Here is a 144,179-nt window from a genome sequence, read left to right as displayed (position 1 = left end):
TCTATGAGGTAGGAGCAAGGCGCGTGTTTCCGCGCTCAAATACATACGTGAATTGCCACACCTGACACATCAACCGATACTGAGAACGCTTGTACCTAGAGCGGGGCTGCGACCCACCGCAAATTTTACTTGTTTATACTTTTGTTTCGCAGGCAGTACGATTTCTCTGCATTAATACGTTGAAAGGTGCAACGTCTTTTTCACTTCAAGCCTAAATAGGCTTTGTTTGATAGGTTGATAATCGATCAGCCAGCTTTCTTAGCAGTCATTCCTATCTACCCCCTTGAGAACAATACCTAAAAATTCTACGTCGCATGTGCCATACTTCTTAGTAATGCATAGAAAATTGTTGAAGTCCTTCCTCAGTAACATTTTTAGAGCGCAGATCTTTTGCGCCCGTTCCTGCGTTTCGCGTTGGCGTCGCGCCTCGCCGTCGGCCTCGCCGTAACCAAAGTCAATATCCGTGCGCTGCTCTAGCTTCGCGCGCCCCTGCTACCATCTCTCGCGCGCGGCGCCAGTGTTGCTCTCCCTTTGTCCTCCAAAGCCGGATCACGTGTTCTCGCCCACCCTCTCGCCCCCTTCCTCCGCGCAGCGCCGTTGTAGTGACTGTCACCGCTACTGTCCACTCGCCGTCAATTCTCGCGCTGTCGCGGCATCACCGCGGTGGTGGCGGCGGCGGGCGCTCCTAGCCGCCTCGTGCGTGATCCACGGCTTTCCGCTCCTCCGTCTCCGCGTCGCGTGGCTGTACGGCCCTCAGCCTTGTCTCTCGCTTCCCCGTTTGCGAGGCGCGCTTCTCAGTGGCATTTGTCGTCCCTCGCAGTGCTTGCGCCTGGCGGTCGTTCTCCCGCCTCTACTCTTGCCCTATAGCTGCCCTTGCCTGGCACAGTGCCGTTGCGGTTACTCAAAAGACAGTTATAGCGTTTCGCCCTCTTACTTCTACTTCCCAGCCTAACCTTGTGTGGCCACATTGAGGCCTGTCGGTGAGTGAATGAGTGTGTGACCTCTACCCAAAACCCCTGTTCTCCACCCGTTTCCTCATCCCACCTCAGAAGAAACATTAAACAATAATTGCTAATCTCCCCCTACCATCTGCGCGCTGGGGACCCGCTATAACATGGCGCGATGGCGCGTCGCCGGAATGCCGGCTCGATAGCGGCGAATCGCGGTCTGTGCTGCCCAATCCGATACGCAGAACCGCGTCTGTTCGGCACTATGTGTTCTGTATGCGGTTGGCACACCGCATACAGAACAAGGCATTAGCTGCGCTGAAAGATCGACTTACCAGGCAGCATAATCGTAGCCCAATTTTTTTCTTCCTCCAGGGCTACAGCTCAATTTAGAAGGTTGCCGTCAGTGTTTGTTGGTAGCTTCATTGCCAAATGCCAAAATAGAAAAAGTACCTAATTGCAGAAAAATAAATGTCGCAAAGAATGCACGTTTCTTTCTGTTCGTGAGCAGACTGCAGATTTCAGAAATTGTAGATTTCCTTGTCATTCGCCTGTATGGTTCAGCGCTTCTGATTTTCATTTTGTTCAAGTTTGGCCTTATTTTTTTAGCGTTATTTCCGCCCTGAAATTTTCTTTTGGTAAATACACTTTCACTGATGACCGGCTGTGTTTCCTTCGTTGCTATGGTGTTTGCTGTTAAGCATGAGGTCGCGAGATCGAATCCCGGCCTAGCAGCCGCATTTCTACGGCGTTGAAATACGAAAGCATCCGTGTGCTTAGATTTAGGTGCACGATACAGAACCCCAGGTGGTCCAAAATATTCCAGAGTCCACTAATATCGCGCGTCTGATAATAAGATCATGGTTTTGGCACCTAAAACCCTATAATCATTTTTACTTTTGTTTATGAATCTTCGTCAGTGATTTTAAGGGAATAATGTATCCTGTGCAGCATACATTCTTTTATTGGGGTGAATGTGTGGTTCTATAAGTTCTCTAGAACAGAAATCCTCTCTATGGCTGCAGATGACGCTCTTGAACTCTGCAGTTGTATTTAAATCAGAGCAGCAAAAAGGAATTGAAGTAACTGCCTGCAGCAACGGTCAGCTCAAGATGGTGATATGCCTGTGCAAGAACTAGGGCCGAGTGCATCCGGTATTGCAACATAAATTAAACGGGACCTCATTTATACGCATTTGCGGCGTCGCGTTGGCGTCGGTGAACTTACCCACTTTGTCCACCGCAGTGGCCGCAGCGTGAAGGCTGCATGGACCAGGGCCAGGCGTCCACAGCGTACATATGCCACTCTCCCACTTTTTCACTTCCCGTTTGCGTAGCAGCGGCAAACGGAACAATGAGGAATAAGAAAAGAAATATGCAGATGGTATGCAGAATATCAAGGTTATGGAAAACATTTTGCCGGAAGCTAGCATTTGAGCACCCTTCGAGGTTCTCAAAAATGTTCACAGTGGATCAAAGTTTCTGTGTGCATCATCACTTGTGTTTGTGCGACATGTGTGCATGCGTCAGAACAGCAGGTAAAAGAAAGCTATGGCGCTGACGTTAGCATGACGTCTATGACATCAAGTCTAATTTTTACAGCAAAGCTTTATGTGGCTAGGATTCCATGTGTTTTATCGTGTCCGCACGTCAACAATGAATATGTTGAGCGTAATCCGTTCTCGCAGATTGTACGATAACGGCGCGACCCGGGGCGGAGGTGAAGGAAGGTTCAAGCAGTCGGCGCCAAGTAATAATCGTAATCAATAATAGTAAACGAAATGAATAAATCAAGATGCGTTGTTTCAAGTCGATCGGCATACTACAATTATTTCTGAACAGCACAAGGCCTCCCTAGCAGGTGGCATTGCCATATACGCAAAGTACAAAATGTATGTGCAGTCACACACTCTACACTCGCAAGAGCACAATGCCTCCGACTGTTGGGATGTCTGTGCCGTACAAACGAAAGACAGACTTATGATACACACTGCGCGTATATCTCCACGCACACCCAAGCGTGACACCAATAAGTTCATGACCACGCATGTTCCATGCAAAACGTGTGGTGACATTCACCCTGGGATCACCGTTGGCGACCAGTGTGTCCACATTCCGAAACTACAGGAGAAATGGTTCACTCAGTTGGAGTTAAAACAGTTTGAGTTGAAGTGAGACGCCAATCCAAGTCACCCTACCATTGGACAACAGTCGTGTACAGAGTTAACTTTGGCCAAGATTCTATCTAAGGTTGCAGCCGAACGAAGCGGGGTATGTCACAGTAACCCTTATCCTCGTCACTACCACTAGTAAATGATGAAAGTAAATATATGCACCCTTGTCTAATCCTGCGCGGTGTGCTACTTCTCTGGTCATCCACCTTCACAGAGTGGAATGGCTCCTGTATTTTTCTTTTTTTTTTGATACCCCGACAAAGAACCTTTACGGTATGCTTTGTTACTACTTGTGTCCACCTCAAAATTGTGTAGTGTAACACCGTGGCTGAAAATACTAGCACTAAACAGGATATAATTGGGGAAACTGGCACGTTCTCGCATTTAAAATGTTCGTTGACATTGGTTGTTAGGCAAGACGAGCGTTTTATTTCAGAGATATCGGCCTAATGGACATTACGCGGGCGCGCTTGCTTTCGCTACGGCTAAGCCACGTGCCTATCGCATCAGAAATGCAGAAGTATTTAGAGTGCCCAAATGTTGCGGCAGAAAACCCTGTGTGGTTTAATCTTTTGCACGTTTCTCTTGCATGACCCGCACGTTCGCTCAGTTTGCGGAAGCTTTCAACCACCTCAAAGCCTGCTCGCCTACTAAAATATTCCTGTTCCCGCAATGAGATCTTTTAAGGGATTATGAATGGAGTTTTCGCTGTGGCTGTGCTCCTTTTGTTGAAATAGAAAACAATCAAAAATGATATCACACAATACGCCACAAGTTCGCTCAGTTAATCCGGTTCATAAACTCCACTGAATAGCACAAAAAAAGCATACCTGAACACAGTTTGAATTCGCGACTGCATTGAGGATCCAAGTATACTGTAAGCACTGCACAGCGGCATTCAATTTTATTGCTTATAGAATTTATTGCCAAACTAAAATTGTACGTTTAGAAAGCCTATATAAGGAAGAATCCATACATTTAAAAGGAAAATAATAAATCAGAGATTTCCTCTGCAAAAAAAGCTCATGTCATTCCAATCTAGAAACCGCGAGGCGGAGGCCAGCCACTTCTTTAAACAAAAATTGCAGTTTCCCCCGAAGCAGCCTTTATTATTAATATGTTTCAAGTGTAGTATCATTTTACAAATACAATATTTTGAGTACAAAATCTCTCCAACATTACGGTTAGTCTCTCAAAAATTGTAGAAACTATAGTGCACCGTCTCATTAGCTGCAAGGGTGACCCTTATTTCGCAGTATTTTACTTAAAATTACCGTGAAATACCATCATTTCAACTCCCCTACATTTCGATGTGCATCTGTCAAATAAAAAATATCATATGCCAAAGGTATGACTTTAGGCAGGTGTGTCAAAAAGCACAACACACGACAACTAGATAAGTGTGACACAAACTAAAAAAAAAATTAATGTGCCATTCCACTATATGAATTTCTATGACCAGCGACTCTGTTTAGCGCACGACACAGAGGGGACACAGACTTTTCAACAAATGTATGAAAACGCATATTGTCATGATCTGTGGTCATCGTGATGATGTAGGTACGCACACACATTCTTGTATTACCGCTGTCATTAAATGTGTCCGTCACGCCAGACGAAGAATAAGCAGTTGGTCATACCCTGCAAACGCGGGGCTCCCCATTACGACGACGGCCGTCATCGAACCGTAGTCTGCGGCAGAATTTACAGGTAGAGCCATAATGGCGATCAGGGACGTCTCCTTGGAACCTCGCGTTCACACCCTTGAGCTCATCCACGCTGACCCCTTGGCGCCGAGGACGCCTCGCGCCATTCCCTGATTCACGGTCCCAGGTAGCACAAAAGAGATACGTAACGTTTTCGTAGCGTTTATCAAAGACGATAAAAACGGGTTATAGAAGACACGAATGAGAGAACTTCGGCGGGAAAACGTCGTATATCTCTGCTAATGTCCGGCTTAATTACTTTCTTGAGACGATCTAGAACAGGTCTGCAAGACGTATTCGAAAAGCTGGTCTAAAAATAGGATTGGGAAAGACACAAGTAATCCATTTGCCAAAACTATTCGTAACCAATTTCTAAACGTTTTTAGGACGTTCTCAAAAAGCTGCTCTAGAAGCGGTCTTGAAAGGTTTACGATCATCTGAAGCTAATTTTCGCGGTCGATGGGCGCGATCAGACATCGTTGTTCAAAACACGCATTTAGTTTCGCCTCACGCGACTGTCCTATGCCGCGCAGACGTCGTCAGCCGCACCCGTTGGCACGGCCTAGGCCAATCGCGTGAGGTGAAACTGATCGGGCGTTTCGAACAACGATCTCCAATCGCGCCCCAGATGAGTAGAAGCGTCGGTGTTCACTGTAAGAATCATGGCCCAGTGCCAAGCACTGTTCTCCACATGGCTGGCGCATCCTCTACCAAGTCGCACGAAAATGAGCCTGTTAGGAATAATAAATCCTTAATACCGCCTTTAGTAAGCTACGATGCTTACAACCACAATGGGAATGACATCCTGCAAAGAACAAATGGCCACGTCTTGGCAGGTGGCCAGACCAAGCCCTTCATGCCAAGAGTGCATGAAATGAGAACATTGTGACAAAGCAAAAACACTTTATTAAAATGTAATGCATATGCAAGGTTCGAACAAACTGTGTGAGAAATGCAAATAGAAGTAAAAGTACATCAACAATGACAAAAGTCGCAGAAAGGATTTGTAATGAACTCGAAAGTGAACATTCACTAGCACATAAACAAAATTCTAAGTGCACATACAAAAATGAACAGAAAAACCTGCAGTGTACTAAAGTGTCTAATTTATCATAGTAAAGTGCACGTGCTATTAGATGGACTAGAGTTATGCAGAAGTGACATCGGGGCGAATGGAAAAAGTAGACTGAAAATGCAAGAGTATGAATCGGATGGTAACTGCCTCCAAGTAATGTTACCAATCAGCTAGAAGCTTGAAAGGAGCACAGGAAGAAATACCAGTGCATACCATCATAAAACAATCCTGTGACAGAAATAACAAAAATAGGAACAATGCAAAATTGGAAATATTGCCTTTAGGATATATCAAAGAAGGTAATGGCGAGAAAAAATAACCATACAACAAAAAAGCAATAAAGTGAAATTAGTACAGAATACTTAAACGGGGGATTCAGTGTAACAAGTGAACGCTACTGTAGTACAGCGAACGATGAGACAGTAATGCTGCATCTTGCCACTCCAGAACGTGAGAAATGAATATGCAAGTCTCATATTAGAAACTTACATAAACATGGAAATAAACTGGAATGCACTGGAAGCTGCATTTGTGTAACAAAGGAAGCAATGGTCATAATAAACAGTAAGTGTTTTATCTAAAAAGCCCTTTACAAGAGGCAAAGTTGTACCTCTCTGGCAAAAACAAAGTTGCAACGAATAATTTGCAAACCAGCAAATACAATAATTAGCACACTGACATGTCACACTTATCGCACATCTCCAGTCTCCTAAAGTAAAAAAAAAAGCACTGTGAATGTGAAAAACGTTTAACACTTCTAGCCCAGAGCAAATTCTTTGCCAGTTCACTCACACTTTCACATCCAAAAACACTTGCCACAAAGTCCAGGCACAGTTCCACTGATGTTTACCAATTCACCCCCACTTTCACGTTCAAAAATATTTGGCACACAGTCCAGGCAGAGCTTCATAGATAAACAGCTTGAGAGCACCCTACTGATTATTGTGCAGTCCCGCTGCTGGAAATAGAACTGCCGCACATGTTGGTAGTGGTTTCAATGTAGACACACTTGCTGCCCTGGACAGGTATGCTCAGATATCTGCACTGGTGCTCCATTTTGTCGAAGTAGACACATTGATGCACTACGCTGGTAATTGAAATGTTTTGAATGCACAAGTATTGGCTTCACCAGAAAGACTTGCCCACATACCACCACTGGCATATATATGCACTTGCTCTTCACTCAGTAGCATTGAACTTAAGGTGTTCCCTATGTGGGAGCCATGTGTAAAACCGGTGTCACACGACCACTCTCGATCGCGATCAAGCCCGATCCGGATCGAAATTATCGATGCGACTGGCTCACTCTCGTAGCTTGCGCAGAGGAGCCAATCACGACCGAGAAATTCGATTTGTAACGGACTGGATAGCGGCTAAAAGAGCCCCGTGTGAAACTGGTATCAAATAATGCACAGACGTACGCTAGGAAAATGTGTTGCACAAGGACAAAGAACTGCGACATGCCCTGTTGTGCGAAGCGCGCGAACAGAACACATAAAAAAAAACTGCGAGAACGCTTCGCGAACTCCATGCGCACACATGGCACCTGCACGAACTCGGCAGGCCGCCATGAAGCGCGAAGGGCGCACAGCGTGCATTCCGACACATGTCCCAAACTGCAAACAATCGTACTACCTAAAGCATACAAGTTATTTTATACCAAGGGCATACTCGACTCACGTATGCAGTATCCACAAGCGAGTTATGCAGCGTACATGCTGTATCCATTCGCCAAATAGTAAAATTGATAACAAGCACAAAGCTACAAGGGACTCTATACATTACTACCATTTGAGGCGTCAACGAAAATCGAATTTGGCCGTTTCATATATTGGACACAATATATGGACACATGTGGTACCCGGTAATACCATGAAATACCCATCACGTGGGTAAAGGGGGCGAAAAAACAATCGAGAACCTGAAGCGCAAACGATAAAAGCACGGTATGGTGCACGCAAAATTCTGTCAGTGCGCTGTAGCGCGAGGGAAGAAAATAGGGCGAGCACTTGACCTCACCTTTTGGGATACCGCACCAGTACTGAATCATTAAAAAAAAAAGCCTGTTTGAACCAGTTCTCTTGTCTGCAACACTTTTGCCAAACGGGAGACTAAAATACCACGATGACGACTCTATTGCGGAGATCGGCAAGGTGCGCAGACAGAAATTTTGCCGCCTTTCTTCGCATTCTGCAAAGTGCTTTCTTGTTAGGATCACGCATAGCGGCCGATCCCGACGCTAGGGACACACAGGCACGATTTCGTCCCTCTAACTTTCGTCCTTATACTGCCCTTAACGCCTTAATTACAGCGTCAGTGAAAAGGCGCCTCACGTAACATGACAATGAACTTGAAGAGCTGATTAGTGCCCTCCACTCCGCGCCCTCCAATTGAAAACACTACTGATTTCCTAATTAAACTACACAAACAGATCGCACAACCCAAACTAATCACAGAACGCCGTTTTCTTGATGGCAAAACCCTGCAACACTTACATGACAAAGGGCAGCGGCAGCACATTCAGAACAGCCACTATCATACCACAGCGCAATGCAAGTGCGATAACGCTATTATGCCCGGCTCAAACATATCGCACAACCCAAACTAATCACAGAATGTCGTTTTCTTGACAGCAAAGCACTGCAACACTTACATGACAAAGGGCAGCGGCAGCACATTCAGAACAGTCGCAAACAGACCATAGTGCCATGCGAGTGCGATAACGCAACTATGCCCGGCTTCACGAATAACGTGGCCGCCTTGGTCACATAACAATTGAAAACACTACTGATTTCCAAATTAAAACCACACAAACATATCGCACAACCCAAACTGATCACAGAATATCGTTTTCTTGACAGCAAAACACTGCAACACTTACATAGCAAAGGGCAGCGGCAGCACATTCAGAACAGCCGCAAACACCACAGCGCAATGCGAGTGCGGTGACGCGACGACGCCATGACCGCGCGACTATGCCCGGCTCGCCCGGCTGCCCGGCATCACGAATCAGCTGGCCACCTTGGTCACATGATTTGACGACGGTATCGCCACCTTGCGCAAGGTTGGATCGCGTTGATGGGTTGTTGAATATTGTAGAAGCCGCTAAAGAGGCTGACGCGCCATGGCGTGGCGGTGGCGCCTTGAGTCGTTTTCAAAACGTATTCACCCCTCGTTTTTAAGCTGCCTGGCTTCCAACGTTATCAAAACGTATTCACCCCTCGTTTTTAAGCTATCTTGTTTGGAACGTCTTTGATGCGTCGATTTTGGTCAAAAATCCGTTTCAGACGTTGAATCCCTTAATACGACGTTTTCAAGACTTTGTGTGCTACCTGGGGTATGCTTCATCGGTTCTCGCTAGTCGCTTACATGCCATCTAGCGGGCATGATCGTAGGCTGCTACATTATAAGCATGCGCACGCCGTCGACGATCAAAGTCCTTCCGTCACTCTTCATACGCGCGCTGTTTTTCTGCATTCCTGACGACGCGCGGCCTAACCATTGCACCAGCGGAACGAAACTGAGATCAATTACGTCGTTCACATATAAAGCCGCAAGATCAACCGCACTCGAAAGAGCCATGAATGATGATGATAGTTTTTGGCACAAAGGAGCCAACTGTGGCAGAAGCCGACGACGATGAACGCGCGAGCAGTGGCATGAGGGCGTTCGCGCGGTAGTGCCAAGGGTCGGCAAGGAAGAAGACGACAACGATCGAGCCACTTCTGATGATGATAACTTCTTCTCGGAGACGCTACCAAACGCCGGATCTGAGCCATGTACAGCTTCGCTGCAACAGTTGTACAAAACATTTTTTTTTTTTTTGAGAAGCACCCATTACGCTTCCGCCGGGGACCTCTTCGGGTCTGAGGTGTGAATGACACGTTACAGGCCCCTGAGCACACAGGGGTACGTGCCATTGAGCTTGTACCGTTTCTGCACTATCACCAAGACAGGCCCATGTGATGATAGTTAAGGCACACAGACGCCACGAATCCCCTGATACAATTTCGATGTAAAAAGGTGCGGCGTCGGACTGGCTGGCTCATGTTAGAATGCAAGAGCCAGAGAACCTGTCCCTTTCCTCGTTTGACTCGCCGCGGTGGCTTAGCGGCTGTGGTGTGCTGCTAAGCACGGTGGTGGTAACAATTTTATTGAGATTCTGCTCAGTTATCTGGCAGGCCCGAGTCCTAGCATGGCCCCTCACGAGTAGCGACCCTTTCAGCCCAGGCAACGGGGGCTTTTTGTAGTTTTTCATCCGGCGTTCTGAGCAGCTCCTCCCATGTTTGTTGTGAGGGAGCTGGCAGGAGCGACCTGGGAGGGGGTAAGCCCTCGCACCCCCAAAGAATGTGATTTTGGGTAGCCAATGTTTGATTTGTGCAATTTTGACATACTGGGTTCCATTGCCCGTTGGTAATTATGGCCAGCCAATGTGGGCTGGGGAACGACTTAGTTTGGATTCGACGCAGGATTGAGGCTTGCGCTCGCGTGAGGCTTGCGTTTGGAGGCGGGTAGATTCGCCTTTTTTGCTTGTAGTAGTTTGTTATCTCGTGGTATGTCGTCGGTGCCTCATCCATGGGATCCGAGTCTGAGGGGCACATCTCCCAGTTGATTAGACCTCGGGCTACCCAGTGCACCTCCTCATTCCCTTGATTCCCTGAATGGGCAGGGACCCATACGAGTTCTACAGTATTTTCATTTGTAAAGTCCCGTAGGACTCGCGCTGCACAGACGCCTATGCTGCCTCTCTAAAAGTTGACTATTGCCCTTTTTGAGTCGCTTATGATAGTTTGCACGGAGGGATTCATGATGGCCAAAGCAATGGCAGTCTCTTCCGCTTCCACGGTGGACACTGTTTTTATGGTCGCGGCGTTGAGGATACTTCCCTCTCCGGTCACGACGCTCATTACGTAAGTTTGGTGATTTTGCTTTGCTGCATCGACATAAGCGGTGTGCTGGTTGCTTTTGTACCTTTCTTGAAGGACCTTGGCTCTGGCAGACCACCTCTTGTCGCGTTTCCCAGGCAGCATGTTCTTGGGTAACGGTTTTATAACCAAACGGCGTTTGACCGCACCGAGTAATGTTCTTCCTGCTGAATTCATAACGGGATTCAGCCCGAGTTCACTTAGAATGACCCTGCCAGTTGCGGTGCTGGAGAGTCGTTCACGTTGGGCTGTTTTATGGGCCTCCACGAGTTCGTCTAGGGTATTGTATATACCTAGCTCAAGTAATCGTTCTGTGTTCGCGTACCTCGGGAGACCAAGGGCAGCTTTATAAGCTGTGCGAATGACGCTGTGAACCTGTTCCTTGTCAGGAAGGCGTAGGTGGTAGTAAGGGAAGGAATACACGATTCGACTGATGAGGAAAGCCTACGAGGTCGCAGGATAAAATCCCTGCTGCGGCGGCCGCATTTCGATCAGGGCGAAATGCAAGAACGCCCCTCTGCTGTGCACAGGGTGCACGTTAAAGATCTCCTGGTGATCGAAATTATTCTGGAGTCCCCCACCACCGCGTGTCGCATAATAAGATCGTGGTTTTGGCAGGTAAAACTCCTAGAATTCAATTGAATTCAATTCTCTCCCTTTTTCTCGCGCTGTTCCCAGACCTCAATTTATGCGCCTTTTTACGCGTTGATAATAATGGTCCACTGCACCACGACAGATCGTTTGTTTCCTCTAGACCACGTTTAGTTTCTTTTAAGTAATATAATAATGAACGCATATTTTACAACATGACTCACGTGCGTCGGCAGAACTATACGCGCCAATTGCGCATTCTTCGTAGAAGTTATAGAGGGTAGTGGTGCACGTATCGTTCATGCCATGGCGTTGGCAGCACGGGAAAGAGAAATATCTTTGTCCGCAATGTAGAATCATCCTCCTTCCCCCTCCACTACTGTCATGAATAATAGACCTTGAAACTCTAGTTAGAGTGAATGTTAGCAAATATTTAACTCCTTACATTTTATTATAGTTGTAAGGCATTGCGTACCCCGCAGTACTATCGTCGTCTTTATGAAAGGCAACAGACTACCGTCTAGCAGACAGACTCGTCTGCCACAGTGCGCGGGGCCATGGTGAGATGCGAAACAAAAATAAGAGGGGGACAGCGCTCCTTCATCTGCTTTCGTCACCACCCGAAATGTTTCTTTCGCTCAAATGTTTATAGTCGTAGCACATGCACCTAAATGATTACGTTCAGATTTGTCATGAAAGCACTGTATCTATCGCAGCTTTGGAAGCAATCAGAGTAAAAGCGAAAATGACTGAAAGGATAATTGCCTTATCAGATACATGCGACGCATGCATCTGATAAGCGGAAGATGATAAGCGGAAGATCGATAAGTAGAAGATGCATGCATGTTCTACTGCATGCATCTTAGCCATACATGCAGTAAAAGGAACCGCCATCACTCTCTTCATTTGTTTGTACATTTCCCGCGGTGCCAAATAACGCTACCGGCCAGCAGCTCGCGTGATCTCTTTCATATAGGCCACAATAGCATATGTTTCGAAGCGCTTCTGTAAGCATTTGTATGCACTGCAGCACAATTGTGGCCCGCGACAGATGCCGTTTCCGATAGTGTAGATCTATGACAGCATCTATAGGAAATCACATGGTTAAATTATGAATTAATACCTCACGAAAAAGGAAGTATCAGCGGACGTTTTACTGCGTAAGCTGTTATGGGTTCGTTCCGATAGCCGCTTCGGTTGGCGATGGTGTCCGCCGTTGTCCGGTGTCCGTAGTAGCTACAGCCAGTAATGAGAAAAAAAGTACCCAGTCCCACTGGGATCAAACTCGGGCCGACTGCGCACGAGGCAGCTAGTCTGCCACATTAGCGCTTGCTCGCATGGATCGGAAAAATGCCCTAGAAACGCGTCCTAGTGCGCAACGTGACTAGCGATGTGACTAGCGTGCCGCGTAGTGTCGAGACGCCACATTTTGTATTACAGTTGCATATTGTTACACAAGGTAAAACGCCACGTACCAGATGCACACGTAGCAATGTAATGCACTTTAAGAAGGTTTGAGGAAGAAGAGGAACTTTAACGAAATGTTTAGAAGAATGCTAGGAAAAATGCATACAGCGTACCTGAGCTTGCCTAGGTGACTGTCGCCTCCGCGTTTCAAAGGGGATGCCAATAAATCATCATCACCATCATTACGCCGGTATAGTTCACTTATCAAATCACCTGGCAAGATGACTCACTGCCGCATTTCAAAGGGGTTGCCATTATATCATCATCATCGTCGTCGTCGTCGTCGTATTGTACCACTCGTCTTGCGATGCGGGATGCGCGCCGCTTAGCGTCTCTATGTGCGTCCTTTGCATTGCAGTTGCATTTGGAACCAGGTAGCACACTATGTAGCAGTTGCATAGCTAGCAGTGCAAGGTAGATAGAGAAGTCTTGAGGAAGAAAAAGAAGATGATGGAGATGGAGATTACGGAGAAGATGGGTGGTCTCGGCGGCTATGCACAGACACAGTCCATTAAGCCATTGATTCTTGTCATGCAGGTGTTTCAGCATGCATTCGTGCGCCTGTTGCTCCAAGCCCTATTGATGGCTTCCCCGGCAGCCCGCCTGCAATACCGTGCTTGGTCAAGTTAACATAACAGGACTAGATTGGACTGGAGTGAATTTGCGCCTCTGGATTTTCAACTTCACCACCCTTCAAGCCCTTGGATTTCGTGTCGGTAACGATATATCTGCGTTTTCGATCTCAGCGCTACCGAAGATGGTAGTTCTCCTGAAGCGGGGCAGAACCTGCCTTCATCAGCATCAACATTCTGGTCACCTAAAAAAGAGCAGGCACTACCGGTGGTGCGGTGGTGCTTTGTGGTTTCGGCGGCTGTGCAAAGACGCAGGCCGCTGATAAATTCACTCTTGTCATTCAGGTTCGAAAAGCTTCAGTCATTTCTCTAAGTCGAGCAATTATTTCCTGCTTCAGCCGCCGAGCCCGCACTGTTGCCTTCTTCTCGCTCTTGAGTGTTCTCATGTAATTCGTGCTTTGTTGATGATGCCGGGCGATGTCGAAAGTAACACAGGCCCAAACTCCGATTTTTTACTAACTGAATTGAAGAACTTGTTTGCTGGTCCGTCGAAATTAAACAGTCAGGTTCAAGGCCTGAAATTTCATTCATTATCTGTGGACAAAGCAATTGCTGATCTGGGCAGACGCGTGACTGATATAGAGGTGCATTATCAAAATGTTGTCTCCCTACGCTCCGGCATCGAAAGCGTAAAGATGGGTACCGTTCAAGTGCCAACCGTGGAACACAGGCTTGACACGCGTATCGATGAAAAAATTATGGGGTTTTACGTGCCAAAACCACTTTCTGATTATGAGGCACGCCGTAGTGGAGGACTCCGGAAATTTTTACTACCTGGGGTTCTTTAACGTGCACCTAAATCTAAGTACACGGGTGTTTTCGCATTTCGCCCCCATCGAAATGCGGCCGCCGTGGCCGGGATTCGATCCCGCGACCTCGTGCTCAGCAGCCCAACACCATAGCCACTGAGCAACCACAGCGGGGCGTATCGATGAAGCCGAGAACGAGTCACGACGCAAAAAGGTTATCTTTTATGGCCTCGCAGAATCAACTGGATCAGAAGCGTTTGCCTAGACTGTGCAACTCATCATCGAGCACTGCCACGATAATTTGAGTATTTGTATCGAGCCCAAAGAAATTGAGTGCGCACATCGTCTCGGTCAGCGCACAGGTACTAACCACCACCGTGCTATCATAGTGAAATGTATATTCTATAGAACAAAAAAAAAAGAACTTTTTTTTTAACGGCCGCAAGTTTAAGGGAACCAACTTTTTCTCGATTTATCTCGTTCCGTATAAAACACTTGCAGGCATCGGGTTGCTTTCGCTAAAATTAACCATCACCTTTTTCTCTGCGTTCTAAAACAGTACCCATGCGCTTTAAGCGCTACGCCTACAGCGAGCAATCGTAGACTGCTGAAGAAACAATGTAGCAACTGCCCTGCCGTAAAAAAGTCTATCGCACTGTCCAGTTCAAACCTAACATATCATTGTACGTAATCTTTCCAAACGCACGCAGTTTCCTTCCAAACCTTGAAGCGTTTTCTAACCTTGTATTATCAGCCAACAGTAATATAATGGTGATAACCGAAACGTAATTAACAGAAGATGTGACAGATTCGGAAGTGCTAGCCGACCTACAGGAATTTCATTTTTCTCGAAAGGATCGCAAGAGCGTGCGGGAGGGTGGGGGAGAGGGCGGTGTATTGATTGCTGTGCACCAGCAGTTACCGTGGTCCGTAGCAAATGACATCAGTTCTGATCTAAAACTATTATGAGCAAATATGCAAGCTTCCCTCCATACTATCATTGTAGGTGTTTGCTACAGGCCTGCGAGTAACGTTCCAGATCTCATTTTAAACTTGATAACAATTTGAGTGACCTTAGTAGGCAACACCTACATGTATTATGTTGGCGATGAAAAAGAAGAGAGTAAACCAAATTACCCCAGCCCGTGCCACTAGGTATAACGGGCAGCAGAATTCCTCCTTTTTGGTGATTTTGATTTTCCCCCATTGCACTGGAGCAAGGAAATCTCCTTAATCGTGCGCAGTGAGCCCGGTTGAGATTTTGAGGATTTCTGCCTTAATTTCAATTTAACAGAACTTACATCGCAACCTACACAGGCTACACAAAGCACATCTAGCATTTTAGATTTCATCCTAACCAGTAACCCTGAATGCTTTTCACCGATAACATTACCCGAAGCCAGCGACCACAAAGTAATTCATGCCACATTTTTGTTTCAGACCGTAAGACGCCTTTTAGTCAACAAAACAATCCGCTTCTACAATAAAGCTAATTATGACGCTAATAATTATGATCTCACGGCATTCTTTCCTACGTTCATCAGGTAATGTTCTACGCGCTCTACTAATGAAAACTGCACCATATAATAAAAGAAGCTAAGTGATCTCGTTGATAAGTTCGTGCCAAGAAGAAGGCTCCGGGGAAACCGAAAGCTACTGTTCACAGAAACACTTAGGGCCAAACAATGAAACCTTCCTTACCTCATTAAGGAAGCCTTCATTACGGTGAGGCCCCCACCTTACGCCACTCTCAAAGCTTCCTTACTGAGGGGCCCTCAGTGACGGCTTCCTTGGTGCTTCCTCAGCGTAACGTAGGTCCGAAACCACCTTCACGCGTTTTTACGCCGCTCCTGGTCCTGAACGAGCGCTTGACCTCGCTGCTTAGCCACGTGATGGTTGTTTGCGCGTGCGCGCTGTCACCGGCCTGCGGAGAAGCGCGGGCATGGTACGCCTTGCCAAGCATGTTCGTATCAGCCACACGTTCGGCATGAGTGGCGTTCCTAGGCGTTTCTATGCGTTGCATGACGCCGGCGTGCCAGCGCTGCTGGAGCATATCAAGTTTTGCGCTGTAACGTTGTACTTTTTTACACGTTTAGCAAGAAAAACCAGTAGAAAGCGCGCACGCGTCAGTACAATAGCACTTCAACTTAAAGATTATGCGACGACGCAACATATTTCTATTGAATAGTGGTGTTCGCGTAAAGCTTTGAAGAGAGCCTCTCGAACCCAGGCATGCGGCAATCGGTCCTTACGTGAGGACGGGCGAAGGAAGCTTTCACAGTACGCGTGCTTCCTCCATCGGTCTTTCGCTGTAAGGAGGCCTCACGTAAGGTTAGGAAGCGGTCTAAGGAAAGGAGCGTTTCATTGTTTGGGCCTTAAGCTACTTGAAAACAAAAATAAACGTCTCTTTCACTCAGCTAAACTAAACCGACACCCCTCTGCTTGGGGGAAATATCTTTAGGCCGAATACGATTATCTGAAGGCTACACGGAATGCTCAATTCTGCCTTTTCCACGATAAATTGCCTAAAATACTTACGCACAGCCCTCGTGAATTTCGGCAAACATTAGACCCTCAGGAGGCGCGCATGGTAAGCGTGCTAAATGCATATGTCGAAGTTGTCAGTGACAGTGCGGGCGCCGAAAGTTCTAACGCAACCTTTTTCTATGTATTTACTAATGAGACTTCAGTTCCCGGCCTTACCCCATCTACTAACATAACTGCGCGTATGTCACCAATTATCTTCTCGGCAGACGTCATCACCTCTATCATTGATAACATCAAGTGTCCATAGTCAGCAGGTGTAGATGGTATTAGCTAAAAATTAAAAGAAAAATATTAAACACGTATCTACTGCATACCCAAATTTCTTCTTATCGCACTCACTCTTTGCAGGCATATTGCCATCCGACTGAAAAGTGGGCAAGGTCGTTCCAGACTTGGAACCAGACAATAGAGACACCCCGTTAAATTATCGTCATCAATCATTAACTAGTGTCCCCAGCAAATTCGCGGAACACGTCATATATTTGCACATCATGAACATAGACTCAATCTGCTGTTTTTCCCTTTGTCAACATGGATTTCTAAAAGGGGTGTTCTTGTAAATCGCAGTTGGCCATTTTCTTTCCCGACCTGCATGTTAACCTCGACAGTAATCTTCAGACGGATGCCATATTTCTGAATTTTGTAAGAGCACTAGACACGGTTCCTCTTAAACGTTCGGGGCTAAGATTGTTTCAGTTAAATTTAGACCCCGAAGTAGCAAAGTGTAGTGAGGCATTCCTGACTAACCGCTATCAGTTTGCTTTCGTTAATAACCATTATTCTGCAGAATACCCATAACCTCAGGCGCCACGCAAAAATGAATCTAGGACAGCTTCCTTTTTTAATATTTATTATTGATCTACCAACGAATGTATCATGTAATACTCTTACGTTTGCAGATGATTGTGTAATCTACCGTAATGTTGGCAACACCCTTGAGCACACATCCATACAGAACGACCTTAACAATGTACAAGAATGGTGTAATCGCTGGCTAATGAACCTAAATCCTAACAAATTTAAACTTGTGAGTTTCACTCGCTGCAGTAATCCCTTCAGATTTAGATCTTTCGTTGTAATGTCTCAATAGAGAAAGTACAATCATTCAAATACCTCCGTGTCACTCTATTTGTGATCTGTCCTGGCGCTTGCATACTACTAACATCATCTCAGCTGCTAATAAATTAATGGGATTTCTTACAAGACATATACGTCTTACTCCACAACAAGTAAAAGGGCTGGCCTACCAATCATTTGTAAGATTTAAACATGAGCATGCATCTCCCATCTAGAGCCCACATCAAACTTATATCATAAATGCACTCGATAATGTACAAAATCGGGCTACTAGGTTTATTCATTCTTCATATTCGTAGGATATCAGCGCTTCATCATTGGAAGCAGAATTAGGCCTGACAAAGCTTTCTTTGCGTCGTCAGGAAGCTAGCCTCTGTCTCTTCCGTCTATTTTGTTACAGCTCCCTTAATCATACACCATACATCAAGCCCACTTATACATATCTCACCACACCCGTCATCCGCTTCAAGTTGCCCGCGCACGTGCGCGGATGATCCCTTTACAAGTAACTTTTTTTGTTCAAGCAGCAAGAGACTGGAACGGCCTTCCACGCGCAATCGCAACTGTCGAAGCCCATCTGCCTGTAGCGAAGCTGTTACAACCTAGATTTCAAAATGAACTCTTGTTTATAATAATTATTTTAGTAACCACCCTTTATGTATAGTACCCCTGGACTGGGGTTTTCAGGGTGATAAAGTAGTTTAAGGGAAGTAAAGTGTAAATATTGATGTAATGAAAAACATGTAAGGCATACCTGATAACTCAGGTATGCCACCTTCCTGTTTCAAAGGGAATGCCATGAAATGATGACCATCATCATCAATAGCATCGTATCGTGTCATTTGACACGCGGTGTGAAATGCGCGCCGCGTAGCGTTGGTACGAATAAATTTGCGTGGCAGTTCCGTTATATACCGCCAGATGTCCCGTCTTGTAGAAGTTGCATATGGGAGTTTCATGTTGCATGTAGCTGGACCTGGTTAACTCGAGCATGCTAGTTGACTTTTTGTCGCCAACCCGTTTTGAAGAGAATGCCAATAATCCGTCATCATCATCATCATCATCATCATCATCATCATCAAATATATCAACGCACCTTGGAACGGGTGAAGAGTTGTGACATGTGCGCCCCGTAGTCTGGATACCTTTGTTTACCCTTCGGTACGCATTATGGCGCCTCATCGCAGGGACCGCTGATGAAGAAGCCGAATCGTAGAGCTACGTGCGCGGCTGCGACGTGGCTCAGCAGGCGACCGTGCAGAGGGCTGGACATGTCGCAGCACGCGCTGCAGTTCGCCGTCGACGCCGGGCGGAGAGTTCACACAGTTATCCTCAAAACGACGCGGTGACTTCGCCGCGAATACCCTGACGCCGTAAATGAAACTCATATCGAGGCGCTCCTCCAGCTTAAGTTGTGGCTGTACTGAGTGTGCCGCGCAGGCGTGTGGCTTTTTCAATGTTACAACTTAAAAAATTACAAATACGCCTACATTACCGCTAGTCACGCCACACGCATCATCGAGAATGCGCGGCTCCTCATCATGGCCTCGGAGAGTGAGCGGCCCTCACGGTCGCTCGCGGCTCGGCGAAAAATTTGGCTGGCGACGTGCTTGGAGTTGCGTCATGTTTGTAACCACCAGGCGCGGGCGCGGTCTGCTTAGGTGCCGTTAAAAGGCTGCTAACATGACAATTTACACTTATCTGCCTTGCCAATTGGTCAACATTGCTTCGGCAATATAGGCTAATCGTCTATAATTAATTCAGCCAACGAGAAATTTCCTTGCAGTGGGCCATCGAAAAGAAAACGTGAGTCAGTTTCGCCCGTACTTATGACATCACATTATGTCGCAGTGTCGGTGAAAATGTTTTCAGAATACTAGCCCTAGTATATCTTTTCTTTAGAAAACGCGTACGATAATTATTTCTTTCGTTTTACGTTGATTTGTTTCGAAGATTGTACGACATTTCTGCGACATGTTTTCCTGCACTCCTTATTCCTACGCATCCTTTGCAGCACTTCCTGAATGTAAAATAGACGTTGTCAATGTTAAAGGTGTAAAAGAGGGAAGCCTAATAAACAATCCTAGCCAAAAAGGAACGCCACATAGTTGATGGTTCTTTTTTTAATGTTCAGTTGAGGATACATCATTCTTATTTCGGGAATAAATATAACTTCACCGAAGAAGAGAGTTTATTTCACATGAAAAACGCGCCATTGCAAAAGAAAGATAGACATATTTCATCCGATGGTACCAGCAATCTTGTGCACTACAACTGCCTTTGCGACAGTACCAAGAGCCTTCTTGATCTTGTTAAAGAAATACTCCTCACTGTCTTCTCTCATTTCATTTTGCTCTCCATCGAGTACTTCCAAAGCACCGGTAACAGAGTCTACATCTTCATTGTAGGGTTTCGTGGCTCCTTCTTGCAAAATTCGGCCAAGTGTCTCGACAAGTTTTCCAGCTTTCCGCACAGATTCATCTCCTGTGCAACGGGAATTCAAGATAGGTTTGTACATTTGAAAATCATCTCTAGAGTAGCACAACTCAAGCTGATCACGGAACATAATAGAGTGAGTGGAAATTGTATGCATAAAAAATCCTAATATTACCTGAATAACACTTACACATTTAACATTTCAATATACGTGAAACGACATGAACAGCTATTGCGGCAACAAAGTAGGTTGACAATGATTTTTTATCTGTTTGGAAGAGGTTCTCAAACAACTATTCTTTTTAAGGTATCCACAACCAATATGTATCCTGGAAATCCCCCTACGTCCTTCTTGAGTAAAAGCAACTGGCAAGGAAGCAATATTTTTGTGTATTTCGGGAACGCATATCGGAAAATTGATTTATTGATCAAGTTTTTACTGAAGCTAATCTGGGGCCGAACCACAAAGCTGCTTGTTCGTAGCCCAGGTCGTCTAAATTTCCGGGGTCCTCCACTACGGCGTGCCTCATAATAAGAAAGTGGTTTTGGCACGTAAAACCCCATAGTTTGAGTTTTGATTTTGCTTGTTCGTAAGTGCTCTCTGTCATTGGCTGGTCATATTCGCTAAAATATCCCGCATCAGGACTGGCTGGAATTTGTTCTTACGAACCCTTCTAGCTAAAGAGGGGTTTGGGAATATTTGCCCAGACTTTCATGAGATGTGTTGCCATTTATGCAAATGCGTAATATTCCATCAAGACAGTCATCATTATCTTTAGTAGTGAAACTTCAATATCACCAAAGGAACCACTACATATTGTTTTTTAATGTAATATCCGCCATTTCGGGTATTCCAATTGAAATTACAAATTTGCAACAAACAAGTTATTGAAAATGTGCCGTGAAGAAGTATACAGGTAGCATATTCTACTAACACTGCTGCGAAATACCAAGAAAATCTTTCGGAGTTTTATAATTCACATTTAGAGCAACGCCTGCACATTCATAGCCTTCAATGGAAATGAAATTTCAGCTGTCGAGAAGGAACACAGGCCGTGACCTAAAGCAGCATGAAAAAAATAAATGCAGAGCACCTTCACAGACAGGATGCGTAGTGTAGTTCTATGTGCATAGGTGTCTTTTATAGGTCTTTTGTGCTGTTTCACCACGTTGTTGCACGAATTTAGGTGCTATGGTGCATTCTTTAACAGCGAGAAACACAGCAAGCGATGAGATTATATCTTTTCTTCCAGCACTATTAGGTAGAGCTTTCAAATATAAATAGACATCAGATGGCACATTCTTCTACGACGTGTCGGTGTTTCATGTGAAATTTCAAAATGTAATCTTATAGCTGTAGTCAACACCTTGTTCTACAAGCACTTGCAAAACGTCATCATCGTCATCAACGTCGTCATAGTCATCGCGGTCGTCCCAATTCGCATAATTGATGTCCACTGCTCAGGACGAAGGTACCTCTGACAAACCTCCGATTACCCTTCTATAGCGTTAGTCGCTTCATGTACTGCCTTGAGTTGTCCTAACACTATCACACCATGAAAACCTCAGCAGCCATCAACTTCACTTCTCTTCTATTGGCATACGTTATGTTACCTTACCAGACCACTAAGTAAATGCCCTGGGCAATATGTCGCCAACCTACTACATTTTTTTTAATCTTCTTTTACTACAATGACCAAATTTTACCACTCTAATCTATACCTCTATAATCTAATTTGCAGCTTTTTTTTGTTCTATTGTTCGTTACGGGATCTTTAGGGTCTCTTTCTCCAAATTCTTGCTTATTCATTGACATCGAACCCCGTAAAATACCACTGTTGAAATGCGACCATTTGACCGTTTTATTTTCAAGTAAAACTGCAAGCTACCCGTCGTGACTTGCGAGTGACTGCCATAGACGTTTTAAAAGGGGTTTGGGACCATTCGCCAGCTCCAAACGGGCGTAAATTCAGCGCACAGCCTGTAGTTGCTCTAGCGCAATATGAAATAGGAAGTAATGCGCCGGCATTCACGACCACGGGCTCTTATTTCCATCATTGTAATTAGTTACCTGAGAGCAAGAGTGCAGCAGCCGTTTACAATAGTAAGGTAGGAGATACACACAGCAGCCGCCACCTGCCGCCAAGCTAAGGTATTCTTTTTTTTAGTAAGCTAGGTAACGTCTCCGATAAGACCTCCAGTCAGGTCTCGTCAGAAAAGACGTTCCACTTTACTAACGCCTGAGACGTTCCCGTTGGAGTTGTCCTTGGGAAAGCTGGAATTAAAATCTGCTTTGAAGCAGGAGAAGGAAAGGGAAATGCTTAAACTGCTAGATAGTCTGCTCCACCTAATTAAAAAAATTATGCGTGGCTCTGCTACCGCAAACACCAGAGACCAGCGGAGCTGGGGTAAGCGCACCCAGGATCTTCCAGCCTCTTCCGTTTGATAGCACTCTGAATGTCCGCACGATGTACTGCGCAGTATCGCGCGGAATTCAATCGCCCGCGTTCGCGAGCTTCAGAATCTTCTCCCCTCTTGTGACGCCTTGTTTGAACTTTCCTAAACTCTCGCTTCAGGATCGGATCTTGGTCGAGGCTGCAATTCATGATCAGCTTCTCGGCGGCAATACAGCCGAATGCTTCTTCCTCGGGAGTCCTGACGGTAGTCTTCGCCATTGCTAAGCAAATGCCACGTCACTTTTTTCCCCACTGCGAGAAAGAGGACCGCCGAGGCGAGCTTGCGGGTTTTTGTTGGAGAGCAATGACGTCAGACCACCTGTTTTGCAGCTCCACTTTAAACCTCTACGAGAGCCCGTGGTGCGTGCCACGCGCTCTCCAACCCAGTTGGTTAATTAGTCTCGGTTTTTCTTCCTCTACACCCGGATCTCTTTGTTTGCTAATCAGTCTCTTGAAGTGTAATCTTGAACGGGTTCTATAGATGCTACCAGCCAAACTATTTTTTTATCTCTCCGAGCTACTCAACTTTACCTCAAAATTTTGCATACAAATTCTTGAACTTTTTCTTGTCTTTGCCAAATAAAGCTCTGCACAATTTCTTGCAATCCAACTTCGTTGTTGGTCATTCTTGAGTCATTCTCGAGGCGCAGGTTGCTGTGATTTTCTAGTTTATCACGATAACTACTCCTTCCTAAGGTCCCTGTATAATTTTCAAGGTAGCGACATCTGCCGCGCGCGCCACCTAGGAAGTTCCTGTAGCAGACGGCTCCCACGCTACACCGCGGCGCCGCGGTATTCGTGAGGTGAAAAAATATCTGCATACGCGCGGAAATAAAACCTACTGGTGCCTGACTGTGGCGAAAAACGAAAGAAGGACCCGAACTGCTAAATTTAGTCCTGTAATTTCAAATGAGCGCTCCAAGAAAATAGCTCAAGAGAGCGTGATGAGGGCTTGATCGCCTCGATTCCGCGTGTTTACATTTCGTTCGTTTGCGCTCAATCACCGCGCGAGCCTTGGTGATTGCTTGCGCTTAATCCCGTATGCTCTGTGAAATCTTTTGCATGTAAGTGTGCTGCGTACACATAGCGGTTGCATTGAACGAAGAGGTCGTGTAAAAATGAAGGCTGACAGTCGCTTGGACCTAAAAACTTTCGACATAACGTGGCTCAAACGTGCGATTCTCAAAGCGCGCGACCCTCACGGCCACTAAACAACATCCTGTGTGTGTGTGGAAACGAGTGCGCCAACAGACTTCTTGCCGCTGAGTGTGTCTGTCGTGTAGCGATTACACGACGACTGCTGTGTCTTGTGGTTCAATGCTACGAGCCAGTGCAACAGTCGTGACATGATGAAGAGGCGGTATGGATCGTGTCAGCGTGTCTCCTCGATCGTGTTCGGGCTGCCAGCGCGATCTGATCTCACGGCACACCAATATCAAGCGTAGTGTGTGCGCGTGTGTGAATGCGGTTGACTGTTCTCGTGAACCGTGCGACGTCATCGCGTAAACTCGAATCATGACGCGCATTGTTGTGTTTATCCCTTTTCGCCTCCGTGCACCGCTAAAGCCCCGTAAGAATTAGAGGGCCCTTATACGAAACGCACGCGGATTGGCCCAGCTATTACTGCACTGTGTTTTGCTGGCAATCCGTGTATCGCTTGTGGCGTTTTTCTTATGTTAATTTGCAGTTGTGTGTTTTTCATCAGTAAAATGGCATCGCCGATTACTGAAACATCTTCGAGTGTAAGGGAAACTTGGACGGAAAGAGCTCGCAGCTGTATGTAGTGTACTTTGATATACTGTATTACGCTTTATTATTTGACGGCCAGTAGCTGTGGCTGTGCAGTATTCGTTTTTAAAAATAGAGTAATGCAGGCACTTAGCAATATATTTATTCACATATGCAATGCACAAAATACGACTAGAATATTGGAAATTACATTTTGGACGTGTTGTAAAGCGCAGTTAACAATGCGCGCACAAACACAGGAAAGTGTAAAAGTAGAATTCGCTGCTGAATTTTATTTTTTATCGCACGTAACGCAATGCGGATATTTGTCAGCAAGTTAATGCGTTTCTGCCCCACTATTTGCTTGCATGCTAGGTCATACTGCACTTGCTAAGTCAACGGGCTCGTAATGCACTAAAATCAGTAATCTCCACAAACTTCGGCCGTCAACATTCATGCGCGCGAATGAAATAATACTGCAGCTCTGCACACACAGGTGTATACTTTCTCTCGCACCTTCGTATCGCTCTACGTTACTTTCCTCGCATAGTCGTGCAGTTACCGACGGTTCAGTCTTTCCGTCCATTTCTATGCAACCAGAATTACCTTCTGGTTAGGTTTTGTTTGCTGCGCGGGATGCAAAATAACTTCTTGTCGTCCTCCGTCTGATCTCGGCACCCATTCGCACAGCAACAAGGCATTTGGGTTCTTCACATCCTAGGTCATACCGATCTATTCAGTGGGCTCACAGCGAACTAAAATAAATAACCTCTACAAACTTCGGCCCTAAACATCCATGCAAGCGAGTGAAATACTATCACCGCTCGACACACGCACGTGTATACTTTCTATCGCACCTTTGTATCGTTGTATTTACTTGCCTCGCATAGTCGTGCTGTTACCGACGGTTCAAAGTCCGTCCGTGCAATTCTGTGTAACCATACTTTTCGTCTGGTTAGGTTCTGGTTGCCACGCGCGATGCAAAATAATTTCTTGCCATCCTTCGTCCGGTCTCGGCACCCAACCGCACAGCAACAAGGCATTTCCGCCCTCCCGGAACGAAATTATCGCAGCGATGTACAAAGCACAACAGGCGAAACGCGCGCTCTTCGCCCGGCGCGCAGGAACTTTCATGGCAGCAAAGGGGCGGAGCAAGGTCACATGTCACCGATCAGCCTATCGCAGGCGTTGTCGGCTGGATCAAAGCCTGGCGGTACTTTTAAATGATTGAGGGACTTTAGTCCTTCCCAGTCCAGCAGTTTAAATACTTCCAAGCATTGTAGTAAATGTCATTTTAGATATTTCGCCTCCTTGGTGATATACGTATTTCCTTCCTTCTATTTCCGTCTTATGTGGTATCTTACAGCTTTTCTTGTGAACAGAAAAGACTGGTGACGAACCTTCGTACATATTTCCGAAGATGTTGGCGTATGTTTCTACTCTGAATATGCGACGCCCTCGTGACTGGTCGTATCTCTGCTGCACTGAACGCCTTCTTGTAATCTACGATATTCTTATTGAGAGCTGGGTTGTATCACGCACAAATCTCACTAACCTTGCTCCCAAGATGAAATGTATTTATTGTTCAACATTCTTTTCTGACCTCCGCCTGCTCCCTAAGTCGAATACAGCCAAGCGTTGTCCCACATCTATGCAACTGCTATAATGAATGTATTGTAAAGTATATAAATTCAAGATAAGGGGTTTCAGATTTTTCTAATTCCCATGCAGTCGCCCTTATTATCAACTTAAATAGAGTTAGCATGGAGCACTACTTGCTGAGAATTCATCTATAAAATTTCATTTAGCGTTACACTATTTACAGAAGACCCGCTATGGTTGCTAAGTGGCTTTGGCGTTACCCTGCTAAGCATGAACGAGGTCGTCGGATCCAATTCCGGCCGCTGCGGCGCAATTTCGGTGTGGACGAAATGCAATAACCCCAGTTTGCCGGGCATTGAGTGCACACTGAAGAACCCCAGATGGTCGAAATTAATTCAGAGTCTCCCACTACGGCGTGCCTTATAACCAGATCATGGTTCTGGCACGTAAAACTGGAGTATTAAATTTTAAATTTCACAGAAAAGGAAAGAGAAATGTCAAGTAATAAAAGGACATAAGACACATCAGTGCTCTTCCATTAGTTTCCAAAGTAAGCGTGCGGATATGCAATGCCATTCTTTTTGTTAGACGAGCTAGGACCTAAATTTTCTTTTCAGCCACGTGTTGAATATGGTTGAGAAAACTGCATAGGTAACGTCCAAAACTTGGCGACCATGACGTAATTGTGGCTCCCGCAATCGGCTCCGGCTGGCAATGCACTAAAACGTGACTTTGAATATTGGGTTGTTACTTCGAGAGAGCCGTCACTACTGTTAGGATTTCGACACAACCTATTGGTCGTAGCTACAAATAATGACTTCTGCAGTAAATGCAATAAAATTAGACGACCTCATTCAAAATATTCGCTCACCACAGTCAAGAGCTTCGTCTTCTTTTATGTTACTGTCCGGATTATTCCTGCGGAGAAAAAAATGAATAAGCTTTGCTCTAACTGCGAAACTTTCCTTAACGTACACTGTTTACCAACCGGCTAGCATGCAAGCTTGTTGGGGCGATGATTACTGCTGCCGCGATAATGAGACGATGGAAGAGGCGATGGCTAAACGTACACTGCACTTAGAACGTTAGCTATTTTGAATACGGGCCCAGCTCTTTAGAACACCGAAACTTAAGCTGCTTCTGTCAGGCAACAATAGTCACTTAAGCCATCTTTTAGGTGCAACGTCCGAAGGTTATTCTTGACAATTCCCTATAGCAGTTCACCATCCTGAAGAAACAACAGTTATTATATCATGAAACAAATTTAAATACGCATGTACCCGCCTTTTCCTTTCTAAAAGAATCAGTTGAACTGCGGAGGGGCGACTGATTATTGAACATTGCTTGTTCGCAATGCTCCATTGTGTGCAAATAACGATGTAGCTGAAGTGCGTGCCACCTACGAGAAACAAAATCGGGAAGATGCTTCTATGTTTATAGCCGGGCTACCTAATTATTGCTTTCCCTATGATAAATTATTCTGTTGCTCAGAAATGTAGAGTTAATTTTTGGGCACAACGCTATTCGATATATTTTTCTGTGTCCTCATTTGCATGAGATCACAATGAGCTAGCAGTGACTAATGCACGCCCCGGCTGTTATCCGTGCTTACGTCGATAGCCAGGTAATATAATGATCATACTATAGGACAAACACTGCTTAGAAGAATAAATAACACACAATGTCAAAAATACAATACTTACAGTGTAGCTTCATCTTCAGTGAGGTAATTCAACAAGAGGTGAAACAAAGTGATAAAAAATTAGCTATCAACCACATTTCAGTCATATTAATTCAACTTTCAGACCTTGTTACACTTCATAAAACTTATCATTATCAAGCGGAGCACACAGTTTTTCTAGATTTGTATTTATATAACAATTAATATATCTACATCGTGCTTCTGCAAGCTCTTTGTCGCCAATACATCAGCTTTGTCAACGACATTCTTTCAGACAATTCGAAACTAAATACTTTAGGGGCATTCTCTTGATATATTTGAATTGTATTTAAATGGGGGCTAAGCACATGCATCTATGTATGTATGTGTGTGTGTGTGTATGTATGTATGTATGTATGTATGTATGTATGTATGTATGTATGTGTTTGTGTATGTATGTATGTATGTATGTATGTATGTATGTATGTATGTATGTATGTATGTATGTATGTATGTATGTACGCAATCATAGAGGCATTATAGAAGACAGTATTCAAAAAGGCTCCACGTGACAGCACGCCACAACAAACGGGGATCTTGAGAGATGCAGTTGTATTTTAGGCCTTGCTGTGTACGAGTTAACTTAATGTAACAAGGTTTCTAAAGTGTGTTCGAAATAAATACGCATGTAGCTAAGACATATAGTTTGTTAGTCGTCGCTAAAATTTGAGCATTGCAATACTATACATTTTTCTGGAGTCTTTTACTTTTTATGCCTTTTGTGTTTCCAAAGAATGTTCCGAAAACACCATTGTTCTTATTACTTTCATAAGTGCCTTATAGTGATTGCATTATTTTTATTCTTTGCCATGTTCCTTTTTTAGCATATCGTTGCGGTTATTACTTTCACATGGAATTCACTGCTCTGATATTATTCTCGCATGCCGTAAAGGTGAAAATATACGAAAAATGAAATGAAATTCAATTTTAGTAATTAGCAAGCAATAGGCTGCTTTTCAGAATCTGTAGCTCGAATGAAGCTATGAGTACACTTCGAGATAGATTTCAGAGTTTAAAGTGATTCGTGTTACTATTTGCAACGTTTCAAGTGCTCAGATATTTTTGTCGGGCCGATGGTAAATGACATTTAAAGCAAAAAATGTAAAATGAAAGAAGTATGTGGATGCTCAGTATATACGAATATCTGAGCATCAGTCTGCATCGCATTCAATATTTTAATGCCTCAAAAAAAGCTTTAGATGACTTGCAGAATAAAAACCTCACGACTGTCATGAAAATTAAATTTTTTTCTCATATGGTAGCTATACTTACATCCAAGAGCAACCAGCGCCATGACGAACAAAAGTTGGAAGTGCTTCATTCCTACTATGGATAAAAGAACCAGACACACAACAGGAGATACACTTGTTAGGAGAAATGTATAGGGAAAGTGCCCATGTGTAAAAGCACCGGTACAGATACTTTCCAATATACTAGTAAAATCTAAATTGTGTATGCAGGATATATGTTTTCCGGATCTATATACCAGTCTGCGTAACTTAAACTCGGATCACACCCCAAAATTTTTATATGATATTGCGCGCCGTCTTTTTTGTTTCTTTTTTAAGGAAAGCAGAAAGCGCCTAAATGATTATCTGTACAATTTTTATTTGTTTCTTTCTTAATTTTACACTGAAGAGCTGCTGCTATTTGTTCTTACGAAGCTGTTCTCTGCCACATACACGAAGACGAAAAAAAAAGTCTTGTGCATACTAATGGCACATTATTGTTTAGTTATTTTGTACTATAAAGGACGTTTAACACGCGACAAAGAACATCTTTAGTGTCCAATAATAAAAGTCTTTAATCTCACACACTCAGGCCTTATATACGAGATGTTTCAGCGAACTCTAAAATTTTTTGGAAGATTGCCTGCGGCAGATAGCACAGTTCTATTCCATAAGCTGGTCTACTCGAAAAGGCGGACATTACTTGCACAAAAAATAGAAATGCATGATTGACTAATCGAAAAAATTCCCTAATTAGGTCTTTATACAAATTTACTTACGATATATATTGCAATGTATAAATTCGCAAAGGCATGTGCGCTTTGAAAAAATTGACTGGATGACAGCATTTACGAGGTATGCGCCGTCAAACTTGCAGTAAACATGCACTGTCGTTCCACTTACTTTCTACACAAAACGTTCTTTTACGCCTTTGACAACAAAAGTAACTGGAACGCCAAAGCATTTCTCAGCAAGGTTCGGACATTAATATCACGGAACTGTTCTCAGCTATGAATGCGTTTCAAGTAGATCTGTCTTGCGAACTCCACCTCTAGAGTTTGTACATTGCAATACGGACCATAAGGTGATTAGACAAAAAGAATTATTATACAAATTTTTGTTAGTCGATTATGCATTTCAGTATTTTGTGTAAGTAATGTCCGCCTCTTCAAATGCTCCAGCTATTTGCCATTGGCAACACTGAAAAATTTTTAGGTGCACACTGAAACAGCCGGTGTAACTCTGCGGTTGCTATATTTTTCTCGGAAAGGCTAAACCACGCTGTCATGCACATGGCATTCCCAATCTGGAAGTAAGGGCACAGTTAAAAAATTTGGGCAAGCTAGATCACAATTATTTGTGCAGGACAAGTTAAGACTCAGATGGTGCAAGTTTTTCTGAGACTGAGGTATGCTTTTTCCGGGCGATGGCCCTTCACTTAGATGACGAAGTGGCGAAATCGCGAGGATGTACGTATCCGCTGAAGGAAATGAAAGTGAGATTTTCGACGTGTTCCATCTACAAATTTTGGGAAAATATTGAAGTACCCACCGCTCACAATGAGGGCCGGGTTTATAGAAATATCGCGCTGTCGCGCTAACACCAATGACGTTTGGTTTACCCATAATAGAATTCAAGAATTGAAAAATTAATCGGCACATAAACGAGAACTTACTAGCAGCGGTAGTTCTCGATATTACTCAGACAACCAGGAGCATGTACGTAAGGCGTCGATGCCTTAATATATGCTTATACTGTTGCACGTGCCACATGGCCGGGAAATACAGATGTACGTGTGAGGATAACAGTATTTCATATTTATCAGTGCATGTCACAATCGCCGATAGCCTATCGCTATCGTTCGCTCGCGTGGTAAACTTCGGGATAAACTTTGACGTCGACGCGCTGACTCCCGCGGGATTTTCAGGTTTTTCTAGAGCCTAGCTCTACACTTTCAAAGTGAGTCAAGTTGCAGGCATTTTGTTGCTGTTTCGTTTCACTATGCTTCCCTTTCGTAGATTTGATTTGCAAGGTAATGATAAAATTTTGCCTTTGGTAAACGTTAGCGTGCGTCGAACAAGCTCGCTTGAATCAGTTGGTGCCTGCGATCGATTCACGAATAGAAATTGCGTTAGGTAAACAAGTGTACCAACGGTGTGCACATCAGCACCGCGAGGAGATGAACCACACCAAAATAGCAAAGTAAACACTAAAAAATATGAGGTAAAAATGCAAAGTAGGTCAATTAGTGAAGAAAAGAAAAAACGTTGTTATGCCCTGTAAATAGCAGGATTAACTGGTGATGTCGTACTCTTCGGGGTGATGAGCGCCATAAAGGCTACTAAGGACTATACATGCAGATTTGCCTGCTATAGGATTGACGTGACAAACTATAGCGTCCATAAGAGCATTCCGGTGCCTAGTAATAACAGCAACCCTCGTTCGGAGTCTGTTGACTCAAAGACTGCCTTTCGCGCTTAAAAATCACATTTCTTTACGCTCTTATGGGCAAACAGTATTCACGGCTTGAAACCGAATATGACATTTTCTGCCGTATTTATGGTTGGTGAACGGATAGTCAACGAGATCGAATGCAATACTTATATGCCGCTGTCTGGTCTAAAGAAAACCGAAGGTACGAAGCTATAGTGTACAAGAACAATCTATGCCCAGTTTAGGCAGCCGAATATTGCAACGCACACGCACACACACACACACACACACACACACACACACATATATATATATATATATATATATATATATATATATATATATATATATATATATATATATATATATATATATATATATATATATATATATTGTTAGCGAAGTGGCACTGCTTGGAGCTTAGTTGACGACCAACAATTGCTGGCTTCAGGAAGGGATATTCTGCAATGGATCACATCCATTTCATCAATCAGGTAATCGAGAAATCTGCAGAGCGCAATAAACCTTTCTATATTGTTTTCACAGATAATGTAAATGTGTTTTATTAAGTAGAGATACCAGCAATCACAGATGCATTACGTAATCAAGAAGTGCAGTACGCTTACGTAAATAGCTTGGGAAATATCTACGAAGATTAGACAGCAACATGTGTTCTTCACAAGAAAAGTAGAAAGTTATCTATCAAGAAAGAGGTCAGGCGAGGGAACACAACCTCTTAAATGCTACTCACTGCATGCTAGGAAGAAATATTCAACCTATTAAACTGGAAGGCTCAGGAGTCAGGATCAACGGTGAATATCTCAGCAACCTTCGGTTTGCAGATGTCATTGTCCTGTTAAGCAACACTGGTAACAAAACCAACAAATGATTGAGGACCTTAACAGAGAAAATGTAACAGTGGGGTTCAAGACTAATATACAGAAGACCAATTTTATGCTCAATATCCTGCCAGGAAACAAGAGCTCAAGATCGCCAGTCAGCCTCTACAGTCTGTAAATTGTACGTTTAGCTCGGTCAATTACTCACAGGGGACGCTGATGATCATTAAAAAAAGAATTGCCGAAGAATAAAAATCGGTTGGAGTGCATACGGCGGGAATATCCTGTCTGTCTATATCCCTATCCTGTCTGGGAGCTTATCACTATCATTGACAAAAAAGTGGGGGAGGAAGAAGAAGTTTGGTTCGACACAGTCGCACTGCTCTATCGCTCCCTAGTGTTTTGAATTTTTTCGACGTTTTGTCAAACAGATTTGTCGAAGACGTCGGACGACTCGCCAAGGTACCTTCCCTACCGGAGGCCGGGGTGGCCTTCACCTCCCGTCGCTTCGATAGGAGCCTGCAGAAGAGCCCGATCTGGTAGCGGCGAGAGCTCCGTCATGACTACGCCTGACCTGACACCGGGCCAGAGGCCACCGACTGACCCTGAGAGCAACCGTGACTGTAAGCGATACAAGGCTACAGAAACAGACGACGAGTCTACGCTTATTGACGATTGTGACATAGCTGACATCACAGATCTGGACGATGAAGGCTTCAGGCTTGTGCGTCACCGCAAGAAGAGGACCGTCGGAATCCCAGTGATTGTTACGCCTGCCGCAGAAGGAGCCGACCTGAAAAAAGTAAATCCCATTGTTCTGTCTACTGAAATTGAAAAAATTCTTGGCGCATCGCCAGTTAGGAGCCGATTTACTGCTCAAGGAGCCCTGCTTCTAGATGTACAGACAGAAGAGCATGTGAATTCTCTTCTCAGCTGCAAGTCAATCTCAGGGACTGCAATCTCAGCACGAGTGCCCAATTCGTACCTGCAAAACACGTGCATTATTAGAGGAGTACCGAAGTGGTACACTGACGAGGAACTGTTGCTATACCTAAAACCACAAGGCGTTTACCATGCAAGGAGAGTCACGCGACGCGTTCAAATTTCCGAATCCGATTGGGAGTCCAGGCGAACCAGCTCTGTGGTTCTTACGTTCGCTCGAAATAAAGACCGCCCAGAGAAGATCAACTTGGGCTTCACAAGACACGAGACCATCGACTACGTTGAGACACCACCTCGGTGCTTCAAGTGTCAGCGCTATGGACATGTGGCCAAGTACTGCCGTGGTGAGCAGCGGTGCAAGAGATGTGGAGGACCACACGATTTCAAAACATGTGCATGCAGCGAGAACTTTCTATGTGCAAACTGTACTGGCGGTCATCCAGCTAGTTATAGTAAGTGTCCTACGCGGGTAGCGGCAATAAAGCGTAAGAAAACGTTTATCTTGGGGCCAACAAGAAACGATGAGAGAAATACGACAAAGAAAAAGACAGAAAGTCACAGTGAGTCAGACGAAATCAAATGGAGCTCAAAGAGTGAAACTGATTTTCCAAGCCTGAAGCCTTCTCCAGGAATCCAGGACACAGTGGTGCCATCGTGCAGCGGACCGGCTAAAGCAGTCAAATCAATGAACAGAGGCCCCGTAGACGAGAAGACTGCTGAACAACCGGAACAGCGAAGCTATGTGTCTGTACTGCAGCGACCCCAATCGCGTTGCGAAGAAAACACACCACAGGAGGACTGTCAGCAGGTGCTACGTGCTCTCTTCAAGGCCTTGCGATCACACATAGAGAAGATGCCGGCGAGCTCGATGAAGGAAATGCTCGAAGTAGTCCTGGCGCTCGAGTCAGTGATTCTAAGCTCCGCGTCTTTTTAAAGCACCTAGCAATATGGATGCGGTCAGGACACAATGTTCACCATCTCGTCCACAGGTGCCACTTATTATGCAATGGAACTGTGCGGGTCTTGCGTGCCATTTACCTGAACTGTCGCTTTTCTTACGCAACATGCCTGTGCCAATATTGGCCCTGTCCGAGGCTGGTCTTCCAAGTTCCAGATCAATCGCTGGTTATGTCGCACATGGAAACAAAAGTATTCCGACATTTCCGAACGGAAGCGCCATGCTATATGTGAGACGTGAAATACCACATTACGTTCTACCAGTACAAGACCTTTGCAGCAGTGCTTTGGAAGTCACTGCTGTACAAGTGCGGCTGGGAAACCGAAGCCTCAGCGTGGCCTCCGTGTATGTGAGCTCTCGCCTGAAGGTATCGATGGGAGAAATTATAAGAGACCTCTGCAGCCGCTGCCCAGCTCCGAGGATTATATGTGGGGACTTCAACGCGTACCATACTCTCTGGGGCGACAAGGCGACTGATGCACGTGGAAAGCAAATTGTTAGTGCTTTAAACATCGAGGGTCTCTGTGTGGCAAATGACAAACAGCCGACGTTTTTTCGACCACCGGCCTCTTACAGTGTCATAGACTTGACGTTACACTCAACGGACATCCTCGCATCTTCAACGACTAGTAAAGATAGAATGGGCAGTGATTATTTCCCTGTCTTCGTTAACATTGCTGGATATAGAACCAACGGCCGAAGATCCTGTCCTGTGACGCATTGGGATACGTACAGGGACGGCCTAAGCGAATCATCTGGAGACCTGTTCGCGGACATGCTACGTAGCAAGAGATTGGCTACCGCTGAGCTGAAGCTTCCCGATCACTTCCCCGCTCCGGATCTAAAGCTCAAAAATCTATGCGCTGCCCGTAGAAGAGCGGAACGGCGGCTGATGAGGACGAAGGGTGACCCACCAATCAAGACTATATATAACAGGATTAACGCAGTTATTCGACGTTATACAAGGAAACTAAGAAGAGATCAATGGGCATCATTTTGTACAAGCCTATCGGTCTTCACGACAGTTCCAAGGATATGGTGGGTCGTTTATAACCTTGCTGGAAACTTTCGACCAAACAAGCCATTTGAAGCCCTAGCATTGAAGTTAGGCAAGACACTCGCTTGTCTTGCGAATGCCTTCGCTGAAATATACTCTTCCGGCAGGTCAGCCGGCACAACCAACCCGCCTCCGCCGCTGTCGTCGTCTCTAATGGATGCTCCTTTCACACTCAGAGAGCTGGAACTAGCTATGAGCAGCCTCCGACGTCGCTGTGCGGTGGGGCCTGACCTTATCAGTAATCAGATGCTGACTAACCTACCGGTTGAGAGACGGCGTGATTTACTGGCATTTTTAACCAAGTCTGGGCCAGTGGGGCTATACCACATTTATGGAAGGTAGCATGGGTGGTACCGGTTCTGAAGCCTGGAAAGAATCCTGCAGCTCTGGACTCATACAGACCGGTATCACTGACCTCGTGTGCTGCGAAGCTAATGGAGAAGATGGCGTGCACAAGACTCACTTGGTATGTCGAGCAGGGTCGAAAACTACCGTCGTGCATGACTGGGTTTCGGCAGCGTCTAAGCGCTCAAGACAATGTGCTGTACCTGCTAAGCCACATAGAACATTACAGTGCGGATGGCCTGTCGACACTTGCTGTTTTCATGGATGTTTCTAAGGCTTACGACTACGTGTCTCAAGGAGCCATCATCAGCCAGTTACAAGTTATAGGCGTCACGGGTCATCTCTTGCGCTTCATACATACGTTCCTCAATGATCGTCGCATCAGAGTTCGTCTTGGCGACACTTTGAGCGATGAAATACGTATATTTCGCGGTGTGCCACAAGGGAGTGTTTTATCTCCCTTATTATTTAACATTGCCATGAGTAGCCTCCCAAGAGTACTCAACCATCGAACACCAGTGAAGATATCTATATATGCCGATGATATCTGCATATGGGTCTCCGGCTACCAGCATCGCCGCCACGCACGAATAGCCCAAGGAGCAGTAAAAGCCATTCAGGGCCACTTGGCAACGATTGGATTATCACTATCAGCAGAGAAATCATCATTCGTACTATTTCCTGGAGTGAAAAGAAAATCTACACGCTTGACGCTGAATTTGGATGGATACCAGATTCGACAAGTCACCAACGTCCGATTTCTGGGCGTTACCTTAGACCACAGGCTACTCTGGCGCCGCGGTGTTGACCACGTTGTGGCGTCATCGTCACCCAGGCTACATGTGCTCAAGCGAGTAGCTGGCATACGCTGGGGCAACCACCCGACGTCGATGCTACGGCTACATACAGCGTTGGTTACGAGTCAAATCCTGTATCAGCTACCTCTGATGTCACCCTCAGACAGCCAATACGAGCGCTTAGAAGCCATCCACGGAAAAGGTATCCGGCTTTGTCTTGGAGTCCCTCAGCCAGCGTCAAACAAGAAAGTGCTCTACGAAGCTGAGTCACGCCCTCTACGACTTCAGGCTTCCCAGGCTCTGATGATCCAGCTACTACGATTGAGTGAGTTTACGCCCGGTAGAGCCCTATTACGACGTATAGGTAACAGGCCGCGCTCACATTTTTATGCAGCATTGAACACGCTTCGCGTATTAGGATTGCGCTGCTCGAGACAGAGAGAAAGGATTGAACCACCCTGGACATTCGAGGACATCACATGCAACTTAAGTGTACCACGATTACAATCAAAGAGCTGCATTCCATCTGCAGAAGCCAAGTCATTAGTCCTGGAACACCTGATCACGACTTACGCGAATCACCTACAAGTATACACAGATGGCTCTGTCAAGGCAGACGAAGACCGCTGTGCAGCTGCATTCTACATTCCCTCTCTAAGATATACGTGGTCTGGCCGTCTGGACTGTATAGCCTCGTCGACAGTTGTGGAGGGCGTAGCAATAGCTTCTGCTCTGCGCAAACTAAAGACTTTGCCTCCGCAGAATGTGGTTGTCCTTACGGACTCAAAGGTTGCATTACAACAAGTATACCATGGTTTGCCATCCCTCAAGTTCCCACGCAAATCACTAGCCATCGTGAAAGAACTCAACAACAAAGGCTTCACAGTAAAGTTTCAGTGGATTCCCTCCCACATTGGTATCTCAGGAAACGAAAAAGCTGATGCGCTTGCATACGCAGCGCTCTATCATCCTCCCAAAATCAAGGCTCCAAAGAGTAATCAAGTGCAAAAATCTGACATTCGAAATCACTTTGCGTCGCTTTGGGTTCCACCGCATATGCCCTGCGTAACCAAGAGATTGCACCGAGAGGAAGCCACACTTCTATACCGAATAAGGACAGGATCTGCTAATACACCGGCCTGGTTATTTAAAACGGGGCGAATCAATTCTCCGAACTGTACGGCATGCAACGAGACAGGAGACATTGAGCACTTTTTGTGGTCCTGCCAGCAATTCCAAGATGAAAGAGACACTCTCCTGAAGAATCTGCAAAACAAGGACCTTCTGCATGCGCGCCTGCACCACCTTATATTTCCCGAGGGATCAGTTATAGCGCGCAAAGAAACTTCACGTCTCCTCATCGATTTCTTAAGAGAGACTGGTTTGATGGACATATGGTGAAACCCTTCAGCGGTATTGTGCGAGACGCTCAGGCGGAGCAATTGCCGGCCTTGTTCGCCAGGCTAAACCCGCCTGTTGCTACAATTCACCACCACCACCACCACCACCACAGTCCCTGCATTCTACCTTTGCTAGCTTACAGGCTAGAGACTTGGAGGTTGCCAAAGAAGCTCGAGAACAAGTTAAGAACAATACAAAGAGCGATGAAAGGAAAAAAAAATTAGAGGTAACGATAAGAAACAGGGAGAGAGCGGTGTGCATTGGAGAGCGAACGGCGATAGCCGATATTCTAATTGACATTAGGAGAAAAAAAAGGGAGCTGGGCAGGCTATGTAATGCGTAGGATGGATAGCCGGTGGAGAATAAGAGTTACAGAATGGGTGCCAAGAGAAGGGAAGCCCAGTCGAGCATGGGAGAAAACTTGGTGTGGTGACGAAACTGGAATCAGTTGGCTGACGACAAGGGTAATTAGAGATCGCAGAGAGAGGCCTCCGTGCTATAGTGGACATACACAAAGACTGGCGATGATGATGATGATGACTTGTAGGGCACATGAGCACTCCGTCAAGACGCTGTAAATGCTCAGGGAAAGTCGACGAAAAGATAATAATGTCGTCGAGATAACATGGACAGGTTTTCCACTTGAGGCCACGAAGAACAGCGTCAGTCGTTCTTTCATACGTGGCAGGAGCACTGCATAAGCCGAAAGGGAATACGTTGAATTCGTAAAGTCTATCAGGAATAGAAAAGGTGTTCTTTTCTTTGCAGCTTGATTTATTCTAATCTGCCATAGCCGGAACGAAGGTCTACAGCTGCAGAAGTATTGCACCACTTGCAAAAAATCAAGTGCGTCATCGATTCGCGGCATCGGATAGACGTCCTTGCGGGTTATGTTATTTCGGGCGCGGTGATGAACACAAACATGCCAATCCGACTTTCTTTTGTATTATAAGCTGCACTAAACCAGCTTTGATCGCACAGGCTTTTAGCAGTATGTTTAACTCTGTATTTACACCTGGCAGTTATAGGCACCCCATAAATGCGAACGATGGTTTGTTGCTGTGTGAAGACATAATCCTCATAATAATCCTCATAATCCTCATAATCCTGCCTCATAATCAGAAAGTGGTTTTGGCACGTAAAACCCCATAAAAAAGAAGACAGAAATGATATTGTACTTTCTCGAGAAGGCATTCTAGCATTGTTGTTAAAACTGGATACCAAAAACTCTTGTGGTCCTGATGAGATACCCAATGAGTTTTTAAGGCGTTTCTGTGAATGGATATCACATTTCTTGTCTAGAATTTTTGCAGTGTCATTTCGTATCGGGGTTGTGCCAGAAGATTGGCTCCTTGCACGCATCGTACCTATTTTTAAAGCGGGTAATAAGTTATTGCCGGAAAACTATCGGCCAATTTCCATTACATGTTCCGCGTGTAAAATGTTAGAACACATAATATCGAAACATCTGGTTGAATATATAGAAAATAACAACTTATTCTACAGTAAGCAGCATGGCTTTCGCCAACGTCTGTCAACAGTGACGCAGCTTTTTGAGGTGTCTCATGCTTTCGGCGTCGCAATTACCAACAACGAACAAATTGATGTTATAGCAATTGATTTTTCGAAAGCTTTTGACCGGGTGTGTCACAGAAAACTTATTGAGAAATTGTATAAACTTGGTGTTAATACGCAAATTGTGAAGTGGATCCATGCGTACCTTAAAAATAGAAAGCAATATGTTCAAATAGCAGGCGAAAGATCATCATCCTTACCTGTTTTATCTGGTGTGCCACAGGGTTCCGTTTTAGGACCAATTTTGTTTCTGTTATATGTAAATGACATTGCTAATGACTTGCATCCTAACATTGAACTGCGTCTATTTGCGGATGATCGCCTTATTTATTGTCGCGTTAAGAATGTAGAGGATCAAATGTTGTTGAACGAATGCTTGCAAAGAATGTATGACTGGTGTGTTACGTGGGACATGAAAATTAATTTCGATAAATCAGCTTACATGACTGTATCTAACAAGAAAACCCCGTTGCTTTTTTCTTACAGAATAAATAATAGCCCACTTCAACATGTTAGTAAGCTTAAGTATCTTGGAGTCACAATCACGCACAATTTGAATTGGAATGCACAGATTGAAAACATTTGTGGTTCTGCTCAACGCAAACTCGGTCTGTTAAAACGAAAGTTGAAAGATGCTACACCCGAGGTGAAGCTCAAGGCGTACGAAATAGTTGTACGGCCCACACTGAAATACGCATGTATAATCTGGGATCCGCACAAAGTGGGCTTGATAAATAAACTGGAACGAATTCAAAGACTAGCCGCGCGGTTTATCTTTAATGCTTATCAAAGGACGCAGTCTGTAACTGCGTTATTATCTCGTGCCGGTTCGCCCGAACTTGCAACGCGCAGAAAAATAGCCAGGTTGAAATTCTTGTACCAACTGTATAACAATAAATTCAATTTCCGCATTTCGATGGGGGCGAAATGCGAAAACAACCATGTACTTAAATTTAGGTGCATGTTAAAGAACCCCAGGTGGTCAAAATTTCCGGAGTCCTCCACTACGGCATGCCTCATAATCAGAAAGTGGTTTTGGCACGTAAAACCCCATAATTTAAGTTCAATTTGGACTCCAGACTATACTTGCGTCCCCCTGGACGAGTGTCCCGACGTACTAGTCACCCTCATGTTGTAATGCCACATGTGCCGCGCGTTGATGCCTTCAAATTTTCCTTTCTTGTGAAAACTATAGTCGATTGGAACAAACTTGACGCGGATGTATTTATTTAAACGCACACAACTGAATCATTTGAGCGTAAACTGTCATGTGTTTGCTGAATGCATTGTTTGTTTATTGCGGAACTGGTGTAACGTGTTTGTGGAAAATTCTTTTCCCCCACCCCTGTAACAGCCCGCAAAGGCTAACAGTATTGGAAATAATAATAATTACAATAACGACGGGTGATGACCATGAAATTCCAGAGGGGCGTATGATGTTCTTTTACAGCATATTAGCGACATCGGCCTCGACGGTTTGGTGCTCGGGTAGGCCGACGAGGTGGGAACGATGGCGGACAATAGTTTTGCCATTTACGTCGATGCGGTGAGTTGCGACGAAAGTCTGTTCGAGTAAAGACGAATTCGCGTCAAAGGATTTCTGGTGTTTTTTGAAAAAAATCTAGCAATGCCTGAGTCTGCAAAGAAGTAAGTTCCGGGCGGATGGAGTAACATATTTGTCCGGCCGAGGGGGAGCTTGAGAAGCATCAAGGGGGAAAACGGAGACTGGTTGAGTGTCTACGCAGCAAGTGACAGTGGCGCCTGGAAATGGAAAGATAATTTCTCGTATTGGGTATTCACAGCGGTGACGAACGCATAACGATGTTTGAAACGCACCAGGCTGCACAATGGCGTTCCTCCTAACCCACTACTTCCAGACAATAATCGCCATAATATAATTTTATGTTAGAAATCAAAGTACCAAATTTGTATCAGCAATATCTGTAGCCTTGAACAGTACTGAGGAAAAATTCTTAGATTTTTCTACATTCAACGTTAGAATGAACACTCATTTTTCAACTTCATCTCATTGCGCGATTCAAGCGCTCAAACGTATTTACGCATGCTCGCACCTTACCTATAAAAAGGGAACTTATGTGCTCTGAATGAATTTAGCCGCGACTGATATTCTTTCCTTGAGGACAAACCAAATAAATTTAATTTCGAAGTGCGCTATGATACGTTTATGTTATATCGAAAAAAGAAACAAGTCCATAGGACAACTTACATGTGGACACAAAGCCACATTAAAACACCGTAGCATGTAGGCGACACTACGGGAGCGGCCGCATGTGAAATCAACACTGCTATGTCCACCGCTGTAGCTGTGCGGCTATGGCGTTGCTCGATATCACGTCTTCCGCCTATAAAGCATGCCTGATAATACGATCTTGGTTTTAACTCCTACTATTCTATAATTAATTTAAAGGTTAAAAGGTTAAAATTTCGACCGCAATGCGTGATATCATGTGAGGCAATGACAATACTGCTAACCTTCTCAGAACTCATGAACAATGGCGTACAACAACCCCTCAAGCGAACACGTCTCCCTGTAGCTTTCCTCTGTAATTCTTCTATCATGCGCGTGATGTGATGTATTGTTGTGTGCATTCCACGCCGTTTGCTCTTTATATCCTCTGCTTTCTTTCTTCGTGTGTGCTGTTTACTCACGTTTAAAAATAATGTCATAACAATAACATTAAACTCAAGTAATTGCCCCGGCATCTTTTCTTTCACTTTAAGGGCGGTCACTCGTCCCATAGATTTACCCTTACACTGAAAAGTACCCTGAAAAGATTTTGAGGCTTCTTGACAAGCGTAGTGAGTCGCTAGATGAAGTGTTTCTCAACATTGAGTGACACATGCAAGCACTTCGCGTAAAGCATGTAATTTCTTTTAAGCGATTAAAAATTTGCATTACTATTAATCACAGCGATGCCGCTCCCCCTAGTTTCCAGCCGCCCCATCTCCTGCTCGGTAGCGGGGCTGCGTGACCTCAGTCGGGTAAGCTATCCGATTAGCATTTCACATTGCGTCAGCGGAAATTTTTCCAACTTATGGAGAACAAAGGTTGTTCGTAACATTTGGAATATTCGTTAATTTCCTTTCCTAAAAAAAGTAGCAGAAAGAGAATCCACAACGACAAGGTATCATCTCAGTCAAGTGCTACCGGCTCACAGAAAGGGTGATCGGGCTGTGATAAAACGTGCTTGGTGTTGACGCGACCTGCACGTGTCAGTGTTGGTGTCGAGGTTTGTTTTCGCGAGGACCGGCAACTAGTGATTGACGACGTGTATCTGCGACATTGTGTCCCTGTGCAAGGCAACAGGTAAGCAGAGTGGTTGCAGTGCATCGCACTGTCGCTATACTATCGGCACAAAGATATGCGAGTTTGCAGCCGCCGCTTCACGCCGGGTGATTACTACTACAATACCATGTTCGTGCAGAGATATGGCGCTGCGACACAACACTCGCAATGTACGCTGCTTAGGTAGCTGTCGCTGGGGATCGACAGCCAAGCGGATACGGGAGAGGTCGGAGAGGCATTGCGTGATGGTCCCAGAACGCCGGGAGTAAGCGACCCGACGTCACGTCATTACGCAGAGCCAGTGAAGGTAGAGCTTAGGCTCAGTCGCTCGGTGAACAAGTTGAGGAGGCAAAGCATGGCTAGAGAGAAGGGTACCTTGTAATCGCTCCTAATATGAGACGTTTTGCTAAACTGCGGTGCGAATGTGTAACTGCAGCTGTACCCTGCACCCCTTCAAAACTTGTGCAATCAATTTCTGAAATCCTTTAGGGCTGTACACATATTTCACTGTACACGATGGTTAGTCCGAAATAGACCTGCAATTAGAGAAACCGTAGTCGAAAACTAAGTAATCATACTGACCACTTTGTGCTCAATGAAATATCCGACGCGAAGGCTTAATATAGACAACCATTAAATTTCATTTTATGCAATTTTCGTGGTATTAACCACATGTCTTATCATATTTACTTGCAACATGAATTTGTACAAACAGAAAACTTAATTCTCCCTATCAACAATTTGGTCTTACAACTCAAGCGTAAGGGTGCTAGCCATGGAAGAAACCAAGCACAAACTTTTTACTCTGTAATGCCACACTAACTACATTCGAGGTACATAATACCTCTATAATGCTTCAGACGACGAAGATACTCCTGAGCACGTCGCTTTGTTTCCAAACATTTTCTGGTAGCTGATAGCAGCGACAATTGCCTGCACGTTGGTCCGCTTCATAAAGAGTGATGGAAGATTTTGTCAACTCACCACAATTTTGCTTGTGGGACGTAGTCTAGTGACATCAATCACCATTGAACTAACTGAAACACTGCTATAAATTCATTTCGTGAGAATAATTGCTCATCAAATATTTATATAACTCAACGACAGTTCTCGTATACGTTTATTTCATTAAAGTAAACTTTCACTCCGATCCCTTAAACTAACAATTGTTCTTTTTTCCTGTGTCACACGCTTCCCCTGCGACATCATCATCATCATCAACCTGGTTATGCCCACTGCAGGGCAAAGGCCTCTCCCATACTTCTCCAACTACCCCGGTCATGTACTAATTGTGGCCATGTTGTCCCTGCAAACTTCTTAATCTCATCCGCCCACCTAACTTTCTGCCGCCCTCTGCTACGCTTTCATTCCCTTGGAATCCATTCCGTAACTCTTAATGACCATCGGATATCTTCCCTCCTCATTACGTGTCCTGCCCATGCCCATTTCTTTTTCTTGATTTCAACTAAGATATCATTAACTCCCGTTTGTTCCCTCACCCAATCAGCTCTTTTCTTATCCCTTAACGTTACACATATCATTCTCTCCATAGCTCGTTGCCTCGTCCTCAATTTAAGTAGAACCCTTTTCGTAAGCCTCTAGGTTTATGCCCCGTACGTGAGTACTGATAAGACACGGCTGTTATAAACTTTTCTCTTGAGGGATAATGGCAACCTGCTGTTCATGATCTGAGAATGCCTTCCAAACGCACCCCAGCCCATTCTCATTCTTCTGATTATTTCAGTCTCATGATCCGGATCCGCAGTCACTACCTGTCCTAAGTAGATGTATTCCCTTACTACTTCCAGTGCCTCACTACCTATTGTGAGCTGCTGTTACCTTCCGAGACTGTTAAACATTACTTTAGTTTTCTGCAGATTAATTTTTAGACCCACCCTTCGGCTTTGCGTCTCCAGGTCAGTGAGCATGCATTGCAGTTGGTCTCCTGAGTTACTAAGCAAAGCAATATCATCAGCAAATCGCAAGTTACGAAGGTATTCTCCATTAACTCTTATCCCAAATTCTTCCCAATCCAGGTCTCTGAATGCCTCCAGTAAACACGCCGTGAATAGCATCGGAGAGATCGTATCTCCCTGCCTGACGCCTTTCTTTATTGGGATTTTGTTGCTTTCTTTATGGAGGACTACGGTGGCTGTGGAGCCGCTATAGATATCTTTCAGTATTTTTACATACGGCTCGTCTACACCCTGATTCCGCAATGCCTCCATGACTGCTGAGGTTTCGACTGAATCAAACGCTTTCTCGTAATCAATGAAAGCTATATATATAAAGGTTGGTTATATTCCGCACATTTTTCTATCACTAGATTGATAGTGTGAATATGGTCTATTGTTGAGTAGCCTTTACGGAATCCTGCCTGGTCCTTTGGTTGACGGAAGTCTGAGGTGTTCCTGATTCTATTTGCAATTAGCTTAGTAAATATTTTGTAGGCAACGGACAGTAAACTGATCGGTCTATAATTTTCAAGTCTTTGGCGTCCCCTTTCTTATGGATTAGGATTATGTTAGCGTTTTTCCAAGATTCCGGTACGCTTGAAGTCATGAGGCATTGAGTATACAGGGTGGCCAGTTTCTCTAGAACAATCTGCCCACCATCCTTTAACAATTCTGCTGTTACCTGATCCTCCCCAGCTGCCTTCCCCCTTCCCCCAGCTGCCTTCCCCCTTCCCCACTTCTTCCGGTGTTACCTGTGGGATTTCGAATTCCTCTAGACTATTCTCTCTTCCAGTATCGTCGTGGGTGCCACTGGTACTGTATAAATCTCTATAGAACTCCTCAGGCACTTGAACTATCTCATCCATACTAGTAATGATATTGCCGGCTTTGTCTCTTAACGCATACATCTGATTCTTGCTAATTCCTAGTGTCTTCTTCACTGCTTTTAGGCTTCCTCCGTTCCTGAGAGCACGTTCAATTCTATCAATATTATACTTCCTTATGTCAGCTGTCTTACGCTTGTTGATTAACTTCGAAAGTTCTGCCAGTTCGATTCCAGCTGTAGGGTTAGAGGCTTTCATACATTGGCGTTTCTTGATCAGATCTTTCGTCTCCTGCGATAGCTTACTGGTATCCTGTCTAACGGAGTTACCACCGACATCTATTGCACACTCCTTAATGATGCCCACAAGATTGTCGTTCATTGCTTCAACACTAACGTCCTCTTCCTGAGTTAGAGCCGAATACCTGTTCTGTAGCTTGATCTGGAATTCCTCTATTTTCCCTCTTACCGCTCATTGATCGACTTCTTATGTACCAGTCGCTTCCGTTCGCTCCTCAGGTCTAGGCTAATTCGAGTTCTTACCATCCTATGGTCACTGCAGCGCACCTTGCTTAGCACGTCCACATCTTGTATGATGCCAAGGTTAGGGCAGAGTATGAAGTCTATTTCATTTCTAGTCTAGCCGTTCGGGCTCCTCCACGTCCACTTTCGGCTATCTTGCTTGCGGAAGAAGGTATTCATTATTCGCATATTATTCTGTTCCGCAAACTCTACTAATAACTCTCCCCTGCTATTCCTAGTGCCTATGCCATATTCCCCCCCTGCCTTGTCTCCAGCCTGCTTCTTGCCTACCTTGGCATTGAAGTCGCCCATCAGTATACTGTATTTTGTTTTGACTTTACTCATCGCCGTTTCCGCGTCTTCATAGAAGCTTTCGACTTCTTGATCGTTATGACTGGATGTAGGGGCGTACACCTGTACAACCTTCATTTTGTAACTCTTATTTAGTTTCAAAACAAGACCTGCCACCCTCTCGTGAATGCTATAGAATTCCTGTGTGTTACCAGCTATGTTCTTATTAATCAGGAATCCGACTCCTAGTTCTCGTCTCTCCGCTAAGCCCCGGTAGCACAGGACGTGCCCGCTATTTAGCAATGTATATGCTTCTTTTGGCCTCCTCACTTCACTGAGCCCTATTATATCCCATTTACTGCCCTCTAATTCCTCCAATAGCACCGCTAGACTCGCCTCACTAGATAACGTTCTAGCGTTAAACGTTGCCAGGTTCATATTCCAATGGCGGCCTGTCCGGAGCCAGGGATTCTTAGCACCCTCTGCAGCGTCGCAGGTCTAACCACCGCCGTGGTCATTTGCTTCGCAGCTGCTGGGGACTGAGGGCCGGGGTTTGATTGTTGCGTTCATACAGGAGGTTGTGGCCAAGTACTGCACCAGGGTGGCCAATCCTGCTCTGGTGAAGGAGCGCGTTACCGTTTCTGGTCACCGGGATCAGGCCACACTCCAGGCCTGTTTATGCAATTTTATCAACACGCGGATTTTTTTTTATCTGGTGGAAAATGGTGCGACACCGGGATTCGAACCACGGACCTAGATTTGCGACATAGATTTGCGTATAAATAAAAGCTTGTAGCCCCTCTGCATAAAAATTCCTCTGGTAGCTTAGCAATTCTAAGGTCGGTGAGTCAATGTCTGTTACATCATTTATGATTCATTTTTACCTTCGCATCTATAAATGATTTTCTCAAGTCGAAATTTATCCCAGGCAGCACAGTAATTCACAGTGAATCTTCAGTGCATAGATGCCAAATAAGAACATTTCTGGCCGTTTCGAAGATCTTGAGGTTCAGAACTTCTAGTGCAGGTGACGGAAGGTGAAGTTGCCGCTGGAGCCTGTTTTCTACGAAGGGAGACTTCTTCCCCCAGGGAAACATTACATTCACTAGAACAGACAAGTTGTATATAGCAGGTGTTCTCCGCCGAAAAGTTATAATTGTTCTACGTTGGTGAGAAGAAATAAAAAATGTGGGTTACTTTCGATAAACCCACAACTTATTGATGAAATTGGGACACTCTATTGAGTTTGCAGTGTCACTGACAATTGCCAATGCGATATGCGCCAAGAGTAAATATAAAAGAAATAAAAGTACCGGGAGGATTGCCCGTACCAATGCAGTAATTAAGAATGAACGCACAAATAGCAAGAGTATCTGCTTTGGACCAGGTCAGTCGCTGGTACTGTCGTGACCTCTAAGCCGCATTTAATCTAAACTCTTAAGATCTGTGACCTTTGCTTACAAGTCGTTAAATTTTAGTTTATGTTACTGCCCTCCTAAGAAGCGTTATTTTACTCTTGTGTTTTGCTTACCTCTAGGTTGTGGATTCTCCACCTGTAAATTGAAATAATATCAGCCCAAGATTCCTTCACGTTTCTCTCGATAGCTTAACGGACTCTATTTAGCAGTACCCTTTCGTGCCATTAGATAATAAAAAGACAAAACATTACCTTCTACGAAATACGAGTCAAACTGCCGACATAGTAATCTGTGGTGGCGCTCGGTTTTCTTTTTCTATCTCGATCATTGCATTGATGCAGCACTGCAGAGGCCGGTGTCTCTCAATCCACATTCCTTTGACATTGCTTGCGTCATGACAGGAATATTGAGTTTATTCATTTTCTTTTGTTCTAGACTTCTCAAATCCTCCGAAGCCAGTGACTTAGCACGAAATCCTCCTACATAATGTGGCCACAAGATTGCACATTCTTTTTTGTTTCTATTACTATATTTTTATTCTATTATTTCTATTATTAGTGCGCACTCGATCAGTTTTGATTAAGTCTCAAAGCAGAAACAGCTCATTTACAGCTAAAATGTGACGTAAACCCGTTATTCCACGGCTGATACAATTTTTTTTGTACCTCGCTGCTTCCGCAAGCAATACAGAGCTTTATAGAAAACTTACATACAGCAAACATAAAGGTCAAGTGATCTTGCAAAAAAAAATTGGACAACTCAATGTTATGAATACTCAATACCGATGATAGTCGTAAATCATCGGCGAAAATATCTTTGTGTATTGTTATACATTTATTAATTTATACATGAAATGCATTCCCTAATTTGATTCCAGGACTTCATTGTCTCTACTGTCCGCCAGCGAACATGCAAATCATACCGCAATATTTCCCCCACAAAAAAGTCTAACTAGAAAGAAATATTAAGGAAGAACTCGAACACGAAGGAGAATGGTGTGCTAGCATGTTAGCAAATGATGTTAGCAAGACTAAAACATGTATCTTACGGCTACTAAAAAACTCCTTATTAAACTTGTAAAAATAAAAGATATGACTCCATACATTCAAGTACAACAGAGAGAATATTAAATAAACGTACTGGCTAAAATAATTCAAGCTTCCTTTACGCTGTATCAGGCAAAAACTGAGAACTCCATATTTTTGTGTATTCCGTAACAATTCTTTTATTGCTCAGAATAATGGGGATATACATGTTGATATTACTTCGAATGCCTGACACATTGAAAAAAGAGCACTTAGCCTCGTGGCACTTTCAAATTCTGTAGCACAATGATGAACCATGGTTTAGATAACCTGAGGTATTTCCATTTCAGATTGGACGAGATTATAAAACTGTTTGTATAAAGCACAGCAACCTATCTAGTAATAAGCCCTACCTTTGCAGCATCTTCATAACAGCGAACAAAATCAATGTAGCCCGGCTTAAAATACGTTCAGAATTGCAGCACTGCATAAATTTTACGGCAAACGTACAATAGAGTGCATAGGGACTAATAATACAGAATCGTTTCCCGTTTGCGATAAAGAGCAGTAGGAACATTTCATGCAGCTTAAAAAAGTGATCAAACAGAAAATTTTCGTCATTCACATGATGCATAGGCCTACAATGCATTTACTTTGTGTGCAACAAAAATCTTTTTTTTTATTGCGATAAAGGCTTGCCCTTAAGGCATAATTCTTGGGGCGTATATGTGTATTATATGTGTGCTGTGAGGCCTGTGTTGTGTATGAATTGAAGCAGTGTTTTGTGGAATCTGTTGTCATGTATCCAGCGGTCATAGCTGGTTGTCACACTGTAGCGGAGGCCGGCTTGCAGTAGGAGACGCGAGCGTTCCGATTGTAAACCCGTACATGTCCATATTAGGTGGTATGCATCTGCTTCCACCACAGGAACGGAGCAGTATAGACACGTAGCACCCAGTAGTAAATGCGACCAGTTCCATCTTTAGACAACAGCCGGTGTGAGGGCCACCCAGGCCCGAAGCCTCCTAAGCACAACTTCCTCCGCCCTAGTAAGGTGAAGCGGGAGGGAGCAGACACACGGTGGGATAAGAGCGCGTTTGTCCTGCCGGAGAACATTTTTACGAGCTCGCAGCGAGTTACGGGGTTGGGGTGGGAGGAGAATAGGTGGAGGATCAGGATTAGGAGGGCAGTGTCCCTGCTGGTCAGCAGCAATGTTGTGAGGGTTCGCTGCATGGCCTTGAATCCAGTGTACCTTGATGCAAGTAGCGGTGTTACTATTCATAGTGTGTATTGCCTCGCAGACTTCCATCACCTTATCAACCTTCTTGAGTTCCTGAATAGCTGCTAAAGAAGCAGTGAAGATATCTAGCTGCTTGATGGTAGGCAGCTTAGATGTCACATATTGCACAGCGTCCTGGATGGCTTGAAGTTCCATTACTAGAGCGCTGGCTTCCATAGATAAATAGCGCTAGTGGCCGCTGATGAAATTATGCGTAGTACTCAGGAATGATGTCCTTCCGCCGTCTGGGAGAATGGCAGCATCCGTATAGACTTTGCAGATGTTAGCGCATGATGCATCGACGATGTTGTGTTCGTCAATAATACCTGTTGTATCACTGCGTCGTAACTTCGTTGGCTTATTAGTTGTGATGCTGGTGAATTCCCAGGGAGGCATTGGATAGGGCTGATTGTCAATCCGAGAGCCGCGTTGAAAATGAGCATGCAACGCAGCGACAGCCGGAACAAGTTGCTTTTTTATTTCACGTGCTTTTTCACATTGCAAAATTAGCTCTGCAATTGTGTTGAGCTGGGCATGTTCCTGTAAGGTTGGTATCGGTGTGATGCGGGGCAGTGCTGTGATTGTGCGCATAGCATCGCAATTAATCGTCTCCAACTGTGCCAGCTGTGCTAAAGTCAGCCGTTGAAATTGTGCCTGATATAAAATTCGTGGATCCAAGACTGCACGCACCAACCGTCGAGCTACGTCAGTACGAGCTCCAGCTGCTTTTGCTGCAATGCGACGAATAAGGTGAAAGGTTTTTGTTGAACTCTGTCTGGTTTTACGGAGCCAGTGTGCACCACTGCCGGAGTGGTGAATATCGAGACCCAGTATGCGGACCTCAGAAGCCTCAGGGATTGTCACTGCGCCGAGTCTAAATGTAAAGGGGTGCTGCGTGATTCTTGTGCGTCCTTTCTTGTTGGCCACCACAATATAGCTTGATTTTTGGGCGAAAATGTCCAACCCTGCTTTCTGAGCGTAGTTGTTCAGAACTTCAACTTGAAGCTGTTGAGTTTGTCTAGATATATCTTCATGCACGGACCACAAAGTGACGTCATCCGCATAGATTAAGAACCTCACGTCTGAAATCCGATGCAGTTGCCAGGCTAGAGGTATTATAGCCCCGTTGAAGAGAAGAGAATTCTTTTATTGCACTAATACAGGACAAAAGCTTCACTGTTCTATTTCTTATGCGTACTCTGCACCATTCCGTTTTGGAATGCATGCACGTGTATACGCAAATTATTGTAATAATTTTCTTTTGTGTTGCCATTATTTTGTTATTGTTTTATTTTTTCAAGTCTAAACATTTCATACAACAGTGTGCTTCAGGTATTATACTTTTATAACAACATGCATCAGCCTATGACTAGCAGTAATCCTAAGGGTTCAGAATATTCAGAATAAATATCAGTTCTTCATTGTAGGGTCTTTCACATGAATCAATTAAACCACCCTTCCTTCCTTCCTTCCTTCCTTCCTTCCCTCCTTCCTTCCTTCCCTCCTTCCTTCCTTCATTCATTCATTGATTAATTAATTCATTCATGTATTCATTCATTCATTCACTAAACAAATTTCGTTTGATCTTATACCTCGTTTTTTACTCATATTCCAGATCCCCAGCTCGGTTAAACCAGCCTGTTGTCGCATCTATTTTCATGCACTACTTTAGTGCGCACTTCCCAGGTCTCCACGTGGTTCTGTGAAACCGTATATAGAATATAGACAGCTGCTAATGGTCTAATACATTACTTCCTACATTGCTTACAGCAAGATCCTAAAGGAAAATATCCACACATGAGAAAGGGAACAGACATAGGCTCCGGCAGTTATATTGCTTTATTATGTTTGATTACCTTTAACTTATATGCTCGATCATATGTCCGCCTTTTGAAAAGTTACTGTTATGTGTCTTCTGATAGTGTCTTCTGACGTGTGCCCACTTTCAGCTCCCTTAAATGTTAATAGAAAGCTAAAAAATTTGTAACTGCCATCGCCTAAAGTTACCTTTAAATTTTTGACATAGGCGAGTAGCATTCTAATGGGTTTTCCTTCACAACAGGTGGCTCAGAAGCAGGGCCAATGCCTATCATTTGAGCGACTACATTATTATCGACAATTCAAAAGCGCTGTACTATTTGCCTATGTATTTTGGCTATCTTGCGATAGTTGTACCTTGCAATAGCTGTAGTTTGCTGATGATAAAGGACTCGGGTGAACGCATGTGTGTTATCGTTGTTTTCAAGAGATAAGCCAGCCGGTTGGGTTTTCCAACGAAACGCACCTACCAGCGGTATAAAAGTCTGTCACTGAAGCACAATTTCATTCCCAGTAACTTTTGGGCATCAACAGAGTACGTATCTCAAACTTAGTCGCTTACCAGCCGGCTACGGTTGTGCGTTCGTTGTGCTTATAAGGTGTACTAGCCTGCTGCGTTCTTGTGGTTTATGATTTTTTTGTGGAATATGTGCATGTTTTCACGATCGTGTTGCCTGTTTGTTAGCGTCCTTCCCCAATGAGAAGTAACGTAGCTTTCTGTGGAGAAAATTTGGACGCGTCCAACATTCATGCGATTACAAAATAGATATCAAATGCGTCACATTCGGCTATGTGTCACTAATTCCACATTTTGAGCATGGCCTTGCAAAAATAACATGCATTCATCTTTCCTCTGGAACCAAACTTTATTGCTGTAAGTGAATTCCAAATAATTAGAAAGACAAATGCGAACGAACCAAAAATGCAAGGAAATACTTATTTCGAGCTTAGAAAAAACCTAGTGGTTTTTATAAACACCGATGTGCTTAATTTTTTACAGCGGCCCGTGTCAGGGGAATGCAAACGAGTTTAAAATAGTATGCTAAAGCTAGGTCAAAATAGTTATTATTCCAAACGTTATGAAGGCGGGTATGTTTGCCTTTGAAGCCGGCGGTTCCTATAACTATCCTCCTTCTCGCAACCCTAAAATGTGCGTGCTCTCGTTATTTCGCTGACAGGTGCATCAAAATGAACTCAGCGGCATTTTTCCTGGTGCTGGCACTAGCTGTCATCGCTTCTTGCATCGCTTATCCCGCAAGTGAACACAGCGAGAAAGGTAAGCACAGATGCTCTAAGCACCGCAGTGAATTCAGGGGACCTTGAATGAAGTATGCCATTAATTGCGTAGATGACACCTAAACATGCTTTGTTAGGTTTGTGGTTGACATTAAAAATTCTGGTTTAAGAAGCTTACAAAATATACGTCTAATCTTTTGAACCTTTCTCATATCGAGCATATGAGGTTCGTGTAAAGCTTTTTTGATCTTGTTCGTTTCGCTGGTATATCCCTCTTTCAAGACAGATTCACAGACATGTGCTACCTTCAGTATTTTGTAACGTCTCATTTAGCAGGCAGCAGTGGCTCACACATGGAGTGTAACTGCGGACAACCAGGTCTTGAGCTTTTGTCCGGCTACGACGACGCTATCATAGGATAGGGCGCTCACGTATCTTGCTATATCAGCACATTATAAAATGATAGGTCCCCATTAATCCTAGCCATTAGCCATACATTGTGTCTATCCCAATAGGGAACTATGCAACATCGGGACGTAAAATCACATAAATTTTAGTACACCGGCAAACATAGCATAAAACTTGAAAGCACGCCGATTCTAGTATTATTATTGGACACCCGGGCCCAACCTACACTCACACGAAATACCGGAGGCTGTAGTAGCCGCATGTCATCCTTGAAGCAACATAATGTTGGCTTGTATCTTAAAGCAGATTATTTCCTTGAACTTATAAGCGATGGTCTGACTATGGTAGAATGAGAAATATAATCATTTACATATTTTTGAAGAGAGAATAACTTGCGAAGGACCTATATAAGAGCTAAAACACACTTAATAATTTCTATATAAGCGCTGCCATGCGTAGCGTGTATGTATAATTTCTTGTACAATGTACTTACGTATTGTTTCTGTATGTAGCTATGCATATTGAGACGTGTACTTCATCGGGCAACCACGTTTCGCCGCCTAACGAATGTAATCGCACAGCGTGGGACGCGCCTGCGTGTATCCGAAGTTTCTGGAAAGTTATCGATGCTTCTATCCGCTGTCTGTTGTCGCCGAACCTTATGTTATCTGATTTCATCTCCTGACGCGAATGGTGTAGAACTTTGTGGAAGGCACGCGGGTCCGAACGATTAGTGTGGAACATTCGACGGCTGTTCTTTAAAAGCCGACGCGCTTGACCCGCTGATCAGATTTTCGACGATCGCCGACCGTGTTCGCCGCTATCGTTGTGCTATAAGTGTAGCCTGTTTTTGTGGGCACAGGTTCGCCCAATAAAAGATAGTTTTGTATTCCACCGTATTGCTGCTTTCTTCACCGTTACTACCACGTGACAGCTGGTGGAGGTGCTTGTGCGTTCATGTACCGAACGCCCCCGCAAAGCCGCGACCCAAGCCCGAAGCCCGAGGACAGAACCAACATCGCCCAAGACCAGCGTGCTAGCCGCAGACTGCGAGGACTGCCCCCAGAGCACGGACTTCTACCTGAGACGACAAAGAAGATCGTGGTCAAGACAGCCCCGATGGCTGCCCCAGCGTCCCCCGTTATCCTACAACAACCTCGGGACCCATCAACCTTCCATGGAGCAGCGACTGAAGACCCAGAATCATGGCTGGAGACCTACGAACGCATCGCGACGTTCAACAATTGGGACTCCGACGACAAGCTGCGGCATGTCTACTTCGCCTTAGAAGACGCCACCAGAACTTGGTTCGAGAATCGAGAAGCCACCTTAACGACGTGGGACCTGTTTCAAAGCGGCTTCTTGCAAAGGTTTACAAGCGTCGTGCGAAAAGAGCGAGCCCAAGCACTACTAGAAACCAGAGTGCAGCTGCCAAACGAGACGATCGCGATCTTCACGGAGGAGATGGTCCGTCTTTTCCGGCTCGTCGACCCGGAAATGTCAGAGGAGAAAAAAGTCCGCTTCTTGATACGGGGCGTCAAGCAAGAACTTTTCGCAGGACTTATTCGTAACCGGCCGAAAACCGTAGCTGAGTTTTCTGCAGAGGCATCGACGATCGAGAAAACTCTGGAGATGCGCACCCGGCAATATAACCGCCAGGGGCTCGCGCCGCAGTACGCCATCCAAGGACTGGATTCTGGCGACCTTCAGGAGACCATCAGGGCCATTGTGCGCGAAGAACTGCGCAAGGTCCTGCCTTCGTCGCCGCCCCAAGTGGCTTCGATCGCCGACATTGTGAAAGAAGAGGTGCACCGATCGCTTGGAGTTCCTGAGCTGCAACCATAATTACCGCAGCCCCAGACAGAAGCGATGACATACGCCGCCGTCGCACGCCGTCAAGGTCCCCCTCCGCGACCACGCCAGGGTCCTGCAACGACTCAATTCCGTCGTCCGCCGCACCGCCGCCAGCACGCCCACCCGTCGCCCAGCGCACCTACGCGAGGAAGACGGACATTTGGCGAGCCCCCGACCCCCACCCGCTCTGCTATCACTGCGGAGAAGCCGGCCATGTGTATCGCCGATGCCCATACCGGGAGATGGGACTGCGAGGTTTCGCCGTCAACGCTCCGCGCCCGCAGCAGGGTGAACGCCCTCGCGATATCGCCGACTACCTCGCCGCTACTCAGTGGAGCTCTCGACGACCGTCGCGTTCGCCAACACCAGGCCGCTACCTCTCGCCGCAGCGCCGACCATTCACTGACCCAGCCCGGGGCCGGTCAGCGAGCCCATATCCGGAAAACTAAAAGCAGCAACCGATGGAGGCGCGGTTGCTGTCCGTCGAACTGACGAAGACCCTCCGCCGCCGACGAAGACACCCAAGAAACTACCTCGACGACATAACGACACGCCGCCGTCCCGACGAAGTCTGGAAAGAAAGAATGCGACGACGAAAGACGACCTGACGACGTCACATACCAGCCACAGGTCAACGCGACGCAGCCGTGATCCGACGCCAAGACCTAACTGCAACGCCAGACAAAGAACCACCGACCTCGAGGTGCTTCTGGACGGCCACGCAGTTACCGCCTTAGTGGACACAGGGGCTGATTACTCCGTAATGAGTGGACACATCGCCGTACAGTTGAAGAAAGTTAAGACCGCATGCGAAGGCCCTCAAATTCGGACCGCTGGAGGACACCTCACCACGCCGACTGAAATCTGCACGGCAACAATAACCGTTCATGACCGGACTTACCCTGCCACCTTCGTTATCCTCCAACAGTGTTCACGAGACGTCATTCTCGGTATGGACTTCCTGGACCAACACGGCGCAATCATCGACCTGAAGTCAAAGTCAATAACGCTGTCGGAAGATAAAGCGATGCCGCCGGAGAGCCCTCGTAGTCACCACGCCTTGAGTGTGCTCGAAGATCAATGAGCATTCCGCCTCGCTCCAGCATTGTTATTTCGGTCGGCACCGAAACACCCGCTGACGTAGAAGGCGTCATCGAAGGCGACCAACGTCTACTGCTAGACCGTGAAATTTGCGTCGCAAGAGGGATCGCTCGATTGCATAGAGGGAAAACTGAAGTGTTGCTGACAAACTTCAGCCGAGAGTTCAAGCACATCAACAAGGGCACGACGATCGCGTACATCGAGGAAATTCTGGAAACCAGCAACGCGTTTGTCCTCTCAGATTCTGCCGCATCTACCCCGACGACCATGGTTCCCGAACCAGACTACGACATTAATCCAGGTCTCCCCGTGATTAAGCAACAGCAGCTCAGAAGTCTGCTCCGACGATACAAAGGCTGCTTTTCGACGTCATCGAGGATTCGACAAACACCAGTCGCCAAGCATCGCATAATCACCGAGGAGTGCGCTCGTCCACTCCGCCAGAGCCCTTACCGAGTTTCGGCGCGAGAACGTGAAGCTATAAGAGAACAAGTCGGCGAAATGCTGCGCGACGACATCATCCAGCCGTCGAAAAGCCCGTGGGCATCCCCTGTTGTCCTGGTGAAGAAAAAGGACGGAACCCTACGTTTCTGCGTCGATTATCGTCATCTGAACAAGATCACGAAGAAGGACGTATACCCCCTTCCACGGATAGACGACGCATTGGATCGGCTCTGCAACGCTAAATACTTCTCGTCGATGCACCTCAAGTCAGGCTATTGGCAAATAGAAGTCGACGAAAGAGATGGCGAAAAGACCGCCTTCATCACCCCAGACGGCCTCTACGAGTTCAAGGTTATGCCATTTGGACTGTGCTCGGCGCCTGCAACATTCCAACGCGTGATGGACACGGTTTTAGCAGGAATGAAGTGGCAGACCTGTCTCGTTTACTTGGATGACGTCGTTGTCTTCGCCTGAAATTTCGGCGATCACCTTAGGCGGCTTGCAACAGTACTAGATGCCATCAGGTCATCAGGGCTCACTCTGAAGCCAGAAAAGTGCCGCTTCGCTTACGATGAGCTTCTGTTCCTAGGCCACGTTATCGGCAAGTCTGGAGTCCGCTCCGACCCGCAGAAGACAGCTGCCATTGCAAAGTTCCCGCAGCCCATCGACAAGAAGGCAGTGCGTAGATTTCTTGGCATGTGCGCCTACTACAGGGGATTTGTCAAGGGCTTTTCACGCGTCGCTGAGCCGCTGACAAAGCTAAATAAATGTGACGTCGAGTTCAAGTGGGAAACGCCGCAGGCCGACGCATTTCAAGAACTCAAACGACGCATGCAGTCACTGCCCGTACTTGCGCACTTCGACGAGCACGCCGATACCGAAATACACACTGACGCCAGTAGCCTAGGCCTCGGTGCCGTCCTAGTCCAGAGAAAAGATGGACATGAACACGTGATAGCCTACGCTAGCCGGTCGTTGTCAAAAGCGGAAGGCAATTATTCTACAACCGAGAAGGAATGCCTCACCATCGTTTGGGCTACAGCGAAATTTCGCCCTTACCTCTATGGCAGGCCATTCAAAGTGGTCAGCGACCATCACGCGTTGTGTTGGCTAGCTAACTTAAAGGACCCTTTAGGACGGCTGGCACGGTGGAGCCTCAGACTACAAGAATACGACATCACTGTAACATACAAGTCCGGACGAAAACACTCCGATGCCGATTGCCTATCACGCGCCCCCATTTACCCGCCGCCGCAAGATGACGAGGATGACGACGCCTTCCTTGGAATAATAAGCGCGGAAGACTTTGCCGAACAACAACGAGGGGACCCGGAGCTAATAGCCCTAGTCGAGTATTTGGAAGGGCACACCGACGTTGTCCCTAGGGCATTTAAGCGTGGATTATCTTCGTTCACGCTTCAAAACAACCTACTCGTGAAGAAGAACTTCTCACCAGTCCGCGCCAACTACCTTCTTGTTGTTCCGTCGGCGCTGCGTTTAGAAGTACTGCATGCCTTACACGACGATCCTACCGCTGGGCACCTAGGATTCTCCCGGACGTTGTCGAGGATACAGGAAAGGTATTACTGGCCGCGTCTGACCGCCGACGTCGCCCGTTACGTCAAGACATGCCGATACTGTCAACGGCGCAAGACACCGCCGACAAGGCCAGCAGGGTTACTACAGCCGATCGAACCTCCTCGACGACCATTCCAGCAGATTGGGATGGATTTGTTGGGGCCGTTCCCGACGTCAACATCCGGGAATAAGTTGATCGTCGTGTCGACAGACTATTTTACCCGCTTCGCTGAAACTAAAGCTCTACCAAAAGGCAGCGCAGCCGAAGTGGTGAAATTTTTCGTCGAGAACATCCTGCTGCGACATGGTGCCCCAAAAGTCCTCATCACCGACAGAGGAACGGCTTTTACAGCAGAGCTCACCCACGCCATTCTGCAATATAGCCAGACAAGCCACAGGAGGACAACTGCCTACCGTCCGCAAACGAATGGGCTTACGGAGCGGCTGAATAAGACCCTCGCCGACATGCTAGCGATGTACGTCGACGTCGAACACAAGACCTGGAATGCCGTCCTGCCGTACGTAACATTCGCTTACAACACAGCGGTGCAAGAAACAACACAGATCACGCCGTTCAAGCGGCAGGGTTCTACGGCAGGAACCCGACGACGACGCTCGACGCCATGCTGCCGCACGTCACTGACGAGGAGAACCTTGACGTCGCTACCTACCTCCAGCGCGCCGAAGAAGCCCGACAGCTCGCCCGCCTGCGAATCAAGAACCAGCAGAGGACCGACAGCCGACATTACAACCTCCGACGACGCTTCGTCGAGTACCAGCCCGGTGACCGTGTTTGGGTTTGGACACCTATACGCCGACGAGGACTGAGCGAGAAGCTTTTGCGTCGCTATTTCGGACCGTACAAGATCATCCGACGTATTGGCGCACTGGACTGTGACGTCGTGCGAGACGGCATTTCGCTATCACAGCGGCGCCGCTCACGACCTGAAATAGCCCACGTTGTGCGACTCAAGCCGTACTACCAGCGTTAATGAACTTTGGGGCTTCGCGTAACTGACCTTTGGACTTTGTTTCTTTTCGTTGTTTTGTTACTTATGTTTAATAAGTGTCCTTTTGTGTTTCACTCTCTTATATTTGTAGCATCGGGACGATGCTTTTTAAGAGGGGGGTATTGACACGTGTACTTTATCGGGCAACCACGTTTCGCCGCCTAACGAATGTAATCGCACAGCGTGGGACGCGCCTGCATGTATCCGAAGTTTCTGAAAAGTTATCGATGCTTCTATCCGCTGTCTGTTGTCGCCGAACCTTATGTTATCTGATTTCATCACCTGACTCGAATGGTGTAGAACTTTGTGGAAGGCACGCGGGTCCGAACGATTAGTGTGGAACATTCGACGGCTGTTCTTTAAAAGCCGACGCTCTTGACCCGCTGATCAGATTTTCGACGACCGCCGACCGTGTTCGCCGCTATCGTTGTGCTATAAGTGTAGCCTGTTTTTGTGGGCACAGGTTCGCCCAATAAAAGCTAGTTTTGTATTCCACCGTATTGCTGCTTTCTTCACCGTCACTACCACGTGACAATATAATGTGTCCAACTTCTGTTCGCATTGAAAGTCAAAGTGATTCTTTTAAATTATTTTGTAGAAGTGTACATATATAAGTCCACACATAATAAATGCTCGCCCACTCATATCTGACCTGTTTTGCGCTCATCAGCGTTCACTCGTGGAATTTATGACAGAATCCTTCGCTTAGTGGTTGCGAATATCGCGGCGAATCGCAGGCATAAACTTGTCAAAAGAACCAGAATTTTAACATATGAGTAGCTTGCAGTTCAAAATCATTGACATTTTTTTTCAACGTGCTGAATGTTGCTTGGCTGGAGGACATCCCCAAGACATGTATTCGAGACGTACACAGTGCTTAATCCAAAAGCACACGTATTCGTTTGCTGCTTCCTTCGCCATCCTTTGTCTACATTCGTGCTGTCAAACATCATGGATCATTCAGAGCCAGATCGCACGCTAATATTCCGCTTTTATTTACAGACGCAGAACCGAACTCACTCAAGCAAGAGGGACGTGCCTTAGAAACACTGGGAAAGATTTTGCAAGGAAAAGATACCATGACTGAAGGCCATGCAGCCCTGGCGGAACTCGCGAGTCAACTAGGGGCCTTCCATGGCACGGACACCCAACTGGATGAGAACGCCTCTGAGTACTTTTTCAAGAAGCTCCGGAGGATAGTCGAGAATGTCGCTAAGGTAGTTGTGATAAACAAAGCTGTTGGTGCCGTCGCTGGAATGATTGGATAAATCTGATTCCTAATGTGAATTAGCATCTTCGCTGTATAAAATAAATGTGTTAGAATATGACCGACGATTTCTGCGTGTTTTCCCTTTTTTCGCACAGATAAAACTACGATCTAACAAAAGAACATTTCACTGAGTGCCACATATGTAAGTTGCCCTTCTCTCGCAGGATGTTGTGACTACCTTTTTGAATATTAAGATACAATAGCTCAAGTACAAGTGTGCACAACATTTTACGGTACACTAAATGCTTGTTCAGGAATGTACTTTGGCCTACCTGGTGTCATACTATTAAACAGAACAGCGCTCGCTGGAAGCATCAGTGCGAACATAAATCACGATAACACATCGTACTATAAACGGATATCTTAGCGCATATATTCGGACATTATGAGCATCGTCAATTTTTAACATGTCTATCTGACAGGAGTATTCTGCATTTTTCTTTGGCAGCTAAACAAATATTAAAATTAACAATAAAGACATACACCGGGGTTGTTTGATGTAAAGAGCTGGTGACGCAAAATTGTGCTTGAGTCTCGGGAACTCAGTGCAAGCAAGAAAGCCTGCACAGGATTATGTACAGGATTATGCACAAGATTATGTGCTCGTGTTAGCCTGCACATAATCGTTATATGCACGTGGCATACCATGTGCTTCGATGGTCACTCCATATAGATACTGTTGACGCTGTGAGGTTGCTGATGCTGTCGACGCTCATGTGTTTCCTGTGAGCTGTAGAAGGCGATGACACAGCCATTACACAACATATCGGTATAGCAGTGCGTTCAATGGGGCTGGTTGGTTCATCTTTAGAATAAAAACCGGAACAGCGCAGCACAGGACAGGCGAGTAAAGAGCACAGTACATACATAGCGCTGTGTCCTGTGCTTTTTACTTGCTCGTTCTGTGCTGCGCTGTTCCTGTTTTTATTCTAACTAACGGTATACCATACGAGAAAAACTAACGTACCCCTCAAGACGTAGGAGTTGAAGTCACGCAGTGGCTCCGGCGGAACATTGAAGTGCAACGTGGGTGCCGTGCTGCTGACGCGTGGAAAAAAAATGCAGCAATCGGGTCGGCCTCTTTCCCGAAGTGAAACAACATAGGCTACAATGGTAGATGTGAAAAGGGCGAAACGCGGTCCTGGATTAACATATAATGCTGCCTAATTCCGAAATTGCGTAATATTCGTTGTCTGTGAATAAACCTCTTTTAAATGTGCAAGAAAGCCACGAGTGCATCAATAAACGTAACTAACACTGGAAACGCAGTGCGTTAGCTTAGAAGTACTTGTATAAAACGCAATGAGCCAGTCGGACATCAAAAGCCCAATAAAAAGAAGCAGAGCGAGTCTCACCTTGTGAAAACTAGACAGGATTGCCTGGTCGCTAGCCTACACCATACCACTCCGGGCCAATGCGATGATACACCAAATTATGCAGGCAAGACACATGACCATAAGATAGCGCACACGAATATACAATGCACACCGGAGAGAAATATAAAATCTCTTCCTTATATCAATGTCGCCGGGAAACCAGCAGTGCAAAATGAGCGTTCTCGACCAGGTATTAATGTGTTTTGTAACGCTAACCAGTTCCACAGGCAGCTCTGTCCTGATAACCTCTCCATGGCCATTGCAATGCGATCGCTAAGTACAGCATGTGGATCTATATTATCTTTGATTGACTTTCCTGCTTTGGCGTCGGTGCTCAACGAGTAGACGCAACTTGGAGTTTCTCAGATATCTGGGGCGCGAGGACAGAAAGCACTAAATACATTTAGCGAACAAAATACTTCTCGCCGGATGGTCCGACAAGAACGTTTCAGTGATCTCATGGGTCGTGTGTTGGGTGTCACCTATTGATTACGTGTTCGCCAAGCTTTTCAGAGGATTAACATGTATCGGTCTTTTTATTAAATACTTTTTGTTAAAGCCTCTTCTCACGATGTTTTCTTCCGCAGTCGCCAAACAACGCATTAGCCTGCACATAATCGCTGTACGTACGTGGCATACCATGTGTTCGCATTTCAGAAGACGATGCAAACAATTAATGAAGCCGTTGTAGCGCAACCCAAACAAACAGAAAGAGGGCAATACCAAATGCTCCGAGTTGTGTTCTTTGTGTTCGTTTTTAGTAGCGCTACGATGGCTTCATCAAGTATCAACCAACTATCCCAAGAACAAGTCATCCTTAATGTAAGTAACTACGAAAGTTAGAAATATTATATAATTGCATCTCTCATGCGTCTCTTTGTAAAACGTTTATTTGAAATGATTGTGCAGAAAAGATTGCTGAACTTAAATTGTAAACAGCCTGCAGCATCTGTGGTTATATTTTGACGTTTTTGGCGCATTTCAAGATTCTTGACGAAACGTCTCACAGGGAAAAGTTACGCTGCTTTTGCGCTAGAATTGACACATATGGTGGGAAGTGTCATCATTGTGCGAGAGGTATAAATTCTTTATCAAATATTCCGCACGCACAGGTGGCATTTATGAAGCTTCGCTTGGTGCCATGACGAATTGAATTCGCGCTGTAGGTGCTTGCACGATCTATGTGATTCAGCAGGTAGCCAGAACAAAGGTTGAAAAATATTTCAATATTACGCAAGAATTTGACGCCGTCTACCAACCGCAGAAGCCACGCCGAGTTATCTGCCTTTTCACTTGCTCCTTTGATATCTGCCGTATTTGAATATAATACTGAACTTTCCCCTTTTGGCCCTCCTGATATTTTAATTTGGCACACCCTTGGTAATGATCCAGTCTGGGAATGCAGAATTTTTCGACAACACTACGTCCAAGCCGTGACTATAAATGTCTAACGAACATTTATATACAATAAGAGTTCTTGCGTGCAAAAAGGCAAGAGCAAGGACACTGTCAACCAACCACAGTACCGGTTCAGTGTCTTTCTATTCACATATTTTACTACGACTTTTACAACATTGCATCCTGCCTGCTAGCGATCTATTGACGTTTTATTCTGGCATGTTCACGTTAATATCTTGAAATGACCCGCACTATGACGTCCTTCTCACATTTTGATTATTTTTGCGCACATTAAGTCGTATGCTAAATTCCACAGAACTTAATACTGCATCATGGAGGGAGCTTCCACTTCATGAACATTACATTCACCTTTCATTTTATATGGTGTCGCAAGAATTATGTTATCCATGATGAGTATTAGTGCTCAATTTTTGCAGGTCCGTTTTGCAGAAACATGTTGTAAAATAAGCTGTCAAATCACCACGCAGCCAAGTAGTCTGAATGGAAGCATACCTACGAATATTTGTCAAGCTAGCTAGAGGGTACGGGCTGAGAAGCGGCGGAATGCGGCAAAGTGCTTGACGGAAATTCAGAAAGCTTTCCGGGAACATTCAAGCCTGAGGGAGCAGAACAGCAATCTGCTCCATTCTCTCTCTCGTGGTCTCTTACCTCTTCCTGATTACACACACAAAAAAATAGCACCTAAGTGCCTGATTATTCCTTCTGAAGACGTGCCACTGAGCTTCATGAGAGATACTTTGCATATATGTGCGGAATGTCTATAAGCAGCATGCGTAACAATGCAGAGTGGGCGCATGAGCATGCAGGAAAAAAAAACGACAGGAGTATGATCTATTCTAGGATGATGGGTACATTCGATGCGTTGCTGAACGCTGCTTCGAACGTGCGTACGTTCAAATACGCAATACTCCATATAAATTAATTTAAGGGCCATGCAGTTATTTTTATTGTTTTATTTAACATACTGTTAGTCCCACTGGGACTGCTGCAGGAGTGGATTTATCAGCAAGGTACAGGAATACAGTATACAGTACAGTTCAGTAATACGCCAGTTACACATCAAGCGGGCAACAATACAAACAGTATACAGTACAGTACAGTAATACGCCAGTTACAGACCGAGTGGGCAACAGCACAAAATCAATACAGTCTGAACATGATCATCAGGTCTGGATTGTTGACAAGACTGACGAGCCTGCGAGCTCAGCGAACTTTTTCAAGGAATCCTGCGCAGTTATAGATTTATCTAGGCCATTTCATTCTCTAATGGCTCGAGGGAAGAAGGAAAAGTAATATGTGTTGTTAGCACAAGAGTATTCATTAATCGTAAAGTCATGCTTGTGACGTGTTTCTCTAGAACGAATAAAACTAATGTAAGTAGCATGATCCATGTTAAATGCGTTATGAATTAATTGATAAAGAAACTTGAGTCTATGGAGCATGACGCGGCTTCATAAGGTGGCTAGGCTTGCGTAGGAAAGCAGCTCTGTGGGAGAATCAGTGCGCCGGTATCTATGGTAGATAAAACAAACAGCTTTTCATTGAACTGATTTGAGCATGTGTACATCTTTTTGCATATATGGAAACCAGACGACGTTTGCATATTCTAAGATTGGACGGATAAGGACTTTATATGCGAGTAACTTGATATCTGAAGTCGCAAAGCGCAAGGTGCGCTTAAGGAAGTATAAACTGTTCATTGCTTTTTTGGTAATGTTTTTTACTTGGGTTTTAGAGCTGAGATTATCAGAGACAATCACACCAAGGTATTTCTTTTCAGTTACTGTTCTGAGAGCGCCGCTGCCAGTACCGTAAGGGAAATTAAGCTTTGTTTTCTTATTTGTGGCAGACATCACTACAGTTTTTTCCATATTGATTGCCATTTGCCATGTATTGCACCACTTTATGACGTTGCCCAAAGCTGTGTTTAACCTTATTTGGTCTGCATGAGTGTTTATTTTTTGTTATAGCACGCAGTCATCCGCAAAGAGACGCACCTTCACATCAACGTGGTATGTTATGTCGTTTATGTATAAAATGAACAAAAATGGTGCTAGCACAGAGCCCTGCGGCACGCCAGAAATGACCGGAACGATATCAGAAGCATGGTCATTGTATTGCACATATTGTCGGCGTTCCCATAAGTAGCTGGCTATCCACCTCGTAACGGGACCATCGCCAAGTATTTTGTTTAGTTTGAAATTCAGTTTAGCATGTGCCACGCGATCAAAAGCCTTTGAGTAATCAAGGAAAATTATATCAGTTTGACTTTGATGATTGGTTCCCTCTGCGAGGTCATGAAAGATTTCTACCAGTTGGGTAACAGTGGACAACCCTGCTCTGAAGCCATGCTGGTTTTGGTGAATGATGTTTTTCGTCTCAGTATGTTCTTTAAGAAATTTTAATAAGATGTGGTCAAGAATTTTACAACAGGTACATGTGAGGGATATAGGCCGCTAATTGGACGGGGACGTTACGTCGCCTGATTTGTGAATGGGCACAATTTTTGCTACCTTCCCTTCAGCGGGCAGACAGCTGTCCTGAAGTGACTTAGAAAATATGAGGTAGAGATATTCATTGATTGGTTCGGCATAGCGCCTAAGAAAGCAGTTTGGAATTCCGTCAGGACCACAACTCTTTCTTTCATCAAGGTTCAACAACAGAAAAAGAATCCCAGGTACACTTATGTACACTTATGACATTATATATGGTTGCATGGTGCGGCTCTCTCGGAATGCTTGCTATCCTAAAATTTTGAGTATTCTCTTTTATGAATAGTTATGAGGGTATCGCCAACACTAACGACATGCTAAAAATGCGCGAGACAGGAAGGATATATATTATTATAGAGGTTTCCACTATTTGCTACATTTGACAAGTTGAAAATGACAAAACAATGTTTTTTTTTTCTTTGGTGGGGGGGGGGGGTCCACAAGGTCACCTTGACGAGCAGTACCCACGACAACGCCAACTTCTTTGGGGATTGCCACGACTTTCACTACATTTTGAACTGCCCGTTCTTCCATGAGCACTCGGACGTGGTACCGTCGAGGCCGTCTTTCGAGACATTCAAAATCTGAAGAGCAGAGACGACATCACCGAGGTAGCCCTTCGCGTCTACAAGCGTTCACTCGCCTTGGAGAAGCTGTCCTAAAATTTGAGGGTTCTTCCAGCCCTGCCAAGTGCTTCATCATGTGTGCGAAAGAGAACGCAGCATTTGTTGCACGTTCTTTTAAATCAGCACTTTCCAAGTGCCGACACATTATCAGCTAACGAAAATAGCGCAACTACTGTTTCCACATTATAGCTCCAATTCTTATTAGTGCTGCATTAGGAAGTAGATTTATTTATTTATTTATTTATTTATTTATTTATTTATTTATTTATTTATTTATTTATTTATTTGGATACCTTCAGGGCTCATAGGGCGTTACAGAAGGGAGTGGGAACAATAAATAGGAAATAAAAAGCACAAAGCAAATGTTGGGTAACATATTCAAGCGCATTTTTAAAGTCACTGGGGTTTGTAATAGATACAATGGAGGTGGGCAAGTGGTTCCAATCATAATAAGTTTGAGGGATGAAAGAAAGTGTTGGTTTGGATGACAACGAAGAACAAGCCCTTTATAACGATGGTCAAAACGAAGTGATACGAATGAAGGGTGGGAAAGTAATTCCTGCTTAAGACGAGGGTTACAGTAGTAAATCTTATGAAACAAGGATAAACGTGCTATTTTTCTGCGTAAGCAAAGGGATAGAAGCTTTAACGCTGTTTTATTAGATGAAACACTCGAATAACGGGAGTACTTGGAAAAATATGGAGCGTGCGCTACGATTCTGCACAGCTTCAGCATGACTAATAAGACTTTCAGTAAATGAATCCCACACAGCTGATGCATATAGTAGTTTTCAGCAAAGAAAGAAGGAGTTTAAGAGAAGAAGGAGCCACTCAAAAATTACAACGCAGGTACCCAAGCATGCGGTTAGCATTACTGACAATATAATTCACGTGTGATTGCCAAAGCAGGTTAGAATGAATATGGACCGCTAAGTATTCGTAAGTAGTCACTTCTTCGAGAGGGGAATCATTTATGTTACACCCACAAGCGTTAGGCAAAGTTTACGAGAAATTTTCATTAGCTTGCACTTCGTTGCGTTGAATACCATTTTACATGTGTTACACCAATCAGAAATACTGAATTTTCTGAAATCAGTACTAGTGACCACGTCGTACTCCATAAAGGACTGCGAGAGGTGTTGAAAAGTGTTAGCTACAGGGAAATAAAGGAGCTACGTGCATGCTACACTTTTTTCATTTCGTTTTAGCTAGAAAAAGAGACATTGATCATTAAACTAAACAAACTGGGGATAGCCGAAGAAAAAATCATTGCCAGCCTCATAAAAAAAATTTTACGGCACTAAGGTCGCACTGGTCCTGACATCTAGTTCTGCAAAGATAATGAGGTGGAAACTGTACTAAACCAGCATAATAGCCTGCTTTACAATGCATGAGTCTGTTACTAAAACAGTTGTTAAAAAGTACCACGGCACACTACCTTTTCAGGTAACATAAATACTGTCACAGTGTCCAATACCGCATAATGTGGCCATTATTTTTCTGTGTTTGTTATTTGTGATTGACCCTGAAAGATAGCTGTCGCTTACCCTCTTCGATATCGTTGTGCTGTTTACTGATTATTTCTCAGTGTCCGAAGAAATGTACCAAGCCTTGTTAACATTCCGCTCCACTTCTTGCTCAAAGCGCGAGAGCAGTATACCAGTATATGTGTGTGGTAGTTCCACTAGTGACATATAACTAAAGCCCAATATTTATAAAAAAACGGATGTAGAAAATTTATTTTAGTGCGCAGCTCTTAGGCGCCCGCTCCTGCGGCGAGCGTCGGCGTCCTACCTCGTAACCTTGCGAACGAGCTCAGTGAAAGTTGAGAGTGAACGCGGAGCGCAGCGCTGGATGAAAATAGTGGCGACAGCGAAGGGAGCCCGCGGAGGATGGCATGGCGAAGGCGCGAGAAGGAAAACGTAGTGCCGCGCACGAGGGGCTTTGTGGCAACGACGGCTACGAGATGGCGCCACAGTAGCGCGCGTCGTCTGTATGGAAACAAAGTGCTGTATAGCTGAAGGTTTGTCTGCGGCGGCTGCTGTGAATCGCTCGTAAGCGTCGCGCACGCGCTTCCTTTCACGGCCTCCCGATTAGCGAGGCAGTCGCGCCCCACTTAGACCAGTCTGCAACGTGCCGCGTTTCACTGATTATCCGCACCTGCCCAATATGTCACGAAATCAAAACACTTATACAGCTGCCTTCAAGTTGCCCATTATGGAATACGGTATTCGTCGGTGAATTTTGTATTACACTTGAACTCACTCATAAAATGTGTTATTGTGATATAAAACAGCAATCTAGACAATATACTAGGCAACAAGCTCAGCTTCGTTTTCTCATTCCTCATTCATATACATTTTAAAATCTTGTGTATGCCTTTTTCTTGTTTGGGAAGATGTATGACGGAGTGTACATGTTTCATTGTGGGGAAGCAAACAATCCTGTCAACTCTCTGTACATGCGTTTGACTAACGAACGACCAATTTATTAATTCCTGCCTAAGTAGGATTTTGACTTTGATCAATCGTTCACACAAAATGTAAACAGTGGAGGGATTACTGAATACTTACAGATTTGTTCCCACCAAACTAGTGATTGGAGCGTGCAAGAAGACTGAAATGAATAAAAAAGAGAAACACATTAGAAACCAGTTCACCTAATAGGGTAGAAAGATACCCGAAGAGACAAAAATACTAAAAAAAAACGTGAAAATAGCAGGTGCATTCATAATTGGAGAAAAAATATTAAGTTACCATCGGGATAAATCAGAGTTAAGTAGAATGATAATTTCATTGTGGCGATGTATGTTTCAGCGAGCAACAGGCTTTCTCATAAAATTATTTATTATTATTATTTTTTGATACCAGATACTCTACTTTTACACTTCGAGTCACTGACCTTTTTCCGTTATACATTGAAACGCCTTTATAAGGAACAAAGTGCTCGGAACCTCCCAAATTATTCGTTATACATGCCACTTTGTTGTAATGGCGGTGCACCATACCAATCACGCGAGAGCAGGCAAACCACGTTCAGCAAAATAAAATATTTAATTAACGCGAAGTTTAGAGAGACTGAGTGAAATAGGTCGCTGATTCTTTCGTGCTGAGTTGTTTTAAAGAAATTGCAACTGCAGCCAACCTTACTGCACCGAGATTCACAGCATGCTGCGTGACGAAACGCAGCAGCTAGGAAGTGTGAAGACACAGATTGTCGAATGCCGCTATCACCTTTCTCCCTGACAAAATTATTGATTAGTTTGCAGGATCTTCGTCATTTTTGCCTTCGTTGACATTGACGTCCTTACCGCCTTAGGTGGATTTAAAGACGTCAACAGACATCGCTTACGATTGCACCATCATGTCGACATAACTTTTAACGTATTCGTCACTTATCGCGCCAGCTGATGCGCTAAAACAAGCAGCGCTCGAGTTCAGTGATTCGTGGAGCAGCTGATACCCCTGGCATCGGCACACCCTTCAATTGCATCGCTATAGCTCTGCCGTTTGGGCTGACACAGAGCGCACCCTGGTGACCTCTGCGAAGGGCAGTGGGGGCACTCCTACGCCGCTTTCATTGTAAAACCACAAATAAATCGTCAGGCATGCCTAAATTCCTTAAAAGTACAGGCAAATTTGATGTAGTTGCCATCGTTGTAGAATTCTTCGCAATAGATATGGTATATAACAATTCGGCCGTGAGTGGATCAGTCGTTCGTTGTACAGGGCATTTCGCTGTAGAGGCGTTCGTTATGGACACCATTAATCAAAAGACTAGCGCAAATAACTGGGACATAGGCAGAAAAGACGACAGGAGGAGCGCTCTGGCTGTTGTCTTCTCTGTCTGTGTCCCTGTTATTTGCGCTAGTCTTTTGATTAATGATGACACACCAACTAGCCCAGCTTTCTGCCTGCATTTGACTGTTTATGCACACAATGCGAGAAGGCTCTGTGCGGCACCCGCTTTTTGCTTTACTCTTTAATTCCCGGCTTTTCTTCATCAAAATGCACTACGATTACGCTCAAGGTGTCCAAATTTAGCTTAACGTATTCGGTACTTACAAATGCCACTAGCGGATGCCAATATCTGAAGCAGCTTCATTTAGATGTTTGCCGAGTCGGCTGCGTTGGCAAGAGACCACGCATATTCACATCAGGCTCATTAGAAGAAAAACGGGGGGCTACGCGAGAAGTACCGGTTTACATTGGTCAAACAGCTGCACCTAGCGCAACCAACTGACAGCAGAGTCTAACATATGACTAACTGCTCATGCAAAATACAAAAAAAAATAGGCTAACTAGCATTTTATTGGAAGAAGTATGGTAAACATTACATAATCGTTACACCATGCAGTTAATTCATGCGGGACGTCGATGTTGTTTAGCGCAAAGCAACATTATCGATGGGAGCGAAGTGCAAAAACCCATGTGCTTAGATTAAGGCGCACGTTAAATAACCTCAGCTAATGAAAATTATCCCGGAGTCCCCAATATGGCGTGCTTCATATTCATATCGTGGTTTTGGCACGTAAAACTCCACGATTTTAAATTCGAAGTAAGGTATCCCGTGAGGTAGCATAAACACAGCAAATATTCATTCAGAGATATCATGAGACAATAGACCGTTTTAGTTACACGTACGTAGAGGCTTTGCGTACGTAGAGCTTCTACGTGTCAGCAGTGCGCATGCGTACAACGTAGCGGGCGCGCGCGCGTCTCACGGACGTACGTGAGATTCAATTCTTTGCGTGCGTTTCTTGCGCACGTAGACAGCTTCGCGCGGGAGTTCCGCGAGATCACGAACAAGCGATAGCGGGCCGCGCGCGCGCAGTCGGCTTGCATCGAAACGCGGCGACAGGATTGAATTGGCTACCGCCGTGTTCACATTTCCCGATAGATGTAGCTACGGGGTCCCTCTTGGCGTGCGTAGCGTATGTGTAGCTAAAAGCGTTTCAGATGGCGTGCACGTAAGGCACGTAGGCTTTTCACGTTTGCGTACGTGAAACCTCTACGTACGTGTAACTAAAACTGTCTAATGGGAACACTCAGTTCCCGTAAAAGCTGAGCATAAAAGTAACTCATCAAGCAGTAGTCATTTCTTTTAAAGTCAACTTCTGTACCCTCGTCTACCACATACGCCGGAATGTACACGCGTCGTTCTCGCGGAAAACACACAGATAAGGAAGCCGTGAAAACCATGAAAAACGCTGCGTTTTTCTGTCATGAGCACTGCAAGATAACAAACGTTTGTTTACGCAGCCAGCGCAATCTTCGCGGAGTCGCGTCAGATTATCATAGCACTCAGCACGCCTGATTTTTTTTTTTCGCTTTCATTACCTCGTGCCCTTGAGTGACGCACAATTAGCTGAGCATAAGTTTACTTTATTTAGCATTTCAAGGTATATCGCATGCTTAAGTGCTTCGTCGACATTCGAAATTTTGAATTGAAAATAAAATTATTAATTTGGCGATTCGAGATACAAGTAAACTTCATCGAGGCGAAGGCTTGCCCACGGGCGAGAGGTGTGATGAGCAGCAATCGTGTTGATAAAACGGATGCGTTCAGCACATTGCAACGTGGCAGGGGATATAGCCTAGAACAACTAATATGGTAAGGGATCATAAAAAAGCTTCTTATTGCAGTAAGAAATGCGAAAACGCACATAAAAATAGACACATCAGGTGGTGTGCCGGGGGTTCTTTTCCTTAGCCTTTGTGCTATGTCAAGCAGCTTGAATAGACTCAGCAAAACATTTTATTCAAACGGCATCTCACGGTTTGATATTTTCCAGAGGTCGTGCTTCAACTGGCTCCCAGGCTCGCGAAGCTGTACAACGACGTTTGTTCGTACAACGACGTGTTCTTACTCTTCATGCGATGTGTTCCGTTGTGGTGTGCCTTCTAGTTTTTTATGTCCTTTCTTACTCTGTGGTGTTAACTCATAGAGAAAATAGTATAAGGATATTATGTATACTAATAGTATTATTATTAAAGTCAAGCATGCGCCCCCTACAAAACAGAAGTTTTTGCATCTTTAGATGCCCTTGATCATCCCATAGCGCCTTCCGTGGTGGCGTAGTGGTATTCGCATAGCACGCGGAAACCTGTGACTTCTCGTCATTTGGGCTATGCTTGGTAGTGAAGTAAGACACGTTGCCTGTCAGCTAACAGAACGACTGCTAGAAATTGATTTTGCTGCAGTAACTGCTCGTGCTATACCTAAATCAGTTTATGACAGTTCTCGCAGTTTCAGTGCCTTGAAGTATATTTCACTCTGATCACTGAAAAACAAACACTGTTCGTTTTTTCTGTCATCGCCATGTTTTGCGCATTAGATGTTAATTTTAATAAACGCACGGAGGTACACTTCCCAGACCAATTTGGAAAGTTTTTAACAAGCTTATGTTCCGTGAGCCAACCAACATTACACTCCTTCTGGTCCGTTCTTAGCTTCATATCCCTCAGAGTATGTTCTCAAGTAGCAATCCATCCTAGGCAGCGCGCGCTATGTGGTGCATATTCAGTGTTTCGTTGTTGAACAAGAACACTCCGGCCAGTTCAGAAGGTTTTCAGGTGTAGGGATCCATCATTTGTATCATATAACGACCGCTGCAGCCTCCTATATACGAATGAAGACTTTCTCCATCCGAGAAACATTACGCAGAAAAGAGCAGACACACAAGGTGATTAACGCACGCGTACTCCGACGAAGAATTATTAACTTTCTCCATCGTAAGTACAACGAAAAGCACACAGGAAAGACCCACCACTCATTCATAACATATGAACACCCCATGGAGTTTCCAGTGCCACTGAAAATTTCGTATTCTAGTGGAAAGCGTATGTATAAGGGAAGTAAATTGTTAATAAGCCGACACAGGCTACGGCAAATTCATTGATGAACTGACGTTGAGTGCACAAATGGCAGCAGCTTCCGCTATGGAACGTGTCAGCGGCTGCTGCGTTGGTGTCATTTCCGCTGTGTTTGATCTAGGCGCCTAATTAGCATTGTTCATGCTAGCAAATCGTTCTATTTAATTTTATTGCTATCTATAGAAACGTTATTTTCGTCCAGTGTGTGGCTTTGTTCTAAGCTGTCGATTCTCCACGCGGGTTTCGCTAATATCGGCTGTAGATTCCATCAGCTTTCACTCAATATCTTGACAGTCTGCATTTTGTAGTGCAACCCCAGGGACGACCACGTTATATAGCTAATACTTGTTTTGCGAGATGCCAGATATACAGCGCACTCTCACAAGTGTGGTTAAGTTTGGCTTTCTTTTTCTAACACTGCAGAGTCCAGTCTCCCTCATTCCAAATTCCTCGAATAGTGCACGTGTCGCGAAAAGAATTGTTTGTTTATTGTTTATTTTCGTTGTCCATGGAGGAACTCTGTAGAAACCTGTGAAATAATAGGAAATATATGGTGCGCACAAGGTATCTCATTTTCCTGTTTTCATAGGTAGCATTCTTCCCAGCAATCTAGCTTCTACTATTGTATCATGCACTGATCGTCACCCTAAGTTAAGTGAAGCAAGTTAAGTAGCAGTGAGGTAAGTTCATTGTTAAACTTTAAAATCAAGCTGTTATTCGCCGGTGCATATCATTATCCATGAACCAGGCTGCTTTCGCAAGATATACCAGGCATTAGAGTAGACATTTAGGTGCGCCAAGCATAAAGTTCAAATGTCAGCGCAAAGGGGTTAGGTAACTGGCTGTTTTAAATACAGGATGCACAAGGCAAATCAAGATTATACTTGCAAATATTTTAGTTTCATAATATATTTAATTGTGTGTAGATCAAGCATCATTTTTTATTTGATTCCACCATTTGGTTTTCACATCATTTAACCAGCTGTATATTGAGACGAAGTTGTGTTTATATAAAGGTCTCACTTTCTTTTATACTCCTTTGCCCGCTTCCTATAAATTAGCATCTTTACGAGCCCAATCCCACGCACTTCTTTATTCCCAGCTTCGAATACAACTACATGTTTCTGCACAGCCGTTTATGAATTATATCTACGTGCTAATTAGCGAATTTATCATACGTTAATTGAATTACAGCCAATCCCAAAGAAAAATACCGCCACACAAACATGACACAGGCTTTGACGCAGGAAGTTGTATTCTTTTCTTTTTTCATCGAGTGTACTTGATCAGCTTTTCTTAAAATGCTTGATCACATGTCAGCAGTTTTTACTGCTGTTATTTGTTTTCTTATATTTAGAGTACGTTTTTTATAAATAGAGAAGGCGAACTTCCACTTTTGCGGAATTTTTGAACTTCCTTGGGTGTTTTTGTTATAACAGGGCTGCATAACTTACCACGATTATTGAAATATAATTGACTTCAAGCGCAGTGACCTCTGTGTTCGTCTTCCTGTGAATTGCCTTTTTTTGTTCAAATGTCAATGTACTGTGCATTGTGTACGTCCGCGGCAATGACAATATTCAAAAGGCTTAGCAAAGTAGACCGACACTGCTTTCTTCGTCACATGTGAATGGCCCCATTACAGAACATTTACAACACCCATAAATAAAATTGATTGCCGTCGCGCGGTGTAATCTCCAAATTTTCGACATAGAGGAGTAGTATTTTGTAGGATTTTCTCTGACCTGCAGGCCGTCAGAAACAGTCTTATAGGCTTTTCTATGCTATTAGAGCGACTAGGTTGTTATCAAGATTTCAAAAGCGCAGGGCTTTTCCCCCCCACGTATTTTGGCGATATTGCGATTGCTGTAGTTTCCTGATAATAAAGGATTGGGGGGAGCACGCGTGCATTACCTGTGTTTTCAAACGGTATGCATGACGGGAGGACTTTCCCCTCGAACGCGGCTGTAAGAGGTATATATGTCTTTCCATGGAGCACAATTTCAGTGGCAGTAATTCGTCGGCGTCAACAGAGCACGTACCTCGCAGATCTTCTGTCCTTACCTGCCAGGTGCGGTACTGCATGAACTTTTATGCAGTGGACTTTCATCTCTCCTTTACTGTTGGTGTTATTCCACTGAAAAAAAAAGCTTAAGGGGATTTGTAAACTCTGCCTGTGACTTACGCCACCTTCCCACAGTACAAATAACGAAGTTGTCCGTGCAGATATTGTCAACATTCCGAAAACTTTATGTGATTACAAAACAGGTACAATAGCACCATATTCAGCCCTGCTATAAAACAAATTGCGCATTTTGTACACGGTTGTTGATAGCCAACAACAGGTCCAGTATTTAATTTCTGCAGCACACCTTAGTGCCTGTAAGGATACTCAAAATTATTGCTGAGATGGACGTGAACGTCCGGAACGCAATATATATATATATATATATATATATATATATATATATATTACTTCACATTTATATATAACAGTGTCGCGCTGAGTAAAATTTATGTGCTTAAGCTTGTAGCGTGGCACTTGTCGATAGACTGAAACCAAGTGTACGATATTTTGCCAAAACTGTGTTTCGGAAGCTTTAACTCCACCGCTAGGAAGGGGGGGGGGAGTATGTTTGCGACTAAAGCTAGTTGCGGCTAATGTTTTCGTGCTTCTTGCCAATAAAAAAAAATGTGCCGGTTCATTTTCAATCCACGACAGGCGCAGCAAAATGAGGTCAGCGCTGCTGGTTTTTCTCCTGGCTTTAGCTGTCGCCGCTCCTTGCATCGCACAACCCACAAGTGAAACCAAACAGAAGGGTAAGAACGCATTATCTGATAAACGTATTGTGATGCTACGTGAAATAACATACGTGAGAAAAAGAGGGACACCAGGGAAGAGTGTCAGTCTTCTGCCTAATTTTATTTCAAGTACAACACCCAACTATAAATTCTTGACGCGCACACAACGAAAGCGCAGCAAGTGCAGATAGCTTATCCTAATGCGGTATCTCACAATCGCATTCATATTCTTAGAGTGGAATGAATGGAACCGTGCGGGGGATTACTTTTAAGTTTTGCACAAGTTCTACAAATCGCCTGTGATCGAAAGCATAATTCTCGTCATTGAGCTAAATTATTCAAAGAGGCGGACATTAATTGTACGAGAAAGCGAAACGCGTAATAAACTAGTGAACAAAAATATACTTAGTAACTCCCTAGTTACTATGACATATTTGCAATTTACGAATAGCAGCCGGTGAGTTGCAACTTGGAATAAATTCTCATGATGAGAACAGTTTCGAAGTACTATTTCCTAATTTCCAAAATCAAGAAAGCGGCATACAGATGGAATAGCACACTGTGGTATAAAGTTTGTAAACAGGGATAAGGTGCCTCAGAAAAGCTGGCCAACGTTTCGACAGGTGGACCCATCTTCGTCAAAGGCCTATCTTCGTCAAAGGACTTAGCTTCGTCTTCACCTTTGACGAAAATAGGTCCTCCTATCAAAACGTTCGCCAGCCTTTCTGAAGCACCGTATTCCTGTTTACAAACTTTATACCATGCTATTTCCCAATGCGTGGGACGAAAAACATGCCCATTCCAGTCGCTTTTATGCTTACATGCACATAAGAGCGTTTTGTTAAAAAAAAGCAAGTAGGCAAAAGAGCATTTTTACGGTCAGTTTAATGGCTCATATCTCGAGAGTGCTGTCATCCGGGAAACTTACTCTAAGTGAATATGCCTTGCAATCTTACCAGCTACAATTCATATATAATATGTACGTGCCATGAAGTAAATGAAAAAGAAGATAATTAGTACATTTTTGTTAATAAGTGGAACATGTGTTTCGGTTTGTAGTACAAGTAACGTGCGACTGAGTGAATGATCTTCCTCAATGGCTAGAATTATTGTAGCTAACAGAGGCGATTTTTAATTATTCTCTAAAACATAGAAGTTATCGCCGTTTGTATTGTGATCGACATTTATTTTTATTGAAACAAGGATACCATAAAAGGCACAAGAACTTTTATATTTCTTTTTCTTTTCTATTGAAATCATAATCACAAATTTTACTCAATTGTACATAACCAGACCATACCTCAAAAAGTGCTCGGCCAAACATATCGGAGCTGTTTTGCGCTGGTACGCCTTCACTCGTTTAATTTATGGATATGGGCCTTCGTTGAGTGGTCGTGGATATTGGGGCGCATTGTAGGCATTAATTTATCAAAAAAAAAAGAATTTCAGCATATGGGCAGTTTGTAGTTGAAAATTTTTTACGTGTTTTCTCAACCTTTTTATTCTTCTTTGTGTGGAGGACGCACCCTAGATATCACTCAAAGCAATATTTGAAGCCTACTTTTCGTTTTTATTTACAGACGCAGAAGAGAACTCACTCAAACAAGATGGACGTGCTTTGGAAACGCTGGGAAAGATTTTGCAAGGAAAAGATACCACGACTGAAGGGCGTGAAGCTCTTGCTGAACTCGCGAATCGACTAGCGACCTTCCATGGCACGGACACCCAACTGGATGAGAATGCCTCTGAGTACTTCTTCAAGAAGATCCGGAGGGTGGTCGAGAACGTGGCTGAAGTAGTTGTAGTAAACAAAGCTGCTGCTGCCGTCGGTGGAATGATTGGATAAAGATGATTAGTAACGGGAATCCCCTTCTTCGCTGCATACATTATATGTATTGCAATAAGGCGAACAATTTCGGCGTGGTTTTCTTTCCTTCACATAGATAAAACTAAGAACTCATAAAACAGCACTTTATTAAGTCACCACTTATGTAAGTTGCCATTTTTCTCGCAAGACGTTGTGGCTATCTTCATAAATAATAAAATACTTCATTTACATACAAGTATGCATAACCAAATGGAAGCAATGTCAGCGTCATAACAGGAAGCTGACGCTGCCTCTTAATCTTCCAGCCTCACAATTAGAACTGGCGCTCAGTCTGTGACAAACTCAACGGGAATCTTAGTACTGTGCACATTGTGCTCTGCAACGTCATTTAGCACAGCCCGCCTAACGAAAATCACAAAAATCTAGAAGAATTTGAAAATTTCCTTAGACAAATAAGACGACAGACCCGGAATGCTTTGCCCAATCACAACAGCGTTCTCGCCCACTGCTATATACGCCACGCTATGAGGACCACACGTGTCCTCCCAACACAATGGCTTGTCTTAGGGCACCTATAACTGCCCAAACATCCCAAAACAGGATGTCATAGACTTATCATGTTCGGCACAATACCGCGCCTTGTTAGCTATACATCTCAAAGGGGCGTTCGAAAACCGAGCCCACGATTTGACTGTTGCATTTAATAGTTAGCAGCTGCTCGCTGCGGCACGAAGCTGTGCAACTAGACTCGCAACTTCGTGGCCGATCTGCCAGCTTTGTAACTGGTGATCTCCCCTGTGCCTCTGAACCAATAGCTCACTGCAGCACTCCACAACGCTCCATGCTCTCTCCCCTCCTATTAAAGATTATGCTGTTTTACGTGCCGAAACCACGATCTGATTATGAGGCACGCCATAGTGGAGCACTCCGGAGTAATCTGGGCCACCGGAAGTTCTTTAACGTGCACCTAAATCTAAGTACACCGGTGCTTTCCCTTTTCGACTCATCAAAATACGGCCGCCGTAGCGAGCATTTGATCCAGTGGCCTCGTACTTAGCAGCCCAACACCACAGCGGGTTCCCCTTCTATTAAACCTTGCCATACGAGGTCTGCTTCTGCTTTTGTATCTGATCTGGGATGTTCGCCATGGCGTTTACATAGACGATTTCACTTTCGGGGTAACGACCGAGTTTTTTGCACATGCTGAAAGTGGGTAGCAGGAAGCAACTACTAGCATCGCTCAATACATCCGGCGTGGAAGTCTGACACGTTCCTCTTCCGAATCGGGACTACTTGTCCCAAAGCACAGTCGAGGACAACGAGACCTGCCTCATAGATGCCAAACCCATTCCGTGTAAATTGTTAGTATGGGTGGTTTGTTTCATAATAAAAGCAAAGAAAAAATGAACAGAGAAGTGAGATTCGTCAAGTTACCAACCAATGGGACCAAATAATCCATGTGCTTCGGTGGGTGTTTAGAGACTTACATGACTATAAACAGGCAGCTGCCACCCGTCCTGGTTGCTCAGTAGCTATGGTGTTGGGCTGCTGAGCACGACGTTGCGCGATCGACGTCCGGCTAGGCGGCCGCATTTCGATGAGGGCAAAATGCGAAAACACCCGTGTACTTAGGTTTAGGTGCACGTTAAACAACCCCAGCTAGTCGAAATATCCGGAGTCCTCGTCTACGGCGTGCCTCATAATACGAAAGTGGTTTTGACACGTAAAACCCCATAATTTATATTAAAGAGGCAGATGCCTAAGGTCTTGCTCAGACTTGATAGACTCACGCCTCCAACCACCCTGTCACAGCCTATTGCGCACTGAACACATATGTATGTGTAGACTACTAAGGAAAGCGCACGAACTTGCATGTGGCCTTGCTACAGCAACTGACCAGAAATGGCTGGTGGACCGTGCGGAGGCGGTGGCTGCTCCTCTGGGGCCCTGGACTAAGGCTCCACCATCTAAGCATAACTGGTCTCCACGATCTTGCAATAAAGTTTATTCAATCAAGTAAGTAACCTACAAGAATGCTTGAGACGACTGCCGGACGCTTTCGGGCTAGAGTATAGGGTACGCGCGTCCCTAGCGGCTGCGGCAAGGTACAGCCGACGGACTTGAAAACATGAGCAACGTAGTCATGGGGAAGGTCGTATGCTACGTGCTGCTGGGTTAGAGTGCTGAAGTCACGCAGAGGTGCCTGTATGACGTTAAAGAGCATAGTGGGTCGCCGTGCTGCTGAGATTTAGAAACAACGCACTTCTCGCTTGCTTCACATTTGTGAAGTGAAACAACGTAGACTGTAATGATACATGCGGAAAGAACGGAACACATTCCTGGATTTTCCTATTTCCCAGCCTTATTCACAAACTGCAGTTTTTGCTCTCAACGAATAAACGTGTGTCGAAGGTGAAAATTCACGCCCACTGCATCATTAGGCGACATTTATACCAGAAACGCTCTACCAAAGCTTATTGTGGCTCAAAGAAGCACAATAAGCAAACAAAACGCAGAAATGAGTTAAGTAGAGCTTCAAATAGACAATAAAAATGCGACAGGGTCTCTTCATTTAAAACAGATGTTTACCTGGCGGCAAACTTACCATACCACTACGGGCCAGTGCAATGGTAAGTGAATTCATACACGGTGGATATACGACCGACACATAGCACCACCAAATATAATACCCACACCATGCACAAATGAAAGTATCTCGGTGGGACCAATGTCACAACGAAACGACCAGTGCAAAATATAGGTCCTCGCAAAGGTGTCAGTGTTATTTGCAACGCAAACCAATTCAGCGGACACAGCTATACTGACGCTATTGCTTTCCAGTTCTACTGCATTATGGTCGCTGAGGTACAACATACAAACGCATTTCTCGACATGTTTGTTAGCTTTTGAATGTTTTTGTTTTCAAATCCACAAATCTTCTTTTCTAGCGCCAGACAGAAAGGCCAAGACAAGGTCTTTGCGAATGTGTCTCTTGCTACTGCATGAAACAACGTGCGTCCTATCTCTTTGCTTTTATTCTTCTTTTATTGCCCGTTTGCATCATATGAAGCTTCCAAACAGCTAACAAATATGAAAGAGCAAAAGCAATATTAGGTGCAATAACTATGGGCCGTAGTGAGGAGATGTGAATTGAAGTTTCTTTGCGCAGTCAGAGATCTAACCATATTAAAGCACACGTAATTCTTGCATTTTGTGTATTTCAATCAACCGTACCATACAATCACAAAACCATGCCCATGGGCTCGTTGGGCATCCGTGTCGTAAAGGTAGCCCACGTTTGGGAGAGCCACGACCAGTGGATGCCGCTAAAGCATGAATAAATAATCAGAAAACTCATCATCACTCTTTACGCCCCAATAACTAATTATCTAGAGCAGCTGGAAATTCGTTTATGACTGCGCTATGAAAGATGTCCCAAATATAGACTCTTAACAGGCAGTAAAAACTCAGTGAACATGTCGTTTTTTTGGCGTATGACAACAAGACTCTTGGATAGCAAATTTTTATTCAGACTTAACCTCTGAGATATGTCATATTTATTAAGTTTAATGTTAGTTGCGTTGACTTGCACGAATAGTGCTGCCAATGCTGGCGGCCGTCGTCGCTTGCAATTTTTTTTAATGACAGCGAAAGCGATAGCGCTGTCATTTTGGTCGCACTAAACTAGCGAATAAGGCTTTCCACATCCGGTTGATTCCCCTGATTTAGTAAGTATGAGAGGATAACGGGTTCGACAAATAAGTTCTTAGGCGATTCTGCTGCCTGTAAATATGACGATTCACTTCAGCACAGAAATGGTAGGATGAGACCCACACCCTAACCCGTACCCAAACCCTGCTTGAGGGCTAATGAATCGACATCGCTTGGAAAGGTTTGATGCCAGGAATCAGATTGCGCTTCCCAAAAGAATGCCATCAGAAATTTGGTTCCTAATGACGAAATCAAACTATAGCAGAAGTAGATGAAAACAAAGAGACCATGCAGAAGTCATACCGCCTGCACTGTTTGTTGATCTCGTTTTATGCCCTGTAATTTTTAGTAGATTTCATCCTGTCGGCTTCCTTAACGTTTCATACAAATACGTTAAGCTAAATATCTTCAAGTGAGCTGGACTATAACGTCCTTCTCGGAAATTTCTTGCGTTGACCTTGGTAAAGTCCCATCCGCAATCTAAAAGTGTATTATTAAATAAGGGAGAAACATTGCACTTCATAAAGATTACTTCGAGCTTTCGTTTGAACTGCCGTAGCAAAAGCCGTGGTTTTCGCAATCACGTTTCGGTGCCAAGCTCTTGTACTTTCCCTTATATGCGTGCAATTGAAGTTGTCAAGGAGTCTGGCACACAGGTACTCTACATTAAAGCAAATGTATGTGTATTCTTGAGGTTACCCTGAGGTTAGGGTCGAAGTAGTGGTGGAAGAGGACAGGAAGAATAAATATACATAGAGGAAGTAATCCAGCGACACTGAAGCATCAGAAAGCACACAGCATCTTGTTTTCTTCTTTCTGCAGTACTTGTTCGAGGATATCACCAAAAGAAGAGGCCTTGAAGACGTTCCTCTAGGCGTCTTGAGAGATAATTTCCCAATTGGCAGATTGTCCAAATGCATCAAGCGTGCGAGTGATGAGGGCGCGCAAAGGCATCAAGAAAAAATAAAAACGAAAGACAGAAAATTATTAATTCATCTTGCACCGCGGGCTTGCTCTCGCTGTTGCGTACGTTCTGTTTAGCCAATTTGATATATCAGATTTATAAAAGCACCACCATATATGTTCGCATGGGGCTGCTCTATTTGAATGTTCGTCATTGTCACACTTAGAATATTTCTTTTAATAAATGTCGCTTACTTAGCGCCCATACTATCGCCATCCAATAAAATAATGACAAATCAACAATATGCTGTAACGTTGACGTGATTGTTGTTTAGTGGGTTTAGAAATTAGCGAATACCAGAACAGTTTCTTTTTTTTTCGCTTCTTCAAAAGCAACATACCCAACTGTAATGGCGACAACGCGAACAGCCGTGTATATTGCAATGACTTTCCCTAAATCTTTGTCTGCGCGCATGACTTTCCTCCGTAAGTACTCCGTGGTCACAACATCGAGACTGTCTTCCGAGGCATTAAAAAGCTGAAAAGTGGAAACGACATCGCTTAGGTGGTCATTCGGCAATGGCCAGCGTTCCATTGCCCTGCAGCAGCTGTGCTAAATATTGTAGGGCTCTTGCAGCCCTGCCAAGTCCTTCACCATCTCCGCAAAAGAGAGGGCAGAAGTTATTGCGGACTACTTTAAACTTGCATCATTGGATTGCCTAAAATTACCAACTTACGAAACAGGAGAGTGCCAAAGTATGATTTTATTTCGTAATATGCCTATGATGACCATGGGATGTAGGGGTAAAAGGATTCCAGATTTACGTTAGTGTGAGACGCAGTGAAATGCTGGTACTTGCTTCCACATGCGTAACTATTCTTTCTATATAATACCTCTAATACGTTTTAGCACACTCGTTGAAGACAATTTACTCGCCATGGGTGCAATTGATCATATCGTACTCCACACAGGACTTCGAGGGCTTTCGAAACACAATTTATTTCCACTACGGCGTGCCTCATAATCAGAAAGTGGTTTTGGCACGTAAAACCCCATAAAAAACGATTTAGGCGGAGGCTACTAAATGAGCTGATTGCGCTGTACAGTTGTGTGTTTGTTTTAGTAAAACTAATAATGCAATGATTCTTACATTAAATAAATTGGTCAGATTTGAGAGGGAGACATGTTTGCCAGCCTCGGCAAAAAACATTTTGCGGCGGTATGCTTAGAGACTGAGTGCCAGCAATGCTTTAGATGGGGATGAAATGAAACAAAAAAAAAAAAAACCTTTAACGTTGATTCAGGTGCACGTGAAAGAACTCGAGGTGGTCAAATTTAATCCGAAGTCCCCCACTACGGCGTTCGTCATGATCAGATTGTGGTTGTCACACCTAGAACCCCATTATTTTAAATTTCAAGGACGTTTTCCCATGAGGTTGCATAAGCAGATCAAATATTCATTCAGGATATGATCAGAATATAGGAACGCTCAGTTCCGATAAAAGGTAATCTTGAGGCGAAGTGACTATGCAGTAGTTTTTTTTAATGCATTTCTATACGCCTATGTACTCATATACAGGAATTGACACGTATCGTTCTCGCGGAAAACACACAGATAAGGAAGCCGTGAAAACCATGAAAAACGCTGCGTTTTCTCGGTCATGAGTATTCGGAGATAACACACGCTTGTTTACGCAAGCACCCCAATCTCTGCAGAGTCGCGTCAGATTTGCATAGCATTCAGCTGGCTTGGTATTTTTATTCCTTTCGTGCCTTTGAGTGACGCACAATTAGCTGAGCATAAGTTTATTTTACTTAGCGTTTCGAGGTGCCTCGCACGCTTGACCTAAATGCTTCGCTGATATTCGCAAGTTTGAAAAGGGAACACCTTCTTTATTTGTTTCAAATGTTTAAATATTTGCCGAAATTGACAAAATTAATAATTTGGCGATTGGCGAGACAAGTAAACATCTCCAAGGCGAAGGCATTTCTCTATACTAGTGAGAGGTGTGATCAGCAGCAGTTGCGTTGATGAAACGGATGCGTCCAGCCAATTGCAACGTGGCATGGGATAGCCTACACAAACTATTCTGGTCGCCCATCATAAAGAAATTTTTCTAATCGTAATAAGAAGCGCTCAAACGCGCACACAAGATGGGCCCATCAGGTTGTGTGAGTGCGTTTTTTTTCCTCACTTTTCTTACTACGTGAAGCCGAAGGGTGGGTCTAAAAATTAATCTGCAGAAAACTAAAGTAATGTTTAACAGTCTCGGAAGAGAACAGCAGTTTACGATAGGTAGTGAGGCACTGGAAGTGGTAAGGGAATACATCTACTTAGGACAGGTAGTGACTGCAGATCCGGATCATGAAACTGAAATAATCAGAAGAATAAGAATGGGCTGGGGTGCGTTTGGCAGGCATTCTCAGGTCATGAACAGCAGGTTGCCATTATCGCTCAAGAGAAAAGTTTATAACAGCTGTGTGTTACCAGTACTCACGTACGGGGTATAAACCTGGAGGCTTACGAAAAGGGTTCTACTTAAACTGAGGATGACGCAAGGAGCTATGGAAAGAAGAATGATGGGTGTAACGTTAAAAGATAAGAAAAGAGCAGATTTGGTGAGGGAACAAACGGAGGTTAATGACATCTTAGTTGAAATCAAGAAAAAGAAATGGGCATGGGCAGGACATGTAATGAGGAGGGAAGATAACCGATGGTAATTAAGGGTTACGGACTGGATTCCAAGGGAAGGGAAGCGTAGCAGGGGGCGGCAGAAAGTTAGGTGGGCGGATGACATTAAGAAGTTTGCAGGGACAACATGGCCACAATTAGTACATGATCGGGGTAGTTGGAGAAATATGGGAGAGGCCTTTGCCCTGCAGTAGGCGTAAGCAGGCTGATGATGATGATGATGATGATGATGATGATGATGATGATGGCGACGACGGCGACGACGATGATGATGATGATGATGATGATGATGATGATGATGATGATGATGATGATGATGATGATGATGATGATGATGATGATGATGATGATGATGGAGCAGCTGGAACAGGCTCAGCAGCAGATAACATTCAAAGTGCATTTAATGCCATCATATTTAATGTCATCATATTTCCCAGAGCTCGTGCTTGAACCCACTTCCACGCTCACGAAGCTGTACAACACCTTTCATGAAAACCGGGACTAAAGACTCGTCGGTAATGCTCGTACTCGGCATGTGATGTTGCGTTGTGGTCTGTCTTCCTCTTCTTCTTTTTACCTCCTTTCTCTCTCTGTGCTAATACCTCATAATAAAAATAGTATAAGGTCATTATACGTACCAATATCAGCACTATTAAAGTTACGCACACGTCCCCTACAAAAAAAAAAAGAAGTTTTTGCACCTTTAGAGCCCCCGTTCATCCCATAGCGCCTGCTGTGGCGGCGTGTTGATACTGGCATTGCGCTGCTGTCCGAGGGTGAAGGATCAAATTCTGGCAGCGTTGGCCGGTGCTGTGCCTTGCGTGCACTTTACGGAACCCGAGATGGTCAAAATATTGCGGTGCCATACACTACGGTGTGCTTGATAATTATATTCCTGTTTTGGCACGTTTTGTAACACCCCAGAATTTACAACTTTTTTGTCCCACACCCTTACCCTTAAGGGTGCGAAATAATCTCATTACTCACATCAGCGAACTCTAGCTACCCCTTAAACGGGAGAAAACCGAGTGATAAATTGAGCAATAATTCGAATCATATGATGCGCACCTAAATATCTGACACAGGAGTTTAATTGCTATAGCGAGAAAACGTTATATCATGCAGTCTTCGTTTCAGTTGCCGCAGCTATGAGCATATTTACTTGCGACAAATAGTAGTAAAAAAAGAAAGCCTATTTTGCAATATCAACAATTCCATATTGACACTTAAGGGTAAGGGTGTTAGCTATGGGACAAATAGAAATCAAGCACCATTAGGAGGCAAACGTTTTTACTGTGTGAGACCGCACCAACTTCTTTATAGTGCCTTAAAGCCTGTATCAGTTGCTAGAGACAAAGATATTTCTGAGCACGTCGCTATACTTTGAGATAAGTCTGCGGGCAGCTAACAGCAGCGCTTGTTATTTAGTGCCTGCACGTTGGCTCTTTCCTTACAGGGACGCGGGAACGTTTGTCAACTAATTGTCATTGGTTATGTGAGGTAGTCTTGATATAATTTGCCAGGCAACTAAAAGAGTGTTAGCGACTCATTTTACCAGAGTAAATGTTCGTCCTATACTTAGATCAGCTGACTACAGTTCTCGCAGCTTCACTGCCTTGAAATATGGTTTCACTCTTATCACTTAAAAAGAAACACCATTCTTCTTTTTCTGCCAGCACCTTGTACTGCAGAATAGATGTGAATTTCAATAAACGCCCGCAGGCCTTTCACCCTAGCTAATTGCAATGACGTGTTAAAAGCTCATGCACCGGAAACGAATGTCTATTACACATTTTCGGTTCAGTTCATAGCTTTGCATTTCTGAGAGTCTGTCGTAAATTAGCAATTCATCCTAGGCAGTGCCACACTATGTGGTTGATGTCCAGTGTTAGGATGCTGAAACAGAAGACTTAGGGCATGTGAAGATCAAGCATCCTGCATTTGAATATCATTACATCATGCGTCCTGCATTTGAACACCTGGTGTAAAAATGCAGAATCCCTGGCTCTGATGACGCATGATGTAATGGTCATTGCAGCTTATTGTCTGCGAATAAATTCCCATGTCCGAGGTACATTACAGATAAAAGAGCAGACACACAAGGTAATGAATACACGTGTGCCACGAAGAAGAATTATTATCGTTCTGCACCGTAGGTACAATGAAAACTACCATTTATCCATAAAATATGAACGATCCATTCAGTTTACAGTGTCGCTGAAAAATGCCTACATGGTAGTGGAAAGAGTAAGTGTAAATGAAGTAAATGCCTGCTTCATTTGGATAATTCTGAACGAACCGACAGACGCTACGACGAATTCATGGACGGACTGACGCTGAATGCACAAATGGAAGCAGCTTCCGCTACGGAACGTGTGAGCGGCTGCTGTTACGGCTTCATTTCTGTTGTGCAAATTCTAGTCGCTTAAATTGCGTGGTTCGTGCTGGCAAACCATTCTATTTTCTTTTATTGCTACTTATAGAAACTTACTTCTCGTCTTTTGCGTGGCGATTTCCTAGGTCACCGATTCATTTCGCGGATTGCTTTAATATTGGCTGTAGGTTGCATCAGCTTGACTAGACAGCTTGACAGTCTCCCTCTATAGGGCAGTATAAGGCCGGGCCATGTTAAATGGCGCACACGAATCTTCTACGAGATGGCAAATATACAGAGGACATTCTCGCCTGTGGCTTAGCTTGGCCTTCTTTTTCTAGATCCATGATGGTATCGAAGCAGAGTTACAGAGTCAAATGCCTCTAAATGCAAATTCTTCGAAAAGTGCACGTGTCGTGAGCAGAACTGCTACTTTATTGTCTTTTTTTAATTGTCCATTGTGCAACACCTGAAAAGCCTGTGAAATAATACGAAATATATGGTGCGCACAAAGTCGTTCTTGTTTTCATCGATAACATTCTTCACATCAATCAAAGTTCTATTATTATAGCATGAACTGATCGTCAACCTTAGTTAGGTGAAGTCGGTTAAGTCAGGGTGAGTGAAGTCCACTACGAAACCTTAAATATCAACCATAATTTCGCCGGCTAATACCATTTCCCATGAACCAGGCCGCTTTCGCAAGATATACCAGGCATTAGAGCAGACATTTAGATACGCGCAACATACAGTTCAACTGTCCGCCCAAAGAAGTTAGGCAACTGACCGGTTTAAATACTGGATACCCAAGGTAGCTCATGATTATCCACGCAAATACTTTTACCTAAAACTGTATTTAGTAATGCGTAGATCAAGTGTCATCTTTTCTTTGATTCCACCAGTTCATTGTTTGAGCGCCACCCCAGCTGTATATTGAGAGGAATTTGTCTTATAAAGGCCTTGCTTTCTTTTTATACTCCTTTTCCAGCTTCCTCTAAATCAGCATCTTCACAAGAAAAAGCCCAAACACTACTTCATTCTGAACTTTGAAGACAACTACATGATTCTGCGCAAGCGTTTATGCATCATATCTACGTGCTAATTAGCGAACTTATCACACGTTAATCGAGTTACAGCCGAATCCTAAAGAAAAATGCCGACTCATACAAAATGGCACAGGCGTTGGCGTAGGCAGTTGTATTCTTTTCTTTTTTTGCCGAGTGTACTTGATCAGCTTTTATTGATATGCTTGATCGCATGTGAGCAGTTTTACTGCTGTTACGTGTTTTCTTATACTTAGAGTACGTTTATACCTATAGCAGGCGAACTTTCACTTTTTCGGAATTTTTTACTTCCTTGTGTGTTTAGTTATAACAGGACTGCTTAGCTTACCACGACTACTGAAATATAATTGACTTCAAGCACACTCACCTCTGTATTCGTCTTCCTGTGAACTGCCTTTTCTTCAAGTGTCAGTGTACTGTGCATTGTGTACGTCCGCGACAATGACAATATTCAAAAGGCTAAGCAAAGTAGACCGACACTGCTTACTTCATCACATGTGAACGGCCCCATTACAGAACACTTACAACGACGATAAATAAAGCTGATTGCGATCGCGCAGAGTAATCTCCACATTTTCAACATAGAGCAGTAACATTTTGCAGGATTTTCTCTGACCTGCAGGCCATCAGAACCAGCGCCCAGGCTTATCTATGCTATTAGAGCGACTAGGTTGTTATCAAGATTTCAAAAGCGCAGGGCTTTTCCCACCACGTATTTTGGCGATATTGCGATTGCTGTAGTTTCCTGATAATAAAGGACTGGGGGGAGCACGCGTGCGCTATCTGTGTGTTCAAACAGTATGCGTGGCAGGAGGACTTTCCCCTCGAACGTAGATGTAAGGGGTATATAGATGTCTTTCTATGAAGCACAATTTCAGTGGCAGTAATTCGTCGGCGTCAACAGAGCACGTACCTCGCAGAACTTCGGTCCCTACCAGCCAGGTGCGGTATTGTGTAAACTTTTCACACAGTGTAGTGTCATTTCTGCTTTACCCTGGGTTTTGTTTTATATGAAAAAAAAATTGTTTAAAGGGTGTTGCGAATTCTGCCTGTGACTTGGGCCATCTTACCGCAATAGAAAGTAAAAAAGTCCGTGCAGAAACGTACAGGTATGAGATGCCGAACCTTCTTTGTGAGAACAAAACAGGTACTAAAGGCACCACATCAAGCACTGTTTATCTCAATAATTCCAAACATTGCACACGACTGGGCTTAGCCAACAAACCCATTAATCTATTTCTTGAGCACACTTTATTGATATAAAGATACTCCAACTTACTGCGGAGATCCATGCGAACAAGCTAGAAACGATGAAGAGAAATTAAATTTAAAATTGAGATATAACTGTGTCGTGCTGATATAAACCGAAGTGTTTAATCTTTTACACTAGCACTTTTCGACTGACAGATACAGAATGTAAAGTGTTACGCTAAAACTACGTTTACAAAGTTTTATTTCTGTCGTTATGAACGGCGGTATGTTTGCTACTGAAGCCAGCAGCGGCTATCATTTTCGTGGTTCTTGCCACCGAAACAAATGTGTCTGTTCATCTTCATTCCATGCCAGGTGAAACAAAATGAAGTCAACGTTGCTAATTATTGTCCTGGCGGTAGCTGTCATCACTCCTTGCATCGCTTACCACACAAGTGAAACCAAAGAGAAAGGTAAGCACGATTAATCTGATAAACGTATTGTGGTGCAATGTAAAATAACATACGTAAAAAAAATCACGAGCCACTCCACTGTGTGAAGGTGGTTGACCAGCAAACCTGTTTAGCACAGGACACGGGGGCGACACATAATTTTGAACAAAGGTGCGAACTCATTTATTGTCTTGATGCGTGGTCATGGTGACGAAAAGTACGCACACTCATTTAGTGTCTTGATACGTGGTTAATTATTTCACTCACAACTGCAATCAGATTCTTTCATAATGTTAAATCGATGCACGTGCGCCACTTGCGCCATTTTTTGCTTGCTTACGGGAATTTGAATGCTCACGGAGGTATGAGCCATTGGTGGTAGTTTCTTTAAGGAGAACGAAAATGCACGAAAATACAGCGATATGCAGCTTTGCTGTAAAAGGAAACAGCCAGAAGAGCGCAAGTCTTCAGGCTAACTTTATTTCAAGTAAAACACCCAAATATATATGCTCGTTGCGCACACAGCGAAAGCGCAGCTAGTGCATGCAGGTCATCTTGATGCAGTTTCAAACGTTCATATTCATTTTTGTAAAAAAAAATAAATTATGGGGTTTTACGAGCCAAAACCACTTTCTGATTATGAGGCACGCCGTAGTGGAGGACTCCGGAAATTTCGACCACCTGGGGTTCTTTAACGTGCACCTAAATCTAAGCACACGGGTGTTTTCGCAATTTTTCTAAAGTGAAATGCATGGAATGGGGAGGGGAGAGGGAAGGATTGCGGAAGTTTTACACATCGCCTGTGATCGAAAGCATAATTCTAGTCATTGACCTCAATTATTCAAAGAGGCAGACATCAATTGCACCAGAAAGCGGAACACGTATTAAACTAATTAACAAAAATTTGTTTAATAACTACATAACTATTCTGACGGATATAACAATTTAGAAAATGTAGCCGGTGAGATATAAGGCGCATTCACTTCAAATTAATTCACATGATGAAAACAGTTTTGAAATATAATTTCTCAGTGCGTGGAATGAAGAACATGCCCGATCGAGTTGCTTTTGTGCTTCATTGCATAAACGAGCGTTTTGATAAAAAGTAAGTAGACAACAATGAATTTTTACGGAGAGCTTCATGGCGTATATCTCGAAAGTGGTGTCATCCAGGAAATTCATTCCATGTGAATATGCCTTGCAAGCTCACCAGCTACCAATCGTAATTAAAGTATGTGCTTAAAAAAATTAGAAAGAAGATAATTAGTACATATATGCTAATAACTAGAATATGTGTTTCAATTTCTATTACATGTAACGTCCGACTCATTGAACAATCTTGGTCACAGGCCAATTTAATTATTTTCTAAAACATAGAATATTCGTCCCTGGTAATGTGGCTGCCACTTATATTTATTTAAAAAAGGACAGTAAAAACGCACAGAAACTTTTCACATTTCAGTTTCTTTTCGTTTGAAATCATAAGCACAACGTTTGAGGAAGTGTACATAAACGGACCACATACAATAAGAGGTTGTCCACACTTATCAGAACTGTATTGAGCTGGTACGCCTTCACTCGTTTGATTTAAGGACAGGGCCCTTCATTGACTGTTCGTGAATATCGGGGTGCATTGTAGGTATCAATTTATGGAAAGAAACCACAATTTCTGTATATGGGCAGTTCGTAGTTTAAAATTTTTTTCATGTTTTGTCAACCTTTTTATTCTGGTTTGTGTGGAGGACGTCCCCTAGATATCATGCAGAGCAATATTTCACGCCAACTTTCGGTTTTTATTTATTGACGCAGAAGACAACTCACTCAGACAAGATGGACGTGCCTTGGAAACGCTGGGAAAGATTTTGCAAGGAAAAGATACCACGACTGAAGGCCGTGCAGCTCTGGCTGAACTCGCGAGTCAGCTAGGGGCCTTCCATGGCACGGACACCCAACTGGATGAGAACGCCTCTGAGTACTTCTTCAAGAAGATCCGGAGGGTGGTCGAGAACGTGGCTAAAGTAGTTGTAGTAAACAAAGTTGCTGGTGCCGTCGGAGGAATGATTGGATAAAGATTATTGTTAATAATTCCCATCTTCGCTGTATAAATTATATGTATTGAAATAAGGCCAACAATTTCTGCCTGTTCTGTTTTCTTTCGCATAGATAAAGCTAAGATATCATAAAAAAGCTCTTCACAAAGTCCCGACATATGTAAGTTACCATGTTTTCATAAAAAAATTGTGGCTATCTTCTTGAATAATAAAGATTTCAATCAAGTGCAAGTACGCATAACTAAATGATAGCAACGTCGAAGTCGTAACAGGAACCTGAAGCTGAGCGTGGCACAGCTCTCTGCTGAGGCTCGCTGTTAGGCTGATAGCCTTAGGAGTCAAAACTGGCGCTCACTCTCTGAAAAACTAAACGGCAATCGCAGCACTGTGCTCATCTGGGCTATGTAACATCACTTAACCTATCCCGGCTAAGAAAAATCACAGAAATTGAGAAGCATATTAAAGGTTTACCAGTCAAATAACCTCACAGACTCCTAATGCCTTGCACATTTACGACTACGTTGTGTCCCACTACTATATACGCCACGGTACGGGGACTACACGAGTCCTCCCAACACACTGACTTATGTTAGTGCTCCTATAACTGTCGCTGAGATACGTGCGGGGCTCGCCAACCTCTGTGGTTCGGACACCAATGAATTTATGACTTACTCGAATGAGATATATGATTTTAGCACCCACCTAGAATAGTGGACAGAGGCCGCAGTTGTTCTGGTTCCCAAACCTGGAAAAAACGTTATTTAATGTGTTCCTGATTTCCTCATCTCGTGATTTCGCAAACTGCTCGAGTGATTTATGTAGCTCTGCCTATACAAATTTCTTTCTGTCACCTCCGCGCTCACCGACACAATTTCACAATTTATGGCTGTATTGGTACCATGTCTACTCACAACATAATTGTCCACCCTAAAGATGATGCCATAAACTTAACATCTTCTGCACAATACCGCGCGGTGTTAGCCAAAGACCTCTAAGGGGCGTTCGAAAACCAAGCCCACAATACGATTGTTGAGCAGAACTGTTAGCACCTACTCTCTGTGCCTCGAAGGTGTAGAACTAGATCCAAAACTTCGCGACCGATCTGTCAGCCTTGTCATTGGTGATTTCCTCTCTCCCTCTGCACCTGTAGCAAAGGGCAGTACTCCAAAAGTCTGCATGCTCTCACCCCTTCTATGAAAAATTATGGAGTTTTACGTGCCAAAGCCACGATCTGATTCTGATGCACTCCGTAGTGGGGGACTCCAGAGTAATAGCTACCACTTGAGGGTCTTTAACGTGCACCTAAATCTAAATGCAGAGGTATTTCCTCATTTCGACCTATCGAAATACGGCCACCGTGGCCGGGATTCGATCCCGCGACCTCATGCTAAGCAACCACGGTGGTTTCACCTACTATCCTTGCCATGCAACTTAAACCTCTGATCCTCGTTCTTATCTCAAATGTTCGTCATGAACTTTGCGTAGACAGTTTAACTTTCTGGGTAATGATCGGCTCCCTCAGATACGCTTAATTCAAGTTGCAGGAAGCACCTACCCCCATCGATCAATACATCCGGCGTGGATGGCTCACACGTTCCTTTGCCGAGTCGTAACTACTTGTCACAACGCACACTCGTGGATGAGACCTGCCTCTTAAACTCACAATAGATCACAAACCCATTGAGCGCAAATTGTTTGTACGGGTGGTTGGTTTTGCTTTAAAAGTCAACGCAAAAGTAGCACATGCGCTAGCTTCGCCAATTTACCACCCAATGTGACCAAATTGTGCACGTGCTTCCTTGGTTCTCTACACACATACATGGCTTTAAAAACGGTGATGCCTTATGCCTTGCGCAGGCTTGATACACCAACGCCTATTGTACCACTCACCCTATCACAACCTAATGCGCACATAACACACATGTGCGTCTACGCTACTCATGAAAGCACAGAAACTGGCACTTTTCCGCGATATGCACATAGCTGCCGTTAGCCTGGAGAGCCTTGGGACGGCAAACGCTTTAGAGGAACTTATAGAAGCTCAACAGACCGGCCAACTTACGCGATTACGTTCCACAACCCAGGGAATTCTTATTTCACTAGGTTACCGACCCAGCCCGGCTGTCCTTACACCTATGGCCCTTTATCTTGAAGCATGTACCAAACTGACGCTACCTCGTATTCCTAACGATATCAACCTTACCGCCATATTTTCACAGGGACCATCGTTTACGCTACTTGCGGCGCGAATATTACGTGGCATGCAGCGCCGTTCATGCGCTCTTCAGTGGTGCCGGCCCAGGAAGTGAATGCGAGGGGAGGTCATCTCATCACCGTATTTGGAGCCTTGGAATCGATGTTTTCGTCTTCGAAGAATGCATAATTGTTAGAGCAGCCCGTTGCACCTCTTCATATTGTAACAGACACATCATATATGATCCTATTCTGACAGGCTCACTTCCAGCATGTCGCCGTTTGCTTTTCAACACTATGCATCCCACCCAATGGTATGGAGGCCAACATCCTGTTTCTCCAGTACACAGGGGAAGCTGTTTACCGCAGGAAAAAATAGCAAGGAGTGGGAGGGAAGAAGGTACTATCAGTGTGAAAACTTGAGGTTGTGCATCACTTAAAGTCAACAGTAGATCAGTCAAATGTTCAGTGACCGATCGTTTGATCGTGTGTCCGCAAAACTTTTCAGCTTATAAACCAGCATCGGTGTGTTAACAAAAATTCTTTTCTGCTACAACCTCTTCCGACATTGCTTGCTTCACTACTCACCAAACATCGCCTTAGCCTGCCCGTTATCGTTGTATGCACGCCATATACCATATGTATGTGTTTCTGAGGAAGACGTAAACAATTAAATTAGTCAGAAACAATATGTAATTAGAAACATTATGGATCTCTCTGCGGAGTATTTATTTGAAAGAAATTTAGGAACGATGGCACAACTTAAATCCTAAATAACGCGCTGGATCTGCGGTCTTCTTTTATTTTTTTTTTCTTGCTTTCTTCTGTTGCTGGGTTTTGGTGGAAGATCTCAATGGAAAATAATTATGATGCTTCGGCACTGGAGTTGGCGCATAAAATCTGCAGCGGTGCCAGTGTACGACCATGATAACTTCTTTATCAGACTTTATGCGCACACAGGACGCACTTCTGAAACTGCGCTTGGCACCATAGAGAATTCGTGCCACAGACACTCACGCAACCTATGTGATTCAAGAGGCAGACACAACAGGCCTTTAAAGAAATATTTACGCAAGAATTTCTCGACTTCGACCACCCGCAGCTGCGACGTCACGCTATCTGCGTTCTCAATTGATCGGTTAGCCCTCCTGAAATTCAGGAACTTACTTGCTAATGCTGTATAGCCGGCGACTGCAAAATTGTTCGACATCACTACGTACCAGAAGACGTGACTGGTAATGACCTACGAGCGTTTCCCCACGCGAGCATCCTTGCATTTAGCCCTCACCGAAATGCTGTCGTCCTGCGATCTCAAGTTCAGCAGCAAGACACCATGGCCTCAGCGCTACCGCAGTGTGGAGACTAGACCTCTTGAAGTGGATTCACGTGATAAGCTCCGTTTTGTGAATAAAACTGTGCGGCACGAATGGCCAACCTCTGAACCACATGTTCAGTGGTTGCAGTTCGGCGTGTCTTGATTTTGTGTCCTACAAATCTGGTATTCTGGCGCCGTTCGAGGAGGCCATGACATCGCCTTTGCTAATGTGTTTCTTGCTACTGCATGCAACAACGTGCGTCCTATCTCTTTGCGTTTATTTTTATTTTATTGTCTGTTTGCATCATATGAAACTTCCAAACAGCTTACAAATGTGAAAGAGCAATAACAAAGTTAGGCGCAATAAATATCGGCTGCAGTGATGAGAGGTAAATTAAGATTTCGTCGCGCAGTCAGAGATCCAACCATGCTCAAGCACACGAAAACCTTGCATTTCATGTATCTCAATCGTCCGTGCGGTACAATCACAAAACCATGCGCATGCGCTCGTTGGGAATCCGTGTCGCAAAGGTAGCCCGCCCTTCGCGAGAGCTACAAACAGTGGAGAACGCTAAAGCATGAATACATAATAAGAAAGCTCATCATGAATCTTTACGGTCAAACACCTAATTGTCTAGACCAGTTAAATATGCGCTCTGAAGCATGTCCCGGAAATAGACTCCCTCTTACAGGAAATAAAAGAAACTTGGTGAAGATGTCTTTTTTTGGCTTATGACAACAATACTCTTATAGTAGCAAATTTCTAATCAGACCTCGTCTTGGATATGTGTGTCATTTATTAAGTTTAATGGTGTAGTGTTTACTTGCTCGGAGAAATCGTCCTTCCAATTATGGCGGCAGCCTTCGCTTGAGCTACCACGCGATTTTTTTGCAATGACAGCGAAAGCGATAGCTTGGTCATTTTGGTCGCATAAAAGTAGCGAATCAGACTTGCGCTTCCAGTCGATTGCCCTGATTTACATGTTATGAGAGGATAACTGGCACTACATATCAGTTCGTGAGGCGATTCTGCTGTCCTTAAACCTGTCGATTCACTTCAACACAGAAATGGTAGAATGAGGCCCGTACCCTAGCCCGTACCAAAACCCTGCTTGAGGGCTAATGAATGGCCATCGCTTGCACAGGTTTTGATTCATGGAATAAAATCGCGTGTCGCAAAAGAATGCCATCGGAAAGTTGGTTCATAAGGACGAAATCAAAACTATAGTGCGAGTAGATGAAACCAAAGAGACCGTGCAGAAGTCCTGCCGCCTGTTTGTTGTTCTCGTCTTTATGCCATGTGATTTTTTAGTTGATTTTATCCTGTCAGCTTACAATTCATAACGTTTCATTCAAATATGTCAGGGTAAATATCTTCAAGTGAGGTGCACTATAACATCCTTCTCAGGAAAGTACTTGCGTTTGCCTATATGTAAGGTCCCATCCGTGTTTCTAAAACGTTATAATACTTGAGAAGGCAGGAACCTTTTATATCGTACAGATTACCTTGAGCTTTTGTTTGAACTGACGTTGCAAAGGCTGTGGTTTCCATGACCATACGTTTGTGCGAAGTTCATGTGTACTGTCCTGATATGAGTGCAAAGGAAATTGTCAAGAAGTCTTGCAGACACATGCTGTACATTGAAGCAAGCGTATGCGTATTTGTTAGTTTAACCTGAGATTAGGGACTAAGTAACGGTTGCAGAGGATAAAAAGATTTTTTAATAAACAGCGAAAGCAATCTGGTGACACTCAAGCATCACAAAGCGTACAGTGCGCGGCTTCCTTCTTTCTGGCGTAGCCTGTTCCACAATATCACCAAAAGAATCCTTGAAGACGTTCCTCAAGACGTCATGAGAGATAATTTCCCCATTGGCAGATTGTCTATGTGCAGTATGCGTAGCAATGATGAGGTCGCGCATATGCATGATCAAAAATAAAACAAAAAGAAAACAAAAAAATAAATAATTTAACTTGAAGAATGGGCATGCTCTAGCTATCGCTCAGTGCTAGTTCAAATGGGGGCACGTTCGATTTAGCCACTCTGATACACCAGATATAAACATGGACCACCATATATGTTCGTATGGTGCTTCTCTCTTCGAAAGCTCCACATTCTCAGACTTAGGATAAAACTTTCTGTAAATGGTGCTGACGTATCGCCTGTGCACACTAACAACCCATGATGAATAAGCGAGACATTTACAATATGCTTTAATATTCAGGTCGTTGCTGTTTATTACTTTTAGAAATTATCAAATGTCAAAATAGCTTTCTTTTTCGCTCCTTCAAAGGCAACATAACTAAGCGTAATGAGGTCAACGCGAACAGCCTTGTAGATTGCCTGACTTTCCCTAAATCTTCTGCTGCACGCATAATTTTCCTCCGTAACTACTCTGTTGTCACAACGTCGAGGCCCTCTTCCGAGGCATTCAAATGCCGAAGAATGGAAACGACATCGTCCAGGTTGTCGTTCGTGTCTACCAGCGTTCGCTTGCTTTGCAGCAGCCTCCCTAGAACTTCTAGGGCTCGTGCAGCCCTGTCAAGTGCTTTGTCATCTATGCGAAAGAGAGGGAAGCAGTTATTTCGGGTTGCTTTATACCTGCACTATTGAATTGCCTAAACGTTGCTAACTCACGAACCTGCAGAGTGCCAAAGTATATTTTTGCTTTGGAATATACCTATGATGACGGTGGGACATAGTGATGATAGGATGTCACATTTAAGTTAGTGCGAGAAGCAGTGGAACGCTGACACTTTCTTCCACTAGCGTAACTATTGTTTCTATATAGTACGTCCAATGCATTTAATAAACTCTTTTGAAGCAAACTTACTCGAAATGGGTGCAAGTGATAATATATTACTCGACAATGGACTTCGAGAGCTTTCGAAAAACGTTTTAGGCACCGGCTAATAAAGGCGCTCATTGCGCTGTGCACTTGTGTTTTTGTTGTAGTAAAAGTAAGTGTGCTGTGCTTCATAAAACAAAATAAATTGATCAAACTTAGAGGGAGAAATCATTGCCAGCTTCGGCAAAAACATCTTGCGGCAATTTTCTCACAGCGTCACTGCCATCTAATGTGTAAAGAGAAGGAGTTATAAACATCCCCAAAGCGTGTAAAATAGCCTGTATAAAGAATGGATGAACATAATTTTGAAATATTTGATAAATATACAGTATTAGATCACACAAATTATGTAAGCGTGCAGTAGCGAATATTGTGGCCATTATTTCCCTGTGCTGGTGATTTGTGCCATGCATGCTTGTTACGCTGTTGCTAAAAAGTAATACTACCTTACCCGTTCCACTTCAACGGCCTACTTAGTGACGACTTCTTGCCGTGTGAGGAAATATAGCAAACATTGTTAGCACATCTCTCCACTTTTATTGTGATAGCAAATATATGGACACTCCAAGTGAATTTCTGACGTCGTCCTCGCCAATTGCGTTGCCGTGGCGGTGTGCGTATACTTAAGTATATGTACGCGTTATTCCATGCACTTCTATATGTCATGCTGTATTTGAAATTTATATTGCTACAGCATACTATCACTAAACTTGCTCCTACGAGGTCTCACATTCCTGACTATGAATATATATTATCCCTCAAAACTCTGCGAATGGCAGCCCAGTAACAAATGAAATGAAAAATAACGCTCACATGACATACATTTTATCTTGGCTCTTCTCAGATCACGAAATATTATGAGTGCAAAACAATGTAAGACCTGAAACCTGAAAGTGGTGTGTCTTGCGCGGAGGTTTTTGAGCAGCGTAGTGGCACCTTTGCGATGTCACTGCAGGTCCTACAAGGCGCGGTGAAGCGTTTAAGAGGGCCATAAATTTTGGCGTACACACGCATAGTAAGAACAATGTCAGAGAAGTTCGAGCGCATCGTTAAACATTGATGTTACCACCAGGGCTTCGCTCCTCTTTGGGCTGCACTATCTCCGTGATGGGCCAACGAAACAGGATATAATCACGCCTGAAACAGAAAAATGGTGGTGAGTTGCTATGCAAAAGACTTGCATGTTTATTTATTAAACACTATCAGACGGCCACCGTCGAACAGAGGACCCCTATAGCACAACAGCTCAATCCTCTAACCATTAGTCCACGGGCGCGTGCTTCCGTGAAACGAATAGAACATGCTTAAGAATTCCTTCGTGCAAGCTAGTGCATTGAGATGGTTGGTGCGCTTTATGAACACTCCACGCGGCTTTGCGCTGTGATTGAGGCAGTTTCTCACTATATTATTGACAAGGGAATCTACCACTACTGTCTAAGGAAGTTCTCTAAATGTCCTTGTGCCGTCATGAGAATGACGCTAAATGGGTGTGTGAGGTCTGTGTTGGCTGGTATTGCACGAAGCTTTATATAAAGCGTGGATATGGCTGCACAAATACTCTTTTTAAAAAAATCTCCGTAAAAGGTTCTTTTTCACCCTTATTACATCTTTGAAAGAAGGTTACTCACCTGCAGTGCATTATCAAGCGAATAAAGGAAAAAACAGACGACAAACGGCTCCGAAGTGTATGATTCTTGTTTGCCCTGAAACTTTCGATGCCCGCTGATAGTTTTTACCTATGATATAACTACACATTGAATCACAAGTACTCATAAATAAATAAACGAAGTTATTGTGTAATAATAAAGTGAAAACAGCTCGGTGCCTAATGCTTTAGCTGGAAATGAACCATTTAAACAGACCGAGTGGTGCTAGCCAGCATGTAGGAAGGAAAAAGATAAAAGGGAGCATCACGCAGCGCGATTCAAGTCGAGAGTGTCGTCCCGGCACGTGACTACAGATACAGGCACAGCAGCTGCGCATCGATTGAAAACTACTCATAGAATAAAGAACCAAGTACCGGTCACCAAAGGACTCGACAAGTCTCGATTCTTGCTCCTTGATCTCCATGAAAGAGGTCACGTGTAGGGCCAACACTCAGCAATGTACAGAGCAAAGGGACCGGCGTCACGGAGTATTCATTTGCCAAGGCTGGCTGCGTGACGTAATACTCCCTGTTATCTTCTTCCTTCCTACTCGGTAGTCAGGCACGTCGTCATGGTGTTCTAGCTCTCCAGGAACGATGCCAATCCGAAGCCACCATATAAAAGCGTTCCCATGCATACAACAGCGCTGTAGTGCCAGATTTCCCTCTATGTAATGCCGCAGGCACAACCCAGGATGTTTTTCAGGGGGGGGGGGGTTCTACACAAGGTAACTTTTCCATGAAAATGAGGTGCGGGGGCGTACCTTTACTAGTACAAATGTGAATAACGCCCACCATTCACCATAAAGACGCGTAAACCCACAAAAGAAAAATGAAATAAGGCGTATCTCACAGGTACGCCTGTGAGATACACTTCTTCTTTATTTGTCAAACAAAGAACCACAACACGTGTACTCGCGAAGGAAAGAAGCGCAGGAAGAACACTGCCAAGAACAAGTAAACAAACGAAAGTGCAAAATAAAGATATTAAGTTGCGTTTTCTGAATTATCTCCGAAAGAATGATACAGAAATACATATTTGCTGAACAATCACAGTTTTTTGGATCCTGGGTTTACACCTCTACCAAGTCAAGTGCAAAACCGGCTCGTATATTTATTTGGGAAGTTTCGTAAGGATGCCTGGTTGCCAATCCCGTCCAACGGTGTAGAGCACAAGACGCTGCGGTTCTATACGTGCTGCGCCTACCGCGCAAGGTGAGAAAACAGCTACATAAGCAAAGCAGATAAGCGTCTTCGTCAGGCGGCTCGACCAATAACTGCAGAAGTGTAATTCAAAACACGCCGAATCATTCTCCAGTGCTGGCGGCGTTTTCGCTACTTCCTCTTTAAATAAAATGATGCTGATCCATAAATATTTTCACAAAGAACGGTTAAAGTTGTTAATTTTTTTTTCCTTACTGTTTGACTGTTGCCTCCGGTCTCTTAGTAGGTCAGATAATTCCTAAACTTATTGCGACTCTTGTTTGCAGTTGCCAATTTTGCACGAAAAGTACTGTACAAATAGGGAGAAACAAGACCAGGTAACGGGTGACATTCATATTTCATGTGGGCTTAATGGTTTTTGCAAGGTTTGATGTTGGACGCTCTTTCGCATGATCTTATTTATATGAACCGATATCATTGGCATATGGTTCCGAGGATCTGCCAGCGTAGCGGCGGTCCGCCACTCGAGGAAATGATGAAGCAAAAAGAAATAATAAACGCAAGCCGTGTTTTCTCCAGCCGCAACTCGTTCCACTAGCGTACAGACCAGCTGACTACGAACTGACCCTTTCTTGGTCCCTGGGTCAGTCTAACCAAAGAAGGTTGAACTAACGAAGCAATACCGATGCGCGTGACCATTGCAACACATGGTGGCAACTGAACGCATCTAGTTAAATGCGCGGGCACTGAAGTGATGAGAAAACTTAACTTCCCACCGCAGGAGATTCTGATAACTACCGCCATTAAAAGGAGTTCAAAAGGCAGCAAAATATTAACTGCCGAATAGTTGTCAAGTCCCACGCGTAATTTGTAGGCGCTTTAAGACTGTGTGAAGAGTGGTGGTATGGGCGGGGGCCGGCACGTACCCAGGACATTTTATCGGGGGGGGGGGGGGGGGGGCAAACCAAGGTAACTTCTATGCAAACGAGGGGGGGGGGGGTACCTTTACTATTACCAATATGAATAACGTCCAACATTTGCCATAAAAACGTGTAAACCCACAAAAGAAAAATTAAATAAGGTGCAAGTTACAGGTACGCCTGTGCGATACACCTATCCTTTACTTGGCAAACAAGGAACTACGTCAAATGGACTTGCGCAGGAAAGAAACGCAGGAAGAACAAGTAAAGAAGCCAAAGTGAAAAATAAACATTACTTTAGTAGAATACAACTTAAACAACAGCAGTTGTTTAATGACAGTTGCCAATCACAGAAGCAAGCAAAATCGTCGACATACTGTCTTTTCCAAACGGCGTCGTGCTTGATACCTCCGAAGTGTCTGTTGTTCTCCAAGATTCTTTTCATCGGCGGAAGCAATGAGGTGTGCAACAGACATGGACAAAGTGTATGGAGTCTGAGCATTTCACTCTTCAAAAGTCTGCGGGGTATTTCATTTCAATGCTGAACCCGTTTTACTGATGAAACTGCACTGCCAACTGAAGTGAAACTTGACAATAAATAGTTGCAGTGAAGCAAGCATGTTATTTCAATTGAATAAAGAATTAGGCACTCGCCATTCCACTTTGATAGGCGAGGAAAAAGGTATAAAATTATACCTTTAATTAAGGTATAAATTTGGGTAACAGGAAAAGTTTTAAGTACGAATTATTTGCAGCCTCGTGGAGGAACAGTGGCTGGCGGTTATGAGAGAGCGTGGGCGGGGCTTCACTGCAGATTTAATTTGTATCCGACTATAGTATCGTTTTTTTAGTTAGCTTTGGAAGAAATATAGAAAAATATATATTTGCGAAACAATCACAGTTCTTTTGGACCCAACCCGCCGTGGTTGCTCAGTGACTATGGTGTTAGGTTGCTGAGCACGAGGTCACGGGTTCAAATCCCGGCCATGGCGGCCGCATTTCGATGGGGGCGAAATGCGAAAACACCCGTGTTCTTTGATTTAGGTGCACGTTAAAGAACCCCAGGTGGTCGAAATTTCCGGAGTCCTGTTGTTTTGGCACGTAAAACCACATAATGTAATTTTTTTTTTATTCCTCGTTTACTGCTCTACCACGTTAAGTGTCACAACCGATTCGTATTGTTATTTGGGAAGTTACCTAACGATGCGTGGCTGCCAGTCCCGTACAACCGCGTAGGGCGCAGGACGCTGCGATTCTAAAAGTACTACGCCCACCACAGAAGGTTCGAAAAACACCTACATAAGCACAGCAGAGAAGTGGCTACGTTAGGCGGTTCGAATGATAACTGTAGAAACGTCGTTCAGAACACACGGAACTGTTCTCGACTTCCTTTTCTGCCTACTTCCTTTTCAATAAAAAGATGTTGATCCACAAATATTTTCATACACAACGGTTAAATTTGTTAATTTTCGCTTTTGCTTCCTGTTTGGCTGTTGCCTTGGCTCTGTCCCCATGAGTGGATCGCTTGATTTCTCAACTCCTTGCAACTCTTGTTTCCAGTTGGCAATATTGCACGAAAAGAGCTTTACAATTAGGGAAAAACCAGACGAGTTAGCGTGTGACAATCATATTGGCTATGAGTTTAAGGGTTATGGCAAGGTTTGATAATGGACGCTGTGTCGCATTATTTTATTTTCCCCCTTATCCAATCCACATCACGGCTATACGGTTCCGAGGATCTGCCAGTGTCGCGGCGAGCCATTACTCGAGGAAATATTTGAGCAAAAGGAAAAGTTAAAAGCAGTTGGTGCTTACTCTGGCCGCAACTCATTGCACTTACAGGCGCCGACAAAAGTTGTATACTCCACGCAGATTGCTACTGCAGCGGCGTCGCTCGGCCTTTTGGCGAGCTGAAGCACGAACAATTGACATGAGTCAAGCGACATGCCTGTAGATAATAAAGGGCACCCATTGGCTGTCTCGATCCCAGATGCTGCCTGTAGATGGCGTTGCGATGCAGTTTGCCGTTGCTGCGGCTCCCGCTGCGTGGAGTATACCACTTTTGTCGGCGCCTGTACATACAGACCATGCTGACCACGAACCGAATCCCTTTCCTGGTCCCTGGATCAATCTAAACAAAGAAGGTTGAACAAACGAAGTAACAGCGACGCGCGTGACCATCAAAAAGACGGTAACAACTGAATGCATCTCGAGTTAAACGCGTGAGCACCGAATCGAGGAGGGAACTGGTCTTCACAACCCAGGAGATGCCGATAGCTACCGCCATCCAAAAGAAATAAAAATAGTAAAATGTTGACCGCCGAATAGCTGTCAAGTTTCAACATTGATTTGGAGGCGCTACAGGAATGTGTTTCAGAAGGGGGGGTGTGGGCGGGGATGGCGGGGGGGGGGGGGTATGCGTCCAAATAAATTTCGGGGAGGGGGGGGGCCGGCCCACTCTTGGGTACGTGCCTCTAATACAGTAAGAACCTCTATGGCCATACAATATTACACACAAAAATACTGATTTCTATCGTTTTCATAATTTTTCTGTAGAACATTACTCCCATTAACTGTAAGATTTCTCTGTGCGTCAGATGGCGACATCTTTCAGAGACATATTTTTCCAGGTGGCGAAAAATGTCTAGTCGTGTTCGTGGTCGAATCGCATGAACTGATGCTCAGGAGAAGTTGTATTCTAAAAATTCAGGTTAGGAACAAATTCAGGAACAAATGTTAACGCGGCCTATGCAGACCATGCAGACCGTGTCCGTCGGAGTGATTGTTTTCCCACATGTATTAGCCAAGGCACAGTGGCCAGAACAGTACCTGTCTGTGCGTAGTTTCCACAACAAAGCACCGCGTCCCTCTTCTCGCATAAACGTGTCTCCGCGTTTTGTCCGAACGCCGGCCGAGAAGCTCCAGCCAAACGCTAATCGCAATGAAGCAAGGCGGGCCCGCCTACGCGCAAAGACCACTCGGTTAGTTCAGATGCAGGAACAGTGTGCTGCTGCGTGTACGGCGCACGCTGCAGCTCAATGCTGGAGGCCCCCGGACTTGGTGCTGCGGGAACGAAAGCCAGAGGCTAAGCGACAACGTCCGCAGAACCCTGCAGTTTAAATGCGAAAAGTGGACGCACAGATCGCGACCGCCGTGAGCTTGCCGCAATGCGGGAACGTGAAGTCAACGCAACGTGACAAGGCTGACAATACTCGCCTCTCTATTGTTGTGTCTGCACATGCCACAACGCGCGTTTTTTTAGTCAGTTTATGTGTACTGCAATTAGTACGGCCACTGCAACTACGAGTCTTAACCGTCGCTATAGCATTCATTGCTTCGACGTTTTTGTGAAATTACGGTTATATTTTTTTCACCTGAGAACTACACTACAGTGCAATTCAACATTCTTCTGGTGGTTCCACTAGTGCCCTGCAACCGACGTTTAAATAAACAGGTTGTCAAACACATAACTGTATTACACTTGAGCTCATTCAGGCAAATTATTATTGTGATACAATAGCGCTATCTGCATCATATCAGAAGCAATGATCCCAGTTTGTTTTTCTCGTTTATTACCCGAAGATGTGCGACTCTGTGTGTCCCTTTCGTTGTGCGGAGGGAAACAAACGTGTCAACTGTCCTTGAAACGTTTAACTAAGGAAGTTCACTTTACTCGTGTTAAAGTAGCCAGCATGAATTTTAAGCAACTGATTATATAAAATGTAAAGAATGGAACGCCTTCCACATATTTACGGGCTTGCTTACTCTTAAGTGCTCTCGGGAACCCGAAAAGAGATGGTACTAAAAACAAGAGGCACATTAAACACAAATGCACACAGAGTCCAAGAATAAGGTAACCTAAAAGAAAGAAACACCAAACAGAATACTATTACAAAAATTTATTTACATATTTGACTTCCATCATGGATTAGGAATCAGAGGGGAAAACGCCAGTTTTGCCTGAAGGACGAAGCCTTGTCGGAAGGGCGGGAAGTATTGCCATTTCAAATTGGACCACCACTAAATTTCATGTTGATTCACGTCCAAATGTCAGTTGGGCCACCTCTACGTTTCAACGTGGTCCACTTCCTAATTTCAGTTGGGCTGCCTGAAAATTTAGGTTGGACCACACGCAAATTTCAAGTTGGCCCACCCCGAAATATAAAGTTAGAATACCTCCAAGTTTAAGTTGACCCACTCCCTAATTTTAAATTGGCCCACCCCCCATTTCAAGTTTGCCCACCTAGAAATTTCGGTAAGCCTGCTCCAACTATAAGCTACCCGGTGCATTTTCTGTGGAACCCTATGTATCCCTATGGGTATACCTACATCTGATCATATGGGTATTCTCTCTAATCAGTTTTATTTTTCTAATTGTTCCTGATTGCTTATAAAGCTAGCAACCATCTACATTTTCACTATAATAACGATTAAATGTCGTAACTTGAAAAATTACGCATTTTTGTGCAGATAGAAGGCATTGCACTTTCACCTGACAGACAGACTTTGCTGGGTACTCGACAAAGAATCTTTATGCATTAAAATAACAAGAACGCCCTTGTAACTGTCGCACGCTTCGGAAATGAATGTCTGAAGACAAGTGTCATCCCGGAAATTATTTCTAAGTGAATATGCCTTTCCAACTCACCGGCTTTAATTCGTAAATTCCTCTATGTAGCGTAAAATATTAATTAGAAAGATCATTAGTGACGTTTATTCAGGTGGATATGTGCTTCAATTTCTCGTGCCAGTAATGTCCATGTTCTAACAATCGAACGGGGGGAACATAATTATGCTGTCCGCCAGTGACAATTTGTCAAAGTTCTATAAAAGGTAAAAACTTGTCACCCATTATATATTACACAGCGAAAATGCTTTATGCGGGGCGTAGTTTGGTTATTCCGCTACCGAATGCACGAACAATGCGCGCAAGGCTTAGAATTTCAGTTCAGCATGCCTAGTGCTTACAAGCGAGAGCAGCGAGTGTCATTGCTCTATTTTCGAAGTCGGCTGCATTGGGAAGAGAACACGCATATTCCGATCAGGCTCAGTAAAGTGAAAACAGTGTACCACGCGAGGAGTAATACTTGAGGTTAACGAAATAGCTATATCTAGTGCATCCAACAGACTCCGGAGTCTACCCGACACCGGAGTCCAACACATTGCTGAGTGTCCGTGCAGAATACAAGCACATATGATGAAAGCGTTTTAACTCGAGAAGTTTGGTAAATAGTTCACTTAAACGTTACATCGAACAATTAATCCTCACAGGACGTTGGTGCTGGCAATTATGAAGCAAGATTTCCAGTCAGGTAGTCTAAGCTGAATGAAAGATTCATTTAGAGACATTACCAAAGAATGGGAGCACTCGCTTTGAATAAAGGCTAAGGGTGGAGATCCCGTGTAGACGTTTTTCTTTAAGCGTACTTGCTTCAAGTAAAAAGTTACCTCTCTAAGAGACGGCAGTGTGTTGTATAAAAGATTTACCTTCCTCAGCCCAAACAATACTAACCAGCACGCCACATGACTCTGTCTACTGGATTTTCTGGTGAGCTCATGCGTCAATGATTTCCTACCTATCCATAGAATTCGGAAGCTCTGATGTGCGCTGGTGATACAGAACGAATTTTCGAATGTAATACACTTCATAAACCAAAGGCAGCTATAAATGAGGAGTTCATTCATGTTCGAAGACAGTTTAACAAAAATCGGCTCACCATTACTTAAAAAACAAATCGCGCCACCTTTAATTTTAAGGAAAAATAACACATTATGAGAATTTCTGAGTGAGCCTGGATGATAGTTATTCAGATCAACTAAGGCAGTTTAAGTCTTTCGTCGTCACTTTTCGATGTAATACGAATTGAGGTGCCCAAATTCATCATCATCGTCATCAGCTTGGCTACGCCCGCTGCAAGGCAAAGACCTCTCTCACACTTCTCCAACTGCCCCGGTCATGTGCTAATTGTGGCCATGCTGTACATGCAAACTTCTTAATCTCAACCGCCCACCTAACTTTCTGCCGCCCCCTGCTACGCTTCCCTTCTCTTGGAATCCAGACCGTAACCCTTAATGACCATCGGTTATCTTCCCTCCTCATTTCATGTCCTGCCCATCCCCATTTCTTCTTGATTTCAATTAAGCTGTCATTAACTCGCGTTTCTTCCATCACCCAATCTTCTCTCTTCTTATCCCCCTTAACGGTGCAACCATCATTCTTCTTTCTGTACCTCGTTGCGTCGTCCTCAATTTAAGTAGAACCCTTTGCGTAAGCCTCCAGGTTTCTGCCCCGTAGGTGAGTACTGGTAAGACATAGCTGGTATATACTTTCCTCTTGAGGGATAATGGCAAGCTGCTGTTCCTGATCTGAGAATGCCTGCCAAACGCACCCCCGCCCATTCTTATTCTTCTGATTATATCAGTCTCATGATCCGAATCAGCGGTCAATACCTGCCCTGCTGTCCTCCTCCGAGGCTGTTAAACATTAATTTAGTTTCTCGCGAATTAATTTTTACACCCACCCTTCTGCTTTGCACGTCCAGGTCAGTGAGCATGCATTGCCATTGGTCCCTTGAGTTACTAAACAAGGTAATATCATCAGCGAATTTCAAGTTAGTAAGGTATTCTCCATTAACTCTCATCCCCAATTCCTCCTAAATCCAGCTCTCTGAATACTTCCTGTAAATACGCTGTGAATAGCATTGGAGAGATTGTATCTCCCTGCCTGACGCCCTTCTCTATTGGGATATTGTTGCTTTCTTTATGGAGGACTATGGTGGCTGTGGAGCTGCTTATTATCTTTCAGTATTTTTACATACGGCTCTCCACACCCTGATTCCGTAATTCCAGCATGACTGGTGAGGTTTCGACTGAATCAAATACTTTCTCGTAATCAATCTAAGCTACATATAAGGGCTGGTTATATTCAGCACATTTCTCTATCACATGATTGATAGTGTGAATATGGTCTATTGTTGAGTAGCCATTACGAAATCCTGCCTGATCCTTTGGTTGACAGAAGTCTAAGGTGTTCCTGATTCTATTTGGTATAACCTTAGTAAATACTTTGCAGGCAACGGACAGTAAGCTGATCGGTCAATAATTTTTGAAGTCGTTGGCGTTCCCCATTTATATGAATTAAGATTATGTAGGCATACGTCGAAGATAGCGGTACGCTTGAGGTCATGAGGTATTGCGTCTACTGGGTGGCCGGTATTTCTAGAACAATCTGCCCACCATCCTTCAACAAATCTGCTGTTACCTGATCCTCCCCAGCTGCCTTCCCCCTTTACATAGCTACTAATGCTTTCTCTAATTCTTCCGGCGTTACTTGTGGGATGTCAAATTCCTCTAGACTATTCCCTCTTCCATTATCGTCGTGGGTGCCACTGGTACTCTACAAATCTCTATAGAATTCACCAACCACTTGAACTATCTTATCCATATTAGTATCGATATTGCCGGCTTTGTCTCTTAATGCATACATCTGATTATTGCGTAATCCTAGTTTCTTCTTCACTGCTTTTAGGCTTCCCCCGTTCCTGAGAGCATGCTCAATTCTATCCTTATTGTACTTCTTTATGTCAGCTATCTTACGCCTGTTAATTAACTTGTAAAGTTCTGCGAGTTCCATTCTTGCTGTAGGGTTACAGGTTTTCATACATTGGCATTTCTTAATCAGATCTTTCGTCTCCTGCGATAGCTTACCCGTATCCTGTCTAATGAAGTTACCACCGACCTCTATTGCACACTCCTTAATAATGCGCCTAAGATTGTCGTTCATTGCTTGAACATAAGGTCCTCTTTCTGAGTTAAAGCCGAATACCTGTTCTATAGCCCGATCCCGAATTCCTCTATTTTCCGTCTTGGCGCTAACTTATTGATCGGCTTCTTATGTACCAGTTTCTTCCGTTCCCCCTCGAGTCTAGGCTAATTCGAGATCTTGCCATCCTATGATCACTGCAGCGCACCTTACCGAGCACGTCGACATATTGTATGATGCCAGGGTTAGTGCAGAGTACGAGGTCTGTTTCATTTCTAGTCTCGCCATTCGGGCTCCTCCACGTCCACTTTCGGCTATCCCGCTTGCGGAAAAAGGTATTCATTACCCGCAAATTATTCTGTTCTGCAAACACTACTATAATTCTTCCCTGCTATTCCTAGAGCCTATGCCACATTCCGCTACTGACTGCTTCTTGGCTACCCTAGCATTGAAGTCCCCCCTCAATATAGTCTATTTTGTTTTGACTTGACCCATCGCCGATTTCACGTCTTCATGGAAGCTTTCGGCTTCCTGGTCATCATGACTGGATGTAGGGGCGTAGACATTTACGGCCTTCAATTTGTACATCTTACGTTTCACAAGACCTGCCACCTTCCCGTTAATCCTATAGAGTTCCTGCATGTTACCAGCTATATGCGTATTAATCAGGAATCCGACTCGCAGTTCTCGTTTCTCCGCTGAGCGCCGGTAGCAAAGGAGGTGCGCACTTTTTAGCACTGTTTATGCTTCATTTGTCCTGCTTACCTCACTGAGCCCTATTATATCCCGTTTAATGACCGCTAATTCCTCCAATAGCACTACTCGACTCGCCTCAATAGGTAATGTTCTAGCGTTAAACGTTGCCAGGTTCAGATTCTAATGGTGGCCTGTCCGGATCCAGAGATTCTTAGCGCCCGCTGCTGCGTCACAGGTCTTAGCGCCACCGTGGTCAGTTGTTTCGCAGCTGCTGGGGCCTGAGGGCCGGGGTTTGATTGTTGTATTGATATAGGATGTTGTGGCCATGTGCTGCACCAAGGTGGCCAATCCTGCTCTGGTGAGGGAGTGCTTTACCGGTGCTGGTCACCGGGTCAGGCCGCACTCCAGGCCTGTTTATGTAATTTTGTCAACACGCGGATTTTTTTAATGCGGTGGAAGATTGTGCGGCACCAGGATTTGAACTACGGTCCTTTTGCACGCGAGTCGGATGCTCTACCCCTACGCCATCGCTGCGGCCTCACATAGCCTCAGATATGACACGTACACATGTTTAAATACAGTTTACTAAACCTTTTCTGACGTCTTACTTTGAAGTGAATGCTATAACTGCATTGTGGCCGTATGATACGCACGGATGCTTCCCGTTCTTACTTGAAAAATGTTTGGGGCCAAAGTAAAATTGATGGATGACTGTGTACGCTAGTTGGTTGACTCAGGTGATTGAAATAACCGAGGCCGAACTCTTCCACGAATTGGGAGAACTACTGATTTGTATCCGGTTTTGAGATGTCTAGGTTAATGTCTCCGACAACCACCACCGGCGAGGGATTTGCGGCAACGTACGTTAATCAACGCGGAAGTACGCGCGCCTCGTCATCAATCATGTGGTTTGATGGCTTTTCTATTTGCGCGTTTTGTATGGAAACGACAACTGCACTACATGTTCGCTTCAGGCCTCTGCCTTACGGGGATATGTGCAACTGCTCTTGGCCCTGCAGAGCCGCCGGGATCAGCCCGCCTGGGCTTTGTGTCGACGTGAAGGATGCGAAAATATACCGGGATCCTAGCCACAGACAACTTAGCTGTAAAAGTTTTGCGGACGAATTGCCTACATCTTAGAGACTATGGTTCGCCTTCACCTTCAGGTTTGCGACTAATGAGAGGCGGTAGGAGTCGCCAATGTGATGGTCAAACGGTTGCGCTAAGCATATTGCAAAGTGTCCATAGAGATAGCGTAGGTCAGCTGACAGCGCAGCACATTATGAACGAATGTTTTAACGTAGTCAAAAGGGCGAAAACACGCATAATAAGGAAAGGGAGAGAAAGAACGGGCATCGTTTGTGTGCACCGGTTTATGCGTTTTTTAACTATGCCTACCAGCTGGAAGTGGCTCATCACCACATCTTACTCAAACTACATTTAATGACTTCACACTTCCGAGAATTCGTGTTTAAACTTGATGCGAGGCTCACAAAGCTGTATTAGAATTGTTGTCAAGTATGGCAGTAGACCATAGTTAATAATTCTCGTGCTCTTCATGCGATGTGATGGCTGGTGGCTTCCTCTTCTTTTTCTCTTTATCTCCCTTCTCTCTCCGCACTGTTTACAGAAACCTAACATTACCTAATGTGATAATAATCTTCGCATATATAATAATGAAAACAAGTGCGCGCTACCTACAAAAAAATCGCACCTTTAAATGCGCTCATTCGTCCCATAGCATCCGCAGTGGTTGCATAGTGGCTTTGACGTTGCACTGCTGTCCCAGGGCGCGGGATCAAATCCTGGCCACAGCGGCCGCACTTCGAAGGGGTCGAAGGGAAGAAAAGTCTGTGTATCGTGCATTCGGTGCAAGTTAGTGAACCCCAGCTGGCCAAATGTGTCAGAAGCTCCCTACAGCGGCGTGTTTCATAAGCAAATCCTGGTTTTGGCACATAATAAAGTAGGCTTTGCTGCGAGGTACCCCTGGCTACGTGTCTGGAATGACGCAGCACCATCATTTATAGCAGTTTCGGCCACGTGACCCTAATGCAAAGAACTCGTACGTTTAGCGCACTACTGTAAAGCGCCAATCAACTAACAGAAAAACTGCTAGAGACTCGTTTTAGGAAAGTAATAACTCGTCCTATATTTAGATCGATTTGCTACAGTTCTCGTCACGAAAGCTGGAAAAACAATTGAGGCCACTTCTGGTACGGCACGTCAAGAAAGTGCCGGGTCAGGAGGCATGAGCCTTCCTCTAGGCCCGGACTGGGACCTCAGTTCCTTTGGGACTAATAAATGTTTTTTCTCTATCTCTCGCTACTTCAGCGCATCGAAGTACACTTTCACTCTGATCATTTGCAAATTACTACCGTTTTTATTTCCTGTCATCAGCTTCATGTGCGACGTAAATGTGGATTTAAATAAAACCATGCAGCGCCTCATCAGCTAAATTGCAATGATGGCTTAGCAAACTCATGGTTCATCACCCAACGTCTATTACCGTGTTTCCGCCCCGTCCTTGGCTTGGCACCTGTAAGAATATTTTCTGAAGTAGCCATCCAAAGTAGGCAGTGCTGCACTAGGTGGTATATGTCCAGTGTATCTATGGTAAACCAGAACACTTTGGGCAGTTCTCCTGGTTTTCATGCGTAGGATACCGGGCCCAGATGACGGTTGACGTAATGGCCGCTGCAGCCGGTTGTCTCAGAAGGAAGACTTCCTCCATCCAAGAAACATTACCGGAAACAGAGCAGACACAACAGGCGCATAATGCATTTCTGCCCCGGCAAAGAAGTAGTAAAGTTCTGCGCCATCGAATACAACTACGAAAACTTGGCTTAGAAATTGGAAAAGGCAAAACCTACTCATAGAACTTGAACACTCTATTGAGTTTACAGCGTCAGTTAAAATTACTAGTTATGAAAACTGTAAACGTGGCTGGAGGAAACCGACATTTAATGCGATAATTCTGAACGAGAGGACAGAAGGTACAACAAATACATGTATAAACCACTGCTCAACGCGCGTATGGAAAACGCCTCCCGCTACGGGTCGCGTCAGCACATGGCTGCTGCAGCGGTGGCGCCATTACTGCGTTTGTTCCAGGCCCGCGATAAAAGGGGCGCGTGCTATCAAGCCATTCAATGGCATTTTATAATATTGCGCTAAAAGAGAGAGATTTGTTTTTCGTCCTGTATTCGGCTCACCTTCTTATTGATTCTCGGCGTGTACTGCGTTAATATCCGCCGTAGATTCCGCCACCGTTGACTATCTTAACACTCTCCGTTTAGCAGCGTCATCTGAGGCCAAATAAGAGCAAGCGGTTCGGACGTCAGCTTCTACGAAATACGAGACATACTGCCAAGAGAGTCATCTGTCGTCAAGCTAGTTTTTTTTTTTGTGTGTGTGTACCCGTCTTGTATCCAAACAAAACTGCAAATCCAAATGTTGCTCAACGCATATTTCTGTGACGTGATGTGTGTCGTGAACCGCACATTTAGATTTTTCCCGTTTTATTTTTGTCCCACTGCTGAATTCCCCCCAAAGTCTGTACCTTAGTACAACATCGTCCTGTGTGGTGCGCACATGGTCGCCATTTTTTTTGTTCTTTGGACCTTCTTCCTAGTAATCTAGGATCTAATATGTTAGTATGCACTAATGTCACACCACGAACGCCTTTCAGTGTTAAACCTGTAAGTCATGCCGTTATTCCATGGCTCAAATTATCTTCCATAAAGTGGGCTGTTTTCGCAATATGTATATTGAGCTTTGTAAAAGACATTCAGCTAAGTCAAACATAATGCTCAAGTGATCGCGCATTAGAGCTTAGACGACTGACCGTTATTAACACTCGATGCCGAAACTAGTTCAATATTATCGTCGCTAACGTTGTAATTTATTAATATATATTTAGCAATTTGTACATGAAGCGTCGTTCCTTACTTTGATGCCAGCATTTCATCGTTTCAAATCTTCGCCAGCTGATTGTTGTGACCTATTTGTTTTTCTATAAAGTCTCGCTCTGCTTCATATTCCAGATGACCAGTTTTCGATAAACTAGCCACTTATAGTGTTTATGCCCATGCATTTTTATTATTTGCCTCGAACGTCACTCATGGTTTGTGCAACGATTTAGAACTATAGATATATGGTGACAGGGTAACTCATTATAGCAGGTGCAGCATAATTCTAAAGAGAAATAAAGGTGTACAAGAAATTGAACAGACATAGGCACCAGCAGTTATAATAATTTCTATTTGTATGGCGTGTGGTTCTTTGTCATATGTTTATATACTTGAGCTCAAGTCCACTGCATCATTACCTTTATCACTTTTGTTATAATCACTCTATGATCATAGTTATAACTGGCCCACTATCATGTCTCAAGAATTTGCGGGCTTCCTCGTGTATTGGTTTATAGCAGGGCTAGTTAACCTACCATCATAATTTAAATACACCTGACTTCTCACACCCTAGCTTGTGTGTTCGTATCCCTCGCGAGTGCCTTCTGAATATGAACTGTTTACTATGAAGTATAAACTTGTGACAGTGGCGGCATTCAACGACTGTAAATTCGACCACCTCTCCTTCCTTTTTCACCTGTGCGCGGCCACAATGCAGTACACTTACCAGACTGCTAAAAAACACCTATTGACCCTGAGTGCGCAGTGATCTCCAAATTTCGACGTTAAGGAGTAGCATTCTCCAAGCTTTTCCCTGACGGACAATTGGTTATGAAGCATGGCCGAGGCTTATCTACATAATTAGTGATTACATTGTTAGTAGGGTTTGGAAATAATTCTGCCTTGTTCCCCGCGTAATTTGGCTCGGTAAAGGCATAAAAGCAGACATGAACACATGGTGATATGTACTTATATGTCAATGTATACTTCACATATATCGCCATGTCATCGGCAGACTAAATGTCTCGCATTTCAGTGTTGATGACTTTCCTGGTTAGTTATCATGTGGCTAAACACTCACTAAGATTTTTAGAAAGGCTTAGAAGTGAAGTTCAATGATGTAGGGCCAATGACGTAACATTTCGCTTCCAGCCCTGGAACTCAACGCTAAAAAAGCACAGACATCGCTGTTTATATATGTTGCCCTCTCTCCACGCCATATGGTTAATCACACTTATTAAGGCGCGTAAGCTGAACTTATCTTAAGCGCACTTAAATAGCAGTGAATGCGAAAGCGGTTATCCACTTGTACGGTACTGCTGAGGTGTGTAGACAGTGCACCTTTGAACTTTGTGTCGGTCAATTTCTTTCATCTTACAAAAAGCAGTTGCATACAATAGGGCATAGGAAAAATAATTTTGCGAGGGGAGAGATTTATTTTAGAAATGTGCGTGCACGAGATATCGGCATAATAGGTGATGCCCACTAATACTTCTCACTTAGGCAAATAGTTCTTATAAAATATTGGGAAAGTAAAACGAGCAAGGGAAGAAAAGACGGAGAGAGTACGTAAAAATTACACCGGTGGGGGGGGGGGGGGGGCTATAGCAGACACTAAAAGGAAATACGACATAAAAATGAGACGCGCATGCAGGTCCGAAAGCTCTAAGGCAAAGTTCAAATGGGGGCGTGATACGTCACAACCACTGAGTAAAACACTGACTCGCCTATCTTGCAATGCATTTGACGCGGCCAATTAATGGCTGGGCGATTACAGGTGCCCAACCTTGCATCATGCTCTCTGCCTCCGTTCATTTACTCTTTTCCGTGGCTTCCCAATGTACACTCCTCCATTTTATCCTTCCCTTGATGTGTGTGATAAATATGCGCGCTATGCGGTATTGATGTCGAGATCCAGAAACAAACTTATCGTTAGCGCTTTCTGCCATCAACATAGTAAGTGGCTGGATGGTGTGCTTTCGCTGTTGTCCGCACCTGAAGCGATATATCATTGCAGCGCATTTTGCAGCAAGCTATCTATGGCTAGCATCCCGGGATTTCTTGGTTGCGCGGGGTGTCCAGAAAACTATAGACATCAAGGGCTCATAGCCAGAAATGCAATGGATCATACTCCCGTAAGGACGAGGCTACAAGCACACAGCTAAGGGAAGCGAACAGTGAACACATTCCCTTCTTTGAAATCATGCGTACAACATACCGAACATCATACGTTTAAATAAAAAAACAAGCCGAAAACAAGCATCCGAGTACCATAAATGATGATAAGGCGCTCCTCAGCTTACATACAGTCTGAAGCACGTATCTCTCCCCGCGTACGCTTCCGGGTAAAAATTGCTGTTCTGCGAGCTGCCGCTGCGACGGCAGCTTGACTGCATAGCATACGAAGCAGGCAGTGACGTAACTACACTTTCGTACGTAAAAGAAGAACCCACCCGGCAACTGATTTGTTTTGTGACAATGTTATGGGAAGACGACGGCAGGACTGCAGAAGATCCGTGTAAATATGAAACGCAGTGAATTTCTCCTCTCTATTGTGCTCCCTTTGTAGGTGCGTGGAGTAGCGGCGAAGGGTATCTCCCAGGCCGTCGAATCGTCTTAGGTTGTTAATTAGCTAAAGTGGAAGTGCATTTTGTCAGGTTAATAATTTAAACCTGGGTAGCAATGGGCAATCGTTCAAGTTGTCGTTAAGAGCTTCGCAGTCCATCCAGCTTCCTAATGTGGATTGGTAACTTTTTGTTTTCGATTGCAGCTGCAACAACTGAAGATGCGACCGGCCGGTTTGCAGTAGTGAAAAAGTATTGCGTCGCCGCAGCTACCCACCGCTGCTATACTAGTGGAGAAAAAGGCGATGAACAGTGAGCTATTAGAGCATGGCAGTGCCGGCGTATTGGCTTCTCATAGTGCTTCCGGACTCTATGCTAATCTTAGAAGAAAACAGAATGAAGTGCCATGTGCACTCTCCTACCTCCGGCCTGAATTGTGGGTACCCGTCTGCTACCACATTGATGCCCATCACTTGAATAAAACTGCGTTTGTGTTAAGCAGAGTTCAATTATAAAACAAAATTGCGCTTAAAGAACGATTAACTGTTGCTGGAATAGTGAACTATATTTTTGGGGTAATCCTAACCTAAATGCAGTTTTGACCGGCGTTTTCAAAGCAGCTATGCCTACATAATTACTCTGAAAGCTGCAAACTATTACGGGCATCGCTGTGACAGAGAAGTATCACATGAGTCCCATTTTCAGTATGTGCGCCGCCTACTAAACTGCCTGCTTTGTGCTGCCTGGAACGCCACAGTTTCTAGGAATCCTCTGAAATATATTCTGTTGCACGTCTACCGGCATTTTATTCCGAGTTTCGCCATTCGCTATTCAGGTCGCTATTCTATCAATATCTCACAGTGTGACTTCAGCAAACACTGCATCCTTTTCTCAAAGTAATCTTCACGTAACAATATTATTGAAAATACGTTTAGGCACAGTTTTGGCAGAAATTACGTTTAGAAAACACCATTATATCTTCTTTATAAGCGATCTGTATGCACGCACCAATTTCATTTCAATGTGGCATGTCACACTGATGAGTATAAACGGACAAGGCTTCTATTCGATATTTAATTAGGCACAGTGCATATTGTTCCTTGAATAAATAAACAAATTGGCCATAAATTTGTTTAAGAAAGAGTTTTATGTACAGTAAAGCCTGTAGTGGACGAAATCATTCTCACAATAGATAAAAACGCACAGAACAGTGTGAAGTCCATATCTTTTGAGAGCCTTTTTCCCATTGACATTAATAAAAGTTCAATAATATCACAGTGGCCCGACGAAAAACAGGGACAATAGCTACCACTCCAAAAACATCCGTTATAATTTTACCTTGAGAATCAATCAATCAACTCAGTCAAACGGGGAACCTTATAGGATGATTAGGAAAAGTTATTACAGATATATTTGTACCGATAGCCAAAATGTCTATTGAATGGTCGACTACAAGAATGATTAGCAGCCTTGTACAAACTGTAACTGGTAATAAATATAGATAATCGTGTACATAAATACTAATTAGCAACCAGCTGTTTTTTACAACATGAATAACGACACAACAACCTGCATCAATAACTAAACAAACGAACAAGAAAAAGGGAAAAAAAATGAGCTAAGAATAGTACACAAAATGAAAGGTACATCAGGGAACGGTCAAGACAATGCTTGGTTAGAGAGGCAGTAGCGCTTACAAGTTATGTCAAAATTTGTTGCGACCTTTATTTCAAGAGATAAGTCATTCCAAAACTCAGCACCAAAACTTCGATTAGGCTTTCGCCTACACATTAAAGTATACAGGAGATTAAGATTGCGTTGCTTGTGTTTCGTGTGTTTAGCAATGGGACAATGAAGAGGTTACCATGCTGAGATGTATTCGTATTTATTATCTTGTTTACTAGGCAACAAACCTTGTAGTTCCGCATAGTAATAAACTACAGCACACATAGTCCCTCAAAGAGAGTACTACTGGAATGGTGCACAGGGGAAAAAGTAAAGATAGGCATAGCCCGTTTTAATAAATGTAGTAACGGTGTTAGGTAAGATGCGTATGTTTGGCCCCACGATTCACAACAATAACTAAGGTAGATAGGGTAGGTAGATAGGCAACTACCTAGATAGATAGATAGATAGATAACTAAGGTAGATAGGATAAAATACAAGGATCATGGCAAAGTCAATATGAAGTATTGTCGTGCACGACTGATAGTGTAACAGCTGAAGGACAAGCTTTTGCAAATGGCGTTGATTTGGTCAGTCCAATAAAATTTCCTATCAAATGTAATTCGCAGATATTTGATGAAGTGAACACGTTCAATTGTTCAGTTGGGTAGTTATGTATTAATTGAAAGCTAACTATGGTCTTTCACTCGTGAATGGAAAATGATGTATTTAGTCTTGTCAGCACTTAATAGTTTATTGTCACAAAACCACTTTGAAACCTCTAGTAGTTCGTTGGACACAGTGTGTTGTAAGTATTCAAGTGTATTTCCTTTAAATAATATCGATGTATCGTTTGCATACATTAAAACATTTGATGACTGCAATACTCGCGGGAAATTGTTAACGTACAAGGAGAACAAAATGGGCTTCAGTATGCACCCCTGTGGCATACCACACGTAAGATTCCTAGATGCGGATAGAAACCCATCGATTTGTACTTTTTGCTTTCGTGATTTAAGATAACTAAAAAAGAAGTCGTGAGAGTTAGCAACAAGACCGCATCACGTGAGTTATTCTAACAGTTCCGAGTGACAAATGGTAAGATGCCTTCTTTATATTGATGAAAATTCCGTCGGTAATCATTTGCTAGTTAAGGGCAGAGTGGATGGTTTGGGAAAGAGTAAGGAGAGCAGTAGATGCAGACCTTCTTGGGACAACACCATGAGGCTCGAGGCAGATCACGTTTTTTTTTGGTGAGGAAGTCCTTCACCTGTTGCGCTATTAATTTTGTGAAAATATTGTTTATAGTGCTTAATATGAATATCGGCCAGTAGCTACCGGAAATATTGTGGTCGCCGCTTTTGTGTACTGGCATGACTTTTGTCAATGTTAGTTATCTAGATAGAAATTGGTGCTTGAGGCATGGTTCAATAAATGGAAAAGGGAAGCACTGAAAATATCCGTATTAACTTTCAGTACCAATTTGCACCTCTAATCAAGTGTCTCGGACATTCATCAAAGGTCTGCCCCTATCTTATTTGCAACCCGCTGAGTCCCCTACGTGTGCACCGAACAGGCCACATCTGGTAGAAACAACGCTTGCAGCCCAGCATTCAATGGCTGCCACGATAGCTAAGGCATGGCAGCTTATTATTCAGTGGCATACTCCTAATTTCGTGGGTGTCATAGGATGCGTTCGCGGGGCAACAAATGGAGAACAAGGCCAAAGTCGTAATTTAGCAACTATGCCTAATTATGGTGCTGAACGAAGACAGTCCTCCTTTCTCCTTTTTAGGTACTTATCTACTCAGGCATGTAGCATTTCGATAATGAACACCAATATGGAAAAATTAAAAAAGATATCGGTTACTGAAATTGGAAGCCGACCCTCAGGATGCAATGCCCATTTTCGCGCCTGGTTTGTCGTTGTCGCCATCTTCCGGCGCATTGTTCATTGGTGGCTTCTCAAGTGAACTGCCGAATGCAAGGCAGTGGCCAAACTTGACTTTAAAAAGAAAGGAGTTTCTAGCTGTTTTCTAATTTTTGAGCATTCATATTGCCACTGCTCTGCATTGTCGTCACCGTTTTTTTCATCGGGGGCTGTTTTCTGCCTGAAATGGCGAAGCTGCCATGAGCTCTTCCTTGCTGCAAGCGTGGCAATCTCAAAACAACTGCTTCACACACTTCTCAATGCGAAAATGTAGATACAAATGCTTGCACTAATTTATACTAGGCCACCTTTTCTTCTTTCCTCAAGATTCTATGCTTCTATACATACATACATACATACATACATACATACATACATACATACATACATATCATAATAAGTCAACAAACAAAGACACCAAGGACAACACAGAGAAAATCACTTATACTAATTCAAATAAAGAAATTATGAATTAATGGAACTGAAAATGGATGAAGAAACAACTTGCCGCAGGTGGGGAACGATACCACGTATTCACATTACGCGTGCGATGCTCTACCAATTGAGCTACCGCCGGCGCCGTCTTCCCATCCACTTTCTGGGTTATTTATGTGCTACTACTAGAAATAACTCTGGGAGTGTTAGCCAGCGCCACCACTCACTGGCGTGAGTACGCCTGCAGCACGTACTGACGTACTCGTGACGCCTCCGGCAGAAGAGATGTTCCTCATCCGCCGCGAAGCTTTGTGAGTCACGTACTTGTGTACACGTACGCGTCACGTACACGTACACGTGCACGTACAGTCACGTACACGTAGGTCACGGACTCGTGAGTACACGTACTCGTGACGCCTGTGGCAGAAAGGATGTTCCACATCGGCTGCCAAGATTTGTGAGGGCTGGCGCTGATGGTGTACTCAGTGGTGACGCTGATGTCTACTGATGACGTGTTTCGTCTACAGTACGTGTGACGCAAATTATGCTTGTTTAGGCTCTTATTTAGCACAATCGCATGTTTGAATAGACTAACAATGTGCGTGTTAGTGTTGAAAGTTATAAGTGACTTTGCTCAATAATTGTTTTAAATACTCATCATTTCCCCTATAGGTCATATATACATGCTTCTAGAAAACAATGTCACCGATTTATTTACTACAGTTGAACTAATAAAACTCTCTAATGCACAAACTGGTACTCAATCATCGGTGTGATTCGTATTTGCCAAAGTAACGAACTGTAATGCCGCGAAAATAGATTACAAAACACTGCCTCATAGTTTGTAGCGATAGTGTTGTATATACGTAAAATAGTGGCCACAAACTGCAAAAACGAAGAGCACCACAACGGTCCAAAGCCCTCGATAATTGCAAGAAAGTTAGTATGTTTTTCACGGCTAAGACACGTAAAATTAGGTGCTCCCTGTGGGCTATTATGACAGAAAGGGGGATGTGGCAGAAATCCGTGGCACTGTTTTTTACAATAGAAATTTAACTTGCTTGCTGTTGAAAACCATTTTCTAATAGTGAACTCAGACGCTTTGACAAACTTTATCAAAGGGAATAACAAGGGCTTACAAGTCTTTTTAGGCGACATCAGAAATTTATATTATTCTGTATCGCATGACATGTTGTTTCGGTGTGTTGATGACGCCATTGATTCCTTTGTGGTGACAATTTTCGAAAATCGCACTGGTCTTCATAACAGCAGCCCCATTGAACTTTTGTCGTTTTAGCTGAAATCTGAAGACGAAGTGATTCCTTGACAGAACGCTTGTGCTTTTGTCTCCGCTTTTTCGCTTTGTTTCCCTGCATTTCTGGGAGCTGCCGCTCCCTCCTTGCGGCAATGGATGAAGAAATCTCCGAGGACGTTCCTGGTGTGCAGCCGTCAGGTCGGCTAGCGTCCAGGAAACGTGGAAGTGCGTCAAGCGATACAGACAGCGAGGCCACTGAGATATGTTCGGACAGCTACGACTCGTCGGACGATGACTTCCAGGTCGTGATGAGTAGATCAGCGAAAAGAAGACTACTGCAGGCATCTTCGTCGCCAAGTGCTTCTACCGTGAAGAGTGCACCGCTGCGCTGGCCGCACACTGTGCTCTTTATGCCCGTGGACCCGGCGACCAATTTGCGGCTCCTCAACAGGCAGGTCCTCTCTTCCTTACTCGAGAGAATCGCACCAAATGAAATTAAAGACGTGCGAATAAACTCGCGGAAAAATGTCCTGGCAGTTGATGTGCTACATCGCAGTGCCCTACAACACCTACGTAATATAACTGATATCGACAAGGTAAAGGTGCGATCAATGATCCCTACAGGCGGCGATGGTACTGCGGGCGTCATTTATGACGTCGACGTAGCCATTCCTAATGACGACTTGCCAACGCTGATAAAGCCAACGACAGAAGGCAATTTGATTACAAGGATTTCCAGATTGGGAAACACACGCTGTGTGAAGATTTTGTTTGAAGGAGACAGCCTTCCTTCCCACGTCAAAGTAGGACATGTCCGCCATCCAGTACGACCTTTCATACCGAGGCCCCTCCAGTGTTTCAAGTGTTGCAAGATTGGCCACGTGAAGGGTGTCTGCGTGAACAGCGTAGTGTGCCCGCGGTGCTCTGAGTCCCATTCAGAAGACGCCTGCAGCGCACATGTTCTAAAGTGCCCTAACTGCAGAGGTCCTCACAAGGCCTCATCAAAGGATTGCCCGCGGATGCGGAAGGAATTCACGATTCTAAAACGCATGGTGCGCGACAATTCAACGCATCGAGAGGCTGCTACCGCTGTTCGGCGACGTCGGCATCGGCACCGAAAACGTTCAAGAAATTCCGCTACTGCAGATAGGTACACGCCAGCTACAGTCAGAAGGGCTGCCGCATCTCCACACTGCGCCACCAAGACAGATACAAGGAAAGCGAACAAAGAGGAGAGGCTCGCCCGTCCTGAAGAATGGCCTGAGCTACCGAGGGCACAACTCCCTGCTAAGTTACCTCAAAACGCACCGACTTCAACGGCTTCTGCAACTGTTGAAGCGACGCTGGCTGATGATCTCCAGGTCATCAACATTCTGCGGTCGCTCATGAGTGCCATTCGCGTTATACTTACCAACATGAAGTCTTCGTCTGCGCAAAGCGCACTACAGGTGCTGGACACTTTGAGTCCAGTACTTGCAGCTCTTGGTTAAAATCATGGCTTTCCAGAAGCCGTCGTTTCGTGACGAAGTCCGAAACGCGTCGATATTTCAGTGGAACGCCAGAGGACTGAAGTCACGCATGTCGGACTTTCGACAGTTTGTGTTCACGAATAAGTTCCCAGTCATCGTCATCTGCGAGCCCCTATCAGATAACATCAGACTGTCCGGGTATGAATGTTTCATGTCCGCCACCCTCGGAGAATGCAGCAAGATCATCGTATTCATGCGACGTGATCTTACGTATGTCCATCACCCAGTGTCGCCTGACCAAGAAAACCAATACGTCTGTCTGACAGTGAAGAAAGGCAAGCTCACTTTCACATTAATTGGAGCCTACATATCGCCCTCAAGTCGGTTGGACTGCGAGAGATTACGGCGAATCACCACAGCGACTCCGCAGCCTTTGGTGATTACTGGAGATTTTAATGCCCACCACCATCTCTGGGGAAGTTCTAAGATAAACTCGAGAGGCAGAAGATTAGTGTCATTTGCCTCCGAACAAGAACTGTGCTTGTTAAATGATGGAAGCCCCACCTTTCTACGTGGAACTACCTACTGTAGCTGCCTGGACCTGACCTTTGTTTCACGCTCCTTCACTAGAAAGGTCAGGTGGTTTCCGGATATTGAAACGCGGGGAAGTGACCACCTACCCACTTATCTTAGGGTTGAAGGGTTGACGGACTCCAGGTTAGCCGCCGTCACACAATGTATCGACTGGCCAATGTTCAAGTCAATTGTCGAAGACGGCTGTCGTGATGACTTGTCCACTAGCCTAGAGGACATCATAAAAGGTGCCCTAGAGGCTACGAAACATTCGCTTCTGAGAACGTCTACACGCACCGAATACGACATTGAGATAGGGAAGCTTCGCGCAATTCGTCGTCGTGCAGAGCGAAGATACAGGCGCACGAAGTCTGTACATGACTTGAGGTTGGCCAGAAGAACTCAAAAGAAGATTCAGCGTCGTATGGACAAACTTGCATCACAAAGATGGAAATCATTCTGCGAATCTTTAGATCCACGAAAACCATTGTCTCACATATGGAGAACTGTTCGTGGTCTCCGTGGAACCCCTCAGCAGCGCCACCCTTTCAAGTCTTTGGCCCTTCACCAACAATGCAGCGAGATTGACGTAGCGGAAGCTTTCTGCAGGAGGATTGCTGGTGAAACTAGTTGCGCTGGAACATCGACGCTCCGCCACTCACCGATTTCACGCGACTCCCGCATGGATAGTCCTTTCTCCATGGACGAGCTCGAAGCTGCACTGGCCTTGTGCAAGCGTTCATCTTCACCAGGACCCGACGGTATAACCTACCGTGCCCTGTGTAATCTTTGGGAAGGGGCTCGAAAAGTGCTCCTGCTCCTGTTCAACAGCTCCTGGCAGACAGGTACGGTTCCCCAAGAATGGAAGACCAGTCGCCTAATTCCACTGCTCAAGCCTGGCAAGTCGCCTGTAGACATTGCATCATACCGACCAATTGCGCTTGCCAGTTGCATCGGAAAACTAATGGAGAGGATGGTTCTAGCACGGCTAGAATGGTACCTCGAACATTACCAGGTATATCCACATGCAGTGTCCGGTTTCAGGCGTGGCCGTTCTTCCATAGACAACGTTATCGACTTGGTGACGTACGTCGAGCACCAGAGGTCCTGCAAAAGATTATCTGCTGCCCTGTTTCTGGATATTAAAGGAGCGTACGATAACGTAACGCACGAAGCGATTTTCAACGCGTTAGAGGCAGTAGGACTTGGCGGCAAAGTATATTTTTGGATAAGTAGCTATCTACATGAGAGATCCTTTTTCGTACTTACCGAGGATGGCCCGACCTCCCAGCATCACAGTAACCGTGGGGTGCCTCAGGGCGGAGTACTCAGCCCAACGCTCTTCAGTCTAACACTCCTTGGACTCACCGACATCCTGCCAGGCACCGTTAGGCTCTCCATCTATGCCGACGACATTTGCATTTGGACGTCGGCTGTGACGCGACTGCAGCTTCGCGCGCGGCTTCAAAAGTCAGCTACTTTAACATCATCCTACCTTCGAGAACAAGGACTTCGTATATCATACGAGAAGTGCGCAGCGGTGGCATTTACCAGGAAATCAATGTCTCCATACGTGATATCCGTCGACAGACACATCATCTCGTACAGCACGAGTCACAGATTTTTGGGGGTGGTCCTTGACAAAAATCTCTCCTGGACCCCTCATGTGAATTATGTGAAAAAACGCCTGACAGGAATTTGCCATATGTTTAAGTTCCTTGCAGGAAAGACCTGGGGAGTGCCAATACACTCTATGCTGCAACTGTACAGGGTCCTCTTTATTGGATTCCTGCGGTACAGCCTACCTGTCATGTCCAACACCTGCAGAACTAACCTGAACACAATCCAAAGCATCCAAGCCCAAGCACTCAAGATATGTCTCGGTCTACCGCGGAGTGCGTCAACGACTGAAGTCATTGCAGTCGCTCAAGATTTCACTATTAGAACGCACATTAACATTGAAACAATGCGTGTGCACATAAGACACGTCGCCCGGACCCCTACCCACCACCTAGCAAGTCTCCCAGTAGATAGGCCCCACACGACATTCAGTGCGACTGTCTTCGCGCACCGTGCCTCTTTTAGGTCAGGTTACACACCTGCGGCAAGGCCTTCTATTCCTCCATGGTGTATGCGCCGTACTCAAGTGAACCTTACAGTCCCAGGACTTCAGAAAAAGTCGGACTTGCCATCATCAGCGCTCAAGCAACTAACTTTACTTCTGTTGTACGAGAAATACAGCGACTGCACACACGTCTACACTGATGGATCAACTACACCAACCAGTTCCGGCGGCGCTGTAGTTATACCAGCAATGAGAATAACCAAGCGATTCAAGACTTCCCATGTCACTACGTCTACAGCTTCAGAGCTCGCGGCTCTCCGCGAGGCGCTTCAAGTGATAAATACTGAAAGTCCTAGAAAATGGGCAGTCTTCTGCGATTCAAGGCCGGCCTTGCAATGTGTGCATTCATTTCTCCGACATGGGAATCACGATCAGCTCACGTGCGAAATCGCGGAACTTGTCCATCACTTAGGAGAAAAAGGCCATGATATCTCTTTTCAGTGGATACCAGGTCATTGCGGTATCATTGGTAATGATGACGCCGATAAGGCAGCTCGGACGTCAAACCAAGAAGACCGCTGCGTCCCCATTCCGCTCTCAAGGACCGACGCCGCGAGACAACTTGGCATTCTGGCACGCACGATCTCCTTAGCAGAGTGGAATACCGTACATACAAGGCGCACAAGACTGCACCGACTAAACCCATCACTTCAACTCAGACCTCCAGCCGGTGTGCACCGGCGTGAAGCGTCTCTTCTGTGTCGGTTATGGCTTGGAGTGGCCTTCACGAATGCCTACTCAGCCCTAATTGGAATGGCTGATAGTCCTGCATGTGATGTTTGCGCATGCGAGGAAAACATTGACCACATATTGTGCCATTGTCCTCAATTTCAAGCACAAAGACAGTATTTGTCCGACACATTGAGGAGACTAGACCATCGTCCGCTGAGTGAACAGACAATATTAGAGCACCGTCCCGACCGATCATCGGCTCAGAAGGCAGTGAAGGCACTTTTGTGTTTTCTCAGAACTTCTGGTTTGCTCGAGCGACTTTAACTGAAGTGCTGTCCGTACACGTACCTACACCTTCTCTCTCCCTTCTTTCTCTTCCCCTTCTCCCTTCCCCCAGTGTAGGGTAGCCAACCAGACTATTGACTGGTTAACATCCCTGCCTTCCTGTATTCTTCTCTCTCTCTCTCTCTCTCTCTAGCTGAAATCTACTTTTCTCTGTTTTAATGACTGGAACTACATTCAAAACAGTGATCTGGGCATTGGGTCATGCCTGGGCCCTATCCTAAGTGACCGGCTGTTAATGAGCACGTTAGATAAACGACGTGTTGTCAAAGTATGCTGTTTTGTAGATAATTTTTTTTGTCCTTGTAGGTTGCAGCAACGCCGCTTTCCAGCGCGCATCGGACGAAACCGTGAAAAACTTTAAAGATTCCATTCACACGCTTGTGGTAAATCATGACATGCCGACTGACAACATCTTACGATTTTTAGACCTCCATTTACTTCTTTCACCTGACCATGTTTGCTTATTATGGTGCAGTATTCTTCTCTCGGCATGGCGTGTTCTGACGTTTGTGAAGACATTGGTTGATGGTTGTATATATTTCGTGCAATCTACCAATAAAACCAGTTGGAAGTCAGCGCTGTGTTCGTTCTTCTGGCCGGCTCGGCTTGTTTCTTCATTTCCTTGTTGAGCTCTACCAGGTTTAAATGCAATATGAACTCGCCCAATCCTGGTAATGACCAGGCCACATGGGCATTTTCATCCCCCCCCCAACAAAACAGATAACGCCCAACCCCAGTCCGAACGTACAACAGCCGGAAGCATTGCTTTGCAGCGTTGACTACCGATCTGACCAAAAAAGCGCGCCAGGCGGCTCTACTAGTTTCAAACTGAAGGGTCCACCCACCAAAGCCACCTAGACCTCTTGGCGGAAAGTGCGCCGATACGATATTGTAGTACATTGAAATTACCATCTTTCTGTCTCTAGAATAATGTATCTTTCTTTATGCAGGGACGGAAGTCCTTGAAGCCTAGAGCTGGCCGCTGCAACGAAATGAGTGCAGCGTGTATACTTGAAGAAACCCTGTGATAACTCACGCCCGATAACTCATAAGCATGGACAGTCAGACACTGTCGGTAAGGGCTATACAATAGTCGGTGCGCCTGTTTATTCCATTTAGTTTTAATATGCAACAGTTCATGTGTCAACACTGCAGAAACTAAGCCTTTCGCACCAAGTTCAAGTTTGTTCTAGCCTCATAAGACTAGGCGTGTCAATTCGAGAGAAAGCACTTGCAGTTGTGGTTCTCTTCCCCGAAACTACCATCCTCATATCATGTTAAGGCTCAGTCGAAATCGCGGAGATAGTAGTTTTTGATGTTGCGCCATTAATTTACATGGAAGGCTTGATAGGTTGCAACAGCGTTCCTTTTAGAGATATATGCGTACCACACAGTCCCCTCCCTAGTCCCCCCACAGCTTTCATGACTCCTTTTCATCAGTTTCTGTTCTTTCGGCTAGGACGTGCCGTTTCTTTAGGGTATTGTTTGAGACCATGGCTGCCCTGTCGGGCTCATATATATATGGAAGACATCCAGATATTTGCTGTCACGTCTCCGATGCTTGCCTGCTGATTGGCGGTCACGTTCTCGGGCAGAACCTTGACCCCAATGTAGCTAGCATCAAATTGTTCCCGTCGTCTCCTCTTGGACCAAGTTTTCATCATTTATTAAGAACAAAAACTATTAAATCTTTGAGAAATGGTTTTCATGGTCTCATCATCATCATCATCATCATCAGCCTAGTTACGCCCACTGCAGGGCAAAGGCCTCTCCCATACTTCTCCAACTACCCCGGTCATGTACTAATTGTGGCCATGTTGTCCCTGCAAACGTCTTAATGTCATCCGCCCACATAACTTTCTGCCGCCCCCTACTACGCTTCCCTTCCCTTGGAATCCAGTCCGTAACGCTTAATGACCATCGGTTATCTTCCCTCCTCATTACATGTCCGGCCCATGCCCATTTCTTTTTCTTGATTTCAACTAAGATGTCATTTACCCCCCCTTTGTTCCCTCACCCAATCTGCTCTTTTCTTATCCCTTAACGTTACACCTATCATTCTTCTTTCCATAGCTCGCTGCGTCGTCCTCAATTTCAGCAGAACCTTTTTCGTAAGCCTCCAGGTTTCTGCCCCGTAGGTGAGTACTGGTAAGACACAGCTTTTATACACTTTCCTCTTGAGGGATAGTGGCAACCTGCAGTTCATGATTTGAGAATGCCTGCCAAACGCACCCCAGCCTATTCTTATTCTTCTGGTTATTTCAGTCTCATGATCCGGATCCGTGGTCCCTACCTGCCCTAAGTAGATGTATTCCCTTACCACTTCCAGTGCCTCGCAACCTATCGTAAACTGCTGTTCTCTCCCGAGACTGTTAAACATTACTTTAGTTTTCTGTAGATTAATTTTCAGACCCACCCTTCTGCTTTGCCTCTCCAGGTCAGTGAGTATGCATTGCAATTGGTCTCCTGAGTTACTAAGCAAGGCAACATCATCAGCGAATCGCAAGTTGCTAAGGTATTCTCCATCAACGTTTATCCCCAATGCTTCTCACTCCAGGTCTCTGAATACCTCCTGTAAACATGCTGTGAATAGCATTGGACATATCGTATCTCCCTGTCTGACGCCTTTCTTTATTGGGATTTTGTTGCTTTCTTTGTGGAGGATTACGGTGGCTGTGGAACCGCCATAGATATCTTCCAGTATCTTTACATATGGCTCATCTACACCCTGATTCCGTAGTGCCTTCATGACTGCTGAGATTTCGACTGAATCAAATGCTTTTTCGTAATCAATGAAGGCTATATATAAGGGTTGGTTATATTCCGTACATTTCTCTATCACCTGATTGATAGTGTGAATATGGTCTATTGTTGAGTAGCCTTTACGGAATCCTGCCTGGATTCCTCGTAATCTAAGGTATTCCTGATTCTATTTGCGATTACCTTAGTAAATACTTTGTAGGCAACGGACAGTAAGCTGATCGGTCTATAATTTTTCAAGTCTTTGGCCTCTCCTTTCTTATGGATTAGAATTATGTTAGCGTTCTTCCAAAATGCCGGTACGTTCGAAGTCATGAGGCATTGTGTATATAGGGCGGCCAATCTTTCTAGGACAGTGTTCCCACCATCCTTCAACAAATCTGCTGTTACCTGATCCTCCCCAGCTGCCTTCCCCCTTTGCATAGCTCCCAAGGCGTTCTTTACCTCTTCCGGTGTTACTTGTGGGATTTCAAGTTCCTCTAGCCTATTCTCTCTCACCTTATCGTCGTGGGTGTTACTGGTACTGTATAAATCTCTATAAAACCCTTCAGCCACTTGAACTATCTCATCCATATTAGTAACGATATTGCCGGCTTTGTGTATTAACGCACACATCTGATTCTTGCCTATTCCTAGTTTTGTCTTCACTGCTTTTAGGCTTCCTCCGTTCCTGAGAGCCTGTTCAATTCTATCCATATTATTGTTCCTTATGTCCGCTGTCTTACGCTTGTTGATTAACTTAGAAAGTTCTGCCAGTTCTATTCTAGCTGTAGGGTTAGAGGCTTTCATACATTGGCGTTTCTTGATCAGATCTTTCGTCTCCTGCGATAGCTTACTGGTTTCCTGTTTAACGGCGTTACCACCGACTTCTATTGCGCACTCCTTAATAATCCCCATAAGATTGTCGTTCATTGCTTCAACACTATGGTCTTCCTCCTGGGTTAAAGCCGAATACCTGTTCTGTAGCTTGATCCGGAATTCCTCTAGTTTCCCTCTTACCGCTAACTCATTGATTGGCTTCTTATGTACCAGTTTCTTCCGTTCCCTCCTCAAGTCAAGGCTAATTCGAGTTCTTATCATCCTATGGTCACTCCAGCGCACCTTGCCGAGCACGTCTACATCTTGTATGATGCCAGGGTTCGCGCAGAGTATGAAGTCGATTTCATTTCTAGTCTCACCATTCGGGCTCCTCCACGTCCACTTTCGGCCAACTCGATGGTCTACCATCGTTCAAACCCTAACAATAGGTCCTAATACGGTGTGCTTCCTGCAATGCCACATAAACGCTTGGACGCCTAAGTCTTACAAATTTTTCACTCAAAGCGTACTGCGTGGCTCCCTGAAGGACGTTTTTTATCCATAACAAGTCGTGTGGCTAGACGCTTGCAGGCTCACGCCAGCTTTCCGTCGTTTTAAAGGCAAATTTTGTATTCTAAGCCATCGCTTAGTACATGTGATGTGTAACCCTTTGTTCAAATTTGTGTATCGTCAACCGGGCGTTCAATGCTTCCGTCTTCGCGCACCGCATCTGCCTGTCGTCCTGTGGTATGTGCCTATGTAGTCTGAAATTCCTCGTTCTAAGATTTTTTCTTCATGCTGCCTCCATTCTTCGTTATTGTAGGGATTTCCAGCTCTTTAGTTCAGTTGTTTTCTATGGTGCCCACTCACAGTTCAAGAATTTTTATTAGGCTTTCTAAATATTTTCTTATTGTGGTGCGCGCCATGGTTGCTGGAATATTAAATGTTGTCCTTGCACCATACGTTTATTCCCTGCCATTTTATTTTCCTGGTACTGGTCCCATACCAAGAGTATTTCCAATTTGCCTATTGGATCCAAACTTTCTTGCTTTTCTATGCTTTGTCGATCCCTGTTTACCTTCTTATACAGCTTGGTTATTTTATTTATTTTGCCACCGCTGTAGTTTCGGCTTTCCCCACCAACGGTTCTTGAGCCGTAGTTCCCTGACTTCCTCATGCATGCAATCTAGCCTTCCCTACAATTTGTTGCTTCATTATGATTTATTTTTGTGCACTCTGTTGTTATTGCTACCTGCCTTTCGTCGGAATCTATTGCTAACTTTAAGATTCTATGTCATCATCACTACCCAAGCATTCTTGTCGTTTTTCATATATGACCATTTTGATCTAGTTGTTTATTTGTCATTTCTAAGACAACGGCATAATCCAGACATGACTGTATATATGCCACATTGCCAGGTTACCTGACGAAGGTACTTTTACTGGAGGTTAACTACTGCGAGATCCCGTTTCTCGCACAGATCGAGGACTAAAGACGCATACTAATCTTTGTATTCACATAGATCCTCCACGTGGGAATTCCTATCTTCTATTACAATATTCTCACACAGTTTTTAAAACTTATTTGTGTAATTTATGATATAGTAAACAGTTTTTGTTTTGCTCTCTGCTGCCATTACCCGTGCGTTGGTACGCCCATCCACGTGCTTCTTCCCTTGCGTCATTAATCCATAAACGCTCCCTCGAGTGCCACTTTTACCTGCTATTATTTCATACCTCACCTAATCAGCGTGCAGGTAGCTGCATCTTTTCTCCACAAAGTCATCATATTGCACCATTCTCCCGCAAAGTTGTCAATAACAGGTGGACACTCTAAATATTGTTGTTAAGCTGTAACAATGAGTGCATAGTAATACCTCCTTTATTCGGGTGCAGTTGAATTTCCAGAATTTATGCTGCTTGAATCCACACTGCATGTTTATTGAAAGTGGTCGCCGACGCCAGGTGGCACTGCCGCCTAGATTTATTCGTTTGCTTTATACTTTTTGTACCAATAATAATAATAATAATAATATTAATAATAATAATAATAATAACGTTTAAAGGGGTGCACTTTTACCTGCTATTATTTCATACCTCACCTAATCAGCGTGCAGGTAGCTGCATCTTTTCTCCACAAAGTCATCATATTGCACCATTCTCCCGCAAAGTTGTCAATAACAGGTGGACACTCTAAATATTGTTGTTAAGCTGTAACAATGAGTGCATAGTAATACCTCCTTTATTCGGGTGCAGTTGAATTTCCAGAATTTATGCTGCTTGAATCCACACTGCATGTTTATTGAAAGTGGTCGCCGACGCCAGGTGGCACTGCCGCCTAGATTTATTCGTTTGCTTTATACTTTTTGTACCAATAATAATAATAATAATAATAATATTAATAATAATAATAATAATAACGTTTAAAGGGGTGTATATTGTCGTTCCAGACAAAAATTATGTTTCTAACACGCCTCCCTCACCGTATCATTCGATGAATTGATAAATTCGAAACCCTTAATGAACACAAATATTTGCTTCTGTATAAATGGTAAGCGCAGCTTTCAATGCAAATATATGATAAAAAGCCAAATTTCGCTAGCCATGCAATGTAATCAGACGCGAAGAGAACCAGTTATTGACAAAGAAGATGAAGTGTGTTTACCTTTATGAATCGGACGTTCAAAATTAGCGCTGAAAATTCACAATGCAGCGGCAGGCTTCACGGCAGGCAACTTCTCAGACAGCCAGCTCATCGTCCGTGAGGCGATCCAGGCGCATGCTCGGTTGCACCTCCTTGTCGCAAGAGACGCCGTGCTTGTGGGCCACCGGCGGCATCTCGCACATCGTGGTCTCCACTCCTGCACCGGCTTCATCAGTCGTCCGCTGTGAGCGTCAGCTGTCAAGCCGGTCGGCGTCTAAGGCCCCTTCAGCTCACCATGCTGCGTCTTTGAGCGTCTCCGAAGCTAACAGCCATACGAGCGGGCGCAGCGTGCTGTCGTACAATGTCAACAACAGGAACTTTGTGAGAAAAGGGCCTTCCACAAGCCTTATGACGAGAAACGCATCCCAGCTGCCTAAATCGAAGTCAATTACGGCCGACTTGAACACTCAAAGTAGGATCAATGTGGCCATGGAGACCAAAGTCAGCAAAGACACTCAAGGCGTTCGTTCTCATACGAATACGCTTGGGTCGTCTCTCTTAGCTGTGCCGAGAGAAGTCCAGTATTCTCCAACACCCGCTGTATCACGTTCCTTCGCAAATGCAAGAGTCGTTGTGGAACGAGGTATTGGTGGACAAGATATTGGGTGTCGACCGTCCAGTTTGATGACCACCCGCATGCAGACTGCTTCCGCGGCGTCGATTAAGTGTAATGGGTTGCGTGACAGCCCGCAAATCACATCGATTGGCATCAAGCCTGTCGACTTACAGCCAATTCACGCAAAATCAACACTGCCACTGTGCTCAAAAAGCTCGTTGGTTGCGCCGCAACTTTTTTCAAAGATTAACCTCGATGTCTCAAAATCCAACACGCATGCGCCTGGTGCTGGTTTGCCTTCTGAAGCACGGACGATATACTTAAAAGGTTCAGCCTTGGAGGAGCGCGACCTGCTTAAGACAGATCAAACCAGCTCTGGCGAAAGAGCGATTGTTCCGAAATCATTTGGGACATTAGTTTCCCAGACAAGAAGCTTGAAAAACCAGTGGAAGGCATCAAGCTCCTGTTTGTCCAAACCTCCTGCCATCATTCCTTCGCCGTTGCTGCAGGAACGTCCAGCGCAAATAACGTTTTCGCCGCCAAAATCACTTCAACTCTTGTCGCAAGGCACGTCGCACGTGACGTCATTGAATTTCGGTGAAGCAAGAACTGATGCTGCAGCTTCACAATCTTCAAGTAACCACATCGACATCGTCGGCGAGAAGAGGTCTCATTCACAGTTGACAGCTCCAATGCTTCTTTACACGCCTGTGTTGTCAAAAAAGCCTGTTGCGACACAGCAAATCGAGTGTATTGACATCAAATCTGCGACATGTTCACAAGCTCCTTCGCAAAAAACTGTCTGTAAAGAAACGCGACTGGTTTAATTGACGTCGTCCCCGCCTGTTGAGCTTGAAGGTACAGTTTCGGTGAATGGAGCCCTCAAACTGCCTTCGACGCAGCGTAATGCGGGGCCATTTCAAATGGGGTCGTCGCATCCACCGGAACTGTGATGTAAGGCTTCTCGTAACTTCTAGATCCGAATGCCAGGACATCTAGTGCGATGCACACGTAAGTTGCTTACAACCATCTCCTCAAATACTAATAGCTCTTCAAGGTAGAATTCACCATTGCCGAGCTTTAGTGCTAGCACCAGTAGACTCTCGTTGCAGTATAACACATACTTACCAGCGCTATAATCTTCCATCAAATTATTGTGCCGACAGTTCTCCAATTCCTATTACTTCTCAATTGACAAGGCTACAGGAAAAGAAATCGCACCTTCATATTGCCTGCGAAGCGCGGGCAGCAATTAGCATGTACGTATGAAGCTGAGAGTATTGTACAGAATAACACAAGCGCGCTGTTCAGGTAAGCTACGCCGGCAGAAACTGTATGCTCTACAGTGTGCAACGTCATGGAAGAGCCACCGGAACCAGTGGCATTCCGCGCGCTTTGACCCGTCCAGTGCCAGCATAGAGCATGTATTTAATATCTCACGCTGCAGCCGCTACATGTCGGCTAGAACAAGGTCCACCACGAGCTAGCTTGGCCGGCCGGTAACATGTAGCCCTACATTTCAAGTGCGACGAGGAAAGCGCGCCGACTATGCGCCTTTGCCAAACGCAAAATTTCTCGGTCTACGTGCATTTGCGCAATAAAACTTTGGTTTTCAGCTGATCGCCGCGCTTCTGTGGGCCACATTCAGCGCGCCGCACTAGAGGAGTAAAATGTTTGGCGCTTGTGGCGTAAGCAGGGTTTGTAAACATATCTAAAAGAACACTTTGTCAAAAATACCAACGGCTCAAGTCGATAATCTTAAAACAAGAGCTGCTGTTTATTTCTTGATTTTTTAATGAAAGAAATAATGGAAGAGGACTTAGCGCCTGTGACGTGTGCCTGTATATCTTAATTGCAAGTGTGCCTTCGCGCAACATTATGTTGATTATTAAGATTGGTTGAGTGAATATTGTGAAAACAATTTTTGGCGTTCGCAAATACTTGCATAGGCGCCTGTGAAAAAAAAAAAGAACGTTACGAATCTGCAACACTAAATGATCGGCTGGTGTTTACATTTCTACAGTGAGAGCCAAGGTGATCTTTCACTCAGCCACGTCCAACTGGAGCCTCTCTAGAAAAGCAAAAGTGTTGTTACCACCGACAAATACTGTGCGAAGTGCTAGAACACTGCTTTTGCTTTACGATATTCATATCAGAAAAGAAATTCAGAAATAGACAACGATGACCAGGGACTTTGTAAGGGTTGCTATAGCATATTCCAAAAGCTATCTCTCACTCGTTACACAACTGAGCGCGCATATAACTTTTCTGTTCAGTACAAAATAGCTATGCAAACATTCGTGGATAAGTGCTTACTTAGACAGCGTACCGGTTGCTCATAGTAGCGCGTGCGCCAGAATACGTAGCGCCTGTAGGTAGCGTTTGTGTCTCGCCTGTACACAAGCGAGTCAGATTTTCAGGCAGGTTTGTGGAACAACTCAAAACTTCTTTTCGGCGTGGCAAAAGCTTATGCAAGATTTCAGGGAAATTAACTAATGTGTCAGCGTAACATTACTTGCAGGTCCGCAAACCTGTGTTTCACATCGTCCAAATAAAACAAATAGGACGCGAAGCTATTTTTGCAGATGCTATGATTTCGATCAGCGGCCGATATTGAGGACGCCTCTAGGCGGATTGCTGGTCTCTCGTCGTCACGGCAATATTATGACAAGGTACCTTTTCCGATTCCGATATGCGCGTGCGCGCACCCTCGCTCAGCTGTATTCTAAGCTGTGCAGCTACTGCCACAGGGAGCGTGTGCGAAGTAAGTGCGTGAACCCTTGCGTGATCCCTGGCAGTTTCCTGAGCTTCAGGGAGTGAACAATAATTTTTATCGTGTTCGGGGCGAGAATGTTAGTTAAAGGAAACACTTCAGGCAGTTCGTGGGAAATACTGAAAGACATACTGTCGACGAATGTGACTCCATGTACTAACGCTCGAGCGATAGGCTCAGAGCTACCGACGAGTCCCAAACCGGACACTTGCTGTACTTTTGATTGCACAAACCGCCTTAGAATGTTGAACGGATTGTACTGGTGTGGCTCGCATGGTCAACTTACAAAAAAAATGTCATGTTACCAGTGAGTCATCACTCGATTCTTGCCGATTAAGGCAAGCCGGCGTTCTCGTTAAAGCACGACACCAGCGCTGTGAACATTCTAACTGCACTTGCCGCTCTACGACTGATTCGGAAGTCTCGGCGGTCTTTTAATCTACCGGTATGTAAATTGCAGGGCGTATACCATTGGCTGAGAAACGCGTTAGCGCATGCAGTGTTTACGCGAGGCCAAATAAACAATAAGAGGAATATCGCCGTACAGCCCACCGGAATGCATCGTACGAGACCAAAGCGACATACTCGCGGTGCCGCATTATAAACAACTCGCGAGTCTTACCTTTTGCCGGCAAATTAAATTTTACGCACTTGACGAAACGACGTGTTGCGCCCACTTACCTCCATTGAACGCTGTATTCAATACCGTGTAAGAGTAAAGTAGTGAACACCCCCGATATTAAATTGACATACAATTTTAAAGCGTCGCGACAGAAAGTGCTTCTGTCGTGATGTCAGAACTTATGTTGTTGCGAAAGAAAGTGACAGATTTCTAACGCCGTGACAGAAAGTGTCTCTAGTCGCGACAGAGAGCTCCTGCTGCGACTTCGGAATGGCTGCCGAGATAGAAAGCTGTTGTTGCGACTTCAGAACTCTTGTTGTCGCGACAGAGAGTTCCTGTTGCAACGTCAGAATTGCTGTCGCGAGAGAAAGCTGTTGTTGCGACTTCACTAATGTTGTTTTCGCGACAGCACGTTTCTCATGCGAAATCCGCACTCTTGGTCGTCGCGACAGAACGTTCTATTGCGACGTCAGAAACACTGTCGCGATAGAAAGCTGTTCTTTAGAAAGTTGATGGTTTGGGCTAGTTGGTTTTCCGTTGTAGATTGTGTGGTACAGCGCGAAGCAGGGACAAGGGACACAAGAAAAACGGTAGATGGTATTGAAGCGCTTGTGCTCGTTTTGTTTTGCGTCCCTTGTCCCTGCTTCGCGCTGTACCACACAATCTAAAAAAAAGCTGTTGTAGCTACTTGAAAACTCTTGTTGTCGCGACATAACGTTTCTGCTGCGACTTCAGAACTCTTAGTTGTGACGACAGAATGTTTATGTTGCGACGGCAGAATTTCTGTCGTAATGTGAGAAATGTCTGTCGCAACTACAGAACTTCTGTTCGTACAACAGAAATTTCTGTAGTCGCGAGAGAAATTTCTGTAATTGCCGCATATATTTCTGTTGTCGTTTTCAACAGGGCTATGCGGGAACACCTAGCTACCATGAATGTCATCCTCAACTCAGGTCATGTAGTTGATGCGAATGTGCTCGTATGCGTTATAAAACCCGAACTACACTACCGTGACATTTGCGTGAGACTGCGTAGTCACCGTGACCACGCTTAAGCATCACTATGCTTACGCCTTTAGACGCCATTTCAAGCCATACACTAAAGATGTCACAATTTTAATACATTTTTATGCAACTCGCGCAGAACATTACGTCGGAAGAACGTCGTTCCACAGAAGCTGCCTCAAAGTGGGCTGGCTACTGCACGGCTGACACTGTCCTTTCTATATGCCTGCTAAAGCTTCCACAAAGCGGACTATGATATTTTTATTCACAACAGCTGGTTTGAGCTACCATGTAAATTGATCCTATTGGTTCATTGATTCAGTCATATAATCGTTCGGTCATACAACATGTTAAAAACTGAAGGAGACTTGCTGAAGAAGACCCTAATTTGAGATATGGAAGCCTAAAGAACTTCTGAAATATTTCCGAAATACGAGAAACGTAAGTTAAGACAAAGATGCCATGATAAACAGCGTGGCTTTTGTTGCGATCTCGAATCTTGTTCCCGGCAGCGGCGTTTCCGGTTCCTTAGGAGCTGTTTTGCAGACCGTCATGCGCCTTCTACTCCACCCCCACGCTACCTCCATATGTCGCCCTGAGCAAGTTGCGCCTGCGCGGGTGGCGCCGAAGAGCGACCGTTTAACATCACCGCTAAAACATTTATACTTTTAACCTTGACGGGTATTTGAAATGGTTGATTATGAGTATGGTTGATCCTAAATAATTGATTATGACAGTTCATTAGCACGCTTGCTAATAAATTGTTGATTATAAGCGTCCTGTATACGAGTGCGAACTGTCGAAAAGAAATGTTCATCTGTATTCGCGCAAAATTTCCGAAATTTCATTCGCCACACAATGGATATGCTCTAATGACAAGTCGAAGAGCACATCTATCATTAGAAACTTCATATGTCTCACCCACATACTCCCCACTAATGAAAGTTTTTTTTTATATAACTGTTCACTTCAATACGCGAAATAGACGGTCAATGGCAACAGCTTGTACCGCAAATTGTCGAACGAAAACCGAATCAGCATGAGCTTAATTTTTTACAGGATTAGCAATGAACCTGCAACGAAAACATTACGTTGTTAAGAAATATTGAGCCAAGGAAAAAATACCAATCTAGTGCTGTCAATAACTTTAACAACTAAAATATGACAGCTGATATTTATATAATGGTCTTTCCTTCCATCTCATATGTTACTGAACACTAAGAAAATGGATTAGTTCTTTAGAATAGAGAGTAAAAAAGGACCAACAAGAAGCGTGGGGAGGTTATTCTGATAATCACTCTTGTGTACTACTGTGTGCGGGAGAATGGGATCACGATTTACGCCGCAAACATTTTTGTTACGTGGCTAATGCGTTTACCTTTAAAGCTATAAAAGTACTTCCGTTCCGTTGGTCGCAGATATCATCATATTCACTCGTCACAAGGACTCATCATATATGAAAGCTATTTACGCCATCAACGGCTAGATCAGAAGGCAGCTTTACTGACCCTTAAGGGCACGATAGCCATAAGACAAACGCAGCGCCGAAATGACGTAAAAGGTTTTACTGAGATAGCGGACCACAATCACCATATCAGATTCAATGAAGCTGCACCTAAGCGTGCTGCTAACATTAACTCGCTATAGCGGAGCGTGCACTTCGACATCAACAGCAGCAGCAGCAGCTGGTCATCGCCGCGTGAGGAACAGTAGCCGATTTTTCAACATTTTTAACACCTTCAACATGGCTGGCCAACTCCTCATGTTCTGCCACAGGAACATACGGATGATTTGTTAAAGAATATAAATGGGATTTACAAGGCATTTGCGAATTCGTTTGCTCGCTGTCTCATGTAAGTGCGTTGTCATTAAGGAATAAAGCAGAGGCTTGCTACGTAGATACCTGTAGAGACCTTGAGTTCGGAAATCTGTATTAAAAATTTAAATCTACAGAATCCATCTCACGATGACTGTCGAGGGTAATGCGCTTAGCAGTGAAGCAATGTAGCGACGCCGCGAATCGCCACCGTCGAAACACCTTATGTATGAGGCTTGTACTGCAGCGGGACTCCTTTATCGTGTTTCCCTGTGAACGCTTGGCGCCATCTAGTAGCACCGCCGCAAAGCGTGTGCGTGGCCTCCGAAATGCACGGCGTGCGGTGCCTACGGCGAAAAACGCATCCTGGTAGCTGGGCTCCTCTCTCATGCTTTTTTTTTTTCTGGACACGCTCCGCCATCTAGTTGCACTGAAAGGAATTCCGAGCGTGCTCTCGAAGACTATATGCGTGGCTCACTGGTGCATGCTAATGCTGAGAACTGTTGCCTCTCTAGACGCAAAACCGGTGGCACATACTCAGTGGAGCAAGTCTGCCTGAGATTCAATGAAGGGCGGCTAATTCCACGTGCATTTATGGCCTAGCTCTCTATAGCGTCAATCTGAAAGACGTTCATTGAAAAGCAACATAAACCTAGTACACGTGCGACACAGATACCTAAAGCGGCGGTCTGCTGTTGTTGAGGAACCTGTGTAACCTGGGCTCAACTCTGAAAAGCATGGGTGACGTTTCCAAGGTATCCTACTGCTACGTAGATTCGGCTGCTCAAAACCGCGCAGTGCGAAATCGGCTGGACGAAGTGCGGCGGGGCTCCGCTTCCGATGAATTTTTGCTACTGCGCACTGCCTCCCACTGCACACGCTCCGCCATCTATCACGGCTTCGATCCCACCGAGCGTCGGAAAAACTAACGGCATCTTTCTCGTGCCACCAAAGAGCGGCACATTCCCAGTGGCAATCACCTTTTTACTGACGTGCGCGTCAAAGATGTTCATTGAAAAGCGGCACACACCAACTGGCACATACCCAGTGACCCGAGTTGGCATCTAACAGGTTCAGTGAAAAGCAGCTCACACCGAGCTGCAAAAACTTAGTGTTCTATGTGCGCAAGGAAGAGATTCATTGAGGAGTGGTGCATTCCCGTTCCACGTACCCAGTCCCGCATTCTCAGCGACCCATTTCAGCGTCAGGCGCTTGTCGTTGAAGAGCGGCACATATTTACTTACACAGTGTTACATGCTCAGCTACCCAAGTTGGTCCGGCGGTTGGTTTCGAACTTTGTACCCTTAGCACAGCAGCCGGACGCGCCACCTATTCCACGCGGAGGCCCAGTTTTGCGGGAAAAGGGGTAGATACATATATATCCAGTAGAGTGCAAGTCAAGTGAAAGTGCTTGAAGTACTCCGAGAATGCTAATGGCGTTAAAAGCTGCAAGGTGATTCGACGTTCACCTTAAGTCAGTGAAAGACAACGCCTTCCTGGGTGAGCTGGAGGTGAGAATGTCGGTTATTAACGGTAGAGTTGAGAGCTGCGCTGGAGCGATAATGTTTGGTCGACATCAAGTAGACGTTGCACTGCCTTCGAAATTTTTGTCCTCAGTTACCTTCATCATCATCACCTTCATCGTGATCATATTGAATACAAACTTCATCGCAATCATCATCATCATCATTAGTGTCAACACACACCCATGGAATGGCCCCAATCGCATTACCCAGTAAGACTAGCGCCACATACCTATTGGCCTCTAAGCAGTGTCATTAAATTTCCTGGTAATCCTTGGGTGACGAAATATTTACTGACTGGTATGCGAAAAAACGAAAACCTATACAAAAACACTAAAAAGAAACCTTTTAATCTACGCTTAGTGGCACGCTATAAAAAGTGTTGTAACATTCTGAATAACTTGCTAAAGAAGTCCAAACAACACAATTACGAAAAGGAATTTGCAAAACACAAGAGCAATTCCCAAAGCAATGGCAACTTCTTAATGCGTTCATGAACTCACCTAAGTCCGGCAATACTGCTGACCAAACAAATTACAAGAACATAACTCTTACTGATTCTTCTAGCATAGCTAATAGTTCCAGTGACTACTTTTTTAGCATATACAGCAGTCGTGATATGACCGCTGCTTATGCGATTTATCGTTGCAATCATTATTTTTTTCTCTTTCCCGTAATTGCAGATGAGGTATGCTCCGTGGTACTAGCGGCAAAGAATGCTAGTCCTGGCTTAGATAACATTACTGTATTTCATCTAAGACTTGTTGCATCACTTTTTACTGATACACTTAGTGTTATAATTAATAATATATTGAAATGTGGTATTCTTCCCACTTCGCTTAAGAGGGTTTAGATTATTCCTCTACACAGGAAAGGCCATAAAACGGAGGTGTTTAACTATCATCCTATTTATATTCTCTCGTTGATTAGTAAAGCTGTTGAAAAGTTATTTTGTTATTTTATTATTTACTTAAAAAAATTGATTTGTGGCAATCTTCTCCATTTGTTTTCGCGCTGGCAGTTCGACTAACTTAGCTTTCATTTCTCTAACCGACGACATTCGTCACTCGATTGATACGGGTAACTTCAATGGTTCGGCATTTTTGGACTTCACTAAACCTGTTGATAGAATTAACCATAACGTAGTCTTTGCTAAGCTCTAAGCCCTGGCAATTACTGGTACTGTACTAAAACTCCCGAAAGGTAACATGCATGATAAAGAACAAAGGGTTTTTTTTTCTGAAGGTGCTTATTCTGATAATAAAGTTATTAACCAAGGTGTACCACAAGGCTCCATACTAGGTCTCTTACTATTCTTCCTTTATATGAATGATTTTTCCCACGTGTATTAAATGTGCACAATGTTTACGCACACGATAGTACCATCTCGTTGCATGACAAATCTCTAACAACTTTACCCCTTAAACTAAACAATGAGTTTTAACACAATGTTGCATGTGTGTGCTTCCACTCATTTAATTATCAATCGTTCCAAAACTCAATTCATGATTTTCCGATCCAGCCAAAAAATACTA

The 144,179-nt window shown here is 44.4% G+C and overlaps 3 long non-coding RNA genes across 3 annotated transcripts; 2 read left to right on the top strand and 1 right to left on the bottom strand.

Annotated features, from left to right (window-relative positions):
• Positions 1 to 29,103: 29,103 nt before the first annotated feature.
• Positions 29,104 to 135,984, bottom strand: LOC140215971 (uncharacterized). Its single transcript, XR_011892590.1, has 3 exons — positions 134,312 to 135,984; positions 69,233 to 69,275; positions 29,104 to 29,157 (listed from the first exon to the last, which is right to left on the bottom strand). It is a non-coding gene; the product is annotated as an uncharacterized lncRNA (long non-coding RNA).
• Positions 52,280 to 60,811, top strand: LOC126540488 (uncharacterized). The gene is made up of 3 exons (XR_008614509.1): positions 52,280 to 52,380; positions 53,024 to 53,121; positions 60,479 to 60,811. It is a non-coding gene; the product is annotated as an uncharacterized lncRNA (long non-coding RNA).
• On the top strand, positions 89,747 to 92,729 carry LOC129387255 (uncharacterized). The gene is made up of 3 exons (XR_008614510.2): positions 89,747 to 89,851; positions 90,476 to 90,573; positions 92,362 to 92,729. It is a non-coding gene; the product is annotated as an uncharacterized lncRNA (long non-coding RNA).
• Positions 135,985 to 144,179: the final 8,195 nt, after the last annotated feature.

Source organism: Dermacentor andersoni, chromosome 2 (genome assembly GCF_023375885.2).
Source record: "Dermacentor andersoni chromosome 2, qqDerAnde1_hic_scaffold, whole genome shotgun sequence".
Lineage (NCBI taxonomy): Eukaryota > Metazoa > Arthropoda > Arachnida > Ixodida > Ixodidae > Dermacentor > Dermacentor andersoni.
This window is presented reverse-complemented; position numbering and strand designations above follow the sequence as displayed.